This window comes from Alexandromys fortis, unplaced genomic scaffold, assembly GCF_014885135.2.
Source record: "Alexandromys fortis isolate MF-2015 unplaced genomic scaffold, M_Fortis_MF-2015_v1.1 scaffold_103, whole genome shotgun sequence".
Taxonomy (NCBI): Eukaryota; Metazoa; Chordata; class Mammalia; order Rodentia; family Cricetidae; genus Alexandromys; species Alexandromys fortis.
In genome coordinates this window covers 1,842,100-1,951,580 of record NW_026067978.1, presented here as the reverse complement: position 1 = coordinate 1,951,580, position 109,481 = coordinate 1,842,100, and the positions used below count along the sequence as shown (strand labels likewise).

Below are 109,481 nucleotides of genomic sequence, written 5' to 3'. Positions count from 1 at the left end.
TTTTTTTTGGTTTTTCAAGACAGGGTTTCTCTGTGGCTTTGGAGCCTGTCCTGGAACTAGCTCTGTAGACCAAGCTGGTCTCGAACTCACAGAGATTCGCCTGCCTCTGCCTCCCGAGTGCTGGGATTAAAGGCGTGCACCACCATCGCCCGGCTTTCTTCTTTGTTTTTCGATACAGGGTTTCTTTGTGTGTACGCCTGGCTGTCCTGGAACTCACTCTGTAGACCAGGCTGGTCTCAAACTCACAGAGATCCACCTGCCTCTGCCTCCTGAGTACTGGGATTACTTTTCTTAACCAGTCGTCTTTTTTATTTTTAGACAGAATCTCCTTGTATATTCTGGCTAGACTAGAACTTACCATTAGTCTAGGCTGCCCTCAAACTCACCATCTTCCTTTCATACCTCTCAAAATGCTGGGTTATAGGTGTGGGCTACTATGTCCAGCTGGAGTTCTGGAATTTAAGAACAAAGAGTTTCTTTGTTCAACTCAATGTGAGATGGGGGAGGCCAGAAGACTATCTATCAGTACTCAAGCATGGAGCTTCATGAGGACACAGTGATAGACCAAAGGCCAGGATTCCAGTGATCACCTGGTAGAGAGGGATTATGAGTTCTCAATTGACTGAGAACCTTTAGGCTCTTGGTGGGTAGCTTATGAATGCTGTGTATTTAAAACTAAACAAGCATCATTGGTGATTGCTTAGAGCTAAGTTTAATCAGAACTAACCTGTACCAGAGAAAACACCAGATAACTTCCCATTTCTAAAATATCTAAGACGCTTATTGAATGAAAAACCCTTGTGCTTCAATCACGGCGCCTCTAGCGCCACAGGTCCAGGAACGCCACTGCGGTGCAGTAGAGACTCTGGGAACACTGCCATTCAGATTCTTCACAATTTTCAAATAACTTTTCTTGACTTTGTGTATTTAAATATCCAAGAATAGCCTCTTGAGCTATAAGTTTGATGATCCAGGAAACTATTTTTAGCAGGATGAGTACTCGGTGACCAATGCTATATTTTATTTTGAGAAAAACAAATAGTTTAAAAAGATTGATAGGGCTGTGACTCTCTTTTATTTTCTTCCTTTCTTATTTTTATTTATTTATTTATTTTATTTTTTAGAAATGAAGTGTCTATGTAATAGTCCAGGCTGGTCACTTTGTAGACCAGGATGGCCTCAGATTCAACAGAGATTCTTCAGCCTCTTCCTTCCAAGTACTGGGATTTAAGGCATTCACCACCACAGCCAGCATGGGCTGTGGCATTTTTTAAAAATATTTTTTAATTAATTATTTATTTATTATGTTTACAATATTCTGTCTGTGTGTATGTCTGCAGCCAGAAGAGAGCACCAGACTTCTTTACAGATGGTTGTGAGCCACGAAGTGGTTGCTGGGAATTGAACTCAGGACCTTTGGAAGAGCAGGCAGTGCTCTTAACCACTGAGCCATCTCTCCAGCCCGGGCTGTGGCATTTTAAATGGAAAACAGTGCTAGGGCCAACAAGGCAGTTGAGGTACAAAGCATTTTTTTTCTTTTAGTGATTTAGCCAAAGGCTGAAGAAGCCTTTTAATAGAAGGAGCAGAGAGAATCACAACCTCTCCTCTCCTTTAACTGAAATAGACTTACTTCATAGCTTTGGTTAGTTGACCTGGAACTCACTAGGTAGATCAGGTTGGCCTTGAACTCACAAAGATCCTCTTGCCCTGCCTCCCAGGAGCTGGAATGAAAGGTCAGCAAATCTTTCAGATTGGTAGGACACTTTGGGCAAGGCAGCCTGAACTCTGCCCAGCACTTAATTACACAAAAAGATGAGAAATGACTCTACCATAAGTAAAACCAACACAGTCATAGGGTTAGCATTGAACTCTTGGATCAAAGGGATCCTTTTTGTTTGTTTTTATGATAAGGTCTCACCAGTAATTGTGCTGTCTGCCCATAAACCCAGCACTTGTAGGGCAGAGGCAGACTGACCTATGAGTTTAAGGCCAGCCCTATCTACATAGTTAGCCAGGGTTGCATAGTACAACCCTGTTCTCCCCTGAACATCTATCCCTCCAGCCCTCAAAGAAACTTTTCTTCTTCTTCTTTTTTTTAATATTTTTATTTATTATGTATACAGTGTTCTGTCTTCATATATGCCTACTCGCCAGAGAGGGCACCAGATCTCATTACAGATGGTTGTGAGCCACCATGTGGTTGCTGGGAATTGAACTCAGGACCTCAGGAAGAGCAGTCAGTGCCCTTAACCACTGAGCCATCTCTCCAGCTCTCCTCAAAGAAACTTTTGACTTAACTTTCCAAGCAGCTGGACCAATAGGTGCATTACACCATGCCAGCCTGACTTCTTCAACCTTCTAAAAATTGTCATAAAGTTATGTAACATGTGGTTGGAAAGAAGACTCAGTGGTTAAGGACACTGGCTGTTCTTCCAGAGGACCAGGGTTTGAATCCCCACATCCACAGGCAGCTCACAACCATCTGTAACTCCAGTTCTGGGATTCTGACACCCTCTTTTGGCCTCTGTGGGTACTGCATACATATGGTGTACATATTTATATACTTACCCATGTGTATATGTAAATGGTGAATATGTGTGTGTGTGTATATATATATATATGTATATATATATATGCAGGCAAAATAGCCATACACATAAATAAATTGAAAAAGATGTAAGGCTATACAGATTACTCTGTTGTTAAGAGCTCTTATAGGGTTGGGAGTGGTGGTGCATGCCTTTTATCCCAGTGCTTGGGAGGCAGGCAGGCAGATCTCAGGTGGATCTGAGTTCAAGGCCAGCATGGTTTGCGACTGAGTTCCAGGATAGCCCAGACTAAAAGAGACAGGGTCTCACTATGTAGACCTAGCTGGCCTTGAAGTCTCAGATATTGAGTGTTGCAATAAAAGGTGTATGCTACCATAACCAGCTTAGTTTCATTTTTTAAATCAAGGCTAAATATTTCATGTATGTATAGGTGTATGGAATACTCAAAAAATCCATTTACTATGCAAAGTCCTAGGTTTAACCCCCAGTACTAAAAAACAACAACAACAAATCCCACTGAGCCATTTTTGGACATTCAGATTATTTCTGTTTTTTTTTTTTTCCTCTAAGACAGTTTCTCGGTATAGCCCTAGCCGTCCAGGAACAAATTTTTGTAGACGAGGCTGGCCTCAAACTCCGAGTGCTGGGATTAAAGGTGTTTACTGCCACGGCTTTTATTATTATTATTATTTTTTATCTCTGTAGCTTTGGAGCTTTTCCTGGAACTGGCCATTCCTGCCCAGATGGCTATAGTTTTCTTCCTTTGTTTAAAAAATATTTATTTATTATATATACAATATTCTGTCTGTGTGTATGTCTGCTGGCCAGAAGAGGGCACCAGACCTCATTACAGATGGTTGTGAGTCACCATGTGGTTGATGGGAATTGAACTCAGGACCTCTGGAATAGCAGGAATGCTCTTAACCACTGAGCCCTCTCTCCAGCTCCTTCCTTTTTTTTTTTTTTTAAATAAAGTGTTTTTCTTTAGTTTTGGAACCTGTCCTGGTACACACTCTGTAGACCAGGCTGGCCTCGAACTCAGAGATTTGCCTGCTTCTGCCTCCTGAGTGCTGGGATTAAAGGTGTGCACGACCGTCCTCTGGCCTGGCTATCATTTTCTTATGAGACTGTCTCATGTTATCCAAATTGGTCTTGAATTTATTGTTATTCTAGATCTAGTCTGATCCTCCTGCCTCTATCTCTTGAGTGTGGGGTTACAGGCACGTACAACTGTGCCCTGCTCCTTTTGGCTATTTTGAATATCTTACTTTTTCTTTAAGGTCTCATGTAGCCCTGTCTGGCCTTTAACTACGCAGCTAAGGTTAATCTTGATCTCCTGATTCTTTTGCCTCAGGCTTCTAACTGCTGGGATTACAGGTGCGCATCACTATACCCAGCTTGTTCTCGTTTTTCTAAAGGCTTTTCTTTTCTCCATTTAACCCTACCACCCTTTCCAGGTAGCATCTAATAATTGTCTTTAGCTTATGTGTGGAGAACCTTCTGGTAACTGGCAAATAGAAAGTTGGCAGTGTTTGGTTACTAGGGAATAAAATGCCTCCAGAGGCAGCAATAAGTTCAGAGAGCCTTTTCCTTCAAAGAGTGGTGGTAATGTCCTTTATTTCCTTGGACATTTGCTTTTTGAATGATTGCTCTTTCTTGGATTTGTCCTCTAGCAATACAAACCTTGCTGTAGACCTTACAGTGTACAGGATGGGGAGGGAACTCAGTATGTAAAGGCACTCCCCAAGCCTGATGAACTGAGTTCAATGCCTGGAACCCACAGTGGAAAGAGAGAGCTAAGAACTTCAAGTTGTCCTCTAATCTCTACATTCGTACCATGGCAAATACATACATAGACAGGTAAATGTAATAAAAAAAAAAGCCTTACTCTAGTCTTTCAACCATACTAAATATTTATTGCTAGTTTTTACCACTATACCATGGCCTTTTTCTTTTGTGAAAAGCCTTCCTTGCCTCCACCATTTTGCGCATATAGCTTCTCATTGTTATTAGATCAGGACTGATCTAAATGAAATGAAAGAAAGGAGAGACCACCCTTTTACAGGATCAGAATCGAACTTAAATCAGAACAACGGAGTGGAGACTGTGTCAGGGCTCTGGGGAGTCCTTACTGTGTTGGTATCCCTGGTCTGGAGCCTCCCTGTTCCTAACTCCTGGCCTATGTTTCTTCTTCCTGCTTGGAGACTTCAGGGGCTGCGGTCTTCATGTTATTAACTCTTTATTCATCACCTTTTACTAGCATCCCTTGGCTTAGCACCTCTCCTGAGAGGGCTACTTCAGGGTGTCTGAGTGCGCGTGCCCGTGTCAAAGTGGGGGCTGTTGCACAGAGGCTTAGAGACAACAGGGTTTGTCTGTCACCCTCTGATGGAATTTTTGGACGCAGCTCTAGTTTTGTGGACTAGGCTGGTAGTCAGAGAGCTCCTCTGGTTAACCTTGTCTCTGGCCTGAAGTGTTCTGGAATACAGGCGTAGGTGAGAGCGTGTCTAGCTTGCGGGTGGTGGGATTCAAAGTCTTTATGGTTTCACAGAGATCCACCTCCCTCTGCCTCCCACGTGCTGGGATTAAAGGCATGCGCCACCACCGCCCGGCTCACTTCAAGTATTCTTAACTGCTAAACCATCTCTCCAGCCTCTGACCCACATTTTATTGAGGGTTACATGCTGTAACGCAATCTCTTAAAAAAAAGTCACAAATAGGCGAAACTTCAAAATTCTTACAATTTTGTGGTGTTTCGGATCCAAGCCAAGGCTTTAAGCAAGCAAGTATTCAACCACTGTTATATCCCCAGCCTCAAAATAACCGGAAACTGGGAGGCTCAAGATTGCACTCTCTCTAGGCCAATTATCAGAAATGCTTTGAAGCTAGGCTCTTCTCTAACTCTCTGTAACTCCCTAGTTAAAATGGCGGTCACTACAGTTTAAGATTCTTCAGCTTAACCCAGGTGTGGTGGGACGTGCCCTGTTGGACTCTGGCGTCCAAACACCGAGAAGGAGTCGCCCCCAGAGACCACACACCACAGCTGATGCAAAAGCATGAGGATTTTATTAATTCTGTCATGACAGGGTCCCCCAGCATTCGGGAAGCCGAGGGACCTCGAATAGCGGGTACAGTCTACTTTTAAAGGGGCCACAGAAGCAAGGGGGGTTGTTCTTTGACTATTCTGATTGGCTTATTCGAAAGGGCTATTACCAATAATTGACTGGAGAGCTGTTGCCAGATCAGATGAGGTAAGAGGTCATTTTGACCCCGTTTCCCAGGGGACAGAACCAAAGCATACGTATATGGGTAATTGTTCAGGAACTGAGTACGTGGGAGTGTAGCTGTTAGGTCCTTGGTTCCCAGGGGAGGAGGGGAAGCACTATGGCACAGAGGCTGAGAGGATTCAGAATTGTCAAAAATGGCTTCAGGATTGTCTTAAAGTCTTACAGCCCGTAACCTCAAACCTAGGCAAGTAGAGAAAAGGGCTTTAGAATTGCAAGGTCATCGGAGGCTGGCCTGCTTGAGATTTGTCACCCGCCCCCCAGCGCTATCTATGGATTAGAGTCATGCAAATTTGCCACTGGTCTTAGCAGACCTTCAGGTCCACGGAGCGTGTTTTCTGGCCCCTTATTTCCAGCTCGGGGACATGACTGAACAGGCCCTCATTTGACCTAAGGAAGTGAGAGGTTAAAAGCAGGCTGAGAGAGTGGGTTCTTCTTGGTTACCGCTTGTCTAACCCTCAATGGGCTTCACGTGAAGCCAGTCTGAAACGGAGGACCCTCAGGAACTGGAGGATTAGCTCGCATTCACTGCCCGGCCTCATTAAAATGCACGAGGGCCTGTTGCGAAGCCACCGCCGGAAGTTCCTCCCGGAGGCCGGGACACAGCGGAAGTGGGTTTAACGCCGCCCTCAGAAATATTGTCTCACTCCCGCACGCCTACTTCAGGAAGGTAGGCGCGCTACAGCTCGCTGTGCTTCTCTGCGCAGGCTCCGTTGATACCTACGCGTTCCACAGCCTTCGTCCTCTCACTTCCTCCCAAGGTTCCTGTGCCAGGACGTGACGCCATCCCTCCGACTCCTGGGGAGGAGCCTCGGGAGGAAAATCGTCGGAGCTGGGGTCTCGCGAGAACATTCCGTTCCTGCGCAACTCTCGCGCTGCAGCTCTGCTCCTGTCGCAACGAGAGCCTTCGAGATCTTCTCCGCCCCCGCGACCGGCACCTCCTCTGCTGCCGCGGAGCCGGAGCCGGCCTGAGCGGCGGAGGCTCGTCTTCTTCAAGCACCCAAGCATCCCCGTGGGTGGCCGTCCGGCTTCGCCCGCCTCTCCTCGGTGCCCCGTCAGCCCACGAGGCTCGCCCTTTCCACGCGCCAGCCCCTCCGGGGTCCGTGTGCAGTGTCGGCGGCCGGCCCTGGGCCCGAGCCCGAGCTGTAGCCGGCGCCATGTCGGTGGTGGGCATAGACCTGGGCTTTCAGAGCTGCTATGTCGCTGTGGCCCGCGCCGGCGGCATCGAGACAATCGCTAATGAGTATAGCGACCGCTGCACGCCGTAAGTGTGGGCCTGGCCGCCGGGGTCGCCTCGCTTTCCACTTGAGGGTCCGCAGGAGACCCCCGCTGATTGCCGGCTCGCCCGTGGCTGCCACCTGCTTCAGAGTCTGGGCCTGCGCCAGGCGCGAGGCCTTTCCCGCGGGTCAAACGAAGGCTTTGAGCCGGTACTCGGGTCGGCGGAGGGCACGAGTAGGAACTGAAAGGGAGGGAAGGCAGGCCTGAGACCGTAGGATGAAGTGCCCTCCACTCACTTTTGAGGGGTAGACCTGGAACTAGGGTCCAGGGCTTGCTGAGTTTTGTTAAAACCAACGGAAGTGCTAATTCTGCACACCGGAAACGTTTAATAAAAGTTAACTTGAATAGGTTGTGGCTACCCGACTGGGAAGCGGCCTGAGTCCCACGTGAGTGGGGGCGGGGTGGCGTCCGGAAGATGTGGCTCCTAGAGCTCAGGCCCCTGTTCTCGGCAGTTCGCCATTGGGATGGCCAATATACATAAGAGATTTATTTAATAAAATCTATTTCCTTGATAGTGTTCCAGCTCCTTGTCCCAGTTGTTTCTGGATTTCGAGTTAGTTGGGTCTTTTGCCCAATCTGCTCACCTCGTCCTTATCAGCGTTGCACTTTCTCATGCTAATGAATTTCAGCCGGCCGCCCGCCGCAATTGTTTATGCATGACTCAAGGGCTCACTTTGACTAGAACTTACCCGAAGTTATGGGACCAGTGTAGACTAATCTCCAAAAAAGATGACTCATCTAGGCTATTTTTTGTTGGAGTAAAAGGGAGCCTGTCTTTTTCAATATATGTAGTGGTTTTTTTCTTAAAGGACAATTTCTCTGTATGTAGTTTAGGATGACCTCGCATTTGTTAATCCTCCCTTTGTCTTCTAATATCTGGGATTACAGGTGTGTTAAAAAGATAACTTGATCTTTTGAATTCCATTTAGACAAACTTTTGAAGAAGCTGTTACTACTGGGTTCACAGTCCTGCCTCATTGTTCCATCTCAAGGGTGTATTTATTTATTTATTTGAGACGGGGTTTCTCTTTGTAACCCTGGCTGTCCAGGAACTCACTTTGTAGACGAGGCTGGCCTCGAACTCACCGAGATCCACCTTCTACTGCCTCCCGAGTGCTGGGATTAAAGGCGTACATCACCATCGCCTAGTGTTTTGTGATAGGTTTCTTACGGCTGTCCTGTGATCATTTTGTCTTTGTGTCTGAGAATGACTTTGAACTCTTGATCCTCCTACTTATACCTCCCACTTGGACAGGTATATACCATTGAATCCAGGGCTTCATGCATACTGAGCAAGCACTCTACCAACTAAACTATTGCCACCCTGTCCTCAAGTTTTTAGTGCCACAAAGCTCTGGGACCATTATCAGAAATCAAAAACTCACTATATAGACAGGGGATCTGCCTGCCTGTGTCTCTGCTGGGATTAAAGGAATGCACCACCACTACCCGACCCAATTTTCAGGGGGCTTTTTAGATTTTTTTTTTTAATAGAGATTGCTTCTAATGATTTTATAGATGACTTTTTTTTTTTTAATAAAGGTTTATTAAGCCTGCAGTGTTCTGTCTGCATTGCATGTACATCTGCAGGCCAGAAGAAGGCACCAGACCTCATTACAGATGGTTGTGAGCCATAATGTGGCTGCTGGGAATTGAACTTAGGACTTTTGGAAGAGCACATAGTGCTCTTAACTGCTGAGCCATCTCTCCAGCCCTTGGACTTATTTATTATGTATATAGTGTTCTGCCTGCAGGCCAAAAGGCTGCACCAAATCTCAATATAGCTGGTTGTGAGCCACCACGTGGATGTCGGGAATTGAACTCAAGATCCTGGAAGGAGCAGCCAGTGCTCTTAAACTTTGAACCATCTCTCCAGCCCCCATTTGCCATTTTTAAATTAGGTATTCTGATTTGTATATTCTACAGAGGTATATTATGTACTACTTTTTGAAAAGTATTAAAAATTTTGCTTCACTGGGCGATGGTAGCTCATGCCTTTAATCACAGAAATTGGGAGGCAGAGACAGGCGGATCTTTTTGAGTTCGAGGCCAGCCTGATCTACAGAGCAAGTAAACAGCAGAGAAACCCTGTGTCGAAATACCAAAATTTTTTTGCTTCTATGCATTGCATTTTAGTATTAACTAAGGTAGACAGTACTTCTCTGGGTTTTCGCTTATCTCTGAAACTCATCCCCTAATGCCTTTTTTTTGGAGATGGTTTCTCTGTAACTTTGGAGCCTGTCCTATAATTTGCTCTGCAGACCATGCTAACCTCAAACTCAGAGATCCTCCTGCCTCTGCCCCCTAAGGGCTGGGATTAAAGTCTCGCATCACCACTGCCTGGTCTGAAGAAAAATTTTTTTTTTTAATTTTATTTTCGAGACAGGGTTTCTCCGTAGCTTTTGGTTCCTGTCCTGGAACTAGCTCTTGTAGACCAGGCTGGCCTCGAACTCAAGAGATCCACCTGTCTCTGCCTCCCAAGTGCTGGGATTAAAGGCGTGCACCACCACCGCCCGGCCCGAAGAAAATTTTAACAGACTGAAGAATCTGGTTTCCAGGTTCTCATATGCCTAGAATTAAATATATTTTAACTGGGGAAGGAGAGACATGGCTTGGGAAGCAGTGTTCCTGTCTTTCCTTTAGAGTGCTTTAACGTGCTGTCTCTTAGCAGCTGTGGCAGAAGTTTAACTATCTAAAACTGCAGGATGGTGGTGGCGTGTGCCTTTAATCCCAGCACTCAGGAGGCAGAGGCAGGCGGATCTCTGAGTTTGAGGCCAGCCTGGTCTACAAGAGCTAGTTCAGGACAGGCTCCAAAGCTACAGAGAAACCCTGTCTTGAAAAATGAATCAAAAAAAAATTATCTGAAACTAGTTGTTTTCCTTATGGTAGTTTAAGCTTGCATAAAAACTGAATAAGTGATTAGATAGACATTGTGATTGTGGTTAGGTAGCACAGAAATCATTCCTTTGCCTTGTTTCTCAGGTATTTTCCTTCATAGCCACACAAGTAATTTTCCTTCCTCCTCTCCTTCCTTTTATTTATTCTTTAGACAGGGTCTATCTACATAGCTGTCCTGGAACTCACTGTGTGAACCAGACTGGCCTCAACTTTTAGAAATCCACTGCCCTCTGCCTCCCGAGTGCTTGAATTGAATAAAGGTGTGCACCATCACACCCAGCTTAATTTTCTTTTTGAGGCCTCTTTCTCAGGCTGGCTTTGAAGTTCTGCAGAACTTGAGAATCCTGAGTGCTGGAATCCTAGGTGTGCACTACCATGCTGTCTTCATTTAAGTACTCTGTTAAGCATTTGATCAACAGATTTTTTTTTTTTTTTTGTGCTAGAAACTTGACCTAACAGTGGGAGCAGGAAAGCACAGTGCCTTTTCTTGAGGTTGTGGATGAATGGATTTAGATCTCCTAAGTATGCAGAGACTGTTGCAGCTTTGTTTTAATGTGAAAGCATAAAGGTACAGGTCCCATACGTTTGGCTGTCAGATGTACCTTCTTTTCAGTCTAACACTCTTCCTTGTTGAACTAATTCTGCAAAAGCAGATGAAACTTACGTATGTATTTCATTTCCAATTGATATTTACTTGAGTCAGACTTTGTATTTTCACCTCCTTTTTTAGGCAGATATGTGCATGTGACTGGTAGTTATGTGTTAAACACTGGAGATACTGTGATGAGCAACAAAATACCCACCCAGTCTTGCCATCATAGGCATGGTAATGGAAAATGCCACATGCTAAACAAGAGCATCCTGTTACTATCTGGTGAAGAACACAGTGGAAAAGTACAGAGTACAGTGAGCTTGTAATAGAGACTCTGGTTGTGGGCTGGAGTTGGAGGATGCTTTCAGAATGTCATTTGTGACCTGGAAGGTGGGTAGGAGTTTACATCTAGGCCATGGTTGGTTTGAGGAGGAAAAGTTATTCCAGCAAATGGGAAGATGTGAGGCAAGCAGAGCTTGAAAGATTGAGGGGATGGGATGGCTCATCTTGAGGCAAAGCTTGGGATTGTTAAACTTTTTCATGTAGGTATAATGGAAAGTGATCCAGCTTTTAAAAATGTGACTGGCAGTCTGTCGTGCTGGCTTAGGCAGAGGCAGGAGGATCTTTTGAGTTTGAGGCTAGCTTGGTCTACAGAGCAAGTTTTAGGATGGCCACGGCTACACAAAGACGTGTGTGTAGACATGGTCTCAAAAAAACAAAAGGAACCAAAATCACAAAACAAGCTTTAGTCCGAGCACTCGAGAGGCAGAAGCAGGCTATTACACAGAAACCCTGTCTGGCACACACACACACACACACACACACAAAAAGGCTTTGTGAGAATGGATATTGGAAAAATAGATAGCCAGGAAGTTCCTGTAGTATTTGGTTTCCTCTTGTGTGATAGCAGTAAAATGAAGGGCACTTCAGTAAATCTGATGTTTTAAATTTATTTTTTTGCTCTAGTATTGTGCTTGTAGTGTGAGCACACATGCTTTGGCATACATGTGGAGGTCAGAGGACAACTTGGAGGAGTTAGTTCTCTCTGCCACAATGTCTCCCAGGTATTGAACAGTTTATATAGCCAAGAATTGAGTTTTTGATTTTACAGCTTCCTCTTCCTGAGCACAGGGATTCACAGGTATAAATAAGTATGCCTGACTTGGCTTTTTCTTACTCAGTACATAGAATAATAGTATAATAACAGAATGTTTGCCAATGGTCTTTTTTTGTTATTGTTGTTTTTTTGTTTGTATTGTATTTTTCTCTCCTTGGAGACAGGGTTTTGCTGTGTTACCCAGGAAAGTCCAGGTTCAAATTCATGATTGTCCTCTGCCTCAAGTTCCTGAGCACTGATATAGTCATGAGCTGCTGTACCTGGCCCTTTTGTATTTTTGATTAATGCTCTATTAACTGTACTATAATGACACTAAAATCTGGAAATTTGCTCACTATTCTTAAATATTTTATCTATTTTTAATGTGTATGGGTGTTTTGCCTGTATGTATGTCTGTGCAACATATTCATGCAGTGCCCTTGGAGGCCAGAAGTGGATTTCTGATTCCCTGGAACTGGAGTAGAAACAGTTCTGAACTGCTGTGTGGGTGCTGGGAACCAAACCTGGGGTCCTCTTCAAGAGCAGCATAGTGCTTTCAATTGCAGAGCCATCTCTCCAGCCCCTCTTACATTTTTATTTATGTAGTTTTATTTGTGTGTGTCTGTGTATATGTGCACTTTGGAGGGTGGGAGTTGACTGTCAATCATGTGAGGTGAGATTAGTTAAGCTTAGTCTAAAAGTTTGACATTCATTTCATGCTGAGCTATATTGCTGGCCCTACTCCTTTTATTTAAATGTGCACAGCTTACTAAGAATTAATTTAGGAACTGCAGAATCTTTTTTTTTTTTGAGATAGGGTCTCTATACATAACCCTGCTGTCCTAGAACTCAACTTTGTAGACCAGGCTGTCGTCCCAGAGTGCTGGGAGTAAAGGGGTATGCCACCACACTCAGTTTAGAAATTTCAGATCTTAAAATCTGAGTTGTGTGGAGTGTTTGATGTTAACATTTTGTCATTTTAGAGGTTAAGGCTAGGACAGCACTCTTTAAGGAAGTATCCTTTACCAGGCCAGTTGAAGAGACTAGTTTGTTGAAGAAAGGAAGTTAGGTAACATTTTTAATGTGCTACTAAGTTTTCTGGGCACTCCAATACCTTTAAGTAAATCTGCAACAGTAGCTGTTTATTTTTTTTCCCTAATTTTTTTTAGAGATTTACTTTTTATGTATATCTGGGTGAGGGTGTTAGATCCTCTGGAACTGGAGTTACAGACAGTTGTGAGCAACCATGTAGATGCTGGGAATTGAACTCAGTCCTCAGGAAGAACAGCCAATGGTCTTCTCCAGCCTTCATTCATATTAACCTGTTAATGCATGAGTATTTGGCTAGAAGTATGTCTTACCTAGAAAAGCTAGAGCTTTTGTTTGTAGGATTTACAGTTTATAACAGAGGGTCTTGAGCTTAAATGTGAATTAGTTTTCTGTAATGGCAGTTTGGAATGGGAGAAAAATACTGTCCAGCTGTTGTGAGTGCTCCTAGGGATTTGTGCAGGGTTGACTTGGTGTAGTGGAGTTGCACAGACGTACTGTATAAGTAGAACACTCTTGCATATAAAATAAGGGTGCATGCTTGCAGTCTTGAGTCTAACAGCCCTGCTACTGAATTCTGGGTTGCAGTTTACTGGCTGTTTATCAGAACTTGTCTTGAATGACCTTTTTGTTTACAGAATTACTGTGATCAAGTGTCAATTTTAAAGAAAGATGGGTATCTATTTTAGCGGACAGCTTGGGACATGAATTTTAGAGTAAACACTTAAACCATATGAAACCTAGTCTATGACTTTTTGAATCTGTAATAGCTAGTATTATTTATGGTGTGCCAATCTGACTTGAGTCCTTTAGAAGTGGATAATCAGATTTAATCTTTAGCAATGCCGTGAGATAGATGCTTTAATTATCCCCATAGCAGAGAAGTAAATTGCAATTCAGATAAGCCGCAGGAGTTACTAGAAAGCTCATAGTAACTGGTTGTAGAGCCCATGCATGTTCAAATTACCCATATTGATAGCAGAGTGGAAATGCTGCATGTCTCAGTCCTTGGTGTTGATATAGAACTTCTAGAACATGAGAATTCATGGAGTACTGTGTTTCATACGAAAAAACAAGGGATAGTGTGAGATGCTCACAGAAAGATTGAATAGCTCAAGATGGGAAAGGCATTTTAAAAAATTGCAGAATTGCCAGGAGGTAGTGATGCCCACCTTTAATCCCAGTACTGGGGAGGCAGAGACAGGTGGATCTCTGAGTTTGAGCCCAACCTGGACTACAGAGCAAGTTGCAAAACAGGCTCCAAAGCTACAAAGAAACCTTGTCGCAAAAAACCGAAAACCAACCAACCAAAACAAAATTAAGAAACTGCTGGGTAGTATTGGCTTTTAATCCCAGCACTTGGGAAGCAGAGGCAGGCAGATTTCTGAGTTCGAGACCAACCTAGTCTACAGAGTGAGTTCCAGGACAACCAGGACTACACAGAGAATCCCTGTCTCAACAACAACCAAAACAAAAACAAAAAAAAAAGGTAAAGGAAAACATGTTAGAGAAAATTGAGTTGGTGGGGCTTGGTGGCATACTCCTTTACTTCAGTTAGCACTTTGGGGACAGGCAGGTGGACCTGAGTTTGAGGCTAGTTTGGTTGATACGGTTACAAGCTAGCGAGTGCTACATAGTGAGATCTGTCTCAACAACAGACCTTCAACCTCTCAAAACAAGTAAAACTTGGCATTTATTTGTACAATATGTGTGTGAATGCTATAGCAAGCATATGGAGGTAAGACTTGTGGCATCTATTTTATTCTACCGCTTGGTTCCCAGGGTTAGAACTCATGTTTGGTAGCAAGCCCATTTACCAGTTGGCCTTTTTATTTTTTCAAGACAGGGTTTTCTGTGTAACAACCCTAGCTGTGCTGGAACTAGTCTTTATAGACCTGGCTGGCCTTGAATCCACAGAGATCCACCTGTTTCTGCCTCCCAGTGTTGGTATCAAAGGCTTACCCATCACCGCCTTTCATCCTCTGTGAAAGACTTTTTTTTGTTCTTGGAAAGATATATATATATTAACCTTAGTACTATTAAGGAGGATGTAGATTTTAAAAGAAACATGAACCTACTTCAGAGAAATTAATGTGTAGATCAATATTCCAGGGATCCAATGCTGCCTTCTGAGAGTACCAGGCACACTGGTGGTGCACAGATGTACACCCAGACAAAACACTCACATAAATTACATAATAAAGTTAACTAAAAACCATTCCTGTTAACCAAAGTGTTCTGTATTAAATTGTCTAGAACAGTAACCATAGGCCACTTAGGTGTTGAATTCTTGAAATGTGGGCAGTGGGGTCTGAAGAACTGAGTTTTACGTATTATTTACAGTAAAATTCAAATAGTCACCTGTGACTAGAGGCTGCTTTGTTGAAACATCTGTGGCCTTGAACTCACAGACATCTACCTCCCCTGCTCCCGAGCACTAAGAAAGGTGGGTGCTTTCATGCTTGGCTTGTTAAGGGTTTTGCATTGAGACATGTAGGCATATCACAATTGAGTCTAAGCTTCTTGTGTATTTGTGCTTGTACATGTGTGTGTTCCTGCTCTGTGCATGGCAGTACATGCTAGTGTTCAAGTTGCAGTTAATGACCTAACTTTTTTTTTTTTTAGATTCACTCATAAATTGTGACTTACAGGTTGTAAAACCGTCTTAGAGCAGGAAACAACTAGGTTAAAAATTAAAATTGTGTTTGCCATTATTAAGTAGAAATTAAACCAAGCCCACTAAGTTAAGAGGTAAAGATGAGTTTGTTTGACTTGGGAGTGTGGAGTGGATTGGGGCAGTTTTACTATACAGGTTGAAAGACCCAATATATTGCAGGTGGTAAAAGTTTTTAGTAAAGTAGGAAGATTGGGAGGCTTTATAGGTATTATATTGGTTGCTATGGGTGGCTGCAGGGGTTGGCTTGTAATAGCAGAGACCTTAGGTTCTATTGGTAGGGCTGTGGGATATGTTTGTGGGCAGTTTTTGTCTGGAGGGTAACTGAGGCTGTCCTGAGTAGAATGAAAAATTATACTGGGTGGCGTTGGCTCACACCTTTAATCCCACCATTCTGGAGGCAGAGTCAGGTGGATCTCTCCAGTCCAGCCTGGTCTACAGAGAGCAGGGATAGCTAGGTCTACACAGAAACACAGTCTTGAAACCTCTCTTCATCCCCCAAATTAGCTGTTCAATGGGAACATTGTCCTTTTTTTGACATTGTAACCTTAAAAATCAACTTATTTTTTAAGAAACTATTCATTGAGAATTTTATGTGTATATACAATGTATTTTGAAAGTAATTACCCTTCCTCCTACCTCTGTCTGGGCACCTGTTCTCCATATTCTCCTCTCCAACTTTACCCCTTGCCCTCATAACCCACTGAGAGTAATGGTGCCTGTATATGCTTAAAGCATGCCAGTGCGCCTCCAACAGTTAAATGGTTACTGGTTCACCCCTCCCCACTTTAACCCAAAGCCTCATGTGACTCAGGTCGAGTCTCTACCGCTGAGCTTCATCCTCGGCTAATTTATTCTTTGACAGTTTCATGCAGGTATATAATATATTCTGGTTACACTTGCCTTCCTGCACCCTGTGACTTAACACTTTTAAGGTTAGAATTCGCTCAAATGGCTGTGGGAAACATGGAAGATGAATAATGTGTTATGTTGGCATTGTGGTCTTGGCATTCAGAAATCCAATCTGGTGATTTGAAGAAAGATGGTAGTTTGCCAAAGGGTAGGCAAGGCAACCCTTTTGGCGTGTGATTAGTGGAGTAAGATTGTGTGGGCTCTTTTTTAAAGGGCCTTGTGGCCTATGACAACACCATTTAAATGGTACTTAATGGATTTTTTGAGTTTTTTTTTTTTTTTTTTTTTTGTGGCTATCTTTGAGCTTGGCACCCGCTTTTTAAAACAGAGCCTTCTTTTATGTAGACCTAAACAAAGAACTCAGAATTCAGAGAGAAGTTCATGAGATCTCAGGTTGTGTCTTAATCCGCCATGGGATGGAATAGTGCATAGAGCCCTACACCTCTTGAAGAAGGGCTTACAGGGTTCTTAGCCTCTGAAGCCCGGAGAGGCCTAGTATTCTGTCCCTCCTCCCTCTCCCCTTTTAATCCTCTCCCCTTCAATATCTTGAAGTTTTTAATATGGCTGGGTGTTGGTTGTACACCTTTAATCCCAGCAGAGGGAGGCAGAAGCAGGTTGATCTCTATAAATTTCAGGCGCGAGCCTTGTCCTCTACAGAGTGAATTCCAGGACAGCCGAGGCTACCCTGAGAAACCCTGTTTCAACTCTACCCCTCTCCCCTGATTTTTAAAATACATTTATTTATTTGTGTGTGGATGTGGGGGACATCTTGTGGCAATCAGTTCTCTTCTTCCTTGTGGGTCCTGGAGATTAAACTGAGGTTATGCTTGAGGTTATGTCCCCTCCAGGACTCTTTTGTGGTTTGTTTGTTTTTGAGACAAGGTTTCTCTGTAGCTTTGGTGCCTGTCCTGGAACTCTATACCAGGCCTGCCTCAGCACAGAGACCCCCTCCTGATTCTGCCTCCCGAGTACTGGGATTAAAGGCGTATGCCACCACTGTCCGCCTCCAGGACTCTTAATTATTCTGCTTAATTGGAAGATAAAAGTCAGTGTTCAGGAGGATGAGAGGGTTAAAACTGGAATATAAATTACATAGACATGATCTAATGTTCTGAGTCTATCACTTTCAGACCCTAGATTAATCCACTTACTGATGACCATTTCATACTGTTTCCTCTCTGATAAATGAGGTAAGATAGAATGCTTCTGAGGGTAAGTGGTGTAATACACAAAGCAAGCAACCAGTAAAGTCAGTTACTGGAAAGGGAAGTGACATATGAGCATAAAGAGAATATGACCTGGTTCTAGGGGTGTTAGGTTACAAAATAGAAGTCTAGATAGCAAAAGTCAAGTACTAGCTCCTTAGCAGCCCACTTCTTAAGCATAAATAGTTTTTGTTTTTTTGTTAAGTCCTACAAGCAGAAAGAAGCAGTGGGCTGGAGAGATGGCTCAGCAGTTAAGAGCACTCTGTTCTTCCAGAGGACCCAGGTTCAATTCCCAGTCCCCACATCGCAGCTCACAACTGTCTATAACTCCAGTTCAGAGAGATCTGGCACAGACATACATACGGGTAAACACCAGTGCAAATAAAAATAAATAAATCCTTAAAAAAAAAGAAGCAGCAAAGTGTTGGATACTTTTTAAAATTTGCAGTACCCACGGCTGACAGCTCATAAATGCCTGTAACTCTAGCCCTAGGGCATCTGACATCTCTGTTCTCACTAATATGCAAACTTACACATATATACACAAATGAATAATAACTAAAAAAAAAACCAAGTAGCACGCCTTTAATCCCACCACTGTGGGAGGCAGAGGCAGGCGGATCTCTGGGAGTTCGAGACCAGCCTGGTCTATAAGAGCTAGTTCCAGGACAGGCGCCAAAGCTACAGAGAAACCCTATCTCGAAAAAAAAAAAGAAAAGAAAGAAGAAAAAAAAAAAAAGAACAAAGAAACAAAAAACCAAGCAGCTCAATTCAGTATATGTACAAATATTTATAGTGGTTTGGAACTGTGTTCAGAAGTGGAAGTGAAGATTGGCAGTATACTATTGGGTCTAGAAGTGATTTTTATTATGTCTACAGTGTTCTGCCTGCACAACAGCAGAGGGTATCAGATCTCATAGATGGTTGTGAAACCACCATGGGGTTGCTAGGAAAGGAAGAGCAGCCAGTGCTCTTACCCCTGAGCCATCTCTCCAACCCCTGGGAGCTGCTTGTAAATAAATTACTTTCTGTTCACATGAGTAGGACAGGTTCTTTATTTTTATTTTATATGTATGAGTGTTTTGTCTACATGTATGTTTGTATCACTTGCATACCTGGTAACTTCTGGGGTCAGAAAAGGGCAACAGATGTCTTGGAAGTTGGAGGTACAAATGGTTGTGAACCAGTGTCTATGCTGGGACTGGCACTTCTGTTCTCTGGAAGAATAGAAAATACTCTCTTCAGCCCTGAGTTGTTAAGTTTTTGTAGATTGTATTTATTTTGAAATTGAGCTGTATTAGAAACAGATTATTTGATTGATAGTGGTATGGGAATACATTGCTTAATATTGGGATTTGAACATGAGATATGGAAGGTTAGGGTGTCCCATCCATCCACCTCTCTTTAGTATTTTAGACAGGGAGTTATAAAATCAGACCTGTGCTCTAGCCTGTAAACAGTAGTATTCAGTCTATTTTGTAGACAGTTTTTATGCAATAGAAATAAATGTCAAAATCATAGACATATCGTGTGCTGTTAATACATGATTTACACTTGAAATCATATATCCGCAACACTATCTGGAATCGATAGGTTATAGAGTGTGTGTATGTAACAGTAATATTTTTTTTTTTTTTTTTTTTTTTTNTTTTTTTTGGTTTTTCGAGACAGGGTTTCTCTGTGGCTTTGGAGCCTGTCCTGGAACTAGCTCTGTAGACCAGGCTGGTCTCGAACTCACAGAGATCCGCCTGTAACAGTAATAATTAAAAATTTAAGGGGAGTTGGGGGGATGTGGGAAGGGTTGGAAGGAGGGAGGAAGTGTGATATAATTGTATTTTAATTTTAAAAGTTCAGGCAACATTACTTGTTTTCAGGTGATACTCAGAAATCTTACCTGCTGGAGTTTCAGGTGTATTATAATAAAAGTCTGATGCCTAAATTTTTTTTTTTTTTTTAATCTTCTAGGGCTTGTGTTTCTTTTGGTCCTAAGAATCGTTCAGTTGGAGCAGCAGCTAAGAGTCAGGTACAGTGCCTGTCTTTCTTCCTATGACAACTTCTCTGAATTTTCATTCAGCACTAGGAGGCACCCCTTCTTTTTTGAGATAGGGTTTCTCTGTGTAACAGCTCTGGCTGTTCTGGAACAAGCTCTGTAGATGAGACTGGCTTTGAATTCACAGAGAGCCACCTGCCTCTGCCTTTTGAGTCGCCATTGCTCACCGACTTAGAACCTAGAACCCTCTTTTTATGTACTTAGTGGGATATAATACGTTTGCAAATTACTACTATATGTTGTTGCCTGGGGTTTTTTCCTTTTTTGAGGTATGGTCTTATGTTGCAGGTTCCTTTAAAACTCAGTTTGTAGTTCAGGCTGTCCTTGAACTCAAGATCTTCCTGCCACAGCTTCCCACGTGCTGTGTGCCAGCACACTAAGTGTGCAGATTTTTTTTTTTTTAAAGCAAAGGGGTGTTGACCTTTGGTGTCTCTTCTGCTGGGCCTTTTATCATCGTGTTTAAGGTTATTGTTAATCAGGTTCTACAAGAAAGAACACTAGACCTGAAGAGGCATATTAAGAGACTTGGCATCTTCTTTTTCAACCAGGATCTTGACTATTTGCTTGTTTCTGAGTAGCCAGAGCAACAAAGTCCCAAGAATCTGTTACTGTGAATGTCTGAGATATCTGTAGAGTAAAGGAGTTCCATATTTGACCTTGTTACAGTTCAGTCTGGAGCAACAAATGTATGAGTAGCTTTTTGGACCATGCAGGTCCTAAAATGAGCCCAAGATGATGATGCTTGTTGCTGGGGCGATGGCTTAATGGGTAAAGTGCTTCGTTCAGAAAGTAAGATGAAAAGCAATAGAGGAAGAAACCTGACATTGACTTTATGTACACACAAATAAAAAGAACACTTTCTTGGCTGGGAATGGGTAGTTGCTAGTGTGCTTGAGGCCTGGGTTCAGTCCTTACCTAGCACTACATAAAACAGATGTGGCTTGTTTTATAATCTCAGCACTTGGATGGTGGAGTGTCTTCATAAATACCATGACCAAAAAGCAAATTATGGAGGAAATGGTTTATTCAGCTTATACTTCTGTATCACTGTTCATTGCCAAAGAAAGTCAGGACAGGAACTCAAGCAGGGCAAGAACCTGGAGGTGGGAGCTAATGTAAACACCACAAAGGAGTGCTGCTTACTAGCTTGTGTATAGCTTGCTCAGACTGGATGGCACCACCTAAAATGGGCTCGGCCTTCCCCCATTGATCAATAATTAAAATACCCTACAACTGATCTTAATGGAGGCATTTTCTCAATTGAGGCTCCTTCCTCTCCGAAGACTAGCTTGTGTCAAATTGATATAAAACCAGGCACTATGTGGAAACAGGAGGGCTAGCACTTCAGGATTATCATTGCCTATATAGCAAGTTTGAGGCCAGCCTGGGATAAATGATGACCCTATCGCAAAGAAAAGTGGTGCTTTGTTAGTTGGCTTTTACGTGAGTGTTTTATAGTTTTATTTTAAGAGTGCTCTAAATTTTGGAGGTGTTCGATAAGTTTATGTTTACTTTCAAATGGTTGTTTTATAAATGTCAGTGAATTTGTTTCCCTATTGAGTACACTGGCTGCCTGGTTCTATGCTGTTTGTTGATTGTGATATACTTGAGTTTCTGTTTCAGGCCAGACCTCACTTGGAGGCTTCACTGAGCTTTTCCTGTCTGTGCAGGCTTCTTACATGTCTTGTGCTGTGAGTAGGAGCACATATTGATCCTGAAACTTAAAATTAAAATATCCACCAATGTTCTGTTCTCTTTTGGTTACTGTGTATTCTAGAAGAATTAAAAAATGGATCTAGAAAAGTATAGGAAATGTGGATGTCACCTATTCCACCATTATGTATAAAATGCCTGTTAATATCTTTCTTTGGATTAAAACTAGGATGCTGTATATGTCGTGTGCATACTCTTTACTGACGTGTGTTCCCAGCCTCACTGTTACTGTTTGAATGAATGACTAATCCTTTTGTTTGTAAGCATCCAAGTGCTTGTACCACACAGATACTTGTCCTTTCACTTCAAAGTACTACCCTTATATAGCATTTCAGTATCCGGACATAATTTATTTCACTTTCCTCTTATAAAAATAGTTACAAACACTCTCTCAAATAGTCTTTGTTCTATATGTGTACTCTGTGGTAAATTTGGAGCTGTGTGTGTGAGTGTGCACGTGACTCCAGAGTTGTGTGCATGCCACAAATGTGTTTGACCTCCTACATCTCCAGCTCTATGGGAAGTTGGTTTAATGAGAATTTATGAATTAATAAGTATTGCTGAATACTTTTTTTTTCCTGGAAAGAATGAAGCATAAACTATGAGCAGTTTTAGAAGCTGATAGTCATTTTCTGTAAATATTAAATGTTTAAGAACAGGAAATATGGGCTGGAGAGATGGCTCAGTGGTTAAGAGCATTGCCTGCTCTTCCAAAAGTCCTGAGTTCAATTCCCAGCAACCACATGGTGGCTCACAACCATCTGTAATGAGGTCTGGTGCCCTCTTCTGGCCTGCAGACATACACACAGACAGAATATTGTATACATAATAAATAAATATTAAAAAAAAAGAACAGGAAATATTTTGGTAAGTGTAGTGGCCTGACTTGATGGAAAGGAACAAGCATGCTAGATGGATTTTAGTCCTGCCACTGAGACTCGAGTTAGTTCCTTGTTCTCATTTTACCTGATTTAGAAAGATTGAATATCTAAAGAAAATTGAAACTTGGAAGGCTATGTTTTCCCCACATCTCATTTCTGTCTGTCTGATGCCTTTTTCTTACACCTCATTTATCTGCCTGTCTACCTGCCTGCCTGCTTATCTTATTTTAGCCATCCATCCATTTGAAACAGGATTTCTCTAAGTAGCTCTGGCTGTCCTGGAACTAGATTGACCTAGAACTCAGAGATCTGCCTACCTACCTCCAAAATTTTGGGATTAAAGGCGTGAGCCACCATCACCTGGTCTTTTTTCCACATCTTTTTATTTTACTTTATTTTTTTTAAATCTTCCCTCCCACATCTTACTAACCTCTTTTTGCATTTGAGCATTTATAAGATTGTTACAGAAAGACATATTAGATGGGTTAGTGAAGTAGCCATGTTCTTTTGTCCCAGGGTAGAATTTTTATCAGGGATACATGGTTAGAAATGGAAATAGGGAGGGGCTGGAGAGATGGCTCAGAGGTTAAGAGCATTGCCTGCTCTACCAAAGGTCCTGAGTTCAATTCCCAGCAACCACATGGTGGCTCATGACCATCTGTAATACCCTCTTCTGGTCTGCAGACATACACACAGACAGAATATTGTATACATAATAAAAAATATTAAAAAGAAATGGAAATAAGGACAGCTTATTAAGAAAGGGAAAGTACTTATGAGAATGAGAGTAGGCTAGATAACTGAGGGCAAACCATACCTTAAAAATAGTTAAGGCGGGGGCTGGAGAGATGGCTCAGTGGTTGAGAGCATTGCCTGCTCTTCCAAAGGTCCTGAGTTCAATTCCCAGCAACCACATGGTGGCTGACAACCACCTGTAATGAGGTCTGGTGCCCTCTTCTGGCCTGCAGGAATACACACAGACAGAATATGGTATGCATAATAAATAAATAAATATTTTAAAAAAATAGTTAAGGCGTATCTGCGTGTGCATGCATCCCTATTCTTCAGAAGACAGTGTCTCATTTATGTAGCCTGGTTGGCCTGGAGCTTTGGGTGATCCTGGATGTTGCAGTCATGTCCCACTATGCCTGACTCTGTAAGGAAATTTTGTGAATTAAAAGGATTCTAACTGGGACTGGAGAAGTGGCTCAGAGGTTAAGGGCACTGGCTGCTCTTCCAGAGGTCCTGAGTTCAATCCCCAAGATCCCTATGATGACTCACAACCAATCTGTAATGAGATCTGGCACCCTCTTCTGGCCTGCAGGCAGACATATAGGCAGAACACTGTATACATAATAAATAATCTGAGACTTGAAAATTAAAAATGAAATGGTCTTTTTATGTTATTCTTTCTTCTAGGTAATTTCCAATGCCAAGAACACAATTCAAGGCTTTAAAAGATTTCATGGGCGTGCATTCTCTGATCCATTTGTGGAGGCAGAAAAATCTAATCTGGCGTATGACGTTGTGCAGTTGCCCACTGGATTAACGGGCATAAAGGTAAGGTTCTGCAGATAGCTGTTAAGAGACAGCATTTAATCAGTTTAGTGTGTGTCAGTGTTATTTTGATGAAGCTATAATGTAATAAATGTAATCCTTTGTGATCTTGTATGTATGTATGATCTTGTATGTATGAGTCTTTTGTCTGGTGCTCTCAATTGAGAAGAGGGTGGTGGATCCCCTGGAGCTGAAATTACAAATAGTTTTGAACCCTCATGTGTGGGTACTGGGAATTGAACTCCTGTCCTTTGGAAGAGTAGCCACCAATGCTCTTTTTTTTTTTTTTTTTTTTTCCACCAATGCTCTTTAACCACTGACTCATTTCTCCAGATCCTGTAATGAAAATGTTTAAGAACATTTGCTGATAAAAACTGGTAGTCTTTCGTTTTGGGAGATGCTGGTGGTCGGTCCTGTTCTCTGTATTCAAGGCCTAGGAAGTGATGTTAATTTGGTTACTTCTGTTTGTGGTGTTCACAATGAGAGCTGTCTTTCTAAGGTGATGTTAGAGAAGACTTGTGGATGAGCAGGGCAAAGAATAACGTCAGAGTCTAGCCAGGAACATGGCTGTAGTCTTGGCAGTAGGACTGAAGCTGCAAAGAAATGTTTTATGGAAGGGTGAGTTTGATCTTTATCTGTGAGGCATGTACAGAAGAATCTTTGTGGCGCAGTAGTGACCCTATCACACAAGACTAAGAGGTTGGGATTTGGGGTGGGTAGTGTACTTAACAGTTACAGTCAGGGAGTAAAAGGAATCTAGGTGAGTGAGCTTTTGAGCTGGTATTTGATAGGGCTTTTTTTGTGTGATAAGGTTTTATTCTGTAGCCTAGGCTGGCCTTGAATTCACCTGCCTTGGCCTCCTGAGTAGCGATTACAGGTGTTAGCCATCATCCTCAGTTATTTGAGACCATACTGGTTGTAGAAATAAGAATTGAGATTCTTACTGACTCACATGGGGCTGGGGTATAACTCATTAGTAGACCAATTAATGAGGTGTAGATCTAATCCTAGTACCATAAAAACAACACCTAATAGTGAGAAGTCTGCGAACAGTATGGTTTGACAGTGTAGCTGAGAATTCAAATTAGAGAGAAAGGGTTCTCTGAAAGAATAATCAATCACCAGGGGGTTTAGTGGGGAAAGGTGCTGTCACCAAGACTGACAGTGTTAAGAACTAAATCTGAAAGTTGTCCTCTGGGTGACCTCTTTATACACACGCTGGCATGTACCCATCCCTCCTAAATAAATAAATGTAATTAAAAATGATGACTAGGCTTATGTAAGGTACCTGTGGCAGTAATCTCAGAGTTTGAATGGTTCACTAAGGGATGAGGCTGGAATGCAGCAGAGGAAAAGGGGAAAAGGGTTTGTAAGGAAATGGGAACTTGTTAAAGGCAAGAAACAGGACAGATGTGGCATAGAAAGGAGGAGGAAGAAGACTTGAGAACTGGTTCATGTAGACACAAAGAGCCAAGCAGAAAGTCAGTAGGTAGGGCAGGTTATAAATGGGCTCAGGAAGGGTGTCTACCCGTCTCTGTTATGACATAAAGTGAGCAAGTGGCAGCTTCTGTACTGAATTAGAATTGAGGGAAGTGAGGAGATGGTTAATCAGACAAGCTCCTCTCCAAGTTGAGAGAGGACCTGTTTTGGATGTTATCTGCTGGGTGGGGCTCAGCATCTGGGAGGATGGTTATCCTGCAATGCTTGAACATGCCCTTTGAAAGGGTTGTAGACTTTATCCAGGGCAGGACTTTGTCATGAAATGCTTCCTGAGACTTGGTCAACATTTATTCTTTAACCCAACAAGCCTTATTGTGACTGTAGGTTCTGGGGCATAATGATCTCAAAACCACTTGTGTCCTGGTTAGGGAGATGAATAATGTAGACTCACTATACAGTCCACAGATCACATAGTATGCCAGGTGGTAAGGCGGTCCTTTTATGGCAGGACAGGATGATTTGCTTCTGGCACAGATAATCGCATCAAGGTTTGCTTTAGGTTGTGGTCGTCTTTCATGAAGTGTCATGTTTGGAAAGTAAGTTAAGCAAAAAAGTGACTTTGAAGTCATCTTTGTAAAGATAGCATTCTCTAGTCCCTTCTTGAGGCACTGTTCTGTTGATTAGAGCATACAGTGGACTAACATTGGATCCTTTTGTCTTCTTGCAGGTTACATATATGGAGGAAGAACGGAATTTTACCACCGAGCAAGTAACTGCTATGCTTTTGTCTAAATTGAAGGAGACAGCAGAAAGTGTTCTTAAGAAGCCTGTGGTAGATTGTGTTGTTTCGGTGAGTATGTCTCTGGTTTTAGGGAGCTGCCTTAAGCAGGGAGAAGAAAGCTGTTAATTACAAGTAAAAATTGTTCCTGTGTGAGGTTGTAGTGGTAATTTTGAGAAGTTACTATTTTTGAGGCAGGGATCCCATTTTTTTGTCTCCTATGTGTTGGGATTGCAGTGATACCATGCTCACACATAGGCTTCATTTTCTTTGTTTTCTATTTTTAGAGACAGGATCTCACTGTGTAGTCTGGGCTGGCCTGGGAGTTTGCTGTGTAGACCAGGCTGATCTTGTACTTGGTTGCTGTTCACCTTGATGTGCCTCTTGACCTGTCCTCTTGCCTGTGCTGCAATTCCAGTCATGACCCAGCTTGCCTGGCTAGAAGGAAAGAGATCATCATCACCCTACCCACTCATACCACCTCATACCACCTGAGCCAACTCAGGGCCTTTTGTACCTATTTAGTTCTTGTCTGTCCTTCAAGCCTCACTTGAAACCCCAGTTTTCTCTTTATTTTTTCAGCACCTAGTGAAGTGTTTAGGGACAGGGTAGCTACTTTATTGAATGAGTTGAATGTTAGATGTAAATGTCTGCCTCCATTTTCCCCCCTCCTGCCTGTATCTAGTACTAAAAACACTTGTCTTCTGTGTGTCCTTGTTTAAATGGGAGCCTGGCTACTTGTAGTAGTCTTATGTTAGAGGCTGTTGAAGTATGGGTTTCTATATGCCTTTGCCATATAGTGCCCTCATTCTGCCATTGTTGTCTCATTGTCCTAGTTAGGACTACTGTTGCTGTGGTGAAACACACGATCAAAAGCAACTTGTAGGATAGGGTTTATTTGGTTTATACTTCTACATTACTTTTGATATTTTGAAGAAAGTCAGGGCAGGAACCTGAAGATAGCGGATCGCAGAGGCCACAGAAGAGCTGCTTACTGGTCCTATGACTTGTACTGCCTGCTTTGTTGTAGAGCGCCGGACCACCAGCCCAGTGGTGGCCCAACCCGCAACGGCCTAGACCCTTCCCCATCAATCATTAATAAAGAAAACGCCTTACAGGCTTGCCTACAGCTCCATCTGATGGAAGCATTTTCTTAGTTGAGGCTCCCTACTCTCAGATGATTTACGTGTATCAAGTTGACATAAATCTGTCCACCCCACTAATGTTTTAGCTCTTTGTCCATTTTGTCTTAATGGTTTTTTTTGATGGCAAAGCAGGGCTGTTAGGTGCACTTTTCACTTAGTTATGGATAGTAGTTGTGTTTGACATTTTGGGGATTGGAAGAATAGAAGGGCTGTCAGGAGCCCAGGTGAAGTTGATTGCTTAGTGTAGCAGTTTTTCAGCATGTGGGTCACAACTCCTTTGAGGGGGGTCTAAGGCTCTTCTACAGGGGTGCTAGATCAGATATCATTCATATATTACTATTCATAACAGTAGTAAAATTACAGTTATGAAGTAGCAGTGAAAATAATCTTATAGTTGGGGGTCCGCATATATGAACTGTATTAAGGGGTCACATCACTAGGAAGGTTGAGAACCACTGGCTGCGTATGGATTACTGTGCATTCCATTGGTCTCCCAAACTTACCCCTTTTCTTTGTCTAACCCTTTACTTTGAGTAATGCTGAAATAATATTTATATGAAATAGTGTGATGTCTTAATTTTTTTTTTTTCATTTTGAGGGCTTAGGTTGTTTTAAAAGATGGTTTTCTAGGTCTTGCTGAAGTTCCTAAAACCGCCAGGTGGTGGTGGCGCACGCCTTTAATCCCAGCACTCAGAGGCAGAGGCAGGCAGACCTCTGTGAGTTCGAGGCCAGCCTGGTCTACAAGAGCTAGTTCCAGAACAGGCTCCAAAGCTACAGAGAAACCCTGTCTCAAAAAAACAAAACAAAACAAAGTTCTTAAGACCTCATTGAGTTTGAGTGAGGGGGAATTTGGCAGTGAACAGACACTGCAGTAAACAGAGGGGGAAGGTAATGGAGCAGCTTGTGGTGTGTAAGAGCATGTGTGAAACGTTCTCCATCCAAAAAATGTGGCCTGGGTCTAGAATTATTTTAAGTTTGGTTCCACAAGTATCCTACCCAGCATGTACAGCATTCTGGACTTCAGGACAGCAGGTAGTCAGCACAAATTACATTGCTTGTATAAATAATTTAGTACAGTCAGCTATTTTTAATTGGTTAAGAGGAAAATTCCATCAATTTATTTTTAAATTATCTTTTTGAGACAGGGTCTGTTTAGCTCAGGTTAGCTTTGAACATGTTGGCATCAGCCTCCTAAGTGCTAGGATTACATGTGTGCCCCTCCACAATTAGCACTAGGAAACCTATTTATTAATCTAGTTCCTGAATGCCAGGCAAGCACCAGCTTTATACAGGCCTTTGTAAAGAGTATGTTTTCTATTGTAGGTTCCTTGTTTCTATACTGATGCAGAACGCCGGTCAGTGATGGACGCCACACAGATTGCTGGTCTAAATTGCCTGCGGTTAATGAATGAAACAACTGCAGGTAAGAGTGTGTCAATGAATAAAACAGCTGCAGATTACTTTTGTTACTCTTCTCTTGGACTTGTTAAATATTGAAGCTGGGTAACATTGGATGCTGTGATACTCTACATGAATAAATTTTTCAGTGCTTATAAAGAATTTGATTCTGTCTCCCAACACAATACACAGTGTAGCTGGTTTCAGAGATTTAAAAAAAAAAAACCTGTTTTTTAAAATGAGTTAAATGAATTTTAGCATTTAGAAGATACTGTATTGAACTTAATTTTCCTCTCTCCTGTGTAGTTGCCCTTGCATATGGAATCTATAAACAAGATCTTCCTGCCTTAGAGGAGAAACCAAGAAATGTAGTTTTTGTAGACATGGGACATTCTGCCTATCAAGTTTCTGTATGTGCATTTAATAGAGGAAAACTGAAAGTAAGTATTTTTCCAGAGGGAAAATATGATTACAAACTTTTAAGTGACAAATTAGTTAGGGTTTTTTCTTTTTTTTTTTTAAACAACCAATGAAAGCTTGTTGTGAAGCCACCTGACCTGGAACTCAGAAATTATGGTGGGAGTGGAGGCTGTGGGTTGAAATAAATTGTACCCAGAGTTGTTATGGAGTAAATTACAGGACATGGACTTTGAGTGAGGTTCTTTGATGGAGGAGGGCTTTCATTGGTTAATAAAGAAACTGCCTTGGCCCTGATAGGGCAGAAAGTTAGGTAGACGGAGTAGACAGAACAGAATGCTGGAAGAAGCAGATTGAGGCAGTCGCCATGATTCTCCCAGCAGACACAGATGCAGGTTAAGATCTTTCCTGGTAAGCTACACCTCACGGGGCTACACAGATTATTAAAAATGGGTTAATCGAGGTAAGAGAGTTAGCCAGTTAGAGGCTGGAACTAATGGGCCAGGCAGTGTTTAAAAGAATACAGTTTCTGTGTAATTATTTTAGGGCATAAGCTAGCCATGTGGCTGGGAACTGGGGCGGCAGGAACACAGCCTGCCGCTCCTCACAACAGTTCCTAAGTTCTAGTCCTGATTTTCCCACTTTTGTACTCTGCAAAACAGTACATCCCTGTGGGCTTCTTCAGAGAGCTTTCCTCAGCTCAGGGGTTGAAAGTGCTATTGAGATTTGGAGAGTTCTAGAAAGAGGAGGGACCAGAGTATATGCTAGAGGGCACTAGACTAGAAGGACAGTGGGTTTCTGGAGCATTTAAACTAAAGCACTCTTATGCTGAGTTGTAGAGCTGTGGAGAGGCAAGGACTGCCACAGCACACATGTCTGCTTCCTTTTGGAGCTACACAGTGAGTAGAAGACTAACTGTCCCTCTGGCCAGGTTACTTTTTCTAATGCCTGTTTAGTTACTTGAGATGTGTTTCAAGGTTCTGGTGCCAATGTTTAAGTTTGCCCCCAATCTTGTGGGCATAGTAGGAGGGACTAATGTGAAATATTGGTAGTTTTGAAGCATATTTTTGGGTTCTAATTCATTGTACTGTATTTTGAATAATAAACTTGCTTCTGCTTTTCTTTTTTTTCTATATTCTATTTGTTTTAGATTACCAAACATTAATTGGGAAATGAATATTTACAAGGTTTATAGCCAAATTATGGGTCAGGTATAATTCTTAATGTTCATATACTATTTTAAGCTGGGTATGGTGGCTCATGACTGTAATCCTAGCCCATGGGAAGCAAAGGCTAGTGTATTATACTTGACCAGAAATTTGGGTCAAGGTCTCATTTTGGCTGAGGCTGGCCACAAACTCAGCAAGCATTCTGCCTTAGCCCGGAGTTCTGGGATTGCAAATGTGCACCTGTACCCCTGATTTTTATCTTGAGTTGAGGATTGAACCGAGGGCCTCAGGCTTGCTTAATTAAACAAGTGTTCTACTGCTGAGCTACATCTTTCGCCTACGTTGCAGTGAAGAAAACAAAACTGAAATTGCTGTAGTCAAACCTATGTCCAATTTTTCAGTTAACTTAAGAAAATTTCTGGGAGCTGGAGAGATGGCTCAGAAGTTAAGAGCACTGCTACTCTTCCAGAGGTTCTGAGTTCAATTCCCAGTAACCACTTGGTGGCTCACAGCCACCTGTAATGAGATCTGGTGCCCTCTTCTGGCATGTAGGAATACATGCAGGTAGAACACTATATATAATAAATAAATGAATCTTAAAGAAAGAAAAATTTCTTACTGATATGTAGTGTTTATTAGCTGGGTAGTGGTGGTGAATGCTTTTAATGCCAGTACTTGGCAAGCAGAGGCAGGCGGATCTCTGCGTTTCAGGCCATCCTGGTTGGTCTACAAAGCAAGTTCAGGACAGTCAGAAATGCAGAGACTATCTTGAAAGACAAAACAAAAAACGTTATATTTTATAGGTTTAGTTCCTTCACAAAAATGTTGTCACTTAGCTTGTCATCGCTTACTGGATCTGCCTTGGGTTTAATATACTTAAGAATTCTGCTATACATTTGGAAAGCTGTCAGTGCAACTGTACCATACTTACTGTGACACAGAAACATGGTTGTGCTCAAGATTTCTGCAGCTTTCTGATGGTGAACTGATTAGAGCTCCACTGTTTTGTCGGTAGCTTTTGGACCAGAAGTTGGAACTTATGTTTGACCTTGATTGTGAAACTCCTGTTGAGTCAGGTGGGGGGAGTGGTGGAGATGTGCAGTTGTTTCTACCAGGGCAGAAGTTAGTGACCTGAAGATGGTCTCTCTCCTTCTGCAGCTTCCCCATTATGTGTAGAGAGTATTTTTTTTTTAAAAATATTTTATTTTTATGTGCATTGATGTTTTTGTCATGCTTGTTAGGGTCCCCTGAAAGAAACTGGAGTTACAGACAGGTGTGAGCCGCCATGTGCGTGCTTGAAATTGAACCCAGGTCAACTAGTGCTCTTAACCCCTGACCCGTAGCTCCAGCCTCAGTAGTTATTTTTGCTCCCACTGTATTTGACTCATTTCAAAATGTTTTCATGTTCTCTTCCCCCTCTCCCCCCCTCTGCCTGTATTTATTTATTTATTTCCTCCCCTCAAAGAAAAAAAGTTTACTTAGTACATTGTCAGGGCTGCCTGTTTCATAATCTAATATTAGCAAGGATCATGCACTAGATCCTTAATTTCAGCCTTGATAAACACTTCTGGCCTTTTAAAACTAGAGTATGCATTGTGATAAACTTTAAAGTTGGTTAACTGTTGGATTATCTTTTCTTCCTCTGAAGGTTTTGGCGACAGCTTTTGACACAACACTGGGAGGCAGAAAATTTGATGAGGTGTTAGTAAATCACTTCTGTGAAGAATTTGGAAAGAAGTACAAGCTAGACATAAAATCTAAAGTTCGTGCTTTATTACGACTGTCTCAAGAGTGTGAGAAACTCAAGAAATTGATGAGTGCGAATGCTTCAGACCTCCCTTTGAGCATTGAATGTTTTATGAATGACATTGATGTATCCGGAACTATGAATAGGTAACCATATTACATTTTCTCCTTCCCCTCCCTCACCCCCGCTGACTGGGCTTCTCTCTGTAGCTTTTGGCCTGGAACTTGCTCTGTAGACCAGGATGGTTTCGAACTCACAAGATCTACCTGCCTCTGCTTCCCAAGTGTTGGGATTAAAAGGCTTAAGCCACCACCACCCTGTCTCCATATTAATTCTTAATGTTAAATTAAGAATTTTTTTAACTGATGATTGAAATCATGCTAGTTAGTGTGTTAAAAATTGTAAGTCATCTGGGACCCAGTTTTTATGGAAAGGTTGGATCTGGTGGTTCTAGTAATGGTTTTGGTGACTCAAATGTTCCTGAAAATTACTAGCTAACAACTTTAGTACGTATTACGTACAAATTACTAGTTTTCATTAAACTACTGAACCATACTTTATTGCTTAAATAGGATAAATTCAGTTTAGGCACCAATTAAAATAGTTGGTTTGAGTGGTTTAGGATCACTTGAGGGCAGTAGTCCTTTTTATATAATACTGCAAGAATTCTGGGGAATTGACATTTAATGTTATTTCAGAAACATTCTGTTATTGTTGCTTGATTGTGTTGCTTGGATGAGGGAGTGAAATGTTCTTTTGGCTGTGAAATCCATTGGTAGAATTCAGGCAGGACTGATGGCTTGTTTGGGGAAGTGAGCCTTAGTGACCCTTAAAAAATTTGAGATGGTATTTATTGTTGACCAGTGTCCAAGTTTGTCCTTGCTTACCCTTTTTTCTTGCTTGGAAATTTCTGCACGTGGAGTGTCGTCCGCCCCCCCCCCCCCCCCCCCCCCGCAGTGGTGAGTGAATGTTAGGGAGAAAAGACTTAAGATTTAATGGTAGGCTGGTGTGTTCCAGATATTTGTTATAGTCAAATGCTGTTTATAAGAGTTAAGTAGATAGGTGTGTGTATTTAGAATCTGATTGGACTTTATGCTATTTTTAAAATGTTAATTTTTATGTGCGTGGGTGCTTTGCTTGCATATGTGTCTGTGGACCACGTACATAAATTGGTTCCTGTAGAGCCCAGCCGAGTATATCGAATTCCTGGTAGTAGAATTTAAGACAGTATGAACCACAGTATGGGTGCTAGGAATTTAACTTGGGTCTTCTGAAAGAGTGGCCAGTGTTTTTAGCTGCTGGACCATCTATCTCTAGCCCTATATGCTGCTTTGTTGTTAAAAAACAGATTGTTCTCCAAAACCACCATCCCCCCAAAAAAAGTTTTTTAAAAAAAGGAAATACAGGTTTTATTATCTACATGTGAGAACACAGACTGGTTTGAACTCTTGGTTTTTTGTTTTTAAAAGACGGTTTCTCTGTGAAATAGTCCTGGCTGTCCTGGAACATGATCATACTGTAGACCAGGCCGGCCATGAACTCACAGAGATCCGCCTGCCTCTGCTTCCCAAGTGCTGGGATTAAAAGTGTGTACCACCACCACCTGGCTCTTTTTGACTCTTACGGCTTTCAGTTTTTAGCCTTGAGAGTTGACTACCTATTTTTGAAATGAATGAGATTAGATTACTTTGAATGTGACAGTATATCCGCTGAAATGAGGGTGTGGCTCGGTTGGTGGAGGACTTGGTTAGCATTCCTGAAACCCTGGGTCCAGATACCAGCAACAGAAGTTCAAAATCAGGCTAGAGAATAACTCAACAAATAACAGTGACTGCTCTTAAGCCTTGTGACCTGAGTTCAATCCCCAGGATCCATGTGAAGGAAGGAGAGAACAGAACCTCCACTCCACTGGTGTGCCGCCATAAATATAAACACATCCAAACACACTCACTCACTAAAACGCAATAAAAAGTTCAAGGTCATCCTTAGCTACCTAGTTTGAGGCCAGTTTGGTTTCCATAAGACATTGCTTTTCTGAACCTGTTATTTCCTTGAGACGGGCAGATTTGCTGCACAGGGTAGGGATATGAAGGTGTTCCTTCATTTAGTCATATTTCTGGGTAGGTGTGATATCTTAGTGTTAAGACAGCCAGCTGCTTGAATGTGTACAATCGAATGAGGTTGAGACCAGCCATGTAAGATCCCATCTGAAAAAAAGAAATTAATGTACACACCACACACGAAGCATTAAAGTGACTAGTTAGTGATATTAGCACATGCAGTTTTGTGAAGCACCACTTGATGTAATGGAAACAGTCACTGTACGATAAAAGTCCCAGAGCCTGAAGCTGTGCATTGGGGGTGCACACCTTTAATCATACCACTTGAGAGACAGAGGCAGGTGGACCGCTGTGAGTTCAAGACCTGTCTGGTCTACAGAGTGAGTTTCAGGACAGCTAGGCTTCACAAAGAAACTCTGTCTCACCTCCCTTTCCCCCCACCAAGAAAAAATTCCCAGGCTATGTAAGCAGTTCTTGGTTCCATTTCATATTATATCTGCGTTCTCTATATGTATCACAGCAATGGATTGTGTATGGCTGTGTGTGTTGCATGATAATTCAGAGGTTCATTCCTGAGGAAGTGTGCGTCAGTGCATCGTCTCTCCTGGCAAGTGTTGTATCCACCAGTTCATGTGCGTTCACATAATGTAACACTTACTGTGGTGTGAGGAGCAAAGTCAGGATTTCTCTGTCTGACAGCCCTAGCTGTTCTGGAACTTGCTTTGTATACCAGGATGGCCTCGAACTCAAAGTGATCTACCTTCTTCTGCCTCCCAGGGTTAAAGGCGTGTGCCGCTACTGCCTGGCTAAATTAAGCTTTCTTGAGTTCAGTGTTTTCCAGCTCCACTTTTCTTGGGGAATCTTGCCTGTCTGGGAGTACTCTGGGGCATTACTACTAGCTTGTTTAGCTCTTAAACACATAGTGGTTAGTTTTATTCATTCATTTCTAATTTGTTTTCCCTTTGTAGTGTTTTTTTTTTTAATTATTTTTGCTGCTGGTAGACTTCACATACAAACTATTATATCATTTAACTGTGCAGTTCAGTGTTTATACATGTTAATAAGCTGTTCAGTCATGACCACTGTCTGATTAGTAGAATGTTTTTTGTCATTCTCCAAAAGAGAAAGAAACTCTGTCACAGTGGCAGTCACTGTGAGTTCCTTCCAATACTGCCTTTGTGGATTTTCTTTTGTGCATTTTTAGTTGAAATAAGTAACTCCAGGGCTGGAGAGATGGCTCAGAGGTTAAGGGTTCCATTGTCCTGAGTTAAATTCCCAGTAACCACATGGTGCCTCACAACCATCCAGGATGAGATCTGGTGCCCTCTACCTGCATGCAGGCATACATGCAGACTGAACACTGTATACATAATAAATCTTTAATTTTTAAAAAGTATTTCTAGGCCTTTTTTTTCAGTTTTTATTCAAGATGCTTTTACTTTTGTGGAACAGTTGTCAGTTCTAGTGATGGTTGACTTGGAACTCACTGTAATGCAATCTGGTCTTCTCCCAAGTACTGGTATTACACCCTGGCCATTTCTTTGTGTGTGTTTTTAGACAGGGTTTCCCTGTGTAGCTCTGACTAGAATTCTCAACTCACTCTGTAGACCAGGCTGACCTTGAACTTGGAGACAGCTGCCTGCCTCTGCCTCCGGAGTATTTAAAGCATGCACCACCACCACCTGGTGTGCTTTTTTTATTATTTATTTTTATTTTAAATTTTTTTGAGGCAAGTTATTGTGTATCTTAAGCTGACTGAGGATGACTCTGGTAGCTCACAACTTTATAACTTCAGTTCGAATGGATCCAACATGCTCTTCTGATCTCCGGTACATATACATACATGCAGGCAAAATGCCTATACAAATAAAATAAGTAAACCTAAAAAAAAAAAAACCCACAAGATGGAGATACAATAAATCATAGATGGCCCTGAGACATGCTAGACACTTTGAACGAACTGAGCATTACATGCTTATGTTTTTATAAAATGTCTAGAATAGGCAAATTTATAAGGGTAGAAAGTATACTCACTTTTCTTGGGCATATGTAAGATTGGAATAATAATAGAGCAATGAGAAATTTGTATTTTCTCTCTTGGTATTTCAAGACAGGGTTTCTCTGTGTAACGGTCCTGGAACTTGCCTCAAACTCAGAGATCCACCTGCCTCTGCCTCCCAAGTGCTGGGATTAAAGGTGTGCACCACTACTGCCCAGCAAATTTGTTTTCTTGAGATGGTTCTTATTGTAGCACAAGTTGACCCCAGATTTGCTATGTACACTAAAATAATTGATTGCAGTTTCATTTAGAAATGTAATTACAGGTATGTTCCACTTCACCTGGTTTATGGGGTACTAAGGAGCATAGTGTATGCATATGTATGCATGTCACAGTACAGTAGTGGAGGTCAGAAGGAAACTTGTAGAATCAGTTCTTTCCATCTACCTTATGTAGGTAGGTTCTCGGCATCAAAGTCAGGTTCCTGGACTTTTGTGTGAAGTACGTACCTGGTTTTTTATTTTTGTTTTGTTTTTTAACTTATTTTGGTATTTTGCTTGTTTGCCCTTGTTTTTTATTTATTTATTATTTTTGAGAGAGAGATATCCTTACTCTATAGCCCACACTGACCTAAATGGCAGTTGTCTTGATGTAGTTTCTTTCCCAAGTGCTGGGATTAGAGGTGAGCCACCATGTCCAATTTAGTATAGAGTTTTTAAGTTAATAAGCAGCTGTCACCACAGTTCAGTTTTATAGTAAAGTTGTGAGAAATGGGGAGGAACCCAGCATGGTGCTGAGTGAAAGAGCCAGCCAGAGAATGCTCTGTTTCTCTCTGAAGCCAAGTGTGTGACATAATGGAAAAGGCAGAGTTGCGGATGCCTGGAACCTGGCATGGTGGGATATACTTGTAATCTCAGCCCTTGGGCCTAGACAGAAAGATTGCTGTGACCTTGGCTTGCAAAGTTGAAACTGTTTAAAAAAACTAAACAAACAAGCAAACCAAAACTCAAAATTAAGTTTTTAAAAAAATCCAAGATAACCAAAAACTAACCAGGCAAATAAATGATGTTGTTGCCAAGGATTCTGAAGGACTAGAAGGGATGGGTCAGAGCAACTTGCCTTGTTGTCAGATCTTGTAGACAGCTGATAGAAACTCCTCTATGTCATTCCTCATTAATTTGAACACATGAAACTTGTGTAGAGGGTGCTGATAGAGTTACTGCTGGGCGGGCGGGATGTGTATATATGGAAGTTCTCTTTCTCTAATTTTAACTGATCTCATAAAGAATAATTTTATGTATGTTAGTCATCTCTTTTCTTACCCAAGCTGACACTGAAGTGTTTTTTCCCTCTATTTGGCTCACCTGTGTCTAGTATTTCATACAGAAGTACTGTATGTCCTTGGTTTGGCTTCTGTCTAGCACAGCATTTTCAGGTCTAGCTTGTTGTATCATGCTTCAGTTCCTTTTTTTTCCTAAGTACCATTGAAAGGCATTTAATTGTTTTTGATTTCTGGGTTTTATAAATCATGTTGCCGCTTTATGAACTTATATTTTAGTTCTACCTATGAGTGTTCCTAGCGTGGAATTGCAGTCATGTGGCAGTGCTGTTTAGCATTTCAAGCAAAAAGGCAAACTTGTGATGTTTGTTCTTTTTACATTGCCCAGGGCTGCAGTTTCCACATTTTTGCCAGTGCTTGTGATTTCCTGATTTTTGATGATAGCTTTCTGTTCTGCCCAAAATTGGAATGTGATTTAACCTATTGTTTCTTTAATAGAGGCAAATTTCTGGAGATGTGTGATGATCTCTTAGCAAGAGTGGAGCCTCCACTTCGTAGTGTCTTGGAACAATCCAGTAAGTATTTTTGCCATTGAATTGTTTGTGTATCCCAGACTCTGGGAATGTATTATGTGTTAACATTTTCTTCTCTCAAGTATTTGTTGCATGAACGTTGTCAATTCTGTGCTCCAATAAGCTTTATCTGTTCCTTTTGAATGTTTCTTCTCCCTAAGGCCTTTGAAGAATACATTTTCTCTAAAAATCCCATTTTTGTGTCAAACACAAATGTATACATGAATCTTTCTTAAAAGGTTTTGGCAGTGCTTGTGTGGTGGTCTTATAAACTTCCTGTCAGTGAGTCCTTGGTTAGCTCAATATGTGTCTGAGAGATGATGACTCAGGTGGTAAAGGGCTTGCTGCTCAACCATGAGGGCCTGTTCGGCTCCCCAGGACCCACATAAAACCCAGGAACAGCTGCACACACTTCTAACCTCCGGCACTGGGAAGGTAAAATACTCATGAATTGAGCTTGAGGTTCAGTAGAAGATACTCAAAAATGGGGTTAGAGAGATGGCTCAGAGGTTATAGTACTGTCTGCTCTCCCAGAGGACCCACATCCACATGATTCCTTCTTCTGACCTCTGTTGACGTGCATGTATTCTCAGACACATACAGAAAAAACACCTGTGTACATAATAAAATAGTTCAAGAAAACAAAGCTTGGGAAAAGTAAAGGATGGAGGTGGAGAGGTAGTGCATGTGGGGGGCAGAAGGGTCAGAACTTTAAGGTCAGGTCATCACATTTAAGGCCAGTCAGGGCTAGAGACCCTGTCTCAAAATAATCTCCACACTCAGGAGGCAGAGGCAGGTGGTTCTCTGAGTTCCAGGATAGTCAATACTTTGAAGAGTTACTGCCCGGGGGGGGGGGGGCAGATTAATAATTATATAAAAATGAAGTGGAGAGTGAGGACACACTTGTTCAACAGAAGACGACCTGCAAATCATGTGTATGTTCTGGTTTTGTGTGTTTCTCTGTAGCCCTGCCTGTCCTGGAACTCACTCTGTAGACCAGGCTGGTCACAAACACTTTAAGTTTGTTTCAGACCTTAAAACATTTCACTTAGAATATATTATTAATTAAAACTGTTTTGAGTACACTGTTTATACCTTTTTGCTAGTCACTAATTCTGTTGATGTTAGGTCAGCATTGGTTTGGGTGTTTTCTTTTTGAGACAGGGTTTCTCTATGTAACAGTCCTGGCTGTCCTAGAACTTGCTTTGTAGATCAGGCTGGCCTCAAGCTCGCAGAGATCTGCCTGCCTATCCCTTCCAAGTGCTGTGATTAAATGTGTGCGCCACCCCTGCCTGATTTTGCCTTGGGTCTTAAATCAGTGGTGATGACAGGTGTTTTTATTTTGAACTTTGGGAGTGTCACACCTCTCTGCTCCCCAGTTTTCTTTCTGAGGTGGAGGAGCACTGCATAGACTGGAGACTCAAGCCAGTCTTTTCCTCAACCTCCAGCAGAAGTACAAGCACATACGTAATGTCCTTGCTGCAACCTGTTTCTTTTAAAAATGGATGGAGATCAGCACAATTATGTAGAGTTGAAGTTCTCTTTCCACATTTGCATGGACTCGGGAGACTGAACTCTCTCAGTTCAGGCCTTCTCAGCGTTTGCCTCAACCTATTGAACTATCTCACCAGCCCTCAAACCAGTTTCTTTAAATGTTTTTCTCAAAAAATAGTGGTTGTTAGATAAAATGACTTTGAAATCAAGCAGCATGAGGTATTTTTGAGCAGTAGAGGAGCCTTGCCATGCCCTCTTTCAACTTCTGATCCTTGGGAGACTGTAACTGGGTTCTATTTGGGACTCTGTCTTGTCCTCTGCACTGAGCACTGGAAGTGATTAGATGTGTCTAAAAACCTCTCACCTTCATGACAGGTCATGCATGATTAGTATTTTGAGGCCCACATATGACTAACGCTGGGTCTTTGTGTGTGATGCTCTGTTAGGGCATGTAGGACCGATAAAGGACAAACTAGTGTGCTTGCAGTGCCTTCTAGACTCCACTGTTGTACTGCTCCTGTGAGTGTGTGCATGTGTAATTTGGGTTGGGTGTGTGAGGGAGCAGAGTTTAATGTCTGTTGAATGGTTCTAAAAAACTTGCTACTTTTTCTTCATTTTAAAGTACTGATTTAAAGATTATTTTATAAATGTTTCATTGTTGTGGCTTAGAGTTAAGAAAAGAAGATATTTATGCAGTAGAGATAGTTGGTGGTGCCACACGAATCCCTGCTGTGAAAGAGAAGATCAGCAAATTTTTTGGTAAAGAACTTAGTACAACATTAAATGCAGACGAGGCTGTCACTCGAGGCTGTGCACTGCAGGTGAGTTGCTTTTGTTCATAGGTCATAATAAGCAAATATCTGTCTACATGTTAACCTGAGGGCAATCTCAAGGTGTAAGATTCTGAAAGCTTTGTTTAAAATGGGTAGCTGATAGACATAACAATTATTGATCATGAAGATACATACATAAGCTGGGCTGTGGTGTTGTATGCTTTTAATCCCAGTATTTGGGAGGCATAGGCAGTGGATCTCTTAAGTTCAAGGCTAGCCCAATCTACATAGTGAGTCCAGGACAGTTAGGGCTATATGTAGAAACACTGCCTAAGAAAAATAACCAAAAAACAAAGTTGGGGGACACCAATGATAACGATAATGATAGCGAGATTAACTCTAAGCTAGAGCTGCTGGAATTTGTTGAGTTGTCTGGTGATTTGTGAAGTAGTATGCTTCAAGTTCATGGGAACTAGTAAAGCAAAACTAGGTTGCATAGTAAATTTGACAGCAGTTTGTAGAAGTGTTCAATACCATTACATACTACTGAAAACACTAAATCTGTGATTGTTTCCTGAATTTGTTTATAGTTCTAGTAATACCAGTTTGTGTCTATATTTATCAATAGAATTTTTAAAATTATCATTCTAGTGTGCAATCTTATCACCTGCTTTCAAAGTGAGAGAATTTTCTATCACTGATGTGGTGGCATATCCAATATCTTTGAGATGGAATTCTCCAGCTGAAGAAGGGTCAAGGTAATACATTATCAGTCCCATTTATGCATACTCATCTGGGTGTTGAATCTGGGTAATGTCTTCCCTTACACATGTGTATGTGTCAGGTGCATAAAACAGAGTGACAGTTGTCAGTGTAAATTCATGCATGGCCAAGCGTGATAGTGAATCCCTATGATCCAGCATGCAAGAAGTGGAGGGAGGCTGGAAATCAAGGGAGAAAGGCTACTTTAGCTCCATTGTGATCAGGTTGGACTACATGAGCGCCCCCCCCCCCCCCTTGGTTTTTCGAGACGGGGTTTCGCTGTAGCTATTGAGCCTGTCCTGGAACTAGCTCTTGTAGACCAGGCTGAACTCTAAAGAGATACACCTGCCACTCTCCCAAGTGCTGGGATTAAAGGTGTGTGCCACTACCGCCCGGCGAGATCTTCTTTTTAAAGCCGTGAAAAATTAGTGTCTTGTCATTTAATTTTTCTATTCTTGTTGCCATTGAGACTTGGTGCCCTTTTGTGTTGATTGGGTATATTCCTTTTTTAATAATATTTTATTTTTGTTTGACTTTTTTTAATTTTATGTTCATTGGTGGCTTGTCTGCATGCGTATCTGTGTGAGGGTGTCTGATCCTCCGGGAAATGGAGTTACAAACAGTTTTGAGCTGCCGTGTGGGTGTTGGGAATTGAACCCAGGTCCTGTATAAGAGCAGCCAGTGCTCTTAACTGTTGAGCCATCTCTCCAGCCCATGTCTCAGTCTCTTTGTTTTAAAGATTTTTTTATTATGTATACAGTGTTCTGCCTGCATGTATTCCTGTAGGCCAGAAGAGGGCATCAGATCTCATTGTGGATGGTTGTGCATGTGGTTGCTGGGAATTGAACTCAGGACCTCTGGAAAGAGCCGCCAGTGCTCTTAACTGCAGAACCATCTCTCCAGCCCCAGGCTCAGCTGTTAAAGACTAGGCTCATAACCAAAAATACAAAAGTATGTTATTTTTTTTAATACTCTGAAGATTTAAATTTTTTTAAATTTGTGTGAGTATTTTACCTGCATGTATGCCTGTATGCCATGTCTGTGGTTAGTGTCAGAGAAGTCCAGAAGAGGACTTTGGATCCCTTAAAAATGAAGTTAAAGACTATTGTGAGCCAACATGTGGGTACTGGGAATCAAACCTATGTCCTTTGGAAAAGCATCTAGTGCTCTTAACTGCTGAGCCATCTTTCTAGCTTCCTTTGAATAACCTGGAAATAATAGCTGACAAGGAGAAACTAGAACTCTTCAGTAATTACAATACCTAGGATACGTATGTCAAAAGTGTTAAGAATAATCATGAATTGTGTTGAGATAGATGGACCTTGCAAGTCCAAAAACCTGGGTTCAAATTTCCAGAAACCATAAAGCTATGGCGAGATGGGAGGTGGAGTTTGGAGAATCCCCAGACACTCGCATGCTGGGAGCCTGGAGTAGGTAGCATCCAAATAGTAGTGACCCCCGTGTCAAAGAAGGTGGAAGGCTAGGACTAACACCCAGGGCTGCCCTCTGACCTCAGCACACACACCTACAAAACACCCCCTCCATAAAATAAGAGACAAATATTTTAATAAAGAAGATTTTGAATTTGTGGGGTTTGCCTCTCTCTTTCTTCTACCTAGTGACTGTGAAGTCTTCCCCAAAAATCATGCTGCTCCTTTCTCCAAAGTCCTCACGTTTTACAGAAAGGAACCTTTCACTCTTGAGGCCTACTATAGCTCTCCTCAGGATTTGCCCTATCCAGATCCTGCTATAGGTAAGTGGAATTGGAATCTAAAATAGTATTTACAAACTGGTTTCTATTTGGGAGTACTAAAAGAAAGAAAGATTATTTAGAAATTAAGGTGCTTTATGCCCCAAAACAAACATCTTCCATCCATAGTACTGGGTATAGAGGCAGTCTGATGGGTGGGTTTGTTTCTTTGATTTGGTTTTTCGAGACAGATTTTTCTCTGTGTTGTCCTGGGACTCGCTCTGTCCTCGTCACTGTGTAGACCAGGTTGGCCTTGACTCCAGATGGTTATTATTTAATGAGTCTTATGTTGTATTCCTGGATTCAGTACACATTGTGGGTGACTATAAGGTGGTCCCGATGAAAAAACATGATAGAGTTGACTGGTTCTAATATGCAGTTACAAGATTTGCACAGAAATCACACAGTTTTTCTACACCATCGGTCCATCCTAGAATTTAGAACCAAGTTTGACCGAGTCTTTACAAACTGAGAATAGTTATGATTCGGAAACACTGTCACTTGAGAAGAGAGAGACCAAGAGTCCTGTAAGATCTGTGCTGTGGATGAAGAGCAAGAGCAGCCTCAGTGACCTGTAGAAATCGTGGGAAGAAAGTTGACTGCCCTGCTTTCCATTTGTAGGATGGCAAGGACCATGGCAATCATGCCCAGAAGGGCTAACTTCTATACCCTTTTCTGTCTTTTTCTTTCCAGCAGTGGTCTTGCCTTGGGTATGTTCACTAACACGTTGGGCTTCCATACTCTTCCTGTGAAACCCACTGTGTGGCTGACTTCTCCCATAGGCTTTTTCTCTCTCAGGCAACTGTCTGTCCCACAGTCTTTGTTTTTAAAATCTAATAAAATTGTCTTTGATCTTTAAGAAAAAAACTCCCTAAACAAACCCTTGGTATAGTAGTGAGATTTATAAATGATAATTTCTTAGAAAATGACATAAACTGGAAAAATATAAAAGTAAGTGTGGAAACTAGACACTTTATTTTCTGGCACAGCATATGCAGGAGGAAAAGGGAAAACCAGCAGGAGACATTTGAGTCCTTAGTGTGGTGGCAAGAGTGAGCTGTGTGTGAGAGGAAGGAGAAAGCTGCTGTGCTGAGACTGATCGTAGCTGGGTAGCCTGGTGGTTATTCTATGATTGTGTATATGGAAGTTTAAGTTGAGTCTTACTGTGCATTCTCTTGAATCTTTTCTTAAATCCCCAGCTCAGTTTTCAGTTCAGAAAGTCACTCCACAGTCTGATGGCTCCAGTTCAAAAGTGAAAGTCAAGGTTCGGGTAAATGTCCATGGCATTTTCAGTGTGTCCAGTGCATCCTTAGTAGAAGTGCACAAATCTGAGGAAAATGAGGAGCCGATGGAGACTGACCAGAATGCAAAGGAAGAAGAGGTAACCTGGCCATTTCATACTGCTGGCTGACAGGAGCACTGAGAGCTACCGAGTGCTTTTATACATTCCCCTTCAACACAGCTTTGCATTTTACTGGAATGAAAAAGAACCCAAATTGGCTCTTCCCTTGTGACCATTTCTCAGTTTAAACTATTATTGATTATGGGAAAATGCTCTTAAGTCTGTTGTTTTCAAAATAATAGATTATATACTCTTGATAAATGTAAGTCTTGTCCTCTTCTTATACCAGACTCCTATAGCTTGGCTTTCTTCCCCACATGTGGAGTGTAGGGGATTCAGGTACCAGCATTCTGCATAGCATTTTGGACTATTCCCATAGGCCACCCACATTAAGCTTTTGTTCAGATGGCTCCACAAACTTCTTTATCATTTCTGCTAAAAGAATTCTCTGGGTTTCTTTCCCCAGCATGTGCAATGTTGTGATTTTGAGATTGAAAATGGTGGTGTAGGAACTCTTGAAAATCAAGACTCTGGGAGGAAGCGTGTGGAAGGGAAGCTCAAACATGCTCCTTCAGTTTGTATTTGCCACACTCTGCTGCATCTGTAGTTACTCTGTTTTATACAAGGGTGGGCAAGTTGGGCAGGACAAGTACTGCATTGTTGTATTGAACTCCAGAGAGGAAACTTCATGTTTGGTGTAACTTGTGCGTAGTTGGAATTTTGAGCCTCTGTATGCTGAATCAGGGAGTGTTCTATACCTTGTGACTTTGAGTGTTGTTGAAGGATGCCTAATTTTTGGTTAGAATCTTCTGGTTTCAGTGTTTCATTTGACTGTTTTCAGAAGATGCAAGTGGACCAGGAGGAACCACATGCTGAAGAGCAGCAGCCGCAGACACCAGCAGAAAATAAGACGGAGTCTGAGGAAATGGAGGTACGACCTTAGAATTGTCTCTTAGAATTCTTGTCCTACAAACCCCAGCAGACTGTACTTACACTACACTGTTACTCTTTTGTACAAATTTTTAGCTACATTGCATAGTGTGTTTTGGAAAGTTAAAAAAGAGCATACATCGTTGACACTTTATTAATAATGAAGCAGTGAGACCTAAGAATTTTTTTTCTCAAATTTTGCCAAGTGTTTTATTCTGGTATTTTTTTTTATTTTCAATTTTTTTTCTTTGTAGCAGCCCTCCTTTTCTCAGTGTAACAGTTTTGGCTGTCCTGGAACTTGCTTTGTAGACCAGGCTGGCCTTGAATTGACATCCATCTGCCTCTGCCACCTGAGTGCTGTAATTAAAGGCATGTACCACCACCACCCAATATGAAGAAGAATTTTGATGGTTTCAAACTTTCATCAGTCTGTTGACATGTTTGTGATTGAGAGTCATCTGGCTTGGTACTAGCCAGTGTACGTATTCTAGTATTTTCCACATGCTTTACCCTATTGAATATTGTTGTCCTTATAGTGATAAACACTAGTGTGAGACAACATAATACAGTATTCAGGTTGAGATTTCTTTCTTTGTGGCCACTGTTTTCTTGCATGAGGTTTGGAATAGCTCCTAATCAGGTGGCTAGGGAGGAAGAAGAATCATTCCTTCTTTTATTGTAAAGTGTTTCTGTGTCACTAGGGTGACATATGGGTCAGTTGGTAACAGTGCTAAATTACATCCCCAATTCAGGGCCAGCACTTACTGCCAAACTCAACAGCTCAAGGTGGGTGGGTGCCTTGGACCCATATGGTGGAAAGATAGTTGATTCCCCACAAATTGATATTGTCTTCTGACTTCCACCCACATGTACCATAACGTGTTTTCATATGTACATACAAATATTTAAGACTTTAAGATGCAGAACTGGGGACATAGGAGTCCCTGGGGCTTAAGGCCAGCGAGTCAGGCTGAATTGGTGAGCTTTTGGTTTGGTGACATACCCTGTCTCAAAAGTGTTGTACTGACAAGGTGTCTCAGCAGGTGCTTGTCACCAAGTCTGCCGTTCCCGGGGCCAGCATAGTAAAGAAGGAAACTAACCTGCAAGTTGTCTCTGACCTCTGCACATGTTTTGTGGCTCATTTGCAATAATACATGTATCTCTAAATATATATAGGTAATAGAATTTTTAATATAGAGAGCCAGGAAGATAGCTGATGTTGACGTTTGGGGCTCCACAGGTAGCTGTGGACACACCTGCTTGCTCACCCATGAATGCATAATCATGCATACATATACACAAAGACATAATCCTGTGAAAATTACATTGCGATACATGTGTAAAATATGTCAGGGTAATCATGTAACATTTAAAGGTCTTGTACAGTCTGCCTAGGTTTTGCCTTCACGTTTATTTATTTATTTATTTATTTATTTTGGTTTTTCGAGACAGGGTTTCTCTGTGGCTTTGGAGCCTGTCCTGGAACTAGCTCTGTAGACCAGGCTGGTCTCGAACTCACAGAGATCCTCCTGCCTCTGCCTCCCGAGTGCTGGGATTAAAGGCGTCCGCCACCATCGCCCGGCTTCATGTTTATTTTTTATTTATGGCACTGAAATATTAGGGTCTAATTCCACTGTCATTGTATTCTCTGCTGTTGACAGATTGCTGTCGTTTAAATTTTTTGACCCATTTTCATTTCATTGAATAGATTCCCATAACAGTGTAAGTGGTGTTGGCGTGTGGGTGTGGTTGTTGTTTTTTTGAGACAGGATCTCACATAGATCAGGATGGCTTTGAACTCCTGATGCCCTAGCCTGTGCCTTCCAAGTGCTCTGTACTAGTACACTGTGGCCAGTGATTGTATGTTGGTTGTCAGATACACAGAAGGTTGTTAGGTATGTTAACTGTTTCATTTTTAGTTGTAAAGCAGATTTTAAAGCACTGTAGTGCTCCTTTTACTTTCTATCTTGTAGAATAAAGTTCTCTGTCCTTTTCCGAACTCTTCAGACCACCATTGTTTTCCTCCTGAATTTACTACTACAGATCAGACAGAGGGTCACTTAGTTTTCTATATAATAATCATGAGTTACTTTTGACTTGATCCGTTTTAAAATTTAGGTTAGTCTATATGTTTTTGCTCTTCATATTTTCTTTTTCTTTAGACCTCTCAAGCTGGATCAAAAGATAAAAAGATGGACCAACCACCTCAAGCCAAGAAGGCAAAAGTGAAGACCAGCACTGTGGACCTACCCATTGAGAGTCAGCTGCTATGGCAGTTGGACCGAGAGATGCTCGGGCTGTATACAGAGAACGAGGTACATAGACGGTAGCCTTTAGGGCAGTAGTTCTTATCCTTCCTAATTCCTTTAATACATTTCCTCATGTTGTGGTGACCCCACCCATTAAATTATTTTTTTTTTTTTCATTTTATTTATTTTTTTTTCTGTGTTGTTTTTTCTGTGTAATAGCCTTCGCTGTCCTGGAACTTGATTTTTTAGTGTGCATTGATTAACTAAACTTAGGCCAGCCTAGCCTTAAACTCAAAAAGGTCCAGTTGCCTGTTTTCTGGGGGCCACCATCACCACCACACTAGTCTGTTCAGAGGGTTTTGAATACGTCTTTGGTTTCGGGAGGTATTGCTTGGTTTGGGTGAAGGGTCAGTAGAGTCACACAGCTAAGGCAGGTCTTATGTGTACCTGCCAGATCTCTCTCTCTCTCTCTCTCTCTCTCTCTCTCTCTCTCTCTCTCTTTCTTTCTTTCAAGGTTTATTAATTTATGTATGTATAGTGTTCTTTCTGCATGTATCTCTTCAGGCCAGAAGAGGGCACCAGATCTCATTATAGATGGTTGCTGGGAATTGAACTCATGACTCTTTCTTTCTTCCCTTCCTTTTTTTTCTTTTTTTTAAATTTTAACTCAGGACCCATTAACCAGTGCTATCTCTTCAACCCTACCTGTCATATCTTAGAGCAGTTCTGTTTGACTGGACCTTCATCACCATATGACATAAATATGTTTAACTTTTCTTAGTGTTGTAGAATTAAAAAGTAGACGTTTACCTTATAACATTAAAATAGTTTTATTTTTGTTGGTGGTGGGAGGCTGTCTTGGGACTAGTTTGTAGACTGATCAGACTGACTTTCCCCTGCCTCTGCCTCCTATGTGTCAGGATTAAAGGTGTGTGCCACCGTATCTGGCAAAAAAGGTTCCCATAAACAGTTTCAGAGCCACATACAATCTCTGTCTGTCTCTGTCTCTCTGCCGTTACACCCCCCCCCCCCCCCCCCCATATTAGGTTTCTCTGTGTAGCCCTGGCAATCCTGGAACTCATATATATCCACTTGCCTCTGCCTACCAAGGGTTGGGATCAAAAGGCATGTGCTACCATTTGGCTCAAATTTTTCTTGTCTTAAATATACTTAATTTTGCTCTTGAGGGTACATCTTAGTATTTTCACTATTCCCTTCCCCTAAGATAAATCCCACAAACTGATCTTCAAATTTTCTTCCTGATTATATTCCTGCCTCTATTTTGTTGGGGTGACTCAAAAGAATTGAAAAGATTTGAACAGAGAACACTCTTTGTTTTCTTGTTTGTTGATGTTAAGAGGAAATGGTCATAGCTGTTGGTCTTGTGTCTAATTCATTGCTGTTTTTCCAGGGTAAGATGATCATGCAGGATAAACTGGAGAAGGAACGGAATGATGCCAAGAACGCGGTGGAAGAATATGTGTACGAGATGAGAGACAAACTCAGTGGTGAATATGAGAAGTTTGTGAGTGAAGATGTAAGTGTGCTGCTCCCTTTCTGTGGGTGTAGGGAAACTTCACACCTTGAAACGGAAGCTCTGCTACTTTGTGTGTGTCATCAAGTTACTCAGAGTTGGTTGGAGAGAGCTCAGTGGTTAGGAGCACTTGCTGCCATTTCACAGGACTTGTGTTTGGTTCTCAGTACCTGTGTGGTGGCTCACAGTGTCTATAATTACAGTTTTAGAGAATTGACACCCTTTTCTCGCCTCCATGGACACTGTGTACATGTGGTACAAGTACATACTGTCAGGCAAAACATTCATAGACATAAAATAAACCCCAAAATACTGAAGTGTATGTCTTTGGGAGCTACATAGATGCAAAATTTTTCATATATGCACATGTGGTTTACGTGTGTGATGGGTGCACATGGATGTGAGTCCATGTAGAGGCTCAGAATTGGTGTCTGCTATCTTTGATTGATCTTCACTTATATTTTTGATGCAGTCTTTCCCTGAAACTACAACTTGCAGGTTATACTAATGTAACTAGCCAGCCTGTTCCAGGGATCCCCAGCTCTTGCCTCCTGAGTCTACACACTTGCTTGGCTTCTTCATGGGTTGCGTATCACATGCACAGTCACTACTTACTGATTCATCTCCTCAGCCCTGTTTTGTATTTCTTTATTGTTACAATATTTTCTGTTAAAAAAAAAAAACAAAAAAACCAATATTTTCTGTTACAGTATGTGTGTGTATGAGAGACAATTATATTTTCTTTATTTATAGGATCGTAATAGTTTTACCTTAAAATTAGAGGATACTGAAAATTGGTTGTATGAAGATGGAGAAGACCAACCAAAGCAAGTTTATGTAGACAAATTGGCTGAATTAAAAGTAAGTGACTCTTAAGCAGAGCTCTCTGTGCCTCTGGAGCTTTCAGAGAGAGGTTCTTCTTAGTAAAGAGCACAGGCTGGAAATGCGTTCCAGAACTGTTTGCTCTGATGCGCTTATTCTCAATAGACTTCCAGTGAATTAGGATTGGGAACCTTCTTCATATCAGGATATAGAAAAAGCAGCAAGTCCTAGCTCTGTCTGCCTCAGAGGTGCTTGCCACACAGTGGAGTCAGTGCTTTCTCCCACAGTGTAGATGAGGCCCAGTATAGGTTTCTTCTAGGTGAAAGCAGAGCATCTCATATGTCTGTACCCCATGGTAAAACTGGATGGATAACAAAGTATCACCCCAGTTGAGGTCTTAGTTTGAAAACAGCTGAAAATTGACCGAGAGGAAATTGGAATATCCCCTTTATTTCTGGTTTGCGTTGTGGACCTGCTTTCCAGAAGTGGGCATTGCACCTGTCCAAGTGGGTGACTCAAGAACAGTGCACAGGCCTTAGCTGGCTCACCTGGCAGGAATGCAGGTGTTCCTGCTAGCTATGCCCCCCCCCCCCCATTTTTTCTTCCTTCTACCTGTCAGACCTTCTCCCCTCCCTCCCTTCCTCCATCCCTAGACAAGGTCTCTTCTATATCTTCTTCCTCCTGAGACAGGGTCTCTTCTAGCTATTCTGGAACTCTGTATGTAGATCAGGCTGGTCTCCCAGGCGCTGGAATTAAAGACATACACCGCCACCTGGCTTCACCGTGCAAAATGATTTTCTTGTCATCTGTGAGGTGCTAGTGGGACTTCTGTACCATCTCCCAGGTTGAGTTAGACTTTGTGACTTGGGTTATGTTTAATACAGAATATTTCAGGATGCTTGTAAAATCTACAACCTCATGCTGTGTATCATCATAACACCAGAAATCTCTAGTGTTACTGTGTTGAGTTTTCAAGTTTTCATTTCCTCAACCGTGATCATTTAGTTGATCTGAATTAGGACCCAGATGGGGCTGAAGAGACGATTTTTTGAGACAGGGTTTCTCTGTCCTGGCTGTCTTGGTACTTGCTCTCTAGACCAGGCTGGACTTGTACTTAGAGATCAGCCTGCTCCAGTATGGTTTTTAATAAAAAACTGTTGGACAAGTACAGAAGACAGATAATTTGTGGTTGTCCTACTGTGAGACTGGGCCTTGGTTGGTAATGAGAAACAATTCCTTGGGACTGTCTTCACTTGTGCTAATGAGCAGCCAAAGAAGGAGCCTGATATTTCCAATGGTTTGTTGAAACATTTCCATGCATGTATTGTTTATATATTTATGTGTATATTCACGTGTGTCCACACACATGCCCAGGGAGTGGTGCTTTAGCCCCATTCTTAGTTATAGTAGCAGCAATGTAACTTAAGTATTGTAAACTACCCTGTACATACAGACCTGTATATTCTCTTGTTAGAATTTAGGTCAGCCTATTAAGACACGATTCCAGGAATCTGAAGAAAGACCAAAGTTATTTGAAGAACTAGGGAAGCAAATTCAACAGTATATGAAAGTGATCAGCTCTTTCAAAAACAAGGTATTTTTTCATTTTCCTACGATTTTGGTCAGGGCTCTGTGTGTTTTTTTTGTTTGTTTGTCTTGTTTTTGTTTTTGAGATGGGTTGTTTTTGTAGTCCTGTCTGGCTTGGAACTTGTTCTGTAGACCAGGCTGGTGTGAAACTCAGAGATCCACCTGCCTCTTCTTCCTGAATGCTGGGATTGAAAGTGTTATTTTTATTACTTTTTATTCTTGTGCACTAGATGGTGTTGGATTCTTTTTGGGGCTGGAGTTACAGGTGATTTTAAACTGCCCAGTGTGGGTGAAGCCAACTGAACTCAGAGCAGCAAGTGCACTAAACTGTCTCTCCAGCCCCAAGATGAGAATTGTGTGAAAGGCAGTATTTGGCAGGGATTGGCTCATTCTTGGCACTTAGCTCTCCACTCCCACTTGTAGGAGGACCAGTATGAGCACTTGGATGCTGCTGACGTGACAAAGGTAGAGAAAAGCACCAATGAGGCAATGGAGTGGATGAATAGCAAGCTGAACCTGCAGAACAAGCAGAGCCTGACGGTGGACCCAGTTGTCAAGACAAAGGAGATTGAAGCTAAAATTAAGGTATTTTTTTAACTTTGTGTACTTTTTTTGGCAGCTCTTTTGTAATTAACAGTTGGGATTTTGTTATGTATCTTAGCTACTAGGGTTTAGCCTGCAGCAGTATAAGGTTTGTTTAATTTACAAGAAATCATAGTTTTCTTTCTTTGCCATTTTAGGAGCTGGCGAGTATTTGCAATCCTATAATTTCAAAGCCCAAACCCAAAGTGGAACCCCCAAAGGAGGAGCCAAAACATGCTGAGCAGAATGGACCAGTGGACGGCCAAGGAGATAGCCCAGGCCCCCAGGCTGCCGAGCAGGGTGCAGACACAGCTGTGCCTTCTGATGCAGACAAGAAGCTTCCTGAGATGGACATTGATTGATTTCAACACTTGTTTATATTAAAACAGACTATTATAAAGCTTTAAGTTGTCAACTTTGTTCTAAATATCAACTAGAGCAAGCAAATACTGGAGATTTCTTAGTTTTTAGGGGATCTTGGGGGTGGGGTATAGGTAATGTATGGAGCATTTTGACTTCTAAATAGTTAGATCCAGAGATGGAGTGCACTGTCTCTTCATTACGGTCCTGTTTAAGAGCCCTGCTAATCTTTTCTGAGCTCTTGCCTCCCTCCTTTGTGTTTTAATCATGCTTCTACAAAATGAAGTGTGTTCAGGAAAGCTGAGCTTTAGCAAAAGCTGTTACAGCTGCCAGGCAGGCTTTTCTTTATACATGACAGAAGCTCAAATTATGCTTATAAAGTCTGGGTGGAGATCAGCACCAGCATTCTTGGCCTGTGGGGGTGTTTCCCCCATTTCTGAGGGCCGGAGCACGGGCAAGCATGGATTAACACAGGAGCGCAGAGCACAGCAGGGCTTGCTCCGAGGCCTCACTGCTCTCTGTTCCCAGCCCTGTCTCCCTCCTCCCTCAGCAACAGTCTAATGCACATGTCCTCTTCACTCAGAGCAGGCTTTAGTGAATCAGGGGACTTGGATGCAGTAGCTTTCCATAGTTCCTGAAAGTAAGTTCACTAATACTGAAGCATCAAAGTCTAGTTTTCCCTTCAGGTTAGGTTGTAGATAACACGGTTGGCTGTAGGCATGGTGAATCTGAGCTATACATCCTTGCTTCTTATGGTGGAAAGATTTGTCCCCTGGCCTGCTCAAGTGGAAGATGATGTGTGTAAATTAGAGCATTAGACAGAAGAGGATGAGAGTTCAGGATTCTTAGCTCTTTTGCTGTCGCCTATGTTACTGTTAATCTGTGTTATGAGTCTGCCAATCTGTATGTTAAAACAGCTGACAGATTGTAAGCTATTGCACCGATTGCTCCAGATGAATCTTTAGTGTTAAGGTGCTCAAGGTCACAGGAACACCTCATTGTCGACTGCAGACAGTGTCAGGGCACCACACACTTCCTGGGGCCAGTCCACAGGAAGGAGGTGTTTTGGAAACGGATGTCTGTAGCAGAGGGAAGAGTTGGTTACCTGCCTTAGTTACAAGTGTGGGTTATGTTCTGGGTCTTTTGTGATCACTGATCTCTGTAACAGAGCCCTGTGTTCATTTTTGCTTGTTGGAAATAATCTTAAAAAACCATGCATAGTTGGGTTCACTATGCTTGTGTCTACACAGAAAGTCCTGTAGCGTGCAAGTGCTCTAAAGGCAGTTGACTGAAGAGGAGGGAAGAACGGTGTAAGCGACTGAGTACCTGCTCTGCTGGGGCCTGAAGCCCCAGGCCCAGTGTTGCTTTGCTGCAGGAGTGCCTGCTGACCTTGCTGTGAGGCCAATAGCTATTTCAAGTGCAGGCTGCAGGATTAAAGCCAACTCTTATGCAACTGACTGTCCTTAAGACCATTTCTCATAAACATCTGTGTGTGGGCGTGGGAGGGTGGGGGGTTGGGGTGGGGGTGAATTTGAAGTTGTAAGCTAGAAATCAGATGATCTGCTTCTGCTCTGTCTAGACAGACCGATTGGATTTATGTGGAGGCAGACTAGAGTGGCAAGTGACTTGTGTGCAAACAAGCATTTATCCAGGTCGCGTTACCCAACTGGTTTGTTAAAAACTCAAGGTCACATTCTTACACTAAGAAAAACAGTAAACTTGAGACAAAGTTTAGGAAAAACTAATAAAAGAAACCTGTCTTAACTCGAATGGTTTTCTTAATTTCCTTATATGGGTTGGTGAGTGTGTGAGAGACTGGGAGCTGGGGAAACTTTGTGTTGCACAGCAGCCTCACTGGAATCCAATGGTGTTATCCCACTAGGCCCTGTTGTTGGTGTTGGGATACTCTGCAAAGCCTGACTTCAGGTTTGACAGCAGTAGAAGAGGGTGGGTGCATATAGAGCATTGAGTGCCAGGACCGACCAAGTTGGTCCAGGATCTGCTAGTGGGTACGTGGTGTGTGTCCTGTGTTGCATATGGGAATGGGGATGAAGCCCTGAGACCAGTACGGGAGGCATTACTGTCTGATGTCATGCTTCCGCCCCGCCCCTGTCCCGGCAGGCTTATATAGCCCTGACTGTTGTGGAACCCACTTAGTTCACAAACTCAGGGGTCTGCCGCCTCAGTGTTGGGTTTAATTAAAGGCATGTACCGCCACATGCAGTCTGAAATCCTGCCTCCTAACTGTTCTGGTCCATGTGTTGAGAGAAGAAAGGTCTATTGGTGGGGTGCGTTTGGGCCTGACCACAAGGCCATCAGGACTCTTGGAGAAGAACAGTCCTGTCCCCCCCCCCCCCCCCCGGCCCCCTATGGTCACCAGAGCCCCTGCACAACGCTGTGCCGGCTATGAGAGGGTGGTGGTACAGCTAGGACTGGTGTAAAATTGTCTGCTTTTCAGTGTGTGCAGAATATCCTCAACCCTGGAACGGTGAGGTCCTGAGTGAGCTTGGTAAGAAAATGGTAAAAGGGTTTTGGCAGCTATTTAGATCTGCTCACTGGGGTCGCCGAGCTTTTCTGGAAGAGACCTATGTGTGTGCCACTGGGGCCGCTGAGTTTTTCTGGAAGAGTCCTATGATGTGTGTAGAGTGAGAAGCTGGTGGGATGAGACTGAAACATTGCAGTAAAGAAGAGGTATGGCTGTTTGTACCTGAGGAGGGGGGGGGGAAGATTGGGTGTGGCTCCAGCTCTTGTAAGTGACCAGGCAAGATGAGGCAGGCTTAGAGTCCTGACTCACTTCCTTTTCCTCTTATTGCTGGGGTGAAACCCAGGGCAGGCAAATGCTCTATCACCAAGGCACATCAGAGTTTTGGTGCCGTCCACTTGGTTTTGATTACTTTTTATTAACGTAAATGCAAATTTGGGAAGAGAGTTATTGACTCCACAGGAACTGGAGTTACAGGTGGGTGTTGGCTTTCAGGGACCAATCTGAAAAAGGGGCCACATTGAGGAAGAGTTGTAGGTAGTCCTCATGGGCCTGGAATTCTCTGTAGACTCAGCAGTCTTTCAACGTGATCTTCCTGCTTCTGCCTTCCAATTGCTTGGAGTACAGGTGTGTGCCGCCACCTGGCCCTACTTTTGTTTCTTGATGAGCTGGCTTTTGGCTGACTCATTTGCACGCTTGCAATTTACCATTATTTTGAAGTGGTTTTAATTTTTGCATGGTAAATGCTGGTTATAAAACTGCATAACCAGGTGGGCAGTAGTGGCATAGGCCTTTAATCCCAGCCCTCTGGAGGCAGAGGCATGCGGATCCCAGGCCAGCTGGTCTACAGAGTGAGTTCAAGGACAGCCAGGGTGTTACACAGAGAAACCCTGTCTCAAAAAAAACCCCTGCATAACTGCCCATGATTGTAAAGAACCATAAACTATGTTGCCAACACCATTGATCTGGAAGGACATTTTCAAAAGAAGTAGTTTTCAGGGTAAGTTTAATGGGTAAGTTTTTTTTTTTTTTGTTACTGTTTCGTTGTGTTTTGTTGTTTTTTTTTATTTTTTTTTTATTAGGTTTTTCTGTGTAGCTCTGGCTGTTCTGGAACTTGCTCTGTAGACAAGGCTGGTCTTAAACTCCAAGATCTGCCTGCTTTTGCCTCTTGGGTGCCAGGATTAAAGGAGTGCACCCCCACTGCTGGCATGGGTAGATTCTTAACTGTGTATTTTCCCTGTTGTGTATTCTCTCAGATTAATAGAAAATTTAAGATTTTGTGGTGTTAAAAGTGTGTTGGTGGAGCCGGGTGGTGGTGGCGCACGCCTTTAATCCCAGCACTCAGGAGGCAGAGCCAGGCGGATCTCTGGGAGTTCGAGGCCAGCCTGGTCTACAAGAGCTAGTTCCAGGACAGGCACCAAAGCTACAGAGAAACCATGTCTCGAAAAACCAAAAAAAAAAAAAAAAAAAGTGTGTTGGTGGGCTGGAGAAATGACTCAGTGGTTAAGAACACTGGCTGCTCTTCCATGAACTTGGGTTCAATTCTCAACACCAACATGGTGCCTCAACTGTTTAGAACCCCAGTCCTAGGGGATCTGTTGCCTTCTGGCTTCCATAGGCACCAGGCACACACTTGGTGCACATATAGACAAAACACTCATACACATAAAGTTAAGAGAAAGTGAAAGTATCTGGGCACACTGGTAACGTCCACAGTCCTAACTCTAGGGAAACTGAGGCAGAAGACCCAAGACCAGCCTGGATTACTGAGTGATTACTGTTGTTTCAACAACAAACAGTAGAAGTATGTTTTTTGTTTTTTGATTTGAGGCAGGGGCTCTATGTAGTCCTGGCTGTCCTGGAACATTATATAGACCAGGCTGGCTTCGAACTCAGAGATTCACCTGCTTCTGCCTCCAAGTGCTGAGATTAAAGGCGTGTGCCAACGTGCTGGCCTTAAAGGCGTGTTTTAAAGAGAATGATGAGGCAGGCAGAGGCAGGTGGATCTCTGTGAGTTCAATTCCAACCTGGTCTACATAGTGAGTTCTAGGTCAGCCAAAGATACACAGTGACATCCTGTCTCAAACAAAACAAAACAAAACAAAACAAAACAAAACAAAACAAAAAAGAATAACACTCTGAGCTGGGGATACAGCTCAGCTGGTAGAGTGCTTGCCTGGCTGACACGAAGCCCAGAGTGTGTTCACTCAGTCTCTAGTATCACATAAACCCTCGATGAGGCATGGCTGTAATCCCAGCGCTCTTGGAGGGGTGGGCAGAAAGGGGAGAATCGCAGTTCAAGATCGCACTTGGTGTGTAGCGAGTTTGAGGCTAATCTGGATTGCGTTGGGTGGCTCCAAAATCAGTAAGCATAAGCAAGCTAAAAGAATGACTTTAAGGTTTTAAATCTAAAAAGGAGATGTGATCGGGTAAGTGGGACTTTGCATCTGTAGGGGTTGTGATGGGTCCTGCTGCTGGTTCCAGTAGTAGTGGGATGTATAGGGTGGAGGTGAGGACTGTAGATCCAGGCAGTTATGGAAGGAAGCCTCAGGGCAGGAGGTGTCCCCCTGGTTTGGGAGTGGACTGTATTTAGACGTGTTGGGAAAGGAAGTAGAAGCTTCCAGAGCAGAAGGTGTGTCAGGAAGAGGGAGGCTGACAGTGAGAAACCAAATAGCCAGCAGGCCTGCATGCTCCAGAGTGTCAGAAGGTGGGAGCTGCCTGAGCATAAAGAGCTGGGCACAGTGAAACCGGAAGTTCCCAAGTGCCCAGCCTGCTGGAAACAGGGCCAGTTGGCAGGCTGGGCACTGTCCTGAGCCTGTGGTCTAGAATTCAATGAGCATGATTCTCTCCAGTCTACAGACTTCTTGTGGTTGCCAGTACATCCCTTGGATAGGTCTTGGTGGGGACAGCCAGGACATGACCCTCAGAGCTGGAATACAGCCGCCATTTGGAGAGGAGGCTGCTCTGGAGGAAGGAAGGTTGTGATCGAAGCATCAGCCCATGAAGCAAGACAGAGAGCAGGAAGGTGTTCTTTTCTGGGGGATCAGAGAAAGAAGGGCCCAGACGATGTTAACAGTATAGAATGCTTTCTAGATTTGGGCACTACCCCTGGGCAATCGATCACCAGGCTGGCCCTGACCTTACAGATCCAGTTCTGGCACATGCAGTTAGAATGGAGAGTATGGGGGGAATATTTGCTTCCAATTACTCAGTGGGCTTTTTGTGATTCAAGCCCAGCACTTAGAATTATACACTATAGGAAGCTGTGGTTGTCTTGGGCTCTTTTCATGAACTGTGCCCAGACTTAAACCCTTCCAGGGCTGGGTGCCTGTTAAAAATGTGGAGTCCGGGATCGACGGTGGCTCGTAGTCTACTTTTCTTATCTCCAGTTAGCAGGCTTTTCCCACCCATATCTTAGGACGCACATTGTTTGGCTTTGTTTTCTACAAGAACTTAAGAACTTGCTTTAAAATTCGGATTGGAGAGACAGCTCAGCAGTTAAGAGTGCTTTCTGATCGTGCAGAGATCTAAGTCCAGTTCCTAGCACCCACAATGAGCTGCTCACAACTGCCTGTAATTCCAGCTCCAGAGGATGGAAAACCTCTGGTTTCAACAGGCAACTGCATTTGCATTCACACACACATACCACTTAAAAATATTAAATCTTAAAAAAAGATCCACCATACTTTAAAGAAATACCAGCCTATTATTTAAGCTTGACTAGTGTTTGCAATGGAGCCACTGGGAAGACTGTGACTCAGCTCCCAGGACAAACCCTAGCCAGGTATTTGGAGGGTGAGCTAGATCAAAAGATGCATCCAGCCCAAGGGCATCTTGTTGCTATTCCAGTGGGAGCTGTATTAGTTATTTTTCTTTCCTTTCTTTTTTTTAATTGCTGTTTTTTAAATATTTATTTATTATGTATACAATATTCTGTCTGTGTATATGCCTGCAGGCTAGAAGAGGGCACCAGACCCCATTATAGATGGTTGTGAGCCACCATGTGGTTGCTGGGAATTGAACTCAGGACCCTCGGAATAGGAGGCAATGCTCTTAACCTCTGAGCCATCTCTCCAGCCCCTAATTGCTGTTGTTTTGTTTTTGTTCTTTGAGACAGGGTTTCTTTGTGTAGCCCTGGAAGTCCTGGAACTAGCTCTGTGGATCAGGCTGGCCTCAAACTCACAGAGATCTGCCTGCCTCTCTCTTCCAAATGCTAGGATGAAAGGTGTGGGTTAGCACCTCCTGGCTATTTTTCTTGTTGCTGGGACAAGTACCTAACAAAAGCAGCCAAGGAAGGAAGGAAGGGCTTCTGCGGCCCACAGTTTGAGGGTATAGTTCATCCTGGTGCAGAAGGTACAGTTATGAGAACATGCAGGAAATAGAGGTGAATCCCAGGGCTCGGCTCGACTTGTCCCCTTTCTATTCAGTTCAGGGCACTGGCCCATGGGATAGTACTGATCAAATCAGGGGGTCTCCCCCATCACTTAACCCCCTGGAAATACTTTCACAGACACATGTTGGCGTGCCTACCACCCAGGTGATTCTAAATTCCATTTGGTTGATAATCGCGATTACCCTTCACAGAAGGTTTGTAGGACCTCAGTGAGCTGCATGCTAGTGGCTGAAACATTGAGAGGCCCATGCAGTGATCAGGAAAGACCCTGCTTGAGTGAAGGGCCTTATTTCTCTGACTGATCTCCCTTTGAAACGTTGACTGGGGTCCAGCTGCCTCCTGGTGGCATGGGGTAGAGAAAGCCCTCGAAGTATTTGCCTGGAGAGGTGAGTGTTTTTGTTGGAGACAAAATAGCCATTAGAGTTTAAAGATAGTCTTCAACCCCATTTCCTGGATGGGGAAAGGTCAAAGCTGGTGTCCATCACACCTGCTGGTTACAGAAGCATAGTTGACTTTCTGGAGAGACGAGTGCCTGTCACAGAGGAGAGTGACTTCTAAAAGGCCACCCTCAATATGGCATTACCATATTCTATTCTAATCTGCGGGGAAACCCACCCAAGACCCAATGGTTCTTTTGAACCCGAGGTGACGTCAAATCCCATATATATTACATTTTCTCCATACATGCACACCTCTGATTAAGTTCAGTGCATCAGGCAGGCAGGGAGAGGAAATCAGGAGTGAGTTCTTATGCTTCTAATTTCAACACTGAGGACTTGGGGATCAGAAGTTCAAGGTCATACTTGGCTCCATAGTGGGTTCTAGGCCAGCCTGGAATACATAGGGCTTTGTTTCGGGGTGGAGAGAAAGAGAGGAGCAATGCTGAGGGAATGCTGAGATATTCTGTATGGATGCTAGGGGACAACAGTGTGCGGCAGGCCAGGCTGGGCAAAGGGGCGAGGGACAGCCCAGGAAGGACTACACAGGGCAGCATGGGGTTCCTGCACACTGCTGAAAATGGTGTGTAATTTTTTTAAAATATTTATTTATTTATTTATTTATTTATTTATTTATTTATTATGGATACAATATTCTGTTTGCATATATGCCTGCAGGCTAGAAGAGGGCACCAGACCCCATTACAGATGGTTGTGAGCCACCATGTGGTTGCTGGGAATTGAACTCGGGTCCTTTGGAAGAGCACGCAATGCTCTTAACCGCTGAGCCATCTCTCCAGCCCCCAATGGTGTGTAATTTAACATTCATGATCTTTTCAGACTATGGCTGACTAGGTAATTAAAACTGGAAGTCAAGATAGGGGATGAAGGGATGGACCTACTACTGTTTTTGAAGTGGTTCTCATTTCTTCCTTCAGAAAGTTTTATTTACATCTATTTTTGTGTGTGTATATGTGTGTGTGTGCGAGCACTTGTGGAGGTCAGAGTACATCTTTTAGGAGTCAGCTCTTTTCTTCCACCATGTGGGTTCCAGGCTTGGGGCAGTACCTCAGTCATCTCAGCAATCCCAGCTCTCATTTCTGAAGTCTTGAGTTCTTCAACCCATTCTGGTCTTCCGTGAGCTGCAGTGCCGATGTTGCCACATGGGGGCGCCATCGCCCTTTCTTTGCTATAGTGGGTCGTTGCCCGGCAGGTCAGAATCAGCCCACCATTCAGACTTCACGATGGATTCCAGAAGTTTGGAGAAGAGATGGTGGCTTCTCCGTCTGGGGTGTAGATAAAGTCAAGTCAAATAGGTCTGGCTCCACAGAAGCAACAGCTAGAACTTGAGAGCGTTAGCCACGAGCCCTGTTGTGTTGTGAGGTTTGATCTTCACTGTCAGTGTGACATGGCTTAGAATCACCTAGGAGACACACCTTACAGCGTGCCTGTGGGATTGTTTTCAGAGATGCTTACCTGCAGAAGGAAGTGCCTCCCTGAATGTGGATGGCACCATCCCACGGGATGGGGTCCTGGACTGAACAGAAAGCAGTAAGTTGCAGGTTGGAGAAGTGGCTCAGAAGTCAGGAACACGGACTGTTCTTTCAGAGGCCCTGGTTCCATTCCCAGCACCCACATGGTGGCTCACGGCTATCTGTAATTCCTGTCTCAGGGGATCTGATGCCTTCTTCTGGCCTCTGTGGGCTGCACACATGTCAGGTATAGACATACTTGCAAGCAAAACACTCATACACATAAAAATAAGGCATAAATGTAAAAAAAGGTGGAAAAATGCAGAAAACGGAGACTGGGGAAGTGGTTCAGGAGGTTAAAGTGTTCACCTTACAAGTGTGAGGAGCCGGGTTCATCATCAGGGCCATGTAAAAAGGTAGGTGTGGGGGTGAGCACCTGTACCAGTGCTGTGGAGGCAGAGACAGCAGGTCCCTGGGGTGTCTTGGCCCAGCTGTCAAGCCCTGGGCCCCAGAGGGTGAAAACCCAGGTGAATAGATCTCAAGAATGTATGATTCCCGAAGTTGACCTGTGGCTTCCACATGTGCATGCCTTACCACGTGCAAATCCAAACATGTGTGCGCGCAGAGACAGACACACATAGACACACACACATGCATGCATGCACGCATGAACGCACATACGTGCATGCATGCATGCACATACGTGCGTGTATACACAGAGAGAGAGAGTGAGAGCGAGACGCTGAGCACCAGCATTCATCTTTGCTTTCTGACCACAGCTGTGATGTGACGAGCTGCTTCAAGCTGCTGCGGCCACAGACAGGGTTTCTTTTACCACCCAGCTTCCCCACCATGGCAGACTGCAGGCTCAAACTGAGAGCCCAAATCAGCCTTCCCCTCCTTAAGCTGCTTTGTCAGGTCCTGTCACAGCAAGGAAACAAGGGACTAGCGCACACCCACAGCCCTGACCACCTGAAGTGTGGCATCACTGAGCACGAAAGAGGACTACTGCGCTGACTTTAGCTTGAGGTAGACCCTGGAGGGCCCGGGGTAGACAGACAGACACTGGGGTAGACAGGCACTGGGGTAGATAGACACTGGGACAGACAGACAGGCACTGGGGTAGACAGACACCGAGGTAAACAGACACCAAGAAGTCGGGGTAGACAGACACTGGCATAGACATTCATGCTTCTTGGAATCAGCCTGAAACCCTCCTCTGTTTCAGCAGGTCCAAGGCAGTCCTGAGCTTCCAAGGCTGAAGGAGAACCTCCTTCCTGTCTCCTACAAGCCAGGGCAGGCCACTAGAGGAGCAGTGTAGGCAGCAACTGGAAGGCGTGGCTGCTAGCCTCAGGGTGGGAGCTAGAGGTACTTTCTGGTCCCTGGGTGAGACGCGTGACTCTCTCCCAGGACTTCAGGCAGATCAGCTAGCGGCTTTACCAACCAAGCTACACTCTTGCCATTTAGCTATTTATATTGAGAGTGGGTTTCATGGAGCCCAGGCTTGTCTCGAACTTGAACTCAGCTTCACTAGAAGATGACCTTGAACTGTAGCTCCCCTGCCTCTACCTCCCGAGTGCTGGGATCACACTTGTGCACCACTATGGCCAGTTTATGTTGTGCCGGGCATTGAAACCAGGCCAGCTCTCTACCAACTGAACTACATTTGCTGTCCCAGGTCCTTTCCAATCGAGCCTGCCGTCTTGCGTCCTGTGTCAGGTGCACAGCGAGCCATCCCTCCGTCAAGCTGGGTGGGGGGGGAGGTGACTTTATGGCATGAGGGGTTCGTACTGTCCAGGCGGTCTGCTTGCATCAGCCAGCACGTGGCACAGTCTCCATTAACTCCGACCCAGCCCTTCAGCCTGCTCCGCCGGCTTTTGATGCTTTTACAGATGTTGTGGAAGGGAGCCCTAAATTGGAACTAACTCATTAAGCCGCTCTGGCTATTAATGAAATTGCTTCCTGTTAATTTGAGTTTACAAAATAAATGGCCCCTGACAATCTGGCAGGGCCGTGTGGTGGCACCCCACTCTCCACGTGCTGTGGGTAAAGGGTAGGACATTGACAGGGTGCAGAGGAGGCTGTGGCCCAAATGCCATGGCAACCATCAGGAGAACTCAGGGGTTATCATAAACAGGGAGGCTGTATCATTGCCTGGTTTGTCACTCGAACAAACTGTGCTCTTCATTGTCCCGGCACCATGGACACCACAGGGTCCACAGCTGCCTTCTGCAGCTCTTGGTCCAGCAGGGCCTGCACGTAAGTGGGTAATTAACAGCCATTGGGCGGGGAGTGACGGTGTGGCCTACGCAGTTGAGCCTGAAGCTGAGAAATAAAGATACGCGATGGAGAGAGAGGCTTGGGGTCAGCTTGACTCCAGGCATGCTGGGAGCGACACACAGCACTGTGGGATGGGGAAAAGTTCAGGGCAGAGGTCATCCCAATGAAACACTGGCAAGAACATGAAATTTAGAGGCATAAAAGCCACAGCCGAGAGATGGCTCGGGCAGTAAAGAGCTTGTCGTGCACACGTGAGGACCTGGGTCGATCCCCAACCAGCATCCTTAAAAACTGCCTGTCTTGGTGGTGTATGCTGGTAATTCCAGTGCTGAGGAGGCAGAGACAAGCAGACCCCTGGGACCCCTTCGTTGAATGGCTGGGCTCCACACCAATGAGAGTGAGGAAGGGCTCCTGAGGGTGCCCCCCGGCCCCCACATGCACTCTCCCCTGTTTGAGACAGACTCTCATTACCACTGCTTACTCCGGCTACCTGGCCCTCAAGCTCCCAGAATTCCCTTGTCACCACCTCCCGTTTTGTCACAGGCGTGGTGGTGGGAAGCCAGATGCTCCGGCCTCTGAGTCTAGCTTTTAGGTGGGTTCTGGGGATCTGAACTCACGTCTTCATACTTAAACAGCAAGCCCTTTGTACGTGGAGCCATCTCTCCTTTTATATTTTGTTACCTTCATGTCTCACATAGCCGAGGATGTCCCTGAACTCTTCTGCCTCAGTCCTCCCAGTGTGGGGATACCTGGCCTTAATTTGGGTTCTGGAAGGCTGGAGCAGAGGGGGGTGTGTTCTGTTGGTGTGTGTCGTGTGAAATATAGAGTGTGACTCCCTTTCCCTCTGTCCCAGGACTGGGGGAGAGCCTGGGGGGCCTGTCCTCTGCGGCACCTTGAACCAGGGACTGAGAATGTGGTGTGTTTCGGCACGTCACGGGCGCAGTGGGTAATTACCAGGATACCAGCCCTGAAATGCAGTCTTGGCTCGAGGAGCAGCACAAAATGGCGACGGCAGAGTTTCTGATGTGGACCTACCTCCCTGCACGTAACATTTATGAGTGGCCATAAAAGGCAAGGTTGGAACTGTATCCGCAGTTCCCAAGCACAAGCCATAATTTTACACACTCTAACATCTGTTTTAAGATCCCAGCAGAGAGTGCTGGGTAATTCGCTCCCTTTTGTCCCGGGCCCATCAGTTAGGCCCCATCAACTTGATTATAAATTCTTCGAGATTTACTGGTAAACAGCACTCGGGGAGCCTGACATTGCCGCTTTGCTGCTAAGGTTCTGAAAGAGACAGAGGGTGGGTTTATTGGTGCTTCGCTGGACGACCAGCGAGGCACAGCTGAGGACGCACATGGGCTTGGCTGAGAAGCTCTGGACACAGGGGGATGTGGTAAAAAGGCTTAGTGTGGCTGTCTGTGGGGAAGCGGTGAGGGACACTGGCCTGCTCACGCCAAGGGCTGCCTACAGGAAAGGGATCTGCAGAAAGGCTGTGCCGCAACATAGGATGATTTGAGATTCGGGGCAAAGCGTCTGTGTTCTGTGCCTCAGTTTCTCCCTGTGTAAAATGAACCTGCTGCTGATTGTCCTAACTTCCTGGGGTTACTTGAAGGTGAACCAGGGTACAGATGAAGTTCAACGTTGTCTGGCCACATGGAGAGAACCCCACAGGGACAGAGATGAGCTATTCTCTCTGTTGTCCATGGGGGTTTGGGGCAGGGGTGGGAGTCCTATGGGGAGACATAGATGCCCTACCTCAGGTTCTGGAGGCCTCCTTCCTGGAGGCAGGTGCGGGTTGTAAGGAGGGGGGCTGTAAGAGTGAACCATATTGTGAGTTTGGGTGGTCCCATTGGCTCTTCTGAGCCTCCTCATCCTCTGGTTGTGCGGTCTCCTCTATCCATTGGCCAGTCCCACTTTTGCTTACTGGCCTCCACCCTTGCCAGGGCAGAGGTGCATAGCAAAGCCCAGTGAAGGCAGAGGGGCAGGTGAGGAGAGGCATTTCTCGTTAAGGAACATGGTTGGGGTTCTGCCCATCTTCCTTGCGTTCAAGAAGTGGGCAGCCCCAGGGCACAGGGATAGCAGGGACCCAACAGGTCTTTAGACCCAGGCTCTGGAGAGAAGGAACAATATTCTGGGGTTTCTCATTGGGTCCAGTGGGGCTCCTTGCCAACCAGGGCCAGAGGCAGGCCCGTATTTCCTCATGGGGTCTGGAAGTTCCCAGTTTGGCCCTTCTGGGTGGGCGTTCCCAGACGAGAACACACAGACTGGATATGAAGTCAGACAGTCCTGGGAGCCAGCCCTGGCACCTGGCACGGATGCTGTAGACCTAAGTTCCCCAGCTTTGAGCTGTAGGTGACAGCCAAGTCTACCTGCAAAGGCCAAGCTGGGAGGCATCAGAAGACAGGGCGAGCCCTGCACCTGGCGCTCTGCAACATGCAGGGAAGCACAAAGGTGTTGGCTGCTCCTTTGTCAGGTTAAAGCGGGCATTGGCAGTCAGCCCTGCTCTAGCACTGGCAGAACACTTGCCCAGTGTGTGAGGCCATGGGTTCCAACCCTAGCACAGACAAAAAGAGAGAGAGAGAGAGAGAAAAGAAAAGTCCTTTTTATTGCTTTTCGCGAGGCCAGGCCAACTCCTTTCACGTGAGGAGGAGGCTCGGTCAGAAATGGACCCTGCCTGAGTCACTCATTCCTAAGGCCGCATTCTTTTTGGTTGCTTTGATACCCCCCACTCCCCCCATAGTGTCTCAGTAAATAGCTCAGGTTGGCCTTGAACTCACCCTATAGCCCAGACAGGCTTTGAATTTGCTACTCTTTTTTTGTTTTTGTTTTTGTTTTTTTGAGACAGGGTTTCTTTTTTTTTTTTTAATATTTATTTATTATGTATACAGTATTCTATCTGTGTGTATGCCTGCAGGCTGGAAGAGGGCACCAGACCTCATTACAGATGGTTGTGAGCCACCATGTGGTTGCTGGGAATTGAACTCAGGACCTTTGGAAGAGCAGGCAATGCTCTTAACCACTGAGCCATCTCTCCAGCCCCGAGACAGGGTTTCTCTGTGGCTTTGGAGCCTGTCCTGGAACTAGGTCTCATAGACCAGGTTGGCCTCGAACTCACAGAGATCCGCCTGCCTCTGCCTTCCGAGTGCTGGGATTAAAGGCATGTGCCACCACCGCCCGGCTAATTTGCTACTCTTTTGTCTGAGCCTCTTGAGGAGCTGGGATTATAAGCATGAGCCACCAGCCTGGTAGGGACATCGTTCTGTGTCGCCCTCTTGACTTGCTGTGGGACACTAGACACGTTTTTTAAACCCCTGTGCCTCCTGTGTAAATGGAATCAAAAAATCTGGTGAGTTAACGGCTGGAAAATCCTGAGAACAGCCCTGTCAGAAAGCTAGTGCTGGGTGCGTGTGCTGCACAGACGCACTGCAGGCCAAACACCCGCACAGAGAAATAAATCTTCAAGAGAGAGAATGAGGGTGAGAGCAAATAATTTAAAAACAAGCTAGTTCCAGGGTGGAGGAATGGCTCAGTAGTGAAGAGTTTGCTTCCCGGGCTGAAGAGATGGTTCAAGGGTTAAGAGCCCTGACTGCTCTTCCAGAGATCCTGGGTTCAATTCCCAGCACCCACATGGCAGCTCACAACTGTCCGTGACTCTAGTCCCAGGGAATCTGATGTGCAGTTCTGACCTTTGCAGGTATTCATGAGGTACACAGATACACACGAAAGTACAACACCTGTACACATGAACAAATAAATCTAAAAAGAAAACAACAACAAAACCAAACTTAAGCAACTGCAGTGCTTGAAAAATAAGAGCCACTATTATTACTGCCATGGGCATTTATCTTGTTTATTGGTGTAGAATATGTTCTATTTTAAAAGTATGGTGCGTGCCTGTAATCTCAGCACTTGGGATCCAGGGGCAGGAGGATTTCTGTGCGTTCAAGGCCAGCCTGGTCTACAAAACACCCCAATGAGGCAGGGCCAGGCTGTCTCCAGGACAGCCAGAGCTGTTACACACAGAAAAAAAAAGGATTTATAATGGTGATATGATGATATGTGTATTTGTGTGTCTCTCTGTGTGATGTTCGTGTGTATGAATGTGGACATGCATATGCCATAACATGCTTTTGACAAGACTGTCTGAGGGCCAGAAAAATGACTTCAGCAGTGGGGAAGAGAGTTTGGGTCTGAACTGAGGATACGACTGTCCAAAGGCCAGCAGAGTGGCCTTATTTGGGAAGGCATCTCAGGCTTGAGCTTGTTTACTCCATGCTGACACTTCTAGGCCTAAATGCTCCTGGTTACTTTAACCCAACCACGGTGGTTGTGTCTGGTGCCTTCCCACAGGACAGTTTATTCAGGAAAAGCACATCCTTCCTGGTCCACTCATGCTTGTCCCTGAGGTCTGTTTATTATTTCCTGATTCCCTGGGCATCTAGAAGAAAGCCTGAGGCCCCCTCCTAGCTAATTTGGTCTTCCACCCAAGAATGGTGAGTGGGGTGCAGCCCTTGGCAGATATAGAGGGTGCTTTGGGGAGTGCCCATTGTCCTGCCTTACTGTAAGGTAAGCAAGAGAGGGAGGCTGCCATGCTGCCTCCAGAGGTGCCCAGCTCACACAGAAGAAGGCTCTGCCTCCTCGGCAAGAGCTGAGACAGACGATTGGGCCATCCTGACCATGCCTTCTTGGTTAGTTCATGGGACCTCTCAGAGATCCCTGCGTGTGTCAGGTGGATACAGGAATTCCGTCCTGGCCCCTTCCCTGCTGGCCTTGCCTGGCCCTGCTGGCCCCCTTGGTCCTCTTCCTGACCTTGCCTGGCCCTGCCTCATTAGAGTGTCAGGATAGGCAGCTATTGGGCCACTGGTCACGCTACGCTTACCTGCTGTGAATGCTGGCTGGTATCTGCTTTCTCCACCCTCCAGGTCAAAGCTTGAGGGCTTGAGGAGGTCTGAGAAGAGCCAGATCTGGGGGCTCAGGCCTTGCCTTCTCTGTCCACTACCTTTATCCTCTGAGCTGAGTGTTGCTGAGATTTAGGTACCTCTGGCCTGTGTCCAAGTGGCCTCATTATTAACCAGGCCGCAGCCCCATTTGCCTGATTTATGGTTAATATTCTCCTGGTTTATACCTTTTCTCAGCAATTTAATAATGATCCATAAAGCTGTCTCCTTGGACTGAGATTTGGGAGGTCCAGGGCCCTAGGGACCATTTTGGTTTTTTACAGATTTTGGAGATTCCCTGGAGGACTGGCCTCTATCTCGTCTGGCCAGCAGGCACACATGCTTTTCCAGGTCTCGGCCCTGTCAGGATCTGGGTCCTAGAGTAGCCTCCCTCCACCTGTAGTCTGCGAATTCCTTTGTGAGCTCAACTTCAATAGCTTAGGTACCATGGTAGTGGTTGCACAGCGTTCTCACTGCCTTAGAAAAACATGTGTGTGTGTGTGTGTGTGTGTGTGTGTGTGTGTGTGTGCGTGCGTACACGTGAATTCAGCTGCCCAGCAAGTTCGGATGAGTGTCAGATCCCTTAGAGCTGGAGTTACAGGCAGTGCCATGCACCCCACATGGGTGCTGGGAACCTAACTAGGGTCCTCTGGAGGATTCTCAACCACTGAGCCATCTTTCTTTTCCTGTTATTTTTCCTCTCTTTTTCTCCTGTTATTTATTATTTATTTTTGATCACATGGCATTAGAGTGGGATTGGTTGAGGTAAAATGAAATACAATAAGATAGAGTGTTACCCTTTCAGGAGACTGGAGCTAGGTTCCCTGCCTCCAGGTCGGGCAGCTTACAATTCTGTAACCCTTCGCCTGTGACTCCACTCAGGAATCCGATGCCCTCTGCTTGACTCTGTAGACAGTACACTCAGGTACAGAGCTCACAGGCAGACACATACAGCATACATAATTTCAAAAAACAGAACTTAGTGAGAGGGTTTGGGTGGGTGTGGAGATGAGAAAGAAAGATCATGGAATTCATGGCTCAGCCACATTGGAGGGGGACTTGGTGGCTTTCTTTAGGGAGGAGGGATGTCCCGCTCTGTTTATGCAGTATGACCCTGGTCATTTCCCCTCATTATTTCAGTGGGGCTGCGGCTCTTCTGGGAACGATGCTTGGTGTTTTTGCTTATAGGGAAAATGGTTCATGTTTAGAATCATTTCTTGGGCAGGCTAAAGATACCTTCTCCCCTTTGCCTTATTCATTGTTATGAATTGCAATCAAAGACAGCTTAATGGCAAAATTGCTATAAAACGGCCGAGAAAACATTTCTGTGGGTATTAGTTTTGTTTTAGTAAATTACGAAGTGGAGATTTAACTTGCCACCTTCAGGATTATTTCTGCCTCTCAGTGGGGTAATAGAATCAGCAAGATCTACTCCAACCTTCAGTTTCTAGAGAACACGGATAAATCACCGCCCAATATGCTCCTGAGTAAACTGAATTACCAGTGACACCTGATATTCCCCATACAGAGCCACCGAATGCCACTCCGTAGTGTGTAGGTGAGAGCCTGCAGTAGGTAGTAGAGACTCATGGGATATCTGCAGCAAAAGGGATTTAGGACTGGAGATGGAGCTTGTTCTGATGGAGACGTGCTGGAGGAGGGTCCCTGGTGGTCAGATAGGTGTGTGGGTTCCCAGTGCCATGGCTGTGCCAAGGACGGGACCTGTGGTTGCTGGCTGCTTTAGACACATGGGATTCAGAGGATGGGAGAAGGCTGGATTAAGAGCGGGAGGCCCGATGTGACATGTACTATTAGGGTGTCATACACTCTGACTTGGCTATTTCATAAACGTTTTCTGTGTCCCTACTGTGTGCCTGTTGGCCACTATTGAGAAGGCAGTTGCAACGTTGCCCTTGAAAGAGCCTCGAGTATAGAAAGTGCTGGAATTTGATACCAGCAAGCACAATTTGTTCCTAGGACGAAAGGTTACTTCTTCTCTGAGGTACCTAAGCCTTGCTGGCTGTCAGGATTTGCTAAGCAGGGAGGGGAAGGAAAGAAGACAAATGCAGGTAGAAGGAACCCAGCAGGCAGAGGTGGGGAAACCTGGAGCTCGTTAGGGCAGTGTGAGCCTGGGGTCTCTAGGATTGTAGTTTCTGAGATGGCTGGAGATGCTGGAACCAGGTAGTCAGGGGTCTTGAACAGTTACTATGTGTAGACTACTTCTGATGTGGGCCTAGCTTGGGACTGTGGGATGGTTCTGGGTTCTTATAGAAGACCAGTCTGACCCTGGTCTTCCATGCCCAGTTGTCTGTTTTAGAGGGGCTGCCCAGGAGAAAGGGTGAGGGAAGGGACAACAGAGAACAGGGGGTGCTCTAGGGTCGACTCTACCGGTCACTTTCATTGATGAAGTGATGGCGAGGCTCTGGGTAAATCAGCGCCCTTGAGCCTGTTTCCTCATTTTAGGTGGCCGGTCTCAAGACAGAACTGGGCAGACTCAGCCTTCCCGGTCTGTAACTCTGTTTCTCAACCTTAGCAGAAGAGAGTGGTTTCACCCAAGCAGCGATGAGGTAGGCTGTTTGCATGTTGTTCTGAACACATCTCTGAGAGAAGCCAGGGGACCCTTTTTCACACATGCTGAGGCCAATAGCACCCCCTAGGGATGGCTTCAGGAATTACCTTTAGATGGGACCTGATTCCGGGGTCCATTGTGAGAACCATAGAGGGTTCTCACAATCTGATGGCTTCGCTGAGAGGATTGTGGAAGTCTGGGGCTAGACCCTCCCTCCTCATGACAGATGGGGAGTGGGGAAGGTTGTGAGTTTGATATTCTCTGCCTATGTTCTTTTATTGGCCCTGTTTTTCCTCTGACTAGCTTCCATATATATGTGCATAAATACATACATTATACGTATGCATACACATATATACATACAAATATATATACATACACACATATATATTCACACACATACATATATAGTTAACCCCCTCTTTTTTTTTTTTTAAGATAGAGTCTCACTTTGTATGGCAGGGTATGTAGTCCAGGCTGGTCTTGAACTCTCAGTCAACTATTTCTACTGGGTATTAGAATTGCAGGCATTCACCACCATGCCCAGCTTTGCTAAGTACATATTGAAATAATATTTTATATTATCATTTTGGGTTAAGTACTTTGTGATTAATTTTACTTTTTCCTATTCACTTTTTACAAACGCAGATACTAGAAAATTTAAATTCATGTGTTACATATTCTGCTTCTTTGGACAGTGCTGCTGTAGGGGCTCAAGGGAGGTAGTACCCCCTCCTCCCTGGTCCAAACGTTTGAGTGCCAGTTGTTCTAAATGCTAGCACAAAGCTCCGGGAAGCCTTGAATGAGTTCATCTTCTCCCTGTGACTTCTGAGCATGCTAGGACACCGTCCCTGGCCAGGGAGTGGAGCTGTGACACAGTCAGTTGTCAACTTGACACCCCTGGGCAGAGGGAACCTCAATGAGGAACTGCCCCTGTAGGACTGGCATGTGTGCATGTTTGTGGGACATTTTCTTGATGGATGATTGACAGAGAACGGACAAGCCCACTATGGAAAGTACCATGCATAGGCATGTGGACTTGAGCTGCTTAAGAAAGGTAGCCGAAGGGCTGGAGAGATGACTCAGCAGTTAAGAGTCTTCTCAAAGACCTGGGTTCAATTCCCAACACTTACATGGCAGCTCACGACTGTCCATACCTCCAGTTCCAGGGCCCCAAAAGACACGCATGCAGGCAGAACACCAACGCATGTAAAATAAAAATAAATCACTTAAAAAATGGTAACTGAATAGGAGCCTGGGAGCAAGCCAGTAAGCAGCGTTCCTCAGTGGTCTCTGCTTCAGTTCATGCCTCCAGGATTCTGCTTGAGTTCTTGCCTTGGCTTCCCTTCACGATGGACCTGACCCTGTAAGAGGAAATAAACTCTGTCCTTTCCAAGTTGCTTTTGGTCAGAGCGTCTGTCACAGCGATAGAAAGCAAACTAGGAAAAGCTGCTTCAAGGATGTCCAGAAGGCGTGGTTTGCAGATCCCGAGAACACAGCAGGTTGCCAGAGGAGACTACTGCATGGGCTTCATCTCCCAAGGGCCCCTTTCCACCTAGTGGAGAGGTCTTTGTGGGTGGAGGGAAGCTGCCATTCGTTTCTGTAGCCATGGAACCCTGGCTGGATCCTGCCCACAGTCAGGCAGTGAGTGGGTAGGTGGATGGATGCTCCTTGAGGACATCCATGAATCGCAGAGACCAAGGTCAGTGAAATGGGGCAAACAGGGCATGAAGTTCAGAGTGGTGGACAGACTGATGTGTGATATATGGGTGGATGGAAGAGCAGGTAAAGATGGAAGGAAAACAGTGGGTCGGGACGGACAGACAGAAGGAACCAGGACAGCTGGATAGATGGGCAGATGGGCAGCTAAGGTGGGTGGCTGGAAGATGAGAAGGGAGGACTGAAGGAAGCCTGTCTCAATGTGTGCACTGGCAAAATTGGCCCCGGGAAGGCCGCCAAGGGCCTTGCCCTTCAGGTCAGCACACAGCATGCTGTGCTTCCCTAACTTTGGGCTTTGCTCAGACACATCTGCAGCTTCCCAGGTCTGTCGCTGGATTCTCCGGAGTTCTCAATGCCCTGACTATGCTAATCAAGCCCCTTTTTCTAATTACAACTGCGGACTCCCTGGTGAGCCATCTCTGCAACTCTGGGGGAGCAGGCTGGCAGGCTGGGACATGATGAGTAAGGGAATGTGGATGATATGTTTGTTAGATGGTGTGTGTGTGTGTGTGAGTGTGAGTGAGTGTGTGTGTGTGAGTGAGTGTGTGAGTGTGTGTGTGTGAGTGAGTGTGTGTGTGAGTGAGTGTGTGTGAGTGAGTGTGTGTGTGAGTGAGTGTGTGTGTGTGTGTGTGTGTGTGAGTGAGTGAGTGTGTGTGAATTCTTTATGATGTCAATCATGTTTTGACAAGCATCATCTGACCTTGGAAAGAATCAAGCCTTCAAGAGTGTGACTGAGAGAGGAGAGGATGAAGAAAACCACATGAAGAATTCTGAGCTAATGACACAGAGATAGAAAGACATTTGGGGCGGGGGCCTGGAGAGATGGCTCAGTAGTTAAGAGCACTGACTGCTCCTCTAAAGGACCCAGGTTCAATTCCCAGCACCTACATGGCAGCTCACAACTGTCTGAAATTCCAGTTCCAGGGCATCTGGCATCCTCACACAGACATACATGCAGAAAAAACACCAATGCACATAAAATAAAAAGAAAATAACTATTAAAATAAAGAAGTTTTGGAAGTGGGGACAGGAGGATCAGGAGTTCTGAGTTTGAGTGCAGCTTGGACTGCACGAGACCCCTGTCAGGAGTCTATTCCTGACCTACATCAGAGTGTAATAACTGCCCTCAGGAGCAGGTGCTAGGACAGGGAGCTCGGGTCTCTCTGAGGGTGTGTGAGGAAGAATAAAGCCTCTCCTCAGCTGCTTCCTCAGGCAGGGCAGCTGGGTCTGCCCCTTGCCAGGCTTTCGATTTTCTGCACCATTGAAAGGGCTTTAATCACGGGGATGAGCAGCCAACAAGTCACTGTTAACGGACTACTCTCCAGCAGGCTCTCTGCACCCTCACAGCTCCTCCTAGGCTGCGGGTGGGGTGGGGTGGAGTGGGGAGGGGTGGGGGTGCTGCCTGAAGGTGCAGTCACATTGAATTATACTTTTCTTTTGTATCGGGGTCATGCACCATGGTGCAAGTGAAGGCCAGAGGGCAACTTTGAGGAGCTGATTCTCTTCCCATTCTGTGGGTCCTGGGTTCAAACTTAGGTTGTTAGCCTTTACCACTGAGCTGTCTTGACAGGCACTCTTTCTTTCTTTCTTTTTAAAAAATCACTTAAAGTTTTATCCTTGTTGATATTTTCTAGAGATTTGGATTTCTTTTTCTTCTGGGACAGGGTTTCTCTGTGTAGCCCTGGCTGTCCTGGAACTTGCTCTGTAGCCTAGGTTAGCCTCAAACTCAGAGATCTGTCTGTCTCTGCCTCCAGAGTGCTGGGGTTAAAGGTGTGCGCCACTGCTGCCTGGCTGATCTTTTGACTATTTTAAACCTGTTTTCTCCCCCTCCCCAAAGAAAACATGGAGACCAGGTCTCAGGTAGCTCAGCCTGGCCTTCAACTATATGTGTGGCTGAGAACACTCTAACTCCTGATCCCCCTCCCTTCATCCACCAAGTGCTGTGACCACAGGTGTGCACCACCATGCCTGCCTGACCAAATGCACTTTGTGATCTTCATGTTTGATGTAGCATCAAATCCTGGTCTTCCTGCCTCAGTCTCCCAGTGTACTGGGGTTACAGATGTGTGCCACCACATCTGGCTTGCCTTTTATTATGTTTGAATTCATTTATTTAGTTTTCTTTTGTTTTTTTTCTGAGGGTACTTGAATATTTCCGATGCACGTCACTTTTAACCAGGGGGTGGATGTTTGACTTCCAGTTTAACCATCACATTATGCTGTGTTTTGTTTTTATAAATTGTTCCAATGATAAATACAAAGGGAAAAATCTTTTTCTTCTTTTTTTTTCTTTTAATGACAGTTACTGGGATATAGAATCAGCAGGTGTTGAGTCAAATACTAGTTATTTTAAACAAGAAAATCTTTTGGCAGTTTCTCCCAGAGAAGGTTTAACTTCTGGCCCAGGAGATTGCTGAACTGTGCCTTGGAGAATGGGGGTGACTGGGACTCCGATCATGCCCTGTAGACTGTATGGGGAGGTGCCCCAATGGTGTGCATCCTTCCTTGGGGTTGCCCCGTACAGGCAAGCTTCCCATTAGATGGGAACTTTAGATAAAAAAAATGACTTTTATTCCCCCTGGTGTGAACTAGTCCCATGGTTTTGGGATCTTTCCATGTACCTGACTTTGAGGCAGACTTCCAGGGCCTAGAAGGACTTCTCATTGAGAAAGCAATGAGGTACCTTCCCCACCCTATCCCAACCCTGAGATATAGCTGACAAAAGGGGAAGTCTTTAGACACAAGGAGGCAAGACCTTGTCTTGCTCCTCTGCTGAAGTGGAGACCCCCTTCCTCTACTTGTTAATGACTTCCTGGACAGTTTCACAGGCTCTGAGGGACACAGAGACACTTCCTTTCCATCCAGCAAGTCAACAAAAGTAAGGCCCAGGAAACAGGGTTCAGGCAGGGCTGTGACTTATTATATACATGAAGAAGAAGAGGTTCACTCAGGAGGGTGGGTGAGAGGGGTGGCCTGCCTCTACAGACGCAGTGGAGGTCATGAAGGTTCCTGTGGGCACCTTATCAGTGCTATCTGTTCCCAGATATTCTGGAATAGTGGAAGGATCAGTTCCAAGTTTCTGGGCTCTATAGAGAGTAAGTCTTGGGGACTAGGTGTGGTGATGTAACACTTGGGAGGCAGAGGCAAACTGAATCTGAGGCCTGCCTGGTCTACACAACAAGTTCAAAGTCGGCTAAGGCTACATAGAAAGACCATCAGAAAAAAAGCAAGCTTTGGGGAACAAGTCTAAAGGTGATAGCCTTCAGACCTTCAGATACTGTCGTGAAGTTTGTATCGCTCTTAAGTTAGCTTCATTGACTTCTGGCAGAAGGTCAAAAACTATACAAATAATTTTAATGGGTATGATTATGTCCCCATCACAAAATAACATGGATCCATTCCATAATTATTCAAAAATGGTCATTGTGAGAACAACTATTAATTAGCAAATAGCTCTAGAAAAAAATTTCAATAGATTTGGGAGGCAGCGTTAATAATCCGTTACACTATGTCTGGGGTCGAATCACTATGTCATGTCAGGGCATAGATTTATGGCTCTGTTTCTAAACATTTGAAAATAATTAAGAATGTGCTATGCATCTGGCTGGGTAGATTTGAGGCACACACAGAAAACCCATCTCTCTACATTACAGCGAGGATGGATCATTTCTGGATAAAACAGAGATCAAAGCTTTTTCGACATCCATTTGGCAAGATCATGGTCACGTTATAGCTTCCCTGTGATTTCAGATAAATAGTGTTCGGCTTTTCCTTTCCTTCCCTCCATACTCTTCTTGAAGTTGAGAGGAAACTCACAAATCAACAGGAAATCCTAATCATGACTGGGGGAACTGGAGAGTCCAGCCATGTTCACTCTTGGCTGGAATAAGCTATCTTCACATGACTGCCTTTCCCAGAGAGACTCCGAGTGGGAAGCATCTCTGTTCTTTCTTCTAAGAAAGACTTGTTTTTTTCTTTTTAGCAGAGTTGTGCTTGGATCCTTCTTAGCCCCAGTGGCTTCTTGACTCCCAGGAACCTGGTCTTCTAGGCCAGGCAGACGGTTAGAGAGTGTCTTAGTGTTCTATTGCTGTGAAGAGACACCATTATCATGACAACTCTTATATAAGAAAGCATTTAATTGGGGCTTGCTTACAGTTTTAAAGGGTTAGTCCATTGTCATCATGGGGGAAACATGGTGTCACACAGGCAGACAGATATGGTGCTGGAGAGGTAGCTGAGAGTTCTACATCCAGATCAGCAGACAGCAGGAACAGAGCCACTGGATCTGGCTTAGGCTTTTGAAACCTCAAAGTCCAACCTCAGTGACACACTTCCTTCAACAAGGCCACACCTCCTAATCCTTCACAAGTAGTGCCACTCCCTGATGACTAAGCATTCAAATATGTGAACCTATGGGAGCCATTCCTATTCAGACTACCACAGAGAGCAACCACTCCTCCCAGACATCCTTGGGATCTTTGATGGGGAGGCAGAAGGGAGGAGAGGCTCATGGACTGTGTGTTCTAGTATCTTGACTCACATGGTTACAGAGGTCATTGCCATACCTCCACCAAAGCTGGTATGGTCCTCCTTGATGACCAGTTCAGGGATGTATCAAGCTTAAAAAAGAAACTCAAGACTGGAGAGAATCTTTAGGCTTCACATACTATCTATGCTTACTTCCTGGATGGGGTTTCCCATTGTATTATCTTTCTGTTGCTGTGATAAAATATGACCAAAAGCAACTTATAGAAGAGAGGGTTTATTTTTTAAGACCTATTTATTAATTATGTATACAGGGTTCTTCCTGTATGTGTTCCTTTAGGCCAGAAGAGGGTACCAGATCTCATTACAGATAGTTGTGAGCCACCATGTGGTTGCTGGGAACTGAACTCAGGACCTCTGGAAGAGCAGTCAGTGCTCTTAACCTCTGAGCCATCTCTCCAGCCTGAGAGAGTTTATTTGGTCATAAGATTCTGGAGAAATAGGGTTCATAATGGCAGGAAGACATGGCAGCAGGAACAGGAATCTCACCGGTTACATTTTCATCCACACACAGGAAGCAGGAAGCAGAGAGAGAGGGGAGAGAGAGAAGAGAGGCTATAAACCCTTAAGGCCCACCCCAGTGACATACTTCCTCCTAGTGTGGCTGAACCTATAAAGGTCCCATAACATCCCCAAATGGTGTCATCAACTGGGGACCAAGTGTTCAAAAGCACTGGGGGAAGGGTTCTCATTCAAACCACCATTCTTTTCCATGTCATGAAGGCAGACTTGGAAATCTCTCAGGAGTTCAGGGTGCTTGCCAGCTGTCACATTCAGGGTAAGTAATGTGTAGTGTGTTCTGATTGTTTAAATCAAGAAATGCATCTAAAGGAGAAGAGAGTGGTTTGCCCCCTCCCCTGCCAATCACAGTTCCCACAGGGAGTCACCATGTGCAGTTGGATATATCACTCTGAATCCCCTCATAACCAAGCAATTTATTTTTAGTGTAAGTGGGATTATACATGCTTCTCTGTAATGTGTTTTTTACCCTACTATAAATAATAGATGTCTTTTTAGATATGTCTACATACCTAGCCTATTCTATTTATTGATTTATTACCTTTGTTTTTTTTTCCTTTGAGACAGTTTTTTTTTAACTTAAAAATTTTTTTCTCACCATGTAGCTAGAGCTGTTCTGGAATGCAGTATATAGAACAGGTTGGCCTTGAACCTACAGAGATTCACCTGCCTCTGCCTTCCAAGTGCCAGGACTAGAGTGATATGGGAGTGTCATATATCAATCTGTTGATTTCATTGGTTAAGCAATAAAGGAACTCCTTGGCCCTGATAGGTTAAAAGATAGGTGGGAGGAGTAAAAAGGAGGAAGAGGAAGTGAGGTCAGACTCTGCGCTGCTCCCGGAGAGACTCGACAGCTCTGCTCTCTGGAGCAGAGATGCCATGCTCCGCTCTCCTGATAGCTCTGCTCTCTGAGGCACATGCGATGAAGCTCCAACCCAACATGGACATAGGTTAGAATCTTCCCGGTAAGCGCACCTTGGGGTGCTTACACACATTATTAGAAATGGGTTAAAACAATATGTAAGAGAAGCTAGAGTTCATGGGCCAAGCAGTTCTTAAATGAATACAGTTTATGTGTTGTTATTTCGGGCATAAGCCAGCCAAGTGGCCAGGGTGTTGGGGACGTAGCCCCGCCGCTCATATTTCAACACTAGAGATGTGAGCTACCATGTCCACCTTTATTAATTGGTCTAACATCTGTTTCGATATCTACCATTTATCTATTTCTCTTTGTTTGTTTAGTGGATTTTAGCTTCAAGACATACTCTGCAGAACAGACATTTCCACTTCTCAGTGCTTCTGCTGCCCTGCCCTTCCCTCATCTAGGTCGCTGTCAGTTCTCTACCAGAATCCCTGCTGTTGTCCTGGCCCTGCCCTGTAGCTTGTTCTATACTCAGTGGGGTTAGTGGGCCCTTTAAAACGCAAGCTGGGTAATGTTATTCTCTGCTCAAGACCCTCTGATGGCTTTCCTCCCACCAACATAAAAACCACAGCCCTTGTCTAGCTTCAGCACCACCCCCCGTGCCCCTTCTTGCCATCTGGTTCCATGTCTCCCCCACCCCATCTACTCTTTTCCTTTGTTCTTTGAACTTGTCCAGCGCACTGCTGCCTCAGGCCTTTGAACTTGCTGTCTGTACAGCCTGGAATATTTGTTCTAGAAAGGCTTGAAGCTCTTCTCTTACTTCCTTTTTGAGTTCTGGTCACCTGCCTGGGAAGGCATTCTCTCCCCACCTAGTTTCTTAGGATGATTTTAAAAAGCCACATACATATATATCTTAAGTTGAAATCAGTGTTGATATTTACTGATAAATCAATTAAAATATCCAAATTAAGGGGCTAGAGAGATGGCTCAGCAGTTAAGTGCACAGGCTCTTCTTACAGAGCAGCTGGGTTATATTCTATATGCAACTGTTTGTAACTCCAGTTCCAGGGGAACCAGCATCTTCTTCTGGCCTTTGTGGACACTGCACATGCATGCATTGCAAGTCATATATGCACACAAAACACTCCTACACACACAATTGTTGGGAAAGGCTGCTCAGACTCAAAATAACCACACAGAAACTGTATTAATTAAGTCACTGCTTGGCGTTTTAGCTTATGCATATTTCTAGCTAGCTCTTACATCTTGAATTAATCCACTTCTATTATTTTATATTTTACCATAAGACTTGTGGCCTATGGGCAAGGTTCCAGCTGACAGCTAGTGTCTTTCTCCTCCGGCGACTACGTGGTATTCCCCTGACTCCACCTACTCTCTCTCTACCTTTGTTTGGATTTCTGGCCTGTTAAGACATTGGCCAAAAGCAGCTTCTTTAATCATTAACCAACAAAAACAATACATATACAAAAGGACTTCCCACATCATCTCCCCTTTTATGTCTAAATAAAAAGGAATGTTTTAACTTTAACATAATAATATTACATATAACAAAACAGGTATCAAGAAAGAATTACAGTTACTATATATATCTATATCTATATCTATTTTATCTCTTATCATAACTAAGGAAAACTATAACTAACCATTCTTCAACTCCATCAAAGACTCCAGAATGTATAATAGTACCTAAGTTAACAGGAACTGCATTGTAAGCAACTTCCAAAACTCTAGAAATGACAGAGATATCTCACTGCCTGGACAGTCACCCAAAATTCTTCTGTAATGTTATGAGCACCATCTTTAGCCTACTGGCCAATAGTATTTGGAAGACTTTTCCATGAAGCAGGAAATGTCAAAGAGAATTCCATCTATATTGGCAGTTTGTCAGACACTTTATTCTGTGTCCTGTGGAATGTCTGGCAGACTCTTTCATGAAACAGGAACCCCAAAGGATGGTCTTACCTTTAGTTCGGCAGTCATTTTTCTGTGGGCCCTGCATGTCCAGTTCATACAGCATAACATCAAGCAGTCCAGGCAAGAGCAGTTTCTTGCCCAAATGGCTAGCAAACTCTATAAGGAGCCTCTTTGATGCCCATCATCCTCTTGAAGTATATTGGTACTGCCAGGAGCAGATGTGTCTCATTGTCATGAAAAGTCCTAAGTTCTTAAAACATTTTAAATACCATATTCTGTTTGTCTTTGAAAGGTTTGAAGAACACCTATCCATCTGAAATATATCTCTGTAAACTAGAAAACCTAACTAATATGACTACAAGTTTGACTATTATAGATGACTATCTATTAACCTGTATTTCTTAAATATACATTACATTTTTAAATGAGCTGCACAAACACAATACCTTAATCAAGGGCAGAAATAAACATATGATAAAACTGACCTTAAATTTGTATCAATAGACCAAGATCCATACCAATACAAAGTGTTCATATCTAAAGTATATCCCTCTATAAATATAAACAAACATTTATAAACAATAATTGGGAACTTGGGTATAGTTCTTTCCAAACTGCTTCCTGCTTTTTGTTGGGTGAAGTAGTTTTTTGGGGATGTTCATCAAACTACATTAGTCTGGAAGGAATCCACAGGTTCTCATCCTCTCTGGAAACCAAAGAAGAACCTCTTTTCCAAAGCAACATATCCTTAGACTCAAATTTTGAAGTCAAGATACCTTTAAAGTATATATGTTGGTTTATCTTAGTAGTCACTAGAATAAAATATCTCTCTGTAATCAAAAAATTCAAAGGAAACACAATAATATACATAATCCAGACTCTGTGTATTTTCCATCTTTACATGGCTTACTTTTTCTTACTTTTTCTACAAGTTTACTCTGTCTCTTGAAAGACTTTGTTTTATTTTTTAAAAAAAACACTTACTTCTTTTTATGAATCTCTATACTCTTTTTCTTCTCTCTTCCAAGCCTATACACATTTTAAAAACACACTGTGACCCATTTAGAGGTTTTCTTTATCTGAATTGTCTTTATTGCATATCTGCAATCCTTTTTAGACCAGGACTGCTTCTTAAAATGCAAAGCAACATGGCTAGGACTAAGGCTGCTTTGTCTTTTGGCTCTGCCCAGTACAACATGGCAGAGGTCCGTCCACTGCCTCTGAGACTGCCGGGAGGGAACCACACTCACTACCTCAACTCTGGTAACCAGTTGGCCCATGCCGCCACCAAGTAACTTGCAGCACACTGCCAAAAACCCCATTCAAGTGATTGGCCTCTTGGGAGAGCCAGTGTTCATGCTGGCAACACGGCCCAGGAAGCTGAAACCGTGTGTGTGTTTTTTTTTTCTGCTACTGCTGAATCAGGAAGACTTCTCTTAAAGAAATCATGCCTCTGCTTGCTTTTAGCAAACAGAGCCCACCCACCTGAGAAAATGCTGCTACCAAAAGCCATGCTTAACTCTGTTCTTTTGTGTCTAGGATTCCTTTCCAAGCATTCTCAGGTTTTACACGGATTTAGTTAACCTCACATTGATGCATCAATTTGTTGGGAGAAGTTGTTCATTCATTCCCGGCTGCCCAGACTCAAAATAACCACACAGAAACTGTATTAATTAAATCACTGCTTGGCCTATTAGTTTATGCATATTTCTAGCTAGGTCTTACATCTTAATCTAACCCACTTCTATTATTTTATATTTTACCATGAGGCTTGTGGACTACCAGCAAGGTTCTGGCTGACACCTAGTGTCTTTCTCCTCTGGCAACTGCATGGCATCTCCCTGACTCCACCTACTCTCTTTCTACATCTCTGTTTGGATTTCTGACCTGGCTCTACTCTGTTAAACCGTTGGCTAAAAGCAGCTTCTTTATTCATTAGCCAATAAAAGCAACACATATACAGAAGGACTTCCTACATCACACAATAAATTTTCTTAATGAAAAAATTTAAGTATTCAAATTAAGCAAGGAAAAGGACAAATAAATTAATTTATGGCTTTATATGCCTACTCTGTGCTGATAGATGCGAAAGAAAGAAGAGAGATGAAGGTCTGGAGTGTCTGAGTGGCTAGTTGTTGTCCAGACAGCAACTCATTCAACAAACTGGGAAGGGAGAGTGAGATTAGTTGAGAGTGAGATGTTTGAATTAAGGATGTTGAAGAAGAATGCCAATGAAAGACGACTAGGTCCAGGATGTGGCTCTCAGTGGCCAAGACAGTCCCAGAAAGCAGTGGTGCAGGAAGTGAAGACCAAGGTGCAGTGGAGGCCACCTCAGAGGACTTTGGCTGGAGAGGGAATTGGGCTAGGTACACACATCTTAAGTGGATGCATTTCCAGTCATCAGACTACACAGTAGCGAGGGGATTGGAAGTGGAGAAACAACATAAGAGCAGGACCCAAGGACTGGATTCCCTGGCCTTCCTGACCACCCCGAGGAGGTGGGCTCTGTGTAAAACCAAGCTTATTCTGACCGGGGGCAGAAGTTACCAGACAGAGCACTTCCTTCATCTGTACTCCATCCTCTAGAAGGGCCCTGCAGGTCCACGTTAGCAGTAGATGAACATGCACACACCGTTAATGATCTATTTGATCAGAGTTAAGTCCTTCACGGCTTCCAGGGGAGCACAAGGTGGAGAGCAGCAGAAACTAAGGGGACCCAGCATTTCCAAGATGTACCTAAGTCCAGACATCCACAGGAGAGAAGTATTGACGTCACAGGTCTCAGAACTGTGCCCGACCTCATGGTGGAGGAGACCGAGCTGCAGCAGGGACTGACAGCCTCGGTCTCCACCCCTCTCCTCCTTGTGTAATCTGCCAGCTGGGGATAGGGTGGAAGCCAGATTTCTAGGCCATTAACCTGCTGTCTCTCAGGTTGCCGGCTCCCTGAGTAAATCGTAAATTTAAGATTCAATTTCTGTCTCTGCTTATTGGCTCCTGTGAGTGGCAGGAAACACAAACCAAATTCCTGTGGAGAAGACAGAAAGGCTCTTGAGTGGAGGATGAAGATGAGGGTAGAGGTGCTTCAGTTTATAGGGGAGAAGTCCTCGAAGGACTGGTGGAGTACTGAAATGTCCAGAAACACTGCTCTTCTAGATACCTACAAACATTAAAATCAAAAGTCACATCATCCTTAATCATGTATTTGGAGCATTTTTCTACTTATTGCCAGCCACAATTAACTAACTTATATGTAGTTATCATCCAACTGGGGCTGAACAAATTGATGCTTTCCTTCTAAACACTTAGGGACTCGACAGTTATCTCAGTGGGTCTATCACCTGCCTGTGCCAAGTAAAATCACCTTGGGCTCCAGTAGCATCCCATCCTACTGTAAATCCATATTTGTATTAATGGGCTCAGCTGGGGACTGGTTCCCTCTGCCTTGCCTTTCTTCTGAGTAGCTGACATGTGGCAGAGTAGCGGCAGCTGGACCAGGGGTGAGGATCTGTCTTCCTGTGGTCTCCTAGCCATGGACATCAATAAGATTTTAAAAGTTGACCCCGGGAGAGATTTTCAAGGTGATGATTAATTTTGATTGCTAACCTGATCTGCTCGGAAGGATTAAGGAATAAAAGGAGTGTTTGTGGGCCACACCTTTAAGGTGTGGCCGTGAGGGCTTTTTCTGAGGGGATTACCTGAGGGGCAGGATCTGCCCTGAATGTATGTGGCACCATCTCCAACAGGCTGGGATCCCAGACTGAATGAAGGGGGATAAAGAGAAACTGAGCTGAGCACCAGCATTCGCCAGCCAGCATTCTGGATCTGCTGAGCTGTAAGCAAGCAACATACTGTACTCTACTGCCACAGCTTCAGCTTCAAGCCACGCCCCCTCCCCCCCCAGCCTCACTGCAGTGGTGAACTGTGAGTCAAACAACCCTATCTTCCTTAACCGGCTTCTTGTCCGCTGTTTGGTTACAGCAACAAGAAAAGTAGTGAACAGACTCGATTTTCCCTAATATCTCAGGGTAATCAGCTTGAGGAGCAAATGGGGCAAAGAAACACAGCGGGTTTCTTGCTTTCTTTTCTTGTTTTGTTTGTTTTTAGAGACAGGGTTTCTCTGTGTAACAGCCTTGACTGTTCTGGAATTCACTTTGTAGACCAGGGTGGCCTTGAACTTATAGAGATCTGCCTGCCTCTGCCTCCCCAGTGCTGGGATTAAAGGGTGCACCACAACCACCTGGCCAAAATTACAAAAATTTAAAAAGGTATTTCTCAGGGCTGGGGAAGTAAGGTCACATGTGACCTCTAGCACCACTGCTCTGTCCACCCCCCCAAATCCGGTGTGTGTGTGTGTGTGTGTGTGTGTGTGTACAGCAAAACAAGATAGGCATGGTGGTGTGCACCTGGAATCCCAGCACTTGGGGCTCAGAAACAGGAGGTCTCTGCCAGCTCAAGGCCATCTTGGACCATAAACTCATACCTGCCAGGACTCTGTAGTAGTTAAGTTCCTATCTCAAAAAACAAAACTAAACAAAACACCCCTCCCCCGCCAAAAAAAACCCCACGACACTAACAAAGTAAGCAAACCAACAAACCCTTGTAGCAGCAGGGAGAAGCTGTCTGGATTCTGAGCTCACTGGCATTTTCCCACCCTCCCTTCTGGCTCCCCAGCATCCCGTGCCATGCTTCTTTAGCCTCACCAACAATGCTGCTGCGAAGAGGGAAGCCGGGATATCTATCTGGCGCTCTCAAGAAATACTGCAACTGGGGCTGGAGTTAAGAGCACTGACTGCTCTTCCAGAGGACCCAGGTTCAATTTCCAGCACCCACATGGCAGCTCACAACTGTCTGTAACTCCAGTTCCAGGGCTTCTGATGCCCTCACACAGGTATTCATGCACCAATGTACATAAAACAAAAATGATTAAATTTTAGGGGCCAGAGAGATGGCTCAGTGGTTAAGAGCACTGGCTGTTCTTCCAGCGATTCTGAGTTCAATTCCCAGTAACCACATGGTGGCTTACAACCATCTCTAATGAGAGCTGGTGCCCTCTTCTGGCAGGCAGAACACTGTATACATAATAAATAAATAAATAAATCTTTTAAAAAAGGAGAAATACTGCAATAAACGTCCCAGAACGCTGTGGCTTCCTGAGAAAACCAACCAACAAATTCCACAACCAAGCAAGCCAACAGATGAGGAGCTATTGACAAAATGACAGGGAGTCAGTTTTCTTTAGGGGTGTGGACCCTGGTAGGCTGGGCTGACCATGTTCCAGGGGATGGTTCGGCATGGATGTATATATGAGCAGCACTGACTGGACTGAGTTATTACAGGAGGGGGATGGAGAGATGGCTGGTGGCTAACGGTGCTTGCTTGGCTAGCACCTACATTGTGCGACTCAGAACCGATTGTCACACCAGCTCCAGGGGATCTGGGGCCCCTGGAGTTACCTGTGTAACTCCAGTCTACATAGGACCCCGTATGGAGACTCTGTTTCAAAACAAAAGCAAAACCAAAGAAAGATGCCATGAAGCTGGATCTGGAAGGAGCTGGAGGGGGAGCGAATATTATCAAAGTGCAATGTATGCGTGCATGAATTTACCAAAGAATAATTTGAAGTATTATATTAAAAAACAAAACCGCTGCATTAGTTACTTTTTTTAAGAGGGTGTTTCTGTGTAGTCCTAGAACTCTCTCTGTAGACCAGGCTGGCCCCCAACTCAGAGATCTGCCTGCCTCTGCCTAATGTGTGTTGGGATTACATGTGTAAACCACCACTACTTGGCATAACTAGCTTCTGTTGCTATGGTAAAACACCATAACTAAGGTAACTTACAGAAGGAAGGCTTTATTTGGCTTAAGGTTCCAGAGAGATCAGTATCACTGTGGGAAAATGGGACAGGCAGGCACAACTTGAAATGGTAAGTCTTTAAACTTTCAAAGCCTGTCCCAAGTGATACAGGCACCTCCTAAGCCTCCCCAGACAGCACCAAGTAGAGACCAAGTATTCAAATGCCTGAGAACATGGGGGAAACTTCATTGAAACCATTACAAACCCCGGTAACCTCCCAAAGCAAGGTGTTTGTTGGGTGCCCAGGCAATGCGTTCAGTCTTCCCGGTGCATCAGCCTGGCTGGCTGCAGGACCTATCTCTCAGAGCCTTGCTGTCAGAGAAACAAGTTCCTGATGCGTGGCCATGAATCACAGTGCGAGACTGCTCATAATTGCCTTCTATGTGTTTTCAGTTCTCAAATTTAAAACCATTTACTGCTGGGAACAGATGTTAAATCCAGGACGCTTGTCAATGGTTGGCTCTATAGACCAAAAAAAAAAAAAAAAAAAAAAAAAAAAAAAAAAAAGATGCTTAAAATGAGAAGGCTGATTGAATCTTAAGTACAGCGATCACAATGTTGGAAGGAAAATAATTGAAATGGTAAACACTTTATTGTGGGAGATGGGAGCCAGGGAAGGAAAAGGAAGCTGAACTTGAATTTGGAGACTCGTGTGCAGTTATAATAGCGACTCTGCCATGATCATCCTGTTAATTAATACATAATTGTAAGAGAAACTCCCTGGCAGCACTTATGCGTTAAATGCCAAGTACGGTTATTCTTAAGTTGGGTGATGACCAGGGAAGCCATAAGGATTCAGTAATGGCCACTCTTTTATACTGGGCACCCAGCGCGAGCCAGATATTGGGCTCACACTTCTGTATATCTGATGATGCTGACATCAGAGGTTCTGCTCCAAGGCCGGAGGACCAGAAGCTGCTTTGCCCAGTGAGAAAAATGTAGTAATATCAAAGCTTACCATTCTAGTGGAGCGTAGCGGTGCACTCCTTGTAGCCCAGCACTTCAAGAGGCAGAGGCAGGCGTTCTCTGATTTCGAGGCCAGCCTGGTCTACAAAGTGAGCTCCGGGACAGCCAAGGCTACACAGGGAAATTTTTAAATTTTACATGTGCGAGTGTTTTGCCCGTATGTTTCTGTGCCCCACATGTGTGCCTGGTGCTTGTGGAGGAGAAGAGAGCATTGGATCCTAGCAGATACTCCTCAGTATGAACTGCCACGGGAATGCTGGGAAGCAACCCAGGCTGTCTGTAAGAACAGTCAGTGTTTTTAAATACTGCGCCATCTTTCTAGGCTCCCATGTTGGTTTCTGAAACAGGTTCCCTCACTGGAACAGGAAAACTGCTGGCTAAGCGAGGCTGGCCAGCGAGCTCCAGGGCTCCTCCTGTCTATGATCCTCCAGAGCTAGGATGGCAATGGCAGCATCCCCCTGCCGTCATCATCTAGCTCCTTACAAGGAGTTCGTGACTAACTAACTAGATTTGACTCCAGGTTCCATTACTTCCCTGCCCTGTGACTTTGAACATGTCTCTTAGCTCTTTGGGCCTCCATTTTCTCCCTGTGAACAGAGGAAGGCAATCCCACCCTCAGAAAGCAAGGGCTTCCCACCTGGCCCCAACAGCACATGTGCTTAACACGAGGCGGGGGCGTGGCCTGTTGTTCTCTGAGCGGAACAGTTAGGACCACCTTCATCAGAGCAGCTGAGAAGCATCCCCACGATTGACCTGTTTGGCCTTTCCTCACAGGAGTGAGTGCCGAGGGTCATTAGACCTGAGAGTCCACCCGCTCATGCTTGCCAAATCTCACTCAGCTGTGAGTCCTTCTGCTCCTGCCTCACGTGGCCTCGGGAGACAATAAAAACTATTTAGTGGGGAAAGGGCAACAAGGCCACACTTAATCATTCCCCAACAGTCCACCAACTGGGGGCGAAGCATTCAAATATACGCGCCTACAGGGGCCATTCTCCTTTAGACCACCGCAGTGTATTCCAGAGAACGCGTGGGCAATAGGTGTGCATGACTTTATTTCCAGCACCCGTTAGAACTTCTATGCACGCTGAACTTGGATTTCTGCATCTGGTGTTAGCAGGAGGAATCTCCTCTTCACGTTCTCTCTTCCCAGAGGTAAGTCGTCAGTAATTCTGTTTCTGAGACTAATTTGTTCTGGGACACAGCTAACGGACTGTGGGAGGGTATTACAGGCAGCTGTGTGCCTCCTCGCTTGGGGAGCGCTGGCTCGTTTCTGTCCAGGTGATGCGTGCCGTCAACCCACAAAGGGAAAAACTCTTGGCGGGGTTCAGCTTCTCTATGGGGTTGGCATGGGTGATAAAGGACCCCATGGGGACATGGTGACATTGTCTTGTGATCCTGCGGCATCAAGTGCGCTCCTCTGCGGGAAAAGGCTGTTTGTGCAGCCCAGCACGAGTGTATGCACACAGTGTGAGCACACAGCACGCGCGTGGTCAGGAGTGTGCGCTCTGCCTGGTGGAGGCCTGGGATTGGCCCAGCTGTTTAATGTTAGCGGAAGCCGCTGCTGTGACAGATGTCCTTTTGCTCAGAGATTCATTTTGGGGTAGTTAGCACGAAAACTCGAGGTAAGCAGTTACTGCTGGAAGATTCATATCCTACATTAAAACCTCTTTATTAGCAATCCGATTTAATGGGCAGATAAGCCAGTGTCCTGGAGACAGGCATCTGCTACCATTGGAACGCATTTGATCAGATAATGTGTGGGAACCAGCTGGGTCTCAGTCCTGTGAGGTCTGAAGTTGCTCTCCGAGCTCCCTGCCTCTCAACAGACGTTGTTTTCTGAAGTATCTAATGGCCCTCTCCCCTCTCTACTTTGGCATGTTGTTGGTGCTTTAATAGCCTAACACTGAGGATCTGGGTGAGGGGAGACGGCAGGAAAGAACCAGGCTGGAAGTGGTTTCCGCTGCTGTGTGGCCTGGTGGGTTCTCTAATCTGCTTCATCACTGCGTTGCCGACTTTCTGGTGGTGCTCTGTGGTCTGGAGAATGATCTACGACAGCCATGCTTCTAATTTGAATGGGTGAGCAAAAGTAAAAGGGAAAAAAAAAACCCAAGCAGGAGATGGATGTATAGGTAGGCAGTTAAGTAGACAGCAGAGTGGACTCAAAATACCCTGCAGAAGTCGACTGGGGAGACCCTCTGAGGCAGTCTGCTGGGGTTCCCAATAGAGGAGAGGGTCCCTCGGGTGAGGTCTCCAAGGAAAAGGACAAATAACCGCAGGAGGACACCTCCAGCGGAAGCTGACTGGGGAAGTCGAGGCAGGCAGCTGGAGTTCCAAGCTGGGCTTTCTCTCCATGGCTGAGCTCTCTCTCATGCCTACACCCGGCTTCTCTCTCCCATTGCATGTGCTTTTATATCATGGGATAAACAGTAGCTTCTGCTGAAGATGGCTGACCTAGCTGTTCTCAAGGACACAATGTTTTTTTGCTGTTGGGCTGTTTTGCTATTTTTTTCCTCCCTGTCAATAATAGTGTTGGGAGAAGGGCAAGCTATCTTGGAAGACCCTTGACATAAACATGTTGGACCTGAAGTGGGTGCAGGATCTAGGGGTAACCCTACTCCCAGAACCAGCTTCTCAGGGAGCTCAAACAGAATATGGTAATTTACTAATATACTGTACGCTGCAGGTGTGAGCCATGCTGCCAACTGTCAGAGAGGGCATTTGGCCTGGAAAAAGTTATAACCAGTTACTGGCTTTCCCCTTTCCCCTGGACCCAAGCCTGTACAGAGGCATGGCCCTTCGTGTGGCATTTTCAGGACACCAGAAAAGTCCCTCTTTGCTTAGATACACGACCCTCACCAGTTTGCTTTGATGTTTAGCATCCTCAGGCTTCCTGACCAGCCGGTTAACTGTTGAGGTAGTTTCTTCCCCACACCTGCAGCTATGATCCCTGTGTTCTGTGTTTTATCAGATCGCAGCTGGTCTCTGGACCCAGAGAGCACGAGCAAGCCCTCAGGGGCTGGAAGCTTCATTCCTCGTTACACAGCTCATTTGTCCAACAAGAATACAATAATACAGCACTTGCTGGTTTGTGGCAAAGGGCTTTTTCTCTCCGTCAAGGGGCTCTGGCGTTATGAGCAGGTTCACTCTGGCCTGTGAACTGGTAATTCTGGAATTACACCACTGAAAAGGAAAGTGATGGATTTGCCTCTTGGAAGTGGCTCCAGAGTTTGGTATTTCTAGATTCTGCAGTGGGAGTCTGTCTGTTTGCATTTGCTTTCTCTGTAGCTGACCTAAGGTCATGAAAATGGCTTCCCCTGAAAGGGAAAGGAGATCCCTGGAGGTGGACAAAGAGGTCTGGTCCCTTTTCCTTGGGGTCCCTGGCCCCCTCTCAGCTAGTGTTACTTCCTTCCAGCTCCTCTTAGCCAGTCTATCTCAAGAAAAGGTCTCAAGCCCATTGTTCTGCACCTAATGTTCTCTGTGGCTTTCTGTGGTGTCAGGATGTCAGCGGGCGCTGCTGGGCAAAGGGGCGGCTAGTCAAACTGGGGCTCCACCCATACAGGAAGGTTTTATGTTCTCCTGGGCCCTTGTCTGGCCCTGGTGACCAAGAAAGGTGTACGTAGGACTTGAGAGCTCAAGAGAAACTGGAGATTCCAGATCAGGAGGCTTGTAGGGCTCAATATTCTTGTTCTTGTTTTGTTTTTAATTGAGACAGAGTTTCACTATATAGCTCTGGAACTTGTCTCATCGACCAGGCTGGCCTGGAACTCACAGAGATCCACCTGTCCCTGCCTCTTCAGAGTTGTACACCACCACAACTGCCTGGGGTCAGTAGTCTAGACCTCATAAGTCCAGCTGTGGGGGCAGAGTAAGAGGCTACCCGGATATACCTCTCTGCCCCTCTCTGCCCCTCTCTGCCCCTCTCTGCCCCTCTCTGCCCCTCTCTGCCCCTCTCTGCCCCTCTCTGCCCCTCTCTGCCCCTCCTTCCCACTCTCCTCCCCTTCCCTTCTTCTCCCCTTTCATCCTCTCCTCTGCCCTTCCTATGGTTCCTAAAGGTTGAGCCCAGGACCACAAGCACGTTAGTCAGGCACTGTATCACTGAGCTGCAGCCTTAGCCTCCTTTACTGTGGTAGATGTGTTCCATATTCTGCTTGGATACCACTGCTGCCATGTCTCTCTACATGCGTCCCACCATTCTCCTAGAATGTGTGGGCTCTTCCCGACTGGTCTGCTTCCCCTATATAGGCTGTGATTGGTGACTGAACACTTCCAGGAGTTCCGCAGGTCCCTGTGAAGGAGGTCATAGCACACGTGTCTCTTCTTTTAGGTCAGTGACAGCACTACAGACAGATGTTCCCACAGTCCCAGGCACTGAAAACAAGGGACATAAGTAGTACAGACAGATTCCTCTGGGGCTGTGCCTGGGCTGGAGATGGGGGGCTGATAATGAAATTGTGTCCACGAGCCACACAAGCTGGGCAACAAGCAGGCCTGCAAGCAGCGACTCCAGTCTTCCGTCAGCTGGGAGGGTTGCATTGTCTGATGCACAGGCAAAGGGTAGAGAATCAGTCAGCTAACTCTTGCAGTTCTAGGAAAATCAATTTGGGTGGCACAATCAGAGCGTGGAACTGGAGTGAAGAAAGCGTGCATCAACTGATGAGCATCTTCAGAGGGACCAGGGCTCCTGACGCATGGCCTTCATATTCACCAATGATGACAGGCACGGGAGACCCCAGATCACAGGCCTCTTGCTTTCCTGAAATGCCACGTCCTAGATCAGGTTCTGGAGCTGTGTGGAGAGAAGGGCACAGGGTCTTGACAGAAGGCTCAACCTCATGGGCAGACCGTTCACACAGGCACCAGGCATGGAGGGAGGCCATTTCCTAAGCTAGGGAAGAAGAGGCTGGAGACAGAGGGCCTCTCTTGACTTCTCCACTCTGGAGGGTACTTTCTTTTGGCTTTTCTGTCCTTTACAGGCAGGCTTGGGGGAAGGCAAGGATTGTCCTGCCCAGGGCTTACTGTGTAAGAGTGGGAGGTGCTACCACTGGGTCAGGGCAAGGCTCTTGTAAGTGGGACAGGAACAGGAGGAAATGCAGCAGACACCAGCATCTGTGATCATTATCAGAGATCGAGAGAGAGAGAGCGAGCTGCCTTCAGGCTCCCTATATACACACATCTATGGATATCTTGTTGTGTGCACATGTGTGCATGTATGTGTATGCGTGTGGAGGCCACAGACAGCCTTGGGTGTTATTCCTTAGGAGTTAGGAGCTATCTGTACCTTTTTTTTTTTTTTTTTTTGGACAGGCCTTTCATTGGCCTGGAACTTGCCAAGTAGGCAAGTAGATTAGGCAGACAGGCAAGTCAGAGATCCGCAGGAACCAGTCTTCCTCTCCAATCATACACCATCCCACATGTTTGTTTGTTTATTTGTTTATTTATTTATTTATTTATTTATTTATATTATTACTTAACAATTCTTAGAGCCAGACCCATGTTTTGTGCTTGCAAGGCAGGCACTGTCCTGATAATGCAGTCACCCAGCTAGTGTGTGTGTTCCTTACCAGGCCGGTTTTCTTTTGTTATATGGAGCTACAAAAAGATAAAACCATGGCTATAATCTTCCTGTCAATAAACATATTATTGATATTATCAATATAAATAGAACTACTTAAAAAAAGCAAGTAGAATATCTTAAATGGCCTACCTGAAACCACATATTAGGGCTGGGGATGGAGCTCGGAGGAAAAGCACTTGCCTAGCTTGTGTGAAGCCCCAGCTGGGCCCAGTCCCTAGCACTCACAAACCAAATGTCAAGATTGCACACCAGGTGCATGGGTATGTGGAGTGCTTGCCTAGCATGTGTAAAATCCTGGGTTCAGTCCCTGATTCACACAAAGCAAGCATGGTAGGCCCATCTTTGGGAGGTGGAGGCATGAAGGTCAGAGAAGTTCAAGGTCATCCTTGCTTGTGTAGTTGTTTGAGGCTAGCCTGGGCTACTTAAGGCTTTGTTTTTAAAACACCACCGCCAGGGTTGGTGGACAGTTTTCATCACGGAAAGACACTTCTACCCTCCAAGTTGACAACCTGATCCCTAGAATCCACATGGTGAGGGGAGAGAGCCAGTTCTGGAAAGCTGTCCCCTGATCTCTGTGTGCACATGTGTGTGCACACACTTACAAAGAAGTACAGGTTAAAAAATGAAAACACCATTACCAACAAAACACCCTATATATTGTTGAAATAGGCGCGGCGGGGCTGCATCCCCAACACCCTGGTTGCTTGGCTAGCTTATGCCCGAAATAACAACACACAAACTATATTCATTTAAAAACCCCTTGGCCCGGCTAGTTCCAGATTCTTATTGGCTAGCTCTTACATATTGTTCTAACCCATTTCTAATAATGTGTGTAAGCACCCCAAGGTGCGCTTACCAGGAAGATTCTAGCCTACTCGGAGGAGCTTCATTGCGTGCATCTGCCCAGGAGAGCTGAGCATGGCGTCTCTGCTCCAGAGCAGAGCTGTCGAGTCTCTCCAGGAGCAGAGCAGAGTCTGACCTCACTTCCTCTTCTGCCCAGCATCCTATTCTGTTTATTCCACCCACCTATGTTCTAAGCTATGAGGCCAAGCAGTTGGTTTATTATAATTAACCAATGACCTTCCTCCATCAATATATAGTGTTTTCTTTTCTTTTTTTCTAATTTTGCCATGATAATATAGTTTTGCTTTGTTTTTTGGTGGTACTATGTGGAGTAAACCCGGGACTTGGGGCATGCTCGGCAGGCTCTCTACTATGGGGCTACATTCCCAGACTTGATGTCACTGTAGTTATGTGAGTCAATACTATTGGGGACAAGTAGGGCCACTTCACATTATCACACTTCCTATGACTACATATTTATTTCTATTTTTTCTTTCTTTCTTTCTTTCTTTCTTTCTTTCTTTCTTTCTTTCTTTCTTTCTTTCTTTTCTTCCCTTTTTTGGTTTTCAAGGCAGGGTTTCTCTGCATAGCCCTGGTTGTCCTGGAACTCCTCTGTAGCCACCAGGCTGGCCTCGAACCAGAGATCCACCTACCTCTGTCTCCCTAGTCCTGGAATTAAAAGCCTGTGCAAACACTGCCAAGTCCATGTTTATTTCTTAAAATTAAAAGAAAAATTATGTTGTGTGTGAGTGCTTTATTATATGCTTGGTGCCTTGTAGAGGCCAGAAGAGGGCATTAGATCCTTGGAAAACAGGGTTAAAATGGCCGTGAGTTGCTGTGTGAGTGCTGGGAACCTAACTGGGTCCTGTGCGAGAGCAGCGGGTGCTCTTAACTGCTGAACCCTGAACTCTCTAACCCCTGCTCAGGCTAGCCTTAAACTTACAACGGCCTCCCTGCTTCAGTCTTCCTGGGATGTGGGAGCCTGCCTGGCTTCCTTGTGGCCTTCTAGAGAGGAGGTACCCTGTGAGCAGCAGTTCTAAGCTTGCTTCTTGTCTGTGCATCCTTTCTTGTGTTGTTGTTGTTGTTGTTTTTTTTTTTTTTTCATTTAGAGTAATTCAGTCCAGGCTGGCACACTCATAACAATGCAATGTCCTCAAAATCTTCGTGTTTCCCAAGTGTCCCATGCCTTTAGCTGCATTTGTCAAAGCCACAGCCATACATTCTGAGAACTTCCTTTTTTCCCTAGCTTAGTTATGTGTCGCGTCCACCCTCGATCAGCAAGGAAAACGCAACACCCGGAGCTCTTATTGCAGCAGTTTTCAGGACTTTATTTACAGCAATCTATCTCCTTCTCTCTCTTTCTCTCTCTCTTTCTCTCTCTCTTTCTCTTTCTCTTTCTCTTTCTCTCTCTCTTTCTCTCTCTCTCCTCCCCCCTCTCCCCCCCCTCCCCCTCCCCCTCCCTCTCCCTCTCCCCCTCTCTCTCTCTCCTCTCTCTCCTTCCTTGCTCCTCTCCCAGCCCTTAAGTAGGCATGGGCTGCCAATCCTGGATTGCCAGCAGGGCACTGCCCATAGGCCCAGGTATATGCAGGCAGCTGATGATCATTGTGTGATCAGGCATAAGTCAGACTTTAGCCATAGGAGTTGATTATACATCTCCACCAGGTGTGGCTCTATGCTGCTCGCTACAGTTATGCTTTCTCTAGGCATACCAGCGTGACTTTTCTTTAAATGGAGACACAGTCTCACTATGCAGCCCTGGCTGCTGGCTGGGAGAAGCTGCCAGCATTAGCGTACACGTTTATTTAATTAAGTTCCACTTCTCTTGAACTTTGTACTGAGCAGTTGGCAAAACCAAATGGCAGAGCTCAGCCCACGGACCATACACTCATTCAGGGAAACCAGGACTTTATTGTGGTCCATATATAACAAAAGGTAATTTCTAAAACTTTGATAAGATTCTCGGGTGTGTGTGTGTGGTCACAAATGGGAGCTGTCTGTCACTCCGCGTCTTGCTATTTTCACTCTGCCATGTTTCTGTGATCTATGACTTTTAACTGCTGTAAGAATTTCATTGTGTGAATATATAGTGCCTTCATGGAGCCATTTCCGTGATGGATGAACATCTAAGCTATTTCTAATTTTTTCACTATTTCTCTATTTCATAGACTCTGAAAGGTTCCCTTTTCATTTAAACACCTCTGATGTTCGTGCTGTTTTACAAGTGTCTGAGAGGCTTACCTGTTTCCTAGCACGTGGAATAACGATGCATCTTGTAATCACCGTTGTCTTAGGCTTGATGAAGTATGGCCTAAACATTGAGGAATAGCCTGTTTAGATTGATCTGCAGATCAATAGACCCATTTATGGGTTCTCTGTTGCCACGTTTGCCGGTAATTGGTTCATTGTTAGCTTTAGGATTTGTCAGCATGAGGGATGTGAAATCGTATTTCACTGAGATTTTTTCATTTTATTTAAAAATTAAAATCGTGCATGTATGGCAGAGTGTGGGTTTGTGTGCACGCAGGTGTCCTGGGAGGCCAGAGGCATTTATTGGGTTCCCAGGAATCGGCATTAGAAGTGGTTGTGACATGGGTGCTGAGAATTGAACTCGGGTCCTGTGTAGGAGCAGTGTGTGTCCTTAACCATTAAGCCATCTCTCCAGCCCCTGTGTTTTTTTAATTGGAAATTTAAAAATTACATTTATTTATTATAAAACTGTTGGGATTGTTTTTGAGTGTGTGTGAGAGAGTGTGACAGGCTATGAGTGTGAGTGTGCACTGGCCATAGCTCCTGTACGTCAAAGGACAACTTGAAGAGTCTGGTTCTCTCTTTCCACCATGAGAGTCCCCGGATTGAACTCAGGTGTTCAGGCTTGGCAGCAAGTGTCTTTCTAGCACTGAGCCATCTTGTTGGTCTTTGTGGTTTTTTTCTTTCCTCTTTTTTGAACAGGCTCTCATTATGTGTACTGGCTAGATTTATATCAACTTGACACAAGCTGGAGTCATCAGAGAGGAGGGGGCATCAGTTGAGAAAAAGCTTCCCTAAGATCTGGCTGTAGGGCATTTTCTTAACTAATGACTGATGGGGGAGGGCCCAGCCTATTGTGGGTGGGGCCACCCCTGGGCTGGTGGTCCTAGGTTTTATAAGAAATTAGGCTGAGCAAGCTGTGGGGAGCAAGCCAGTAGGCAGCACTCCTTACGACCTCTGACTTAGCTCCTGCCTCCAGGTTCCTGCCCTGTTTGAGTTGTTGTGGAAGTGTAAGTCAAATAAACCCTTTCCTCCCCAAGTTGCTTTGACCATGGTATTTCATCACAGCAGTAGTGACCCTGACTAAGACACCAACCAGACTGGCCATGAACTTGGAATCCTCCTGCCTCAGCTTCCAGAATGCTGAATCTTTGCCACTTCGTCTATTGTCAGTGTGGCTTTAAGTGCCTTTTCTGGCTGTGCCTTAGGTTAGGACCACTTCTTGTCTATTGACTGATCATTTTTTTTTTCTGTGAATTGTATATTTCAGTCAGATGCTCTTTTTTTTAATCTAGCAATTTTTCTTATTGAATTGTAACAATCATTTATATAATCTAGGTACTGATCTTTCATTAGTGCTTTGCAAATATTTTCTTCCTGTCTGAAGCTATCTTTCCACTTTGCTTATAGTGCTCTTTATTTCAGCAGTAATTTAAGTTTTAATGTTGAATTGTAAAGTCAATCTTTTTTTTAAAAAATGGTTTGGGAGTTTAGTAAAAATTGTCCAGTACTATTAGTATCAACTTCATCATTTGCAGCTACTGTTCTCTGGAGGAGCTACTGTGTGCCAGGTTCTGGTCTAGGCACACTAATGAACTCAGTGATCACAGCGACTCTGTGGAGTGAGCGTCCCTTTCCAGAGATGACCGCACCCAACGAGAAGGTGGTGACGGGAACAGTGGGACACTGCAGTTGGCAGAGCGTGGAAAGGAGCTGGTCTGACTGTGTTCCCTGGAGCTGTGTGTTAAAGAAGCTGGGCTGTCCAGCCACTGCTGCTGGGGAAGCTTCCCTGGGGTACCTGCGCACAAACTGGAAGATGCTGGGTTGTAGCCCCGGACACTCCCAGAGCATCATGGGAACTTCAGGCACTTGTGGCTTTAAGTCTTGCTGAGACATTGGGAGGCTCATCTGTCTGTCTGTCGTTGTTGTCTTTTGCTTTTGTTTTGTTTTTTCGAGACAGGGTTTCTCTGTGTTACAACAGCCTTAGCTGTCCTGGAACTCGCTCTGTAGACGAGGCTGGTCTCAAACTCAGAGATCCACCTGCCTCTGCCTCCTGAGTGCTGGGATTAAAGGCCTGTGCCACCACCGCCTGGTTTCATTGTTATCTTTGTGTTCTCCTTCTGTACTTCTTCCTCCTCCTCTCCTTCTTTCTTCTCTCTCTTCTTCCTTTCCCACCCCCTCTCAATCCCTCCCTTTCTCCCACCTGCCAACACTGGGATTGCTGGCAGAAGCCACTCTCCCTGGCTAATTTGACACTTTTCTGAGCAGCAGGGAGGCAGATGCCCTGTGTGGGAACAGTTGAAGGGCGCCTGCCCAAATTTTAGGCAGCCGGTATTTTACAGAAGGTCCCACTCCTCGTTAGACTCGGAGGTGTTCAAGCTGAAGGATGAGTTAGAGCAGGATTTTGAGTCACTGTGTGGCTAAGAAAGGGATTTCAGGCACTTATTTCCAATAGACACCGCCCTTGTAGAGGCCTTGGTGGAAAGAGGTACTGTATGAGCGCATGCGCACGGGCATCCGTCTATTTGCGCGCCCACATGCATATTCCCGTACTATCCCGCTGCCTGCTTCCCTTTGGAGTTTCCTGGAAGTACTGTGAACTGGTTTCAGGGACTGTGACTTATAGTGTATCTGTTCTTTCGAAGACAAACTGACAATTTTTAAAAGATTTATTTTTTTGTGTGTGTGTATGTGAGTGTGCCTGTGTGGGTAAGTGCATGTGCACATTTGTGCAGGTGTCCATAGAGGCCAGGAGAAAGTTTCAGATGTCCTGGAACTGGAGTTACAGGTGGTGTTGGCAACTAGGGATGAGTGCCAGGACCTGAAGCCAGGTCTTCCTGAAGATCTGCTAGTATTCTGAACCCCAGGGTCAGCTCTCAAATGAATACATTTTAAGCATGTGAAGATTGAGACATTCTGTATTATTTGAGTAATTGGAGGGCATTGCAACGGTTTTATTAAATGATGAAGTATTTCCTTACACTCGGTTTAGAGACGCTCTTTATTTATTTATTGGTGTGTGTGCACATGCATGCTACATTGCACATTTGGAGGTCAGAGGGGGGAACTTTTACAGAGCCAGTTCTCTTCCTCCGCATTTATGAGGGTCCTAGGGGTTGAGCTGAGGTCGCCAGGTTTGCTTAGCCTTTACCTGCTGAACCAAACCACTGGCCCCAAGTTAGAAACAATCAAACCAGGAGGTTGGCAAATGATACATTTTCTAATGCCCTGGAAGTCCTAGCCAAGCAACAACATTGATCTGGGTGTGAAGAAGCCTTTTTCCTCTGTACCAGCCATCTCCCGGGGAAGTCACCCATCCTCATGTCCGTCCTTCCCTGGAGGCAGACACTTCATCCTGTCACTTGGCCGAGGGAAGGGAGCAATGGGGATGGGTATATCTGTGTTCCTGTTACACTGTTTGCCCCTGTGGTCCAGCCTGGTCTGGGTTTCTACCATGAGTGTGACCATCATTCTGTTCACCTCCGTAGGGAGCACACTCTTACTGAGTATGGTACGGAGAAGTGCATACACAGTGTGGGCTATCAAGAGCTAATTAATGCAGCAATTACAGCCTGTAGGGAAAAGGGCCAGCTTAAAAAAAAAATCCCACCCTGACCCTGAAATCAGAGCCAGTGAAAGAAACACACCCTGGCTCAGAGACCTGAGCCAGTGAAAGAAACACGTTAGCCCTAAACCCAGAACCAAAGAAACATGCCCTGACTCTGAAACCAGTGCCAAAGAAACACACTTTGTTCCTAGAATCAGAGTCAGTGAAAGAAACATGCCCTGGCCCCAAAACTAGAGCCAAAAAGGTTAAAAAGGCCAGGGGAAAAAAAGGACAGAGTGGCTGTGAAATCAGCCACGGCTGCCTCTAACCAACTGAGCTAACCAATCCCTGAGCAGGGAAAGCTAACCGATCCCACTTCTCCCTGGGAAAACTCCGCCCATAAGAAGCCCCACATAAGTCCTGTGTTTGTTGAGTTTGTGGCTGCTCTTCCTCCACCTTGGTACAGCCCACTCTCGTGGATTCTTCCCTCCCAATAAATCTCTTGAATGAGGTTTGGGTGGAGACATTCTTTCGCTGGGGAAACCTTCCCCTAGCAATGCTGAGTAGTTACAACTTCCTTGGGATGCCCTCTCCTGCTGGAGTAGAGCTATTACACTGGGGAAACCTTTACCTAGAGCAGGGCTGTAAGCCGCTGTGCTTACTGTGGCCTGTGCTATTCCCTGGCTCTCAACTGCCAGAGTACTCTTCCACCTGGGCTGTAACACTCAGTATTCCCTGGCTCTCAACTGCCAGGCTCCTTTCCCATCTGAGCTGTGACACTTAAACAGCCTAAACTGAATTAAAAAAAAAAAATCTCATCTGATGGTATCTTTCTGCAATGTGCTTGCATTTGTGTTATGTGTACGTCTGACTGTCCAGTTTTTATAATTTTGAATTTTTATCCAGTTTCACGGTAACTATTTTTCAACCTTTATAGAACGTGATAAACCAGCGCAGAGTAAACTTTGCACCCGACCATTTTTAGTGTACAGTTCAGCAGCGTTAGCGACTTTCACTGGTGTACAGCGATGTCCCTACTCATCTCCGGAGTGCTCTGTCTTCTGAAGCAGAAACTCCATCTGTTCAACAACTCAGCTTCCATCCCTCGAGTCCCAGAAGCCTCTATCCTGCTTCATGTTTCTGGGTTTTGACTGCTGTCAGGATCTCCTTAAAGTGGTCTTGAGACCCCTTTATCTCTTTGTGACCAGCTTATTTCACAATAGCATTTATTCACACTGCAGCGTGTGTCAGGTTTTCTGTCTGTAAAGTACCCGAGTGTCTGAGTTAATCCCATTTTGTTTATCTGTTCAACCACGGGGTTGTTTCTACATTGCAGCTATCGGGAATAGCACTAAGAACACAGGCACACAGATAGCTCTTCTAGACCCTGTTTTTAATTCTTTTGTGGATGTAACCAGAGCCAGAATCATTAGAATTTATGGAAATCTCACCTTCTCCACCTTCACCCAGGATCACCATGCTGGTCTTCACAAGAGCTGTACAGTTTTTTTTTTTTTTCCAAGACAGGGTTTCTTTGTACAGCCCTGGCTGTCCTGGAACTCACTCTGTAGAGCAGGCTGGCCTCAAACTCACAGAGATCCTCCTGCCTCCACATCCCGAGTGCTGGGATTAAAGGTGTGCTCCACCACCGCCTAACCCGATTTTGTTTTTAAAAAGATTTATCTTTAGTTTTGTTTGTGTGTGTCTGCCATATATGTGCTTGTGTCCTGTGGTGGTCAGCAGAAGGTACTGGACTCTCGGGAGCTGGACTCGTAGGCAGCCCGAACCACCTGATGTAGGTGCTAGGTAGGAGATTTGGGTCCTCTGCAAGAGCCGCCAGTACTCTAGCCACTGTCTCATTGTTTCTACTGCTATGATAAAGCCCCATGACCAAAAGCAGCTTGGGGAAGAGCGGTTTTATTCCCGTGTACTTCTACATTACAGTTCATCTTCATGGAAGGCAGTCATGGCCGGAACCTGGAGGCAGGTGCTGATGCAGAGGTCATGGAGGAGTGCTGCTTATGGCTTGCTCCTCATGCTTGCTCAGACTGCTTCTTATACCATGCAGGCCCACCTGCCCATGGTGGTGCTGTCCACAGTCAGCTTGGGTCTCCCACATCAATTATCAAAACAACCCCCCCCCCCAACTAACCAAAAAATGCGCCATAGGCTTTCCCATTGGCCCATCTGCTGAGGTCATCTTCTCAGTTGAGGTTCCTTTTTCCAAAACTGTTCTGTCTTGTTTCAAGTTGACAAAATGCTAGCCAGCGCAGCCACTGAGACTTCTCTCCAGTGTCTCCCCACCCCATCTCCGTTTTTATCAATGGTGCCTGAGGTTCTGATTTCTGTGTCCTTGCCAATGTATATTTTTGTTGTTGCTGTTTTAAATTTTTCTGTTGGACTGTTCTAAATAAGTGGAAGGTGGCATCTTTCTTGTGTGAGGCCAGAAGAGGGCATCAGATCCCCTGGAGCTGGAGTCACAGGTAACTGTGAGTCACCCAGAGATGCCTGACTCAAAACTGGGGATCTCTTCCAATTGTAGTATGTGCTCTTAACCTCTGAGCCACCTTTCCAATCTCAGGAGCAAAGTTTTACAGAATTTACTTTTGAATGATTTCCTCAATTGACACCAAAAACGCACACATGGAAAGAAAACATAGAAAAAGTAGACTTCATGAAAAATTGTAAATACTGCATATTATAAAAGACAATGTCCACAGAATAGAGAACTTACAGGAGACAGTAGGGTACACACACACACACACACACACACACACGCACGCACGCACACACACGCACACACACACACACACACACACACACACACACACAATATCTTTTTTTTTCTTCCAGACAGGGTTTCTCTACGTAGCTCTGACTGTCCTGGAACTCACTCTTAAGACCAGACTGACCTTGAACTCACAGAGATCAGTCTGCCTCTGCTTCCCAAATCCTGGGATTAAAAGGCAGGCGGTGGTGGCGCAGGCCTTTAATCCCAGCACTTGGGAGGCAGAGGCAGGCGGATCTCTGTGAGTTCGAGACCAGCCTGGTCTACAAGAGCTAGTTCCAGGAAAGGCTCCAAAACCACAGAGAAACCCTGTCTCGAAAAAGAAAAAAAAAAGTGTGCCCCACCACTACTGGGCTTAAAATAAGTCTTAAATAAAACTTTCCTCCTGTGTTTCGTCTAAAGGTTTTCTGTTTTTTTAGCTTTTATAATTTAGATATTTGATACATTTTGAATTAATTTCTGCATATGTTGTTCAACTTCATTCATTTTTACGTGTGACCCTCCAAGTTTCCCAGGACAAATCACCTGTGTCTGTCTCTTTCTGTCTACTGTGTAATCTAGGCTGGAGCTGAAAACACAGATCCTCTTGTCTTTGCCTCCTGAGTGCTAGGATTAAAGGTGTGTGCCATCATGCCTGGTTCTGATAAAGTATTAGCATGTCTTTTCATGGAATTTTCAGGGTTCTACACAAATTATATAATCTGTTAACTGAGAAAACTTCACTTTCTAATTTGGATGTCTGAAACAAATTCTTGTTAAAAAATGATTAGAAAGTTATACCCATCACCCAGAGCTATGTTTAAATACAGGGATAGGTTATTAGAATTTGTGGTATGTACTGTTTAATTTGAATTTCAATAAAAAGAATAATAACACATTACTTTGTTTAAAATAGAAAGTATAGCCAAGTTCAAAAGTTGGAATTCTCTAAAGAGTCTTAAAATTGCTTACAGTTTGATTTAACTTAAATTGTTTCATTGGTATTCAACAGCAAAGATGACTTGCTGCTCTTTCATAGGACTGGAGTTCAGCTCCCAGCCCCTGTGTCTGGTGAATCACCACCGCCTGTGACTGCAGCCCCAGAGAATCTCGCTTCCTCTTCTGGCCTCTGTTGGCACAATACTCTCGTGTATTTATGCATAGACACATATACATGAGCACATAATTAAAATCTTTACAAAATAGACTAATTATATAGAAAGTACAGAGATGTATAAAGCAACTGAGGTAAGGTCATTATTTGCTCTATTGGATGTCAACATTATGTCTATCTAGATTTATTTTAGCTCACGTAGATTTATGTAGACCAATTTTATTTTAGACTTTTAGATTAAAAGTAATAAGAACTATATTGTGAATATGGCTTCATTTCCTCACCGCTCCTCACCTTATGGCTGTCTCTTACTACCCTCCTGACATAACCATCAATATAGTTTTTTGGCTGTTGCCCTCATCAATATTTTTGTGCTTTCATTACATATGAAGTAACAATAGCAATAAGCGCTGGAATACTTTGCATGTTTAGAAAAACTTAAGCACATTTATTTATTGTGTGTTCACATGTGTACCAAGGTGCACACGTGAAGGTCAGGGGACAGCTCGTATGAGTTGGTTCTCTCCTTCCATCCTGTGGGAACTAGGGGATCCAGCTCAGGTTGTTATGTTTGATGGCGAGTACTTTTACCCATATTGCTGACTGGTTTTATGTCAACTGGACATGAGAGAGTCATTTTGGAAGAGGGAACTTCAATTGAGAAAACCCTCTAACCAGGACTGACCCGTGGGTGAGCCTTTGTGTGTTTTCTTGATTGGTGGTTGATGTAGAGGGCCCATTTCACTGTGGGCAGGGCCATCCCTGGCACCAAGTCTGAGTTCCTGGGTGTTATAAGGAAGCAGGTGAGCAAGCCAGCGAATTGCACCCCTCAATGGCCTCTGCATCAGCTCTTCTTGTCTCTAGGTTTCTGCTCTGTTTAGGTTCCTACCCTGACATCTCCCAGTGATGTGTAACTATAAACTAAAATAAACCCTGTCTTCCCCAGTTGCTTTGGTCATGGTGTCTTTTTGAGGGTGGGGGAGGCAAGACAGGGTTTCTCTGTGTAGCCCTGGCTGTCCTGAAACTCACTCTGTAGGCCAGGCTGGCCTCGAACTCACAGATTTGCCTGCCTCCACCTCCAGACTGCTGGGATTAAAAGTGTGTGCCACCACACTCGACTGAAACAGGGTCTTCCCATGAAGCCCCGGTTGGCCTTGCCCTCATGACCCTCTCCCCTCCATCTCCCGAGGGTCACTATTGCATTCATGGCTCTTCACCTCCAGCTCAGTGGTGTTTAACCATGTTTGCGCTTGTCAACTCCATTTTATTCAACACTGCATTATGGAGACATGCAGCAACTGTTCTTTTCTGAGGGTCATTTAGTTTGTTCTCATTTCTCCTTATTACAGCATTACGGTGAACATTTATGTGTTTATTTTGGCTTTTCAAGATGGAATCTCTTAGGCTGTCCTGAAACTCTCTCTGTAGACCAGGATGCCTTCGAACTCACAAGAGATTTACCTTGCTCTGGGATTAAAGGCATGCACCACCACTACTGCCCGGCAAGATCGATCGATCGATCTATCTATCTATCTATCTATCTATCTATCTATCTATCTATCTATCTATCTATCTATCTATCTATCTATCTATCTATCTAAAATAGGGCTTCTCTTTGTAACAGCCCTGGCTGTCCTGGAACTCCCTCTACAGACCAGGCCAGCCTCAAACTTACAGAAATCCACCTGCTTCTGCCTCCCAAGTGTGAGGATTAAAGGTGTGTGCTGCCATCGCCCGGCCAAAGATTTATTTTATTGTTAATTTACATGTGTGAGTGTGCGCACACGTGTGCGGAGGCCTGCAGAGGCTGAGAGGGACTGACGTCCTCTTCAGGAGCAGTGAGTGCTCGGAACTCCTGAGCTGCCTCTCCAGTGCTAAACCTTCCGTAAGTGTTTCTGCAACCATCAGTTAGTTATGTCGGCTCTGAATTTAGAAGCAGAGCTGTTTGATTGAAGCGTGAAGTGACTTTCACTTAATTAGATTTTGCCAAATTACTCTCCAAAGTGGTGGCCCAACCTGCACTTTCTCTGGAGGCCACGGGCACTGGGTGTTGTTGGACTTGTTAATTACCATCATTCTCATGCAGGCGAGGTTGTGCCGCCATTTACCTGTAAACAGCATTTTCTTCTTGTTGAGACTGGCGAATATTTCCTTTGTTTTTCCGCCACCAGGCTTCAAGTCTGTTCTCCACTTGTTCATCTTTGCCCACTTTTTTTTTACTGGACTGCTTGTCTTTTCTTTTTTTTTCTTAAATTTTAAAGATTTTATTAACGTGGGTATGCATGTGCATGTATGGACTACAGCAGCTTGTCCAGCTTGTCTAGAGGTCAGAGTCAGTTCTCACCTTTCACCTTTTCTCGGGTGAACTCAGGTACCCAAATTTTTGCAGTAAGTGTCTTTACACAATGAGCCATCTTGCTGCCTCTGGATAGACTTTTTCTCATTAAGAATCTCTTAGTGGAGTCAGGCGGTGATGGCACACACCTTTAATCCCAGCACTCAGGAGACAGAGGCAGGTGGATCTGTGTGAGTTCGAGGCCAGCCTGGTCTAGTTCCAGGGCAGGCTCCATAGCTACAGAGAAACCCTGTCTCAAAAAACAAAACAAAAAACAAAATAAATAAATAAATACAGAAAGGAAGGAAGGAAGGAAGAAAGGAAGGAAGGAAGGAAGGAAGGAAGGAAGGAAGAAAGAAAGGAAGAAAGAATTTCTTAGTGGAGTGTTGTGCCCCAAGTCTGCAATCTCAGCATTTAGGACTCAGAGGCTGGAGGCTTGAGATGAGGCTGTGGTCAGTTTGGACTGCAGAATGAGTTCTAGGCTGGCTTGGGCAGCACACTGAGACCCCGCCTCAAAACAAACCAACAAATCAGGGTTCTTAGTGCTTAGATAAAAATCATTCTGCTGCTTCTGTGAGCACCTCACCTCAGACTGTGGCCTGTCTTTTTCATCTTGCTCATGGCATCCTTTAAAGTACAGACATGAAAAACTGATCTATCAAATAGGCAATGTAGCCGCAGAATTAGCAACGTTGTAAGTATATATGGAATGGTGTTCTTAACTCTACAGCCCCCGGCACCTTTATTTATATTTTAAACATGCTTTCCAAATTTCTGTGTGTGTGTGTGTGCACCCACACAGATGAGTATGTCTGTGTCTGTATGGAGGCCAGAGGACAACCTTGGGTGTCATTTCTTAGATACTGTCTACCTTTCGAGACATGGTCTCTCACTGGCCTGGAACTCGCCGAGTAGACGCTAACTAGCCATTGAGCCCCAGGGATCCTTTTGTATCCATTTCCCCAGTGCTGGCCTGGTTTGGAACTTTGTATGTAGACCAGGCTGGCCCCTCACAGAGATCTGCCTGCCTCTGCCTCCTGAGTGCAGGGATTAAAGACGTGCGCCACCACAGCCGGCATTATTATTATTTTATTGTTGGCATTTGTGCATTTTCCTTTTACACTTCTGTTTATGTGTGTGTGTGTGTGTGTGTGTGTGTGTGTGTGTGTGCGCATGTGCATGCATGCGTGTACGCATGCACCATAACACGTGGAAGTCAGAGGACAACTTTGTGGAGCTGATTTTCTCCTTTTAAAAACATGAGTATTAGGTATTGAACTCAAGTCTCCAGGCTTTCGCTGCAAGTGCTCTTATCTGCTGAGCCCTTCCTTGCATTTTTATGCCTGCTACCTGTCTGCCTGCCTGCCTACCCACCTCCCATCTTTCCATCCTTGCTAGCCCTTCTATTCCATGCTGCAGGAGAAGAGACTGGAGACTCTCAACATCCTTACTTTGTTGCTGACTTCTGGGCTGTTTTCCCCCCACCCCCCATCAAGCTGACGTAAGCCTGGGTCATTTGGAAAGAGGGAACCTCAGTTGAGAAAATGCCTCCATCAAATTGGCCTGTGGGCACATCTATGGGAAATTTTCTTGATTAATGATTGGTATGGGAGGGCTCGGCCCACTCAGGTGGCATCAACCTGTAGCAGGTAGTCCTGGGTTGAATTGAAGAGTTACCTGAGTGAGCCACGGGAGAGCAAGCCAACAAGGAATGCTCCTCCAGGATCTCCACAGCAGCTCCTGCCTCCAGGGTCCCGCTTTGAGCACAAGTCTTGGCTTCTATAAACAAAAATAAATCCTTTCCTCTCCACACTGCTTTTAGTCATGGGATTTTACCACAGCAAGAGGAGGCAGACTAAGGTAACTTCAAAGGGAGCACACCTACATTTCCCCTCTTGTGGTGGTGTTTAGTTACTCTACTAGCTAAGATAATATCACCTGGGTAAAGGTGTCAATTTTTGTGTCTATAACAAAAACAAGTGTATTCCTTGCTCTCTTAGGCTTCACAACATGTGCTGCCCGTGGTGATCTGTCACAGCCATGACACATGTCACCCAGTTGCCTGTGGAAAGTTAAAAGACAATTCCGGCCCTTCTCCATCCCTGGCAGGCGACCACAGGGGAAGGATACAGCTTCATAAGAATCTCTACTCAAGCCAAGCTCTATTCAAGACAACATGCTTGCAATCCTAGTACTTGGGGTGGAGGCAGGAGGATCTAAGCCTAGCCTTAGCAACAGAGAAAGTGTGAAGTTAGCCTGGGTTACACGAGTCCCTAGTTTGTGAATCATACACATTCATAACTGAGGATGCTACAAACCAATGCTTGGCCAGTAATAGTGATTAAATGTCACAGTCAGTTTCTGTTTGCTTTTTATTCTCTAACACAATGCATCCTGACCTCAGTTTCCCTTCCCTCTACTCCTCTTAGTTCCTGCTTCCCCTCTCCAAGATTCCCAACCCCCATTTATCTTCAGAAAAAAAGCAGGTCTCCCAGGGATAACAACTAGGCACGGCATAACAAGATAAACAACATAAAAGGTACCCCTCCCCCCTTTTTTTGAGATAGTGCTAAATAGGCCTACCCATCCTCGAACTCACTCTGTGGACCAGTCTGGCTTTGAACTCACAGAGATCCACCTGCCTCTGCTGGGATTAAAGGCGTGCACCCCCACCACCTGGCTTTGATCAGTGATCTTAAAGCTCATTCCTAGGGATTCTCAAAGCTGATGATGTATTCCCTAAGGAATTTCCCTTCTATTCTCTTTAGAGGAAGATTTATTATTTTAAATTGCATGTATGTGTGCATGGCTATGTCTGAAAAAGCCAAAAGAGGGCTTTGAATCCCGTAGAGCTGGATTTACAGGTGGTTGTGAGCTGCCCAATGTGGGTGCTGGGAACTGAACTTAGATCCTCTGCAAAATCAGTATGCACTCTTAACTGCTGAGCCATCTCTCCAGCCCTATCCCTTCTATTCTCAATTTATTAAGAAGGTTTTCCAATGAACACTGAGCACTGAATTTTGTTGAGTTCTTTTTTTGTCTCGTGGAGGTGACCCCAGAGTTTTTACTATGTTAATGTAGGGAGTTATAGTCATGGCTCTCAGGAGGTTAATCTACAGTTGGATTACTGGGGCGTGCTCTTACTAGTCACGAAGCATGATCTTCTATGATTTGTTTTGCTCGAATTTTATTTAGAATTTTCCTGTCGTCCATAAGTGAGATTGGCTCATAATTTTCTTGTCTTTTACTGTTCTCTGCTGGCATTTGCTTCGGGGTTTACTAGTGTCAGAAAGTGAATTGAGCTTTCTTTCTTTCCTGTTTTCTCAAACATTCTGTGTAAGATAGAATTTCCTCTTAAACTGCCTGGGCCTGTCCTTGTTTCTGTTTGCGTGTGTAGATTAACTATTGATTTGCTTTCTTTTATAGGCTTATTTGGGGTTTTCATTTCTTTAAAGCAATTTTTTTTTTTAAAGTTCATTTTGGCAAACCATTCTTCCTCTGCTGGGAAACAGTTCTTCTAAGTTTTTGTTGAAATTTCTTCAAGTTGCTCTGTGAAACAATCTGTTAGTATTTTTTATTATTTAAAGAAATCTGTGTTATCTCTGCGATAACAATGTCGCCTTTTCTCACCCAGTGCCGCTGCTCGTCTTGCCCCGTTCTGCCTTGCTGTAAATCTGCTGTTCTTTGCATTTGCACAGAATGCGCTCTTGTTTTTGCTTCCTCGGTCTTTCATTTCAAGTATTCCTGGTTCTTTCATACTGTTTTTATTTTATCTTTTTGCCTTCTTTGTTTCCAGGTTTTCTCTCTTGTTCTTTTTAAATTTCTTGCATTGAATGTTCAGGTCTCTGATATGTAGCCATTAATTGTTTTTCTAATGTAGACACCCCCCCCCTTTATTTGTCAGGTCAGGGTCTCGCTGAGGCTGGCCTTGAATTCCCAGTCGTTCAGCTTCTACTTCCCAGGAGCTGGGAATTACAGGCCTGTACCACCATGCCTTAAAAAAAAAGGATGGGAAACAACCCCTGGGCCTTGTGAATACTGGGTAAGCCTTCTACCAACTGAGCCACACCTCCAGCTCTAGACTTTCTTTCCTAATGCACAAATTTCTCTCTGTTATGATTTATGTATTAATGAAGTTATGTATTATGAAGTGAATAT

General features: G+C 44.4%; 1 protein-coding gene across 2 annotated transcripts; it reads left to right on the top strand.

Annotated features, from left to right (window-relative positions):
* The first annotated feature begins 6,750 nt into the window (after window positions 1–6,750).
* Window positions 6,751–53,692, top strand: Hspa4 (heat shock protein family A (Hsp70) member 4). Of its 2 annotated transcripts, XM_050157619.1 has the most exons (19): window positions 6,751–7,094; window positions 19,498–19,555; window positions 23,596–23,736; window positions 25,901–26,023; window positions 28,420–28,519; window positions 28,801–28,934; window positions 31,729–31,973; window positions 37,664–37,740; window positions 39,901–40,052; window positions 40,656–40,762; window positions 42,386–42,519; window positions 43,716–43,897; window positions 44,700–44,789; window positions 46,951–47,103; window positions 48,449–48,574; window positions 49,325–49,432; window positions 50,868–50,987; window positions 51,404–51,565; window positions 51,721–53,692. In XM_050157619.1, the coding sequence occupies exons 1-19, from the start codon at window positions 6,988–6,990 to the stop codon at window positions 51,922–51,924; spliced, it is 2,523 nt and encodes an 840-aa protein (XP_050013576.1). In that variant the 5' UTR covers window positions 6,751–6,987; the 3' UTR covers window positions 51,925–53,692. The 2 variants fall into 2 exon arrangements, with proteins under 2 accessions (XP_050013576.1, XP_050013577.1); XM_050157620.1 differs by lacking the exon at window positions 19,498–19,555 and having other exon boundaries at window positions 6,957–7,094.
* The last annotated feature ends 55,789 nt before the right edge of the window (window positions 53,693–109,481 follow it).

What these genes read in the sequence shown, in the direction of transcription:
- Hspa4 (XM_050157619.1), top strand. Translation starts at nt 6,988, where the DNA reads ATGTCGGTGGTGGGCATAGACCTGGGCTTTCAGAGCTGCTATGTCGCT. An exon ending in AATGAATGAAACAACTGCAG is followed by an intron (nt 28,520 to 28,800) that starts GTAAGAGTGTGT and finishes TCTCCTGTGTAG; the next exon opens with TTGCCCTTGCATATGGAATC. An exon ending in TTAATAGAGGAAAACTGAAA is followed by an intron (nt 28,935 to 31,728) that starts GTAAGTATTTTT and finishes CTTCCTCTGAAG; the next exon opens with GTTTTGGCGACAGCTTTTGA.